Source organism: Strix uralensis, chromosome 27, assembly GCF_047716275.1.
Source record: "Strix uralensis isolate ZFMK-TIS-50842 chromosome 27, bStrUra1, whole genome shotgun sequence".
In the NCBI taxonomy this organism is placed as follows: Eukaryota; Metazoa; Chordata; class Aves; order Strigiformes; family Strigidae; genus Strix; species Strix uralensis.
Window position 1 is genome coordinate 5,635,932 of NC_133998.1, and position 117,201 is coordinate 5,753,132.

General features: G+C 57.5%; 10 protein-coding genes and 2 long non-coding RNA genes across 21 annotated transcripts; 5 read left to right on the forward strand and 7 right to left on the reverse strand.

The window, feature by feature from the left end:
• Nucleotides 1-315: 315 nt before the first annotated feature.
• Nucleotides 316-11,465, reverse strand: MEF2B (myocyte enhancer factor 2B). Its single transcript, XM_074851811.1, has 9 exons — nucleotides 11,343-11,465; nucleotides 4,392-4,471; nucleotides 3,983-4,186; nucleotides 3,780-3,908; nucleotides 3,536-3,698; nucleotides 1,955-2,100; nucleotides 1,285-1,396; nucleotides 1,098-1,191; nucleotides 316-625 (listed from the first exon to the last, which is right to left on the reverse strand). The coding sequence occupies exons 2-9, from the start codon at nucleotides 4,443-4,445 to the stop codon at nucleotides 316-318; spliced, it is 1,212 nt and encodes a 403-aa protein (XP_074707912.1). The 5' UTR covers nucleotides 4,446-4,471; nucleotides 11,343-11,465.
• Nucleotides 11,466-15,340: 3,875 nt separating this feature from the next.
• TMEM221 (transmembrane protein 221) lies at nucleotides 15,341-23,111 on the forward strand. The gene is made up of 3 exons (XM_074851846.1): nucleotides 15,341-15,875; nucleotides 19,257-19,342; nucleotides 19,566-23,111. Exons 1-3 carry the CDS (start codon nucleotides 15,580-15,582, stop codon nucleotides 20,081-20,083), a joined length of 900 nt encoding a protein of 299 aa, XP_074707947.1. The 5' UTR covers nucleotides 15,341-15,579; the 3' UTR covers nucleotides 20,084-23,111.
• BORCS8 (BLOC-1 related complex subunit 8) lies at nucleotides 16,686-29,849 on the reverse strand. Of its 4 annotated transcripts, XR_012626571.1 has the most exons (7): nucleotides 29,792-29,824; nucleotides 28,938-29,018; nucleotides 28,133-28,245; nucleotides 23,818-23,882; nucleotides 23,323-23,430; nucleotides 21,960-22,139; nucleotides 16,686-16,817 (listed from the first exon to the last, which is right to left on the reverse strand). XR_012626571.1 is itself a non-coding variant. In XM_074851858.1 (6 exons), exons 1-6 carry the CDS (start codon nucleotides 29,811-29,813, stop codon nucleotides 22,097-22,099), a joined length of 432 nt encoding a protein of 143 aa, XP_074707959.1. In that variant the 5' UTR covers nucleotides 29,814-29,824; the 3' UTR covers nucleotides 21,584-22,096. The 4 variants fall into 4 exon arrangements, 2 of the variants coding, with proteins under 2 accessions (XP_074707959.1, XP_074707960.1); XR_012626572.1 differs by lacking the exon at nucleotides 16,686-16,817 and having other exon boundaries at nucleotides 21,584-22,139; nucleotides 23,215-23,430; XM_074851858.1 differs by lacking the exon at nucleotides 16,686-16,817 and having other exon boundaries at nucleotides 21,584-22,139.
• LOC141935554 (uncharacterized) lies at nucleotides 24,763-27,342 on the forward strand. The gene is made up of 2 exons (XR_012626576.1): nucleotides 24,763-25,570; nucleotides 26,468-27,342. It is a non-coding gene; the product is annotated as an uncharacterized LOC141935554 (long non-coding RNA).
• Nucleotides 29,850-30,651: 802 nt separating the features above from the next.
• On the forward strand, nucleotides 30,652-36,346 carry RFXANK (regulatory factor X associated ankyrin containing protein). The gene is made up of 10 exons (XM_074851847.1): nucleotides 30,652-30,890; nucleotides 31,232-31,446; nucleotides 31,671-31,748; nucleotides 32,413-32,493; nucleotides 32,858-32,923; nucleotides 33,499-33,599; nucleotides 34,633-34,758; nucleotides 35,262-35,328; nucleotides 35,554-35,634; nucleotides 35,966-36,346. Exons 1-10 carry the CDS (start codon nucleotides 30,883-30,885, stop codon nucleotides 36,022-36,024), a joined length of 882 nt encoding a protein of 293 aa, XP_074707948.1. The 5' UTR covers nucleotides 30,652-30,882; the 3' UTR covers nucleotides 36,025-36,346.
• A 511-nt stretch (nucleotides 36,347-36,857) lies between these two features.
• Nucleotides 36,858-39,633, reverse strand: NR2C2AP (nuclear receptor 2C2 associated protein). The gene is made up of 6 exons (XM_074851860.1): nucleotides 39,616-39,633; nucleotides 38,981-39,042; nucleotides 38,715-38,805; nucleotides 38,488-38,593; nucleotides 38,135-38,203; nucleotides 36,858-37,190 (listed from the first exon to the last, which is right to left on the reverse strand). The coding sequence occupies exons 2-6, from the start codon at nucleotides 39,019-39,021 to the stop codon at nucleotides 37,075-37,077; spliced, it is 423 nt and encodes a 140-aa protein (XP_074707961.1). The 5' UTR covers nucleotides 39,022-39,042; nucleotides 39,616-39,633; the 3' UTR covers nucleotides 36,858-37,074.
• A 7,404-nt stretch (nucleotides 39,634-47,037) lies between these two features.
• NCAN (neurocan) lies at nucleotides 47,038-61,828 on the forward strand. Of its 2 annotated transcripts, none has more exons than XM_074851740.1 (15): nucleotides 47,038-47,198; nucleotides 52,858-52,937; nucleotides 53,990-54,391; nucleotides 54,888-55,062; nucleotides 55,150-55,277; nucleotides 55,557-55,850; nucleotides 56,187-57,032; nucleotides 57,130-58,311; nucleotides 58,879-58,995; nucleotides 59,211-59,324; nucleotides 59,547-59,705; nucleotides 59,810-59,892; nucleotides 59,987-60,131; nucleotides 60,635-60,817; nucleotides 60,933-61,828. In XM_074851740.1, the coding sequence occupies exons 2-15, from the start codon at nucleotides 52,865-52,867 to the stop codon at nucleotides 61,184-61,186; spliced, it is 4,155 nt and encodes a 1,384-aa protein (XP_074707841.1). In that variant the 5' UTR covers nucleotides 47,038-47,198; nucleotides 52,858-52,864; the 3' UTR covers nucleotides 61,187-61,828. The 2 variants fall into 2 exon arrangements, with proteins under 2 accessions (XP_074707841.1, XP_074707842.1); XM_074851741.1 differs by having other exon boundaries at nucleotides 47,042-47,198; nucleotides 60,929-61,828.
• A 737-nt stretch (nucleotides 61,829-62,565) lies between these two features.
• On the reverse strand, nucleotides 62,566-67,711 carry HAPLN4 (hyaluronan and proteoglycan link protein 4). The gene is made up of 5 exons (XM_074851830.1): nucleotides 67,545-67,711; nucleotides 66,245-66,362; nucleotides 65,539-65,901; nucleotides 64,462-64,764; nucleotides 62,566-63,751 (listed from the first exon to the last, which is right to left on the reverse strand). Exons 2-5 carry the CDS (start codon nucleotides 66,360-66,362, stop codon nucleotides 63,414-63,416), a joined length of 1,122 nt encoding a protein of 373 aa, XP_074707931.1. The 5' UTR covers nucleotides 67,545-67,711; the 3' UTR covers nucleotides 62,566-63,413.
• Nucleotides 67,712-68,474: 763 nt separating this feature from the next.
• On the reverse strand, nucleotides 68,475-73,929 carry TM6SF2 (transmembrane 6 superfamily member 2). Of its 5 annotated transcripts, XM_074851824.1 has the most exons (11): nucleotides 73,760-73,929; nucleotides 72,424-72,547; nucleotides 70,873-70,979; nucleotides 70,659-70,756; nucleotides 70,346-70,449; nucleotides 70,097-70,179; nucleotides 69,774-69,898; nucleotides 69,582-69,683; nucleotides 69,383-69,475; nucleotides 69,185-69,304; nucleotides 68,662-68,798 (listed from the first exon to the last, which is right to left on the reverse strand). In XM_074851824.1, exons 1-10 carry the CDS (start codon nucleotides 73,849-73,851, stop codon nucleotides 69,219-69,221), a joined length of 1,014 nt encoding a protein of 337 aa, XP_074707925.1. In that variant the 5' UTR covers nucleotides 73,852-73,929; the 3' UTR covers nucleotides 68,662-68,798; nucleotides 69,185-69,218. The 5 variants fall into 5 exon arrangements, with proteins under 5 accessions (XP_074707921.1, XP_074707920.1, XP_074707922.1 ...); XM_074851820.1 differs by lacking the exon at nucleotides 72,424-72,547 and having other exon boundaries at nucleotides 68,475-68,798; nucleotides 70,873-70,976; nucleotides 73,760-73,926; XM_074851819.1 differs by lacking the exon at nucleotides 72,424-72,547 and having other exon boundaries at nucleotides 68,475-68,798; nucleotides 73,760-73,925.
• Nucleotides 73,930-76,239: 2,310 nt separating this feature from the next.
• SUGP1 (SURP and G-patch domain containing 1) lies at nucleotides 76,240-96,198 on the reverse strand. 2 transcript variants are annotated; one of them, XM_074851774.1, is made up of 14 exons: nucleotides 96,153-96,198; nucleotides 95,692-95,863; nucleotides 95,013-95,116; nucleotides 94,359-94,586; nucleotides 92,413-92,524; nucleotides 91,718-91,821; nucleotides 89,912-90,035; nucleotides 87,609-88,141; nucleotides 82,690-82,796; nucleotides 81,440-81,617; nucleotides 81,091-81,197; nucleotides 80,116-80,261; nucleotides 77,718-77,847; nucleotides 76,240-77,174 (listed from the first exon to the last, which is right to left on the reverse strand). In XM_074851774.1, the coding sequence occupies exons 1-14, from the start codon at nucleotides 96,175-96,177 to the stop codon at nucleotides 77,148-77,150; spliced, it is 2,097 nt and encodes a 698-aa protein (XP_074707875.1). In that variant the 5' UTR covers nucleotides 96,178-96,198; the 3' UTR covers nucleotides 76,240-77,147. The 2 variants fall into 2 exon arrangements, with proteins under 2 accessions (XP_074707875.1, XP_074707874.1); XM_074851773.1 differs by having other exon boundaries at nucleotides 92,413-92,536.
• Nucleotides 96,199-96,589: 391 nt separating this feature from the next.
• MAU2 (MAU2 sister chromatid cohesion factor) lies at nucleotides 96,590-115,646 on the forward strand. The gene is made up of 19 exons (XM_074851775.1): nucleotides 96,590-97,018; nucleotides 97,113-97,130; nucleotides 97,388-97,453; nucleotides 98,137-98,232; nucleotides 99,876-99,970; nucleotides 100,481-100,508; nucleotides 100,964-101,119; nucleotides 101,659-101,805; nucleotides 102,276-102,366; nucleotides 103,015-103,118; nucleotides 104,137-104,214; nucleotides 104,838-104,903; nucleotides 105,196-105,279; nucleotides 106,275-106,324; nucleotides 106,569-106,646; nucleotides 107,103-107,214; nucleotides 107,810-107,900; nucleotides 109,615-109,742; nucleotides 111,131-115,646. Exons 1-19 carry the CDS (start codon nucleotides 96,590-96,592, stop codon nucleotides 111,203-111,205), a joined length of 1,992 nt encoding a protein of 663 aa, XP_074707876.1. The 3' UTR covers nucleotides 111,206-115,646.
• Nucleotides 110,715-114,080, reverse strand: LOC141935551 (uncharacterized). The gene is made up of 2 exons (XR_012626573.1): nucleotides 113,941-114,080; nucleotides 110,715-111,199 (listed from the first exon to the last, which is right to left on the reverse strand). It is a non-coding gene; the product is annotated as an uncharacterized LOC141935551 (long non-coding RNA).
• Nucleotides 115,647-117,201: the final 1,555 nt, after the last annotated feature.

Sequence of the window (117,201 nt, forward strand, 5' to 3'; positions counted from 1 at the left end):
ATGTACAGTGTCCTCGCCCCTGGGGGGTCCTGGACTCGCAGAGGGTTGGGGGGGGGCGGGCAGAGCTGTAGGGAGTGGGGGGCCGGCGGTGTGTGTGGGGGGCACCAGGGTGGGGAGGGGGTTTGCCAGGAGCTGCAGCCCCAGGGTGGGGGTCCAGGACCCCATGGGAAGCCCTGCGGCACCACCGACCCCCCCGGCAGCATTGCAAAGGGCACGGTGGGGGGACTTCGTGGGGGTCCAAGGATGGGGGTGAAGCGGGGGGGGGGGAGCTCTCCCTCCAGGCTCGGCCCCCACCCCTGCACCCCGTCAGCCTCGCTATCTCTGCCAAGCGTCCATGGCCTGCGCCCGCCGCGTGGGGATGGGGGCCCGCTGCTCCTCCGCCAGCCGGGGGGGCCCCAGAGCGTAGGGGTACCCCTTGGCATAGTCATCCCGCGGCTGGAGGTCTCCGGGGCCTCGGGAGGCTTCGCTCAGGGAGGCCAGGCTGGCCAGGGGCGGTTGGGGGGTACCCGAGGGGCAGCCCAACCCTGGGGAGACCCGCTCCGACTTGATGCTGATGGCTGGGTGCTGCGGGGAGGCACCAGGGGCTGGGGGTGGCTCTTCAGTGGCGACGATCCGGCTGCTGACCCTGGGGTAAGAGGGGGGGAGGTGTGAGGCCGGGTCTCCCCGCATCACCTGCCGAGGCATGCGGGGTGGGGAGAGGCCGAGATCCACCCCCCCTCCTCCCTAGAGGGGCTGAGACCCCCCAAACTCATCTCACATACTAGCTCTGACCCAGCCGAGCACTGGGGCTGCCTGCCTGGTGTGTGACCAGGGGGAAAGGGGGGGGGGGACACGGGGACCAGGTCCCCTGGGAAAATACAGTCAGAAATAGGATTTGCCAACAGCGGTAGGTGGGGGGGTTACCGGAGTGACCCCGTGCGCCCCAGTTTTGGGGTGAAGCTGGACAGACCCCAGCACAGCAGGTAGGGGGGGCTGCACCTTGGGTGTTGGCAGCACCCATGGCTGGGAGGTGGCACCCATGGGTGCAGCAGCTCCCCACCCACAGGCTCATCCCCAAGCCACTCTACCCACCCCCCCGCCCCAGCCTCCATCCTTACCCCAGCGCTGCCATGTCCCGCGGGTGCTGCCACGCCGGGGGGCCGGGCTGCAGGAAGCTGGGGGGTGGCGGGGCCTCACCAGCCCCAAATTCTGCTGAGCAGGAGGCCAAGAGTGAGCAGGAGCCGGGAGGTGGGGGGGTGTCTGAAGCCGGGGGGGGGGTGGAGGGTCTGTGGGGCCAGGACTTACCCGCTTGGGCCGGGGTGAGGAAGGGGAAGCCGGTGAGGCCGTGGCTCGGGACGCCAGAGCTGCCCGGGGTGAGCACAGGGCTCAGGGTCTGCAGAGCGGGGTACAGCGGCCGCTGCAGGAAAGGGGGGTGTCCCCCATCAGGCTGTGTGGTGTCAACCCTCTGGGGGATCCCTGATGCAGCATCATCCCTCCTCTCCAGCCCCTCCCCATGCCCCCCAGCAAAGCCCTGGTGAGGAAGAGGAGGTGGGAGCGCATCGGAGGGGCTCCTTGCTGAATTTGGGGAGGGGACGTCCGCGTGGCCCCGGGGACACCGGGCACTGCAGCGAGCTGGAGGTGTGTGTGGGGCATCACCATCTGTCCTGCTGCCCCCTCCAGCGGTGTCACTGGTGGGGAGGGTGTCCCCAAGGCACTGACCCCCAGGGGGACCCCATGTCCAGGGGGGTCCCAATCCTCTGCCCAGGCAGCAGGGGCATCCCAGGGACTCAGAACCAGCCCAACCTGGGGGGCTACAGATTGAGGGGGGGGGCTTTGTCTCACATGCAGGGATCATTCCCAGTGATGGGACCACGCTGGGGCTGGGCCCCCGCGCTCTGGGAGAGCTGTCCCCACACGCCAGCCCAGACAGCAGGTAGGGCAGAGCCGGTGTCCCCCCACTCCCCATGGCACTCACCACCGCGCTGCCGCCGCTCCGGCCGCTCCCCAAATTGCCGTGGGCTTCGCCGCGCCGGCCCTCCCCCCCCAGGTACAGTGGCGGGGGGGTCTTGGTGGCCAGGGCTCGGTTCAGGCCACTGGCAGGGAAGAGGGGGTAGCCGATACCTGGACAGACAGAGGGACAGGAGGATGCACGGGGTGGCCCTGAGGGACGCGGGGTCCCAGGGGCTGTGGTGCTTTTGGGGATCCTCGTGGCTGCGGCCGGTGGCCCCGGTGCCCTCGTCGCCGCGGGCAGCTGTGCGTGCCGACACGGTGCCGCGCTCCAGCAAAGCCACTTCCTGCGCGAGGCCGTCGGCGCATCTGGGCTGTGGCGGCCACCCCCGGCCCGCAGCGGCCGCGTGCTGCGAGCGGAAACACTGCACGAAGCCCTTGGGCCAGCACGCTGCAAATTTCCCCCCCCACCCCATGGCCAGACCCTGCCATGGGGTGCACCCTCACCCCAGCCCCTCACGGAGTGGCTCTGACCTCCTGTGGGGGTGTCCAGCGTGTCCTGGGGCCACCACGTTGTCCCCATCCAGGGAGATGGGGATGCTGCACACTGTATCCTGCACCGGGAATATCGCCCGGACACCTCCCCCCCACCCCGTGCCACCTCCCACCCACCCGGGGGGTTTCCACTGGTCAAGCCAGAGCATCATTTTTTCCAGGTGCTTTTCAGCTGCGTGGCCCTGGGGGCACCCGTGTCCCCATCACCACCCCCCTGGGCAGGATGAGCCCCTCATGCCCAGCTCCGAGCTGTGGGCGCAGGGTGCCCAGGGTGCTGGGGCTGGCCGGGTGCTGGGTGGTGGCAGGGTGCAGGAAGCAGCTGGATGGAGGCAGAGGACGGTGTTTCCACAGCTGCAGCGGCGCTACCTGCCCACGCACCCGCCCCGGCCCCGCTCCCGGTAAGTCCCCGGGAGATGCTGTGAGAGGAGCTTTGCATGCGGTGCCTGGCTGGGAAAATCCCCGTGGGGCTGGTGAGGATGGGGTGCCCATGGCGGGGATGGGGTGCCCACGGCAGGGAAGAGGTGCCCACAGCAGGGATGAGGTGCCCACGGTGGGGACAGGGTGCCCATGGCAGGGATGGGGTGCCCATGGTGGGCACTAGGTGCCTGTAGCAAGGATGAGGTATCCATGGTGGGGACTGGGTGCCTGTGGCAGGGATGGGGTGTCCACAGCAGGGACGGGGTGCCCACAGTGGGGATGGGGTGCACATGGCAGAGATGAGGTGCCCACGGTGGGGACGGGGTGCACATGGCAGGGACAAGGTGCCCACAGTGGGGATGGGGTGCACATGGCAGAGATGAGGTGCCCACGGTGGGGACGGGGTGCACATGGCAGGGATGAGGTGCCCACAGTGGGGATGGGGTGCCCACGGCAGGGATGGGGTACCCACAGCAGGGATAGGGTGCCCACGATGGGGATGAGGTGCCCATGGCAGGGACGAGGTGCCCACAGAAGGGACAGGGTGCCCACAGCAGGGCCGGGGTGCCCACGGCAGGGACCTCCTCCCCCGCAGCCGGCTCCCTGCAGCACCTCTGGGCGACGGGTCTGAGCCTACCTGGGGGCAGCGGTCCCGGCGAGCGTCCCGGTGGCTTCGGTGCCGCCGGCTTGAAGGCGGGCGAGCGGCCCTGGCCCTGCGGGGAGCCGCTGGCACTGCCCAGGGATGTGTCGGTGGCCGGCGGGGAGCTGCCGTAGGCTGCCTCGGGCAGCGGTGCCGGGCTCTGCGGGCCGAAGTGGCGGTGAGGGACAAGGGAGGGGACGGGGACCCTCATCCCCAGCGCCGCGGGACGGCAGCAACTCACATAAAACCTGGGCCGTGCCACCGACAGGTCCACGCCCTCGCTCAGCCTTCGCGCCTTCTCCCCGGGATCCGGCCCCTCGTCCAGCTCCAGCTCGTGGCTCTCCAGCCCCAGCCCCTTGCGCTTCAGCGTCTGCGGGGAGCGGGGCGGTGAGTGGGGTCCCCCGCCCGGCCCGGCCCCCGGCCCCAGCCGCCCCCAGCCGTTACCTCGAGGATGTCGGAGTTGGTGCGGCTCTCGTGGGGTTCGCTGTACTCCGTGTACTTGAGCAGCACCTTGTCCATGTCGGTGCTGGCGTACTGGAAGAGGCGGTTGGTGCTGTTGAAGATGATGAGGGCGATCTCGCAGTCGCACAGGACGCTCAGCTCGTACGCCTTCTTCATCAGCCCGAACTTCCGCTTGGTGAAAGTCACCTGCAGAGCAGGGAAGGGGACAGGATGCTGCACCCAGGACCCCTGGATACGGCCCCAAACCCTCCTCCTGGCTCCCTAAACCCCCTCCGGCTCCGGAGGATCCGGCATTCCTGGGGAAGGTTGGAGCAGCGTGACTTTGCCTCCCTGCGTGGCCTCGTGGCTCCCCGTCCCCCTCGTCCCCACCTCGTCCCTGAGCGGCTCCTACCTGTCGGTTCCGCTGATCCAATATTCGGCTGATCTGTATTTTTTTCCGGCCCATTTTTGCTTCCTACACTTGAGGCGGGGCTGGAAGAGAGCAAGAAGCCCCTGAGCCCCGGCAGCCTGAGTGAGCATCCGCCCCAGCACCGCATGCGCCTCCTCACCCCTCCGGCCGCCCAAAAATAAGTTTTGCTGAAAAAAAACAAATTTTCAGAGGAAGTTTCAGCATTTTTTTTTTTTTTCAGCAAAGACAGTGGCAAAGTGAAAAATGAAAAATAAAATCGGCAAATTCTGCTGGGGTAGGGAGGGGCAAAATCCCCTTAACTCTGCCCAGCCGGTTCCACCACCCCGGCTCTGTCACCCCCACCCCACCCTGGCTCCGGGGACCCGAGCACCTGCGTGTGCCGGCCGGAAAGCCGCCGCGCCGCGCTGCCGGGGCCCTCGCCGGGAGCACGGGATCAGCCTTTGCATCCCCGAGCGCCTGCCCGAAGCCACGGGGTCTGCTCCCACCCTGCCCCTCGCACTGATGCTCTTCACCGGCGGGTCCGTCGGATGGGGAGGGCAGTTATAAAGGAGGCCGGGCTGGCTGCGGGGAGGGTCCGTAAAACAAAAGGGCTGTTTTTAGGTTCAAGGTTGTTTTTTTTTTTTTAAGTTTTTAAATTTTTTTTTTCTAAGCGAACAGACTAAATTTGACCTCCGCCATTCGCAGGTCAGGAAGTGGCTGTATGAGGAGACAGCAAAGCGAAACCACCCACCTCTTCAGGCCACGTGAGTCCGTGGTGGGAAGGGCGAGGGCTTGGGGGACTCTGCATCCCACCCCGGGTGCAGGGTGCCAGCACCCACCGCAGCCTGGCACTGGGCTGTGACACCCCCCCCGTGACATCCCCCTGCTGCCGCAGGGACCAAATTCTTGCTCCTCTTGCCGTCCCCCAGCACCAGTCACCCCAAAACCCCTCTGGGATGCCCTGCTGCCACCGCAGCCTGGTGCAGAGCCATGGGTGGCATCGAGGCGCTCCCAATGGGACCCCGCACCCAGCTTCTCCCCCCACCCAGTTCAGGTGCAGACCTGGCCCAGATGGGTCCCCCACCGTCCCCAAGCCATGGCCACAGGGCAAGAGCCGAGCTGGGAAGCTGGCAGGGCCGGGAGCTTGGTGCTGTGTCTCCTCAGGGACGCCAGCACCCCAGGAGCCCCCCAAATCCGGCCAGCAGCCCCCCCGCATCGCAGGGATGCACCCCAGGGGTGCGGGTTGGGGACCCGCCAGCCCTTTGCCCCCCCAATGCCCCAGCTTGTCCCGCTTCCCCCTCTCAAGCACGTTGCCATTTACCATCTTGCTCAGCTGCTATATTTAGCTGATCAAAACTAATTTTAATTTATGGAAGGAAATTGCGCTGCCGTTCCCACGGCCCCGCTGCCACCCTGTGTCCCGGGGCCCACGCACGACATGAAGGTACGGGGGGGTGCCAAGACCACCCCAGCCCCCCCCCGGAAAAAGCCAACGATTCCCTGGTGAAAAGGCAAAGGTTTTCCCAACGATTCCTGCTGCCCACGCGGGGCCAGGACCGCTCCTGCCCTCCCAGCACTGACACCTGCGGCACAGCATCGGGCCAGGGCACTCCCAGGGCGCTCTCGCCTGGCCACCCCCATCCCCACAATCTTTAATTTGGGGTGCAGAAACAGGGGCTGTTCCCCAGGGGGGCTTCTGGCTCGCAGCTGGGTTTGGCCCGTTTGGGTCAGGGGATGCTCACCCAGCCGCGAGCTCCCGCAATTGTTAAAGGCTCCAGGGTGCTGGGGACAGAAGGATGTGTCCCCCCATCTGTAGTGGGGACACGAAACGCTGCCAAGGGCCCCCTTGGCTGGGGCCACCCCCTCCCAGCTCCTCAGCTGCCACAGCACCCCGATGCCCTCCTCCAGCACCCCAGTTTCTAGCTGCGTGGGGAGCACAGAGGGAGATGGTCCCTACACTGGGTCTGGTCCTGCAAGTCCCCACCTGGCCCTGGCCGTGTTCCCGGCTCAGGGGACAGCGGCCACCCCCAGGGTGCCAGCACAGCTCTGAGCCCCGGGGGAGCCACATCTGTCCGTCTGTCCAGGCGGGGTGCTCCAGGAGCAGGGCCTGGGAGTACCAGCACCCACAGGATGATGCTGTGGGGGTCCTGGAGGGGTACTGGCACCCATAGGATGATGCTGCGGGGGTCCCAGTGGGGTACTGATACCCACAGGGAGATGCTGCAGCGGTCCTGGGGGGTACTGGTACCCATGGGGTAATGCTCTGGGGGTCCTGGAGGGTACCAGCACCCATGGGACAATGCTGCGGTGGTCCCAGGGTGGTACCAGCACCCATGGAGCGACACTGTGGGGGTCCTGAGGGGTACTGGCACCCATGGGATGATGCTGTGGGGGTGCTGGGGGGTATTGGCACCCATGGGACAATGCTGCGGGGGTCCCAGGGGGTTACCAGCACCCACAGGGCGTTGCTGCAGGGGCCCCAGCCCAGAATAGCAGGCGGGGGTGGGAGGCAAGAGGAAGCAGCAGCCACAGCGCCGTCAGGCCGGGGGAGCTGGGGACCCACCGCAGCCGGACTCCCGGCACGCTCACCGCCGGCCGGGCGCAGGGCGGCTCGTCCCCCCACCGGGGAAACCGTCAGAGGCCTCGTGCAACACACGGGGTGGTTTCATCAGCTGCCTCCCCACGCAGCTCGTTACAGCTCCGCTCCTCCCGGGGCTTCGCCTCGACCGCTCGGCCACCACAGGGGACACGCGGGGGGATACACACGCGTGGCCCCGGCCAGGCCACCAGCACCACGCCACGTGCCAGGGTCTTGCAGGGTGGGCGCAGGGTTCGGTCGGGGTGCGGGACAGAGGGGGGGATGCTCTCCAGAAGCGGGGTACAAGGTGTTACAGCCTCCAAACCGGAGGCCTCGGACACCGCAGTGTGGCGGGACACCGGCGCTCGGTTCCCCCCGGACGGGTGTTAAGGGCTGGGAGGGGAGGAGGGACTTTCACTCTGGATTTTAATTGCTGCGCTGGGCGATCAGGCAATCAGCAGCGTTACGGCTGCAGGTGATTATCACAGTCGGGGGTGACGGGCACAATGGGACGGCTCTGCCCGGCATTGCCACCTCCGTCCCGCTGTCCTGCAAGGTGGCATCGTCCAGCCTTGTCCCCGTGGCCGGGGATGGCATTGCGGGAGCAGCCTGGGAGCTGGTGTCCAGCGAGGGCTCGTGGCTGGGGACCCCTGAGCAGGAGGGAGCGGGGTTGGGGTGTCAGCCCTGGAGAAACCAGGTCCCACCTCGCACGAACGGCTCCTCGTTAGCGTTGTCGTGGTGGGGACTCACGACGGGGCCTGGCTGCAGGGATGACGCACCCTTCAGTGTCGTCATTACGAAGGCAGCCAACAAAACCCAGCACAAGCAAAGCTCTCGAGCCTTCAAAACCTTTTCAGAGAGGAGACGCTTTCCCCTGCCCGCGCCGGGCAGAGGCTCCCGTGCTGCCTGGCATCCCGCCGGCCTCCGCTCCCTCCCACGCGCGCTTATCTTTAGCCCGGGCTCTCTGCTCGCTCGCACGCACCGGGCTCGCTTCCACGCCCAGGCACAGCCCCTCGTCCCGCCATCCCTTTGCCAGCACCTTCAGCGAGGTGTCACCCCGACCCCTGAGCTGCAACGAGGTTTATAATTAACTCCCCGGATCCTGTACATCTTTAGGGGTCATTTGCATCACGCCGGAGCGTGTAAACTCCCCATCCCAGCTCCTAATTAGCGCGCTGAGACAAAGCGAACCCCTTGAGAGCGACGTGTTTTTCCGTGTGCCGCAGCCCCGGGATGCTCAGTGCGGTACTGGGGGGGTCCCGGTGCTGCTTTTGACACCTTTACACCCTTCTCCATCCCTGAATGATCCCAGAAATGTTAAATCCACCAAGTTTATCCTCAAGTCAAAGTGTGGGGGGGGGGGGTTAGGGGAGCACCCGGACCCTGCAGCAGCTTCTGTCCGAGCGCTCCCCTAATACTTCCAGGTCAGGGTCTCTGAGCTCCCCAGCGATTCATCCTCCCAGCTCTCCCATCCCCTTGGGACAAAGCAGCATCAACACAGAAACAGGGGATAAAGCCCTTTTCACCAAATTACGGGGATTTTGTTGCAAATCTGAAAGCTGGGAGTGGCTGGGTAGAAATGGAGTGGGAAGAGGGTGGCCAGCAAGTCCCTGCTGTCGGTGTTCGGCAGCTTCCAAAAAGTGTTTAGTTGGAGAAAAACAATGATTAAAGTGGGAGAAAGAGTTTCCATCCCCTTTTTTACAGGGAGAAGCAGCAAGCTTGGCCGGGAGGGGAAAATCTGAGCCAGGAGCAGCGAAATCCCAGGAGAGGGCAGCCCAGATGCTGCATCGCAGGGACCGGGAGGGCAATGGGGCTTGAAACGGGGCTTTATGGACCAGCCGTCTTGGAGGGACTCGTGGTGCTGGGACCACCGGGGGCCACATCCACCCCTGGCCGGTGCTGCCCTGCTCCCAGCTGGGGACAGGGCCCCAGCTCTCACCAGCCCCCAGGAACGGCAGCGCTGGGGCCTTGCAGAGCGAGCAGCATCCCGAGCCCGGCGCAGGGAAACGTCAAAGTTGAGCAGGGTTTCTGCGGGGGGTTGACAGGCCCTTCTGCTTTTTATAGGTTGTTTAAACAACTAACCAGTATAAACCAGAGCGGGGCTGGCGGCGCGGAAAGGGGAGCAGGGAGGGCAGGAGGAGCCTGCTGGGAAGCAGGGGAAAGGAGAGCCTGGTGGGGACAAGGTGCCGTGGGGACACCGAGGGCACGTCAGGGGACAAGGGGGGTTGCCTCCGCTAACAGCCTTCCCCCATTTCATAAGCAGCACCCCAACACCCAGCAAGATCCCTGGGGGCAATTATAATTAATTATAATTCAACTATCTACCCCCATCGCAGCACGGGGCCTGGCCGTGGCACATCCCTGTGCCCCTCCAGAGCCAAATCCAAGCTTGGGCTGGGCTCGGGGGGGATGCAGCCACCATCCAGCCCCGGCTCCAGGCCCCTCGGGGTGACATAGACCGAAAGTCCCACCAGCACCCAGCACCCAGCACTGGCGCGGGCTGGTGCCGTGGGGCGAAGCGTGGCGATGGGCGGAGGCTTTTCGGTTCCAGAATGACTGTGTGAAAGGAAGAAGGATTGAAACGTCCCTGAAAAATGAGGCAGCTCTCGCCCTTGGGAAGAGGGACGGACACACGGACCCCCTCCAGCACCCAGACCACCTTTTTTGCTCCGTGTCGCCAATGCTGCTGGCAGCAGCTAAGGGAAGAAACATGCTGTTCCCACGGGGCTGGGCCACCCCATGCTGCAGCTGGGCATTAATAGGGGAAATGATGCTCATTTGCTGCTGGAGGGTTCGCTGGGGGCAGCCAGAAGTTGCTGACAGCTGGCCTGAGCCCATCCCCGTGGCGTTAGGGCTGCATGGCTCACAAACCTGGCCTGTTCCTGCCAATCCTGCTGTAATTCTTGGGAAGAGGAGGGAAATCCAAAGGTCTTAAATACACAAATTCCCCTCCCGATCCTTCTGGGCAGCCCCATGGCAGCGCAGCCTGTCAGATCTTCAGCCCCCTCACTGCCAGGACGCTTCTCCCGGGTGTCAGCAGGAACCCCCGTCCCCCTGCACCACCTAAAGTTTCCCAAACCCGTTTTCCTTTCCCGCTGCTGCGCCGGCCGGCCCTCAGCACCAGCGTATCATCAACGCCCTAGGCTCGGAGGGGAGTGGGAACATTTGACATCCTAAACCAAACCCGCGGCCTCCATCTACATCCCAAATCCCCCTCCCCGAGCTGCACAGGTCTCCCCCCCAATGTCACCCACGTGTGACGTGTCCCGCTGGCAGCCAGCGACGTGGAAAAGCGCCAGGATCCGGCTCCCCGGCCGCGTTGCCCACGCTCCCTTCCCAACCGGTACCCGATGCCCCAAGGGACGTGTGTGGAGCGAAGGGGCACGGCCCGTCACCTCCCCGGCGCAGTTCCCTGCTTTCCAGCTCTCCCACTGTTAATTCATCCCCAGCGAAACCCCAGAGCCAGCAGCTCCGGGAAACTTTTTCTCATTAAAAGAGTAAAACCCCAGGGACGGGGACTCGCTGGCGATCAGCTGCAGCGGGCAGGAGGATCCGGCAGAGGATCCACCTCGCTCTGCCTGCGGGGACATGGGATGGAGGGAGACCCACGTGCACTGGGACACGCTGGAGATGCCACATGCTGGCCAGAGTCACGGCCGGGTCACGTCCCCACCCGGGAGCGGCAAGGAAGCGCCTGCTCCGAGCTGCCAGGCCACTGTGACACCTCAGCGAAGCTTCGGTGGCATCAGGCCCTGGCCCTGCACCGGGTTGTCCCGGTGCTGCGTCACCAGCACCGTTACAACTTACTCCACGTCGAGCCAACAGCCCCGCCGTGCCGTGCCTCAGTTTCCCCTCCCCGCCGTGGGCTCAGTCCCAGCAGCCGAATGCCTCGGCGGGCCCGGGGGTGGCGGGGAGGCGGCCGGCGGGGGCCGGGGCAGGGCGGCTGCCATCCAGGCTGCACTTTTGGGTTAAACCCGGGCGTTCCTCCCTGCACAGACACGAGTAAAAATAACCGCCCCGAGCGCGGCGCAAACCACAGGCTTTTTATAGCCCGCCATCCCTAGACGGCGGGGCGGGGGACGGGGCTCCGCCGTGCCCAGGGCAGCCCGCGGGGCGCCGGTCCCGCCGCACCGGCACCTCCCCGGGCCGGCACCGCTCCCCCAACCCGTGCGCCCCGACGGGGCGGCCGGTTGGATGCATGGGGCCGCCCGACGCGGAGGGGAGCCTCGGGGAGAGGGGGAGAAGGGAGGGTGTGGGGGTGCGCAGCCGCCACTGCTTCCCCCCCCCATTCCGCCTCCTCACCTCCTCCCCGGTACCGGTGACAGCGGAGCGTGGCCGCGGCCCGGGACCCCCGCGCCCACCCCCCGGACACACACCTGGACACCGGCTCTTCCTCCTCGGTAACTCCCCGCCGGCTCGGCCGCCGGTTCCCGGCGCTGCAGCGGAACCGGCCCGGCCCCGGTGCGGCCCCGCCGCCGTCCGGTCCCGGTCCCGGTGCCAGTCCGGTGCCGGTACGTGTCCCCGGAGCCGCGCGCTGCCCGCCGCCTGCCCGAGCCGCGCCGGCACCATTTGCATAGTCCCGCCCTCCCCGCCGAAAGATTTGCATCTCATTATCGGGCTCGCTCGCCATTGGCGGTCGCCGCAGGGCTGGTTTGCATAGCCCCGCCTCTGCCGGGAAGAGGGGCGGGGTGGAGGTGAAGGGCGGGGACAAGTGGGGAGATTGCGGGGCTGGGGGAGGAGGTTGGGGGGATTGGGGGGGGCTGGGGGGGCTGGAATAGGGGATCTGGCAGGGGAGGACGTGGGTGAGTTTGTGGGAATTTGGGGGGCTGGGATGGGGGTGAAGTTTGGGGGGTCCTAGGGGATGCGGTGCCCTCGCCGGGGGGCTCAGGCTCGGGCTGAAATGGGGGGGCCCTGGGCGCAGGTTTAGGGCCAGACTCTGGGTTTGGCCTTTGCCTTTGACCCCCTCAACTTGGTTTCAGGGGACCCCCCCCCCCCCAGCACTGCTGATCCCCTTGGCCACAGGGCTGGGGGGTGCCGGTCCCCCGGTCCCCAGGGTCACCGAGGACGGCGAAAACCACAGCGAAAAAAACCCCTCATCAGCTCGAAACCCCGCCACTGCTTTGCAGCTCTGAAAGGAAACATCCAACACACTCCCTCTCGGTTTTATCTTTTAATTTTATCAATGAAGTGACCTGTCCTGGGGCAGGGGGGGGGGGAGCTGCTCCATCCTCCTGCCCCTGGCCTGTCCCCGTCCCCCCCACGCTGCAGCGAGGGGCCCTGGAGCCTTTCGCGGGGGCCGCTGAACCGCGGTGACATAACTCGAGGGAGGCTGCGAGGAAGCGCTGGGGACGCCGAGCGAAACCTCCGCAGGCAGCTCGTGTGCTGCCGGCAACCTGCTTCAGTAAAAGCAACCCCAACGCCCGCTCGCTGCAAACCCCAACGCCTCTGTGTCCCCCCACCCGGCACGGAGCGTGGGGACGGGCCTCGGTGACACCTGGGACAATCCAGCGCTGTGATTTCTTGGCACCGTCCCCACTCGCAGCTCGGGGAAGGTGGTGGAAACCTGCTCTGTGCCGGGGCGTCTCGAGTGGGGACCGGAGGACGTGGGTGGTTGTGGATCCTGGGATGATGAGCCCAGGGGGGACTTTGCAGAGCGAAGGGAGGCGAGCGCTGCTCCGTCACACGGTGACAGACCCACGGACGGCCGGGTCTGACGCCGGGGAATAGCTGCGTGTCAGCGTTTGGCTGGAGGGTGCAGAGCAGCCACACTGGGAAGGTGCTTTTCCCCCCCGGGGGGGAGCAGAACCCAAGCTCAGGGGATGCTGATGTGCCCTGGCTCCGTGTCCGGCTCCAAATCCGGCCCCAAAATCAGCCCCGGAGAAGGCGCAGCCCAATTCACACCCTGTCCTTGGGTGACCTCTGCCTCGGTGGTGGGCAAAGCCGCGGTGATGCTGCAGGGATGACCGTGACCACCACACTCTGCTCCAGCCCCCCCTCGAGCCCACAATCTGCTGGGCATCCCCCGGGTGGGTGCTGTGTGCCGTGGGGCGGGTGGCTGTGCCGGGGGTCCTGCGCCCTCCGGCCGTGGCGGGGAGGTGAAGGGCTGCCCGGGAGCTGCTTGGCGCAGGGTTCCCGCAGGGAACACCCGTGTTTACAGCAGCGAGGGGGGAACTGATGCAATTCCCAAGCTCCCGTTACGTGTTACGTGAGCGGAGCCGCCCGGGGCAGCAGGTGGGATGGGGGTTATCACAGACTCGCTGGAAATCAGCTCCCATGCCAGCCCCACAGCGGGGACACGGCCTTCCACCCCAGCCATGCCGGGGGGTCCCGTCCCAACCCTGGGGGGGGGCTTTGGGGAGAGGGGCTGGAGAGATGGAGACTCTCTGGAGGAGGCTTTTGGTGCAGGCTGCGCGGGCAGAAAGGGCATGACATCTTCCTTAGGGCTGCTTTTAAAGCTCCTGGTTTATAGAGGGCTTCAGAGTGCAATTAGCAGACTGTTAATTAGCCCTGCTCATAATCTTAATTGATCCTGAAGAGGAGGTAGGAGGGAGAGCAGAAGTGCGGGAGCAGCGTCCTGGCAGCCGTAAAGTCTGAGACGACATGTCCAGACGCCCCGTCCTGCCCTGGGCCGGGGTTTGGGGACACACAGGGTGGCCCTTCACCCGCCTGGGTGGGACCTCCCTGCCCTGTCCCCCCATCTTCACCTCGCGCCACCCAGGGGCTCAGCCAGTACACTACCAGTGGGCCCAGCTGAACCCCCTCTTTGGGCGCAGGGGCTGCCCGGACCCCCCGGATCAGGGGGTGCCCAGGCCAGGCTCTGCCTGGCTGCTCCCTGCAAGCTCCAGGTCGGTGGCTTGAAAGCTTTGAGCTCCCTCTTGAGGCCCTTCCTGCCCCAAAATCCTGGGGTTTTGGGGAGCCCAAGCTGCTGGGTGCTGGGGGCTCCCAGCGCTCTGCACCCCAAGTGACACAGCCCGCAGGACATGGCTGAGCCCCATCACCCTCCCGGCCATGGGGAAGGGACAGAGACACCGTCACCACAGTTTGGGGACTTTGGGCCTAGTGCCAGTGACACGGGGCATGGGGCCTGACGTCCCCCCCCCCCCCCGAGCCAAAAACACGAGAGCGGAGCTGGAAATAAGCCGGGAGCCAAACCCGCGCTGCCTGCCAAGGCCAACACACCAGCTTTCAAAATAGCCCGTGTCCCGCGCGGCTCCGGCCGGAGCGGGGGGTGCCAACGGGAACCACCCACGCGGGACGGGAAGGCCGGCAGCGCCGCGGCGGGCAGCGCTCCTCCGCCAGACGGAAAGGTCACCCTGCCCGGATCCCACCGCCGGGGCTGGGCACGGGCCCAGGCGCTGATGACACCAGGCTGGAGGAGTCAGCGTCGCACCCGCTCCCCGCGCTGGCCGGGGGCCCGGGACGTGCACGGAAAGGCCCGATCCCGACGTCCCCTTGTCACACACATGGGGGGAAATTGCTGCACCGGGAGGTGGTGGGGGGGGTGGGTTTGAGTGGGGAAACTCTGCCTCAGTTTCCCCGCTGCTCCCAAGGCGCAGGGTCTCTCCCAAAGTGACAGGTGATCCGTAGATTGAATTTTCCTGAATGAAACCTCCTCGAATCCTCCCCAATTCCCAGGGGGGACCCGCTGGCGGGGCAGATCCCCGGGGAAAAGACGCTTCTGCTTCCCAGGATATTTATAAGACACGGGAAACTTGTGTCGGCCCCAAGGGCCGGCGGCTGACGGCAGGGCAGCGCCTCGCGGGTCCTTTCTCAGCCTTGTGGGACTGGGAACATTTTGGGTGCTTGTTCCTGCCCCGATAAGGGTGCTCCGGCCGCGGGGGGAGGCCAAAGGCCTCTCACCCCGGGGGGAAGCAGGATTAGGCCCCCGTGGTGTCTGTCCCCCTCTCACCCCCCTCATCCCCGCTCGCTCCAGGCCGAGGCCGGGGGGGGGTTGATCCCAGGATTTTCCCAGGAGCGGGAAAACCGGGGTTGACCCTGGGAACGGGGGAGGGGGGGGGGGGAGAGGGGAGCGGCGGGATCCACCGCTCGGAGCGGCTGCAGCGTCCGTCTGTCCGTCTCTGTCCACCCACCCGAGCCCAGACGGGCTCCTCGGAGCCCCCGCCCCGCTCCCGCTCCCGCTCCCTCCTCTCACGCCCCCCCTCAAAAGCCGAGGCGGCTCCCGGGGCCCCGTCGGGGGGTGGATGCCGGGCGGAGCCGCCTTGCGCTGTCCCGAGGGGGGTGTCCCAGCCCCGGGGGGGGGGGTCTCAGCCCGGGGGAGCCGCTGCGCTGCAGCCCCCGCGGCGAGGGGCCGTCCCGGGAGGCAGGACCGGCCCGCCCCGGCCCGCCCCGTCCGGGGCAGCGGCGCGGGGGCTGCGGGACGGGCGGAGGCGAACGCCCCGCGGGGCCGCAGCTCCGGCCGCCCCGAGCGGTTCTCCCGGCCCGGTGCCGGTTCCCTCTTCCCGGTGCCGGTTCCCGGTCCGAGATCCAGCCGCGGGAGCACTGCGGGGTGGGGGTGAGGCGGAGCGCACGCAACTTTGGGAAGCGGAGCGGGTCTGCCGGCCCGGTGCCTCCCCGGTTCCCGGTGCTCCCCCGGTTCCCGGTACCGGCCCCGCCATGCCCTCCGCCTACCCGCAGCGAGCCCTGACGGTGCTGCTGCTGTTCGGCACGCTGGCCGCCGCCATGGCCCTGCTCGCCTCCAGCCTCATCTTCCAGCTGCCGTCGGGGCGGGCCGGTGCCGGTCCCGGTGCCGGTCGAGGGGCTCTGCCGGAGCCGGCGGCCGCCGTCCTGCTGCCGGTGTCGGCCGTGCTGGCCGCGCTCTGCCTGGTGCTCAACGTGAGCTGCCTCCTCCTCTGCCTCCTCCACGGCTACTTCAGCACCGAGCTGTGCCGGGGGCAGCCCGGGCCCGACCGGTGAGAACCGCGGGGACACCGGGGGTGCAGGGGGGTGTGGGGCACCGGGGCTTGGGGGTGCAGGGGGGTTAGGGGGGGCACCGGGATGCTCTGGAGCCCTGGGGTGGGGGGCTTAGAGGGATCTTGGGCAGCGGGAGGCTGAGGGGGGAGCAGGGGGCTGGAGTCCCCAGGGGAGGGAGGGTGCTGGAAGGGTGCAGAAGGAATTGGGGGAATGAGGGGTGCGAGGAGGGTGAGGGGGCAGGGTAACGCTGCTGCCCCGGGACCTGTCACAAGGTGCTCGTCACCGCAGTGTGGGCTCACGCGCAGCCCTGCCGACCCCTCCTGCACCCCACAATCCGGCCTTTACCAGCCCCCCCCCCAGTCACTGCCCTCACGAAAGGGGGTTGCAGGGAGCAAACGGTGCTGCTGGCACTCGGGTATCACAAAATTCACCCGGACACAGGGTTATCTCTGGCCAATGAACCCCGGGGCTGTAAATGTGCCCCTTAATTTGGGGTGTAGCTGTGTGTGACGACTGGATCAACCAGGAGAGAGTTTAGAGCCCACCCGGCTGTGGTTACATCCCTGCGTAAACCCAGCGCATGCATGAGGGTCCCTCTCGGGGCTCGTGGGAGTTCTGGGGGCACTCGGGCCTGGCCAGGCCAGCTCAGCTCAAAGGGGCGACGTGCTGGGCCGGGCCGTGACACCCAGGAGCCCCCAAATTTGTCCCTTTGCAGCGGGGGCTCTGGGTCGCTGCCGAGGTGAGGGCCCAGGCCACCCGGGCAGCACCAAAACGACCCCAGGCCCGGGATCATTAACCACAGACATGTGTTGACTTAATCATTACCAGCACATTTACAGTTGCAAAAGTATTTCAGAAGCAATTCCTCTCTCCCTCCTCGACCTGGGCTGGGTTGGTGGCTCCTCTGCCTGCGCTGGCCCGGCCCAGCACCAGCTCCGCTTCTGGGTTAGAAGAAGAAAAAAACAACTTGTGAATAAACAGATTTAAAGGCATCTTGGTGGAAACTGGTCTGTCCTGGAGGTCCCTCTGTGTAGCTCACGCGATGGTCCCCACAGGACTGTTTTGGGACCACACTGACTTAAGCAAGCCAAAACTCATTTAAAGGAAATGATAATGTTTCAACAGTTACTTTTGTCCCTAATTAGACAAACCCATCAATGCCTCGGAGCACAGCGGCTGGCGGCACTCCAGCGAGCCGCAGCATCTCCTCTTGGCATCTTCCAAGCCAAGCTGACGCTTAGCGAGCTCGTTAACGAAGGAGAGCAAAATATTTCTGCAAAATACAAAGTTCCAGCAGCAAACTTTGCTTTTGGTGGGAGCTGAGTTTCTGCTGGAAAACTCGTACAAGCAGAAAATTCCCCGTAAGCTGTAAATTTGTCTGAGATCTGGTACGGCTTTGGGCTGTAAAACGCTCCATTTTGAAGTGGTAAGGTTCAACTTTGACCATCCCGCACGTGAAACGGGAGCAGCTGTTAATTAGGCAGCGAGATGCAGAGTCACAGGTAGGGAGAGGGAGGGTGGTGGCCGTGGGACAGCCCTCACACCTTGTTCAAGGACTTACAGGAGGGAACAACCATCACCGCGCGGCTGCGGACCCCGCTGGCACATCTCGCCCAGCAGGAAAGCTCTTCCCAAAATATTATATTAAATAATATTTTTGGGCTCTGCTTCAGAGCCCCTGCGAAGCGAGAGGCTGCTTTTGGCTCTGCTGCAGGTGTTGGTAGGGTTGGGATCCCTCAGCCTCGGATTTGGAGCAGATCACTTAATCTGGCCGTGCCTCAGTTTCCCCAGCTGCAACCTGAGGGTTACACTCGTGTTTGGGAGGAAAAGGGCAGGTTCTGGGGACACAGGGGTGCTGGTCTGTGGGCAGGAGGTACCGGCAGGATGCAGCCCCTCTCCCCCATGATGTGGGACCCCATTAGCCGCCGTCTCCTCGTGGCCAGCATCGGGCACCGGTTTCATTAGGGGACCCGCTCACGTCCCAGGGACCTTTCCCACGTTGGGCCTGTCACACTGAATTACCGCTCCGCTTCTCAGCGTTGCGCTCAATAGTCCGAGCCAGCTCCAAACAAAGTCCTTCTCCTCCTCGCTAATCCCCCCCCTGCCCTGGCTCAGGTAATTAATAAAACAAAGCGGCTGCTCTTCCCCCGGCAGCGAGGAGGAGCGGGAGCAGGTCCAGGCTCTATTAACGGCTCCTGGGGTGGGCGGCAACAGCCAAGGGGCTACAAGAAGTCCAGGAGGAGGGGAGGGGGCCAGGCCAGGGCACAGCATCCTCACCCGCTGAATTGAGCCTGCAGGGTGGAAGGAGCTGGCTGCTGCCAAGGAGCAGCGCGAGGGCTGGTGCTGCCAGGAGGATGGTTGTGCTGCTGCCCCTTCAGCTGGTCCTTTGAACCCAGAGCACTTCCAACCGGCTCCTGGGGACTTTTGAAGGTGGCCCCAGCGAGGCCTTGTGCACACTCCCCCCACGAGGGACTGTTTGCAGCTTCCCAGCATCCCAGTGATGGCAGCATCTCTCTGAGCACTCGCCTTTCCAACCCCCCGAGTCGCCTGGCACCCGGTCACCAACCTCCACCCCGGCCGCACTACGCTGCGTCCCCTTAACGACCACATCCGGCTCTCCCAATTAACAGGAGCATCCTCTGGCGACAGCAGCCTCCAAAGCCCAGCGAGGGCTGAGGTTTGCCCGGCCAATCTGGCTCGGAAGATGCCCAGGCAGAGCTGTCGGTGGCTTGGGGGAGAGCTTGCCGGCACAGGGGTGGGTGCTGGGTGGAAAACAAAGGCCCTGCTGGAAAGGAGCTGGTCTTTTCATGTGTTTTAAGCACAATTCAAGTACCAAGCCCCTTGCAGACAAAAGGCTTGCAATCTGAGCTGAGCGCAGAAATCCAGTCCCAAGGGTGAAGGGAGAACCTGGCCTTGCTTAATTCAACACACCAGCACTTGTCATTCTTTCTTTAAGGAGGAGATGGACTTGCCACGCCTCCGTTTTGTTCCTTGCTTGTTCTTCAGGGTCTGCTGAACAGGGGCAAATCACCTGCAAAAGGCCTTCAGCCATTTCTCTCTCTCTCCTGAACCCCTGACTCCTTCTGGTTTCCAAAGCGCAGCTAGAACTGGGCAGGAAAAGTTTGAAATTTGAAGTTATCTCAAAATCTTATGTTCCAGAGCCGGAAGAACGCAGCTCAGAGCTGTGCAACCCAGCAGCCTGGGGGAAACCTCAATTCAGCAGAGGTCCTGGGGCTCGTGACCTGGCCCCGAGCCTCTTCTCTATGCAAAACCAGTGTTTCAGTTTCTCAGCAGGGGCCAGACCATCAGCGTTTTTCCTGTGCTGAGACCAGGGCCAGGAGACTACAGAGGCCTGTATTTTTCCTCACCTGTTTTCACAGGGCAGACTGGTTCCTTCTGGACAGCCGGACGGTTCGTCACGCTGCCATCGGCTTGTTCTGCTGCGGGGTCTCAGTCTACCTCACAGGCAAGTGCTCATTTCCCACCGGCGCAGCGCAGACCCTGCGTTTGCAGCCCAGCCCTGAGTTTCTACTTCAGCATCGGGTTTGTTTTGCAAATGGCTTTGCCAGCTCATTCCCGTAGCGCGAAGTTTCTGTTCTTGGTGGCCAGCCCTTACGTTTGCCAGTCAGCTGCATCGCCTTAGTCCTTCTGGTTCCTCAAGACGTTCTGCGCTCTCTTTTTCCTTCCAGCTCTTGCCATCTACATGCTGCTGCTGTTTGAACTGGAGGCCGGCATTGCCAGCGCTTGTATCCTCTCCTCCGGCATCATCGTCCTGCTGATCACGGTGACACACGCCCTGGTACGGGCTTCCCAGGTTTCACGCCGCGGCCGCTCCGAGGTCTCTCACACCCTGTATGAGAACGACTCTGCCCAGCACGGCGAATCCTCCGCCAGCGATCTGAACAACAAGAACGTAGCTGAACCCCGGCCCCGGCCTGAGATCCACCGGGAATTTTCTTTCCCTCCTTTCCTGGAGCGCAAATCTCAGCTGGGCTCTCCGGCCAGCAGCAACCTCACCTCCTCGGGCAGCCCCGGGCTTCGCTCCGAGCAGGAGAGCTACAACCCGCCCCGAACGCACAGGACGCTGTCGGCAGAGTCGGGGCTGCTGCAGGCCCAGGGCAAGCCCTGGCACGGCGTCACGCAGGAGATGAGGAACGTGCTGTCACGCAAACCCGGCGCCTCGGGCAAGGACTCGACTCTGGTGTGAGTGGAAGTGGGAGCTTTTCGCCCTGTCTTGTCCCAGGGGAGCTGCAAGCACCAGGGCCAAGATTTGCATCTCTAATTAGAGCTTAATATAGGTCATGTCTCAGCAGAGCAGGGGGGTGGCTGCTTTTCCACCCTTCTACAGACCCTTGGGGGGTCTGTGCACCCACTGCCTGATGCTCTTTGCTCCTTTTACTGAGAAGACACCACCTCCACTCAAAGCCAAAAGCCCTCGGCCGCCTGCCCAGAGCCCCCAGCCCCTCCTGCCACGCCGCTGGCCTTTGTCACCCCCCAAACAAGGACCACGCTGACAGGGCAGTGGCCGGCAGCAACCCACACCGGACCCCAGGGCTGTCCCAGCTGCAGCGAAGGGAAGAGGAACACAGGGGTGGAAAGAACCAAGTGGAACCTTGTCCATGAGCAGACCTACCCTCCTCCAGCAGAGCCCAGCCCATCTCCCTGGCTGGCTGTACCTCCCTGCTCTTCCTCTGCCTCATTCCTTCCTCCTCCATCCCCGGGAGCCAGCACCACACCAAGACGGTCCACACAACCCACCCAGCGTGCAGCCAGGCAGGTGTTAAGAAACCGAGGGAGGCGATGGAGGAGTGAGATGGAACCAGAGGAGCCTGCAAGGTGCAGAGGATGGGTTCGGGGTGGCAGAGAGCGGGTTCAGGGTGGCAGAGAGCCTGCTGCTTGGTCACCAGCACGTCCCCGCTCTACGCGGAGCTTGGCTGGCTAAGCAGGGTCACTTCAGGGGTTACCCAGCAGTGGAGGGGCCCCTCTGGGCTTTACCTGGGTGCCACCAGAAGAGCCAGCTGTCAAGGCTGAGGTCCAGGAAGGGTTTGTGTTGGCACTGCCAGTCCTCTGCTGCATGCAGGGCAGAAAGCAGGAGTACCAAAGGCAGCAGCTGTTTCTGTGAAACACAAGCAGGTCTGACTCGCTCCGTCCCCCTCCTCGCAGCTCCGTGCTCTGCCAGCCCAGGCCCAGAGCAGCAGCACGCTTGGCTCTTCCCCAATTCCTTATCCTTCAGCAATCAGCAAAGCACTTCTGCTGGACTGTGAAGTAAGGCATGAAGGGAGGCCACCGATTCAAACAGATTCCCTCTCACCTCCCGTGCTATTATCCTGAAAGATACCTGTTATCCTCAGCACAATACGATTTCTTTGGAAACGGAGTTTAGCGCTGCTTTGATCCCTGCATCCTTGGTAAATTCTTCAGCAGAAGAGAACTGTTGGTTCCAGGAGAGATTAACATTAAAGTTGCATCCTTTTTAAAGTGACCTCCAAAGCTGTGCGTACAGCTCTGCTTCCCACTGCTTGACACGGGATGAAGAAAGTCCTTTTTTTGTTGTTTTTTTGAAGAACAGGACAGTTTCTTTTTTCACTTGAAAGGCTCCAACTCTGCATGTCTTTGTTTTGCTCCATGCCCTTTGAAACACGCAGAGCCAGCAGGCTCCAAGACCCCCCAGCCGGAGTGAGCAACAGGGGAAGGTTTTAGACAGAACTTTCTTGTTTTTTCTTTTTTATTATTGTTCTCACTAAAACCAAATTCAGCAACTCCCTGGCACACACATGAAAAACTCTCCTTGCAGAATGCCTCCTGAACAAAGCTGAAGTGTGCCTATGTTACGTCTTTACACAGCCATCTACAAAATACTGAAAGCAAGACCTAGTTTTTCGGAGATATTTCTGTGGCCAAGAGGTAGAGAGAAAAACGCTTCATAGCAGTCTGCCATCGAAAAGAACTGGAAAGGACAAATGCAGAACCACCCCATTTCCCTTTTGCAGAGTGCTGTGGAAAGGGACAGAAGTGCTCCCCAAAGCAACCCCCAAATGCAGTCCTGAGCCCCAGGGCAGGATTTGCCTGCTTTGGTGCAGCACCTTGTTAGTGGGAATGGAGAGGCAGGCAGGGCTCTGTGCAGCTTCAGAGACTGAGCAGGTGGTTTCTCACTCCTCCCCGTGGCTGGAGAACAGAGAGCTGGGCTGGAGAAGGCGGCAGAGGACAGTCTTGTCTAAAATCAGGAACTGGCTGGAGGATTCTTGGCTTGTGGGGCAACAGTGCTGTAAAAAGAAAGAGACAGTCACGTCCAGCAGGCAGGCAGGACACCAGCAGCCAGAAGAATGTGAAGAACCAGGGGCTTCCTCAAATAAACCCTCCCTGCTCGCAGCAGGAGAGCAGTTTAGACAAACACAGCTTTCAGCGTGCTGCGCAGCTACGGAGCAGCATACCCCAGCCCCCACGGGTGTCGAGACAGCAATCTTCACAGCCACACCACTGTGAAAACCACTAAAAATGCTCTGGGCTGCACAGAGCGTGACCCTGCCATGTGGGCAACTGGGAAAACACAGAACCTGAACCAGGAGTGTCTGAGGCAGAGTCATTCTGCAGAGACAGAGGCACTCTGTTGGCTGTGGTGGTTTTATCAGGGATGGGCATTTGGGAATTTTCTCCCTTCTACCCCTTCAGACTCCAATACCAACACGGTTCTCAGGAGAGACAAATACACTAGACTCAGACGATCTGCTGGAAGATATTTTAGTAGCTGTAGTTCAACATACAAAAATGCATCATCGTCGTTCTGCTACCACTTATCTCTATGGGACTCTGCCCAAAAAGAGCCACACACGTGACAGAGAACAGCACAAACGCAGCCTCTCACCTACTCCATCTCTGTAGCATCATCTCCAACGTTAAACTGCAACAGGGGAGGTTCAGACTGGACATTAGGAAAAAGTTTTTCCCAGAAAGAGTGGTCAGACAGTGGAATAGGCTGCCCAGGGAGGGGGTGGAGTCACCATCCCTGGATGTGTTTAAGGGTCGTTTAGATGAGATGTTGGGGGATGTGGTGTAGGGGAGAACTTGTAGAGTTGGGCTGAGGGTTGGACTCAATGATCCCAAAGGTCTTTTCCAACCTCAGTGATTCTGTGCGATTCTGTGATCTGACTCCAAACGCCTTTGACACAACAAAGATTTGATGTATTAGACAACCAAACATCCCTTTTTAAATAAGGAAATAAATTATTTTCCAGTTACCCTTTTGTAAACAAGATTATTTGCTTCCCAGTAAACACAGCCAGAAGATCACTGGAAAGCAAGCAGCATGCTCTTTCAAATAATAGTCTAGAATCATATTACCGAAGTAACTGCTTGGCATATTTGCACTGGGCTGCATTACATCACCAAAGCCTCTGCCAGCCAGAACGGTCACTCAGCTAAACAGGCAGTGTCACATCCCCTTGCTACCTGCGGCCCTGCGCAGCGTTCAGCTGGTCCTTCATGGCTATGGCATGTTTGAGCAGACTGTCAATGCTCTTGAAGTACACGCTGCTGTCGGTCATGTTCTTTATGGCACTGGAAGAAGAGAGAAGGGGGGTGGAGGGAGATGGAGGACTGGTTAGTATTTGCAAAGGCGGCGTGGTTTTAGAGCGCACCCCCGCCACGACAGAGAGGATGGTTAATAAGAAAGCTCAGCTACACACTAGCTAGCTGGTGGGTGGATTTACTGCAGGGGAGCAGCAGGGCTGCGCCGCACGCCCAGCTGGGGAAGAGCTGGTGTGCTCATCAAAGTGAAGCCCCCGAGATTCACGGTAACGGTTCAGAGAGCACTGCCTCACGCCCTCACACCCACTGCTGTCTCCCTGGGAGGTGTCAGGGAAGAGCAGGCAGCCTCTGCCTTGTTTCTACCGCACCACCTCCGCCTGCGAACACAACCCTGCTGCTCGGAGGAGTCTCTCGTACCTGCAGGCGTACTCCACCGTGTAGATGGCTCCTTGGCTTTGCTCCTCCCAGCTCTGCATGTCAGACTGAAAGAGAAGAGAAGGCAGCACCGTCAGGCACACACCGGGCAGAGGCAGCCCGCAGCGATACGCGCTGCCAGCCCTGCCCAAACGAGGGCTCTGGCTGCTTTTCACTAGAAATTGGGTTTGGATTCCATCTCCCGCTTGACAGCCTGTGACACACTCCGGGTGCCGCGCACTAGTGTTTAAAAGAAACATTTACTGTCTGTATTTCCGGAAGGGCTACTAGTTCAGGCCAACACTTTGGATACTCTGGCAAAATTCCCCTTGTTTTTAGATGTTTTAGCCTACGAGCCAGCCAAAAGTCAGGCTGTGAGCAACCAGTAACTGCGCTAAGTGCAACGGACCAGCTGGATGTTTCAAGAATACTCAGATCTCCCAGTGTGTCTGGCCCAGCAGGCAACCAGGCTCTGAACTAACACGGCTCCCGGGGAGTTTGGTCCTTCATGCAAAACCAGGTGAAAGTTTCTTTCATAGCACTGAAAGTTCTGGTTTCATCAGACCTGCCATTCGCAAGCGGGCCTGTTCCCCAGCCTGCTCTGAAACTCCGGTGTCCGACGCCAAGCAGCAGTCAGCACCGTGCCCTTCCTTCCACGAGCTGGAAGGAGCCCTGTGAACTTCCCACAGGCTCAAGCAGCATGGCATGCAGCGGGACATAATTGTATGCTGTAGCTCCAAGGAAAGGGAAAAACCAAACAAATACACAAATCGCAATGAAAGCGCTGCTGAATTCAGAGGTGTAGCTCAATAGATAACTATTTCAAAAGTCCTTAAGTAGTTCGGGCACTCTAAAATACGTTCTCATGGGAGCTAATTCCCCAGCCTATTCGGCTGGGTCTAGTTACAAGCCAGAGGAAAGCCAAGGGCCTCTTTCTGTGAGTGAAGGAGGTCGGGTAGGAGCTTGGACTGCGTCCAAGATCACTTCTCCTGTTCAAAGCCTGCCCTACATCAGGACGCTTGACCACATAGTTTTAAGCTACAAAAGAAACAAGCCTCTACATGCAGCACTCTAGGCAGCTCTCTGCAGGAGAGGGTCCTTCGACCCAGGACTCACAACCCCACAGGGACTGTGCTTGTCTCAGGGACCAACCGCATTTTACACGACTGTATCTGCTGCTGGGAACGCGCTTTGCTGCAAAAGACACAGAAACCTTCCTGCAGCTCCTCACCCTGCTCTCTCCAAGAGGTGCCAGATGAGCTTTAACAGCCATTTAGACCCTGACATCGCACTGGCTCAGTCGTACGTGTCACAGCCGCACGCCTGTGGTCCTGCTGTTTCTGAGCACCAGTAGATTTTAATCATTTCCCGGTACCAGAGCCAGTCATGTCTGTTCCCAGCATTCCCACCAATTCCTGGAATTTTCATGTCCTTAATTAGGAACAAGAGCCTTTCCCTAGAGCTCCTCCTTAATCTTTTCTTGATGTCCTTTCTTCAAATTCCCAGGACATGCCCTTGGATGCAGTTTAAGAACTAAAGCCAGCTATTAATATACAATAGCACTAATGACACGTTGCTTGGAAGTAAATTAATGAGGAGATATAAGTTCTCAAAAAGACCAGGGGAAATCCAGAAAGGCCCCTCTGTGCAGAGCGGGGCTTAGCGGCGCAGCTACGACGCGCGGAGCCAGCGAGGGCCTCGCATCACGCCGTCGCTTATCAGGGAGGAGGTAAATCTGCTTGGAGAGTTTCAGATGGTGAGGACGGTATTAAGATTATTGTTTTATCAAATCATAAAAAGCTTCTTGCTGTAAAGGCACGGAGGTGACCTTCTTCTTGCAGAAACTTTTCTCCCAGCCCCCTTCCTCCCAATTTTTCCTAGGTTTAATCCCCCTGGGAATTTCAAAGGCTGCGTTTCGGGAGAACTCGGCCAGCCAGAGATGGAGCTGCTGCACAGCTGAAGGGAAGCTGGAAACCACAGATAAATCCTATTTCCTTTATACATTACCTGCACCTTGGGACTAAATTACCTGAGAATGGATCCACACAGAACATTTCTTTTTCTTCTTTTCTCTTCTGAAGAATTAAAACCACCTCACTTTAATGCCTTTGCTCTGATTTAGATAAAACCTGACAGCGTTTTCACGGTGCACAGCCCTGCTGACACCCTCCTGTTCCAGTTTCTAGCCACAAAGCCGATGGGCTCTGGCAGAGCAACCCAAAATATCCATCCCCATCTAATTGAACGCTCCACTGTGACGATGGCCCTGGCAGGGTCCTGAGCACATCCCTCTCTCCCGGGGTCTGGCTGCCTGGGCTCAAGGGCCTGTTCACTGCAAACTGCAATGCCTGAAATTGGGATAAAATGAGAGTGGGATAAAGGACAATGGAGGGGACCTGGCCACAAGCCCATTACCAGCAGCCTGGTAGCACAGTCAGGACACTGTCCTACCTGAGTTAAGTTTAACCCTCCCAGGTCCTACCAGGGACTGGTTACCAGCAGAGAGGAGAGCATGCTCCCAAACACGATGCTGCAGCCTTGGAAAAAACAAACTCGGGAGCTGACAAGGCTGGAGGAAAAGTCACTAGCAGCAGCTCTGGGATCTGCTGTTGTTCCAGCTGCCACAAATAATTTTCTTTCCATTTTCTCCCAGTTCTTACCACATCACTGCACCATTAAACACAGAGCCAATAACCAAGAAAGCAGTTAAGAAGCTGGAAGTGCCCATGGATGTAACCAGCAGCACCTCCGAGCAAGCACCAGGAATTGTTTTCTAACACTAGAGAGGCAAAGAGGTACTGGGGTGGCACTGGGGCAGTGCCCTGCTGTGCCCTGGGGCAGAGGGCACCACGAAGTCGGTTCAGCTTTGTCCTGACATGCAGCGTTACTGCGGGGAGCACAGCGAGCTCTTCCTCGTGTACAAAGGCCACCGCTGCCCCAGCTGGGGCTAGTGGCCAGGGCAGGAGGGCGGCTGCAAGGCTGAACATGAAGGCATCAAAGAGCAAAGGTACCTGATGGTTGTGACAGCTGCAGTCACACGGGGGGACGCAGGGTCCTTGTGTTTGCTGCTGGCATCCACAGGACAGCGTGACCTCCTTTCTCACAAGAAGAAAGGGCAAAACAGCAGCAATTTTGGCTACAAAAGAGAATTCTCTGGGACGGCTGCAGCTAGGAAACGAACTTAGATGAGCCAGAGAGGTCACAGAACGCTGCGGATAATTGCGATGAGCATGCTGAGCTGGGAAAATGAGAGAATCAAAGGTTTTCAGAGATCTTGCCCGGCATAAAGCCGCTGCCTAACAACACGTGCCGCGTCCGGCGCCTTCGCTCAGCTGTCGCTTCCATTAGTGCTTCTGCGCTGCCCCTCGTCCCCGTTACGCACCGTTCAGTGATGGGAACTGATCTCTTCCCTCTGCATGACTCGTCATACAATTTGCTCAATTTCCTTTTGTTCAGGACACATTCCCTGAAACCGGGACTATCTTGATTAAATAAAAGCAAGTGACAGCTCAGGAATAATATTACAAACCTGTCTCCTGCATGCCAGTGATGCAGTCGCATCAGCCTGTGCTATACATACATATACATCTCTATACACCTACCACTGCACACAGACACGTATATAAAATGTTAATAAATAATTGAATAATAAAGTGTCACAATCCAGGTTAATTTGGAAACCAGGGCTGTAAAACAAAGGTGAAAAATGGGGCCTGACAGTGCATTAGCATAGACATGAAGCAGTAATCTATTCATGAGACATCACTCCTAATGAATCATGACTGGCAGAAGAGGGAGAAGGACAACAAGGCTGGCATTAAAGTGTCTGTGCTCCGTGCTCTGGAGGAAAGTAGGAACACAGCTGTGAGATGCGATTCATTATCCTGCTTTGCCTCATGTGGGCTCTTCGCACTTGTTTCTTCACACTCCCCCTTCCCTCCTCTCACCCTCCCTCTTATTTTATGTAGGAAATAAAAATCGCACAGTGTAGGCAGGGGTAATAAGATTTAACATCTCCCTCCGCCCTGCACAAAACACACTACTCGTTTTTCTTTGTCTCCACGCACAAGTCCAGCTGTGCGAGCACGGGGTTGGACTCTCAAGCTTTTTTCCTCAGGTCCACAGGTAAATTTGCAACATCCCCTCATCCCCTCTGGTTCAGACTGAGCCGGGGTCCCGCAGCACCTCGCACCCCCATGGCTGATTTCCTCCCTCCTTCCCACCCCCTAAGGGAGGTGAAATAGGGACAACGTGCCAAGTCAGGAAAATGTTTTGCGCCCGACTGTGTTGTAGCTCTGGAAAGCGAAGCACGACTCACCTTGTGCTGTGCGAGCTCCGGGAGGGATCTCCGCACGTGCTCCTGCAGCCGGTACAGGGCCACGGAGGGCTCGTTGGCCAGGACGTACATGCTCTCCGTGAATTTATCCGTAACTGCAACAAGAAAAACAACAGTTATGGAAAGCGGGGAGAAACAGGGGGAAAGGTGGGGTTGGAAAGGCTGCCCTGGAACGCTGGTCCTGTCCCCAACACCACAATGGAGAGATCAGAGCACAACCCCAGGTATTTTTCATAACTAGTCTGTTAACAAGGACGTGAAAGCAAAACCCCGCTGAACAGGCAGCCCCGTCTCCACTCTCCCCATAACGGCAACTGCAGCCAGCGACAAGCTTGGCTCCAGCCACCAACAGCCCAGCCTGGGACGTCACCGCTGCCGCGGCCCCCTACGAGCTCTGGCTGTTCTGATTTCAGGGACCACTTGGGTTATGCCCGTCACTGGGTCCTTTCTGACCCCTTTGCAGGGGGCCAGGAGATGAGCAGAGCCCAGCAGCAGCCTGGCTCCCGTTCCCGGGCCTGCTGCCGCCCGGCCTCGTTACCGGCCATTCGGGCTCATCTCTGCTCCGGCCCTCGAGCTCGCCTGTGCCTCAGCCACCCCCCGCTGCGGGGTCCTTCTGTTGCTCCCCTCCAGACACCTCCCTCCCAGTGACATCCTAAAAATGTCCACGGAGGAGACACGGTGGCTGCAGACCAGGGCTCGGGAAGCTTCGGTGTCGTTCCAAGCTGCCTGCTGAGCCGCTTCCCCCCACTCCACCCCTCCTATCCCGGCCTGTCCGGGCCAGGGACGCCTTTTCCGCTGGTGGTTTGCGCAGCTACAGCACAGCTTTGATCCCTCTTTCCCTGCACGTCTGCAAGAACACCGCCAGCTCCTAATAACCAAGAGACACAAAAATCGAAGATTGTCTCATTGTTCATAGTGGGGGGGTGAATCAGGGAGTGTTTTCACCAGGCTGAAGCAGAACACCTTCCAGTTTCTGCATAATTTTCTATTTTAAGGAAAATTATTCTCTCCTCTTCCCTTCAGAGCTTTTGTTTCAGTGACAACTGCCCAGATACCCCAGTTCCGTAACACCAGTGGACACGCTGAGCCTTCCGAAGGCAAATGGGAATAAATACAAAATTTTACCAGAATAATAATCCGCACCCGGGACAGACACAACGTCTATCTCCCCTCCTGACACGAATTATTCCCAGACCCTCGCAGCAGGGCAGGTAAAGAGGGGACAAGACGGGAGAGGGGGGGCACAGGGCAGCTCCTCGCGGCAGGGCCAGCTCCGAGGGGGGCCCAGCGGGGTCCCGCCAGCTCTGCCTGCCCCGAACTGAGGGTCCCGTCGGGACACGCCGTCCCCCGCCCTGTCACGACCCCATCGTGACTAAGCCCACGGTGCCTTTTCGGGCCCTGCAGTGCCCTGCCACCACCCCCGCTGTCGCCACTTGCCCCGTCCCGTCGCACCTTTCCCTCTCCCGACCCGCAGGGCCCTGCCGTGACTTTGCTGTCGCTGCACAGCCCTGGCCCGCCCGCGCCCTGTCACGACCCGCAGGCTCCTGTCGCGACCGGCCAACTCAGACCCGCAGAGCCCGGCCACGCCCAGCCCCGCCGCACCGAGCCGCCACTCCCCGGCCGCCCCCGGCCCGCTCCCACCTTTCTTCACCTTCAGCTGCATCTCGGGTTCCTCCATCCTCCTCCCCCCTCCTCCTCCTCCTCCTCCTCCTCCTCCTCCTCCTCCTCCCTCCCGCGCCGCCGCTTCCGCTTCCGCCGGCGCCCGCTGAAACCGCCCCGGTCGGAAACACTCGCGGCGCCTCCGTTCGCTCAAAGGGCCCCGGCTGGAAACGCCGCCCCAGCGCTACCGTTCCGCCCCAGCCCCCCCCCCCAGCCCCCCCACTCTCGAGTGCTCCCCCCGGGCCGTCCCCCCCCGCACCCCGGGACCGGGCCCGCCCCACGGGCAGATCTCCGGAGCGGCCTCCCCCGGGTCGGGCCACTGCGCCCCCGCTGCTCCGAGCCACCCCGGTGTGTGTGGGGGCGTTAAACCACCACGATCGCCCCTTTCCTCATCGATGACCCCCCCCGGGGTCTCTGTGTGGAGGCCTCGAGGCGGGTGGAGGCCGCGGGCGCCAGCGCTGGCCCCCCCCCGCGCCCCCCGGTGCTGTACAGGGTTGGGGGGACATCGCGGGGCACTTTGCCAGGCCCTGAGGCCCGGGGGTGTCGTCCCCGTCCCCCCCCCCCCCCCCGACCCCGCCACCGCACTTTTGTCCCCTCACAGCCCCGCCGTGGGGCCGGAGCGCTCCCACCCCCAGGGCTTGGGGGGCCGGAGCTGCTCTCCCCAGGCGGGAGCGGGCCCCGTGTGGGACAAGGCACAAACGGGGGGTGTCCCCCGCCCTCCCCGCCGTGTCGGGGGGGACCTGCTGCCCCATGGCCGCCGCCACCTCGTCCCCATCCCACCAAAGGGACTGTCGCTTTAACACCAGCCGTCCCGCCTCGCCCGGCCTCCGTGCCGTCAGCGGGCAGGTGGAGCTGGACAGGGGGGGCCCCCACTGTGCCCCCCGCTCCCCTCAGGCGGCCCCCCCCGCCCCCGCCAAGCCTGGCTGGGCCCTGCCAGGCCGCGCCGGCTGCGGCCGGAGGAAGGGGAAGTGCTGGGGCAGGACCGGGGGATGCCGGGGGGGAGCCCAGACTCCTCACCGGGGAGCGGCGGCTTGGCCTGAGCCGGGACGGGCCCCACCGGCCAACCCCGGGGGATGGCGAGGTGGGCAGGGATGGCCGCAGGCGGCAGTGGGGGGGCTGGGGAGAAGGGGGGAATTCCCTCCGGCCTGCCCTGGCTCGGTCCCGCTGCGAGCGGGAAGGCGGCCGTGCTGGGGGGAGCGGTTTGGAGATGCTCCCCGGGCGGCTTCGCAGCGCTGCCGAGCTTTTGTCCGCCGGCGGTGCGGGGAGTCCGGCTGGAGAGGGCAAGCGGGACCCCAGACTGCGCTGCCGGCACGGAGGAGTTTGGGGGCCACTCAGGGACTAGGCAGCCTCCCCCCTCCCCTTCCCTTTCTGTCCCTTTCTGTCCCCACTTTTTCTCCCTTTCTGACATGTTGTTGTGTGCAGCTGCCCCATGGAAGGGGAAGAAGCAGTCGCTCATCTCGTGGAGACACCCCTAAACGACACGGACGCCCAGGAGCAACGGAAAGAGGGTGAAAATGGAGCCGAGAGAGCAGCAGGCGCAGAGGAGCTGGCAGGGACCAGGGACACGGGGGACAGCGGGGCTCCCCCGGGGAGTCTGCGGCCAGAGCAGGACGTGCCACGCTTGAACCACGGGGACGGTGAGTGCTGGGGGTGACGGGAGCTGAGACAGGGCATGCACGGCCCCGGGATCCTGCAGCATCTGTCCCCCTGAAAACTGGGATCAACGTGCCCGGCACCCTGGGGTCTGGGTGCAGGCGGGGTGCTTGCCGTGCCGGTTGGGTCTCCTTGTGCCATGTGTGGAGCCCAGCCTGCTCCCCAAAAAGCAGAACTGAGGTTCCCAATGGCCGCCCTTGTTTTGTAGGTGGAGCAGAGACTCTCCCGAAGCCCTCGACTGCCTCGACAGACAGGCAGAGGAGCACCGAGCTCTTGGCCCTGGACAGTGAGTGCTCACAGATGCTCAGGCACAGCCCTGGTGGGAGATGAGCGTGGGAGAGGTCATCTGGGTCTCTCATCCCACAAAGGCAGCTAGAAAAAAGTCTTTTACTGCTGCTGGTCCCTCCCATAATGTTGCAAGGCCAAGTCCAAACCCAGACTTTGGTGATGACTTGTGCCAGCAGTGAGAGGTCGCTGCAGCTCCACGCAGAGGAACTGGAGATAAACTCTTTTCATATACTTTCCTAATTAAACTACAAATTGCTTGTTGAAAACACATTCAGATTTCCAAGTGGAGCTCTTCAAGGGTAGGGAACATGAGGATGAACTTGAGTGCATCCCCCAGGATGTCCTCTGCAGTATATCGTTTGCAATTATGCCATTATTGCCAGATCTCTGCCTCCCGCAGTGCCCCAGATGGACCCTGCCCCTCCTTGGGCAGCTGTTTGGGCTGTTTTATCAGCTGTTGGTCCCTGTGCACTGGTCAAACCTCAGCCTTCAGGCTCTTTACTTGCAAGGGAATAATTCTTTTTGTGCAGGGACGGGAGGGAACAGCTTCAGATAAGTCACATGAGACCTGAGCTTTCATGAAGCTCTTGGCTTCAAGTCAGTGTAGTTCCTCCCTGTGCATGGAGGAGACGTGCCCTGACTCTCTCCTCTCTCTGGAACAGGTTTCCCCCTGAAGCACTCGAACACGCTGACGAACCGGCAGCGAGGCAACGAGATCTCGGCCCTCCCAGCCACGCTGGACAGTGAGTACGGCCGGGCAGAGCAGGCTGTGCGTCTCGCACACCAACAGATGTGGGGTGTGGAGGGAGCAGAGGGACAGTGGGGCTGGAGCCTCCCTCCATCTCCTGCTGCCACACTGCTCAGTGCCCACCGGCCTTGTCTCTCAGGCTGCTCCCTCCAGTGCTGCTGCTCTCAGCTCTTGCCCTGTCTGGCTGTCCCCGCTGCTAAACAGCAGAAGGGTGTTAATTACCCATCAGGTTTTTTGGGGCTCAGATGGGGGCTGGCCACTTACCACCTCCCCAGGCTTGCAGGGACCCACCTGCAGACCATAGGTGCTGAACTGGGGAAACATTTTATCCTGACGGGTGAATTCTTTCTGTCCCCCAGCATTGTCCATCCACCAGCTTGCTGCCCAAGGTGAGCTCAGCCAGCTGAAAGAGCACCTTCGGAAAGGTACGTGTCTCTCTGGGTTCTCACCCCAGATCACGCAGAGTCCTGCCACGTCATAGCGCACTCAGAATCACCAAGGTTGGAAAAGACCTTGAAGATCCTCTAGTCCAACCGTTAAAAAAAAAAATTTTCACAGAAAGAGTGGTCAGACAGTGGAATAGGCTGCTCAGGGAGGGGGTGGAGTCACCATCCCTGGATGTGTTTAAGGGTCGTTTAGATGAGATGTTGGGGGATGTGGGGTAGGGGAGAACTTTGTAGAGTCGGGCTGATGGTTGGACTCGATGATCCCAAAGGTCTTTTCCAACCTGAATGATTCTATGATTAACCTCACACTGACCATTCCCAACTCCACCAGATCCCTCAGCGCTGGGTCAACCCGACTCTTCACCCCCTCCAGGGATGGGGACTCCCCCCCTGCCCTGTGCAGCCCATTCCAACGCCCAACAGCCCCTTCTGGAAAGAAATACTTCCTAATATCCACTCTTTGATAAACCCTCAGCCCAGTTTTTACTGGGAGGACAGGGAGCAGAGGGGGCTTTACCCTCCCTGTTTACGATGTCTCATCCGTGTCTGTGCAGGTGAGAACTTGGTAAATAAACCTGATGAGAGAGGTTTCACACCGCTGATCTGGGCTGCAGCCTTCGGAGAGATCGAAACGGTCCGTCACCTGCTGGAATGGGTAAGGCCACGCTCATGCAGCACCTCGTTAACAGGAGACTTCCCATCTCCGATCCTGGCAGCCGCCAAATTGTCTGTCCAGCACCATCCTGGTACCATCTCAGCCAGTTTTTCCCATGGCACCAAACAGGACGCGGCTGCAGAGCTAACAGCTCAGATGCTGCTGGATGCTGCTCCCCACTGGGCTGTGAGCTAAGTCAGGAGCATGAAGAGCCTTATCTCACAGCTAGCAATAACTGTTTGTAATTAAATATCTGCTTATTGGTAATTTGAGATCAGACTTATCACTTGGGCCCTGTAATCTGCCAGCAAATGTGCTCGCCGAGGTATCGTTGCAGTTAATGAACTCATTGCTTCTTCGTCCTTGAGTGCTGGGCTTGCAGCTGAGGACTGTCTGGGGGTGAGCAGGAACCAGATCCTCCTGTGCTCTGGATCAAGCTGCTCCCCAAAGCTCAGTCCCACATCTGCGTGTGTCCAAGGATCAGCGAGCACTCGCACCTCGTAAGCGCTGGCCAAACGCTGGCTCTGTTGCTGTATTAACAGCAACATTGCAATCTGTTACCAGAGGGACTAACAACCCAAAATAAACAAGGTGATACATTGGTAAAGGCTATAATGATGTCCAGGAGAGGTCTGTGGCTGGCAGGGCTTGGAGGACAGGGAGGTTTTCTAGGTAATTCAGTAACAAAAGAGAGGGTGGGTATTGTACAGGTGTCTAGACAGGGCTGGTAACACTGTTCCCAGTGATGGGAAAGGGGCTGAGTGACAGGAACCATCAGGCTTAGTTTACTGACACTGGAGAAGGGCTTTTAAGTCCTCACCTGAGACGTTTGATGATGCTTAAAATACACCCAGTCAGGGACTTTGTAAGGGGAGGTCACTGGGGATGCGTGAGCTGTCTCTGCCCCACCAGGCCGCTGGGCCCTGGCTCTGTGCTCAGCCCCCCTGGGGCACCCAGCAAGGCTGTGCTGAGCACCCCAGGTCTCAGCAGGGCTCCTGCACCCCGCCGGGGCTAACGCCTGCGCTGTCCCCAGGGCGCTGACCCCCACGCGCTGGCGAAGGAGCGGGAGAGCGCCCTGGCCCTGGCCAGCATGGGCGGCTACACCGACATCGTCGTCATGCTGCTGGAGAGGGACGTGGACATCAACATCTACGACTGGGTGAGTGCTGCCGGGCGCAGGCCGCTGCGGGGACCGCGCCGGCGCTGGGAGCGACACCAAGCCCCGCCAGGGCTCCGCCAAGCTCATTTTAAAAAAGCAGCAGCGAGTTCGCATCGTTCTGGGCTGAGCTAGCAGCAACACCTCTCTCCTAGATGCTTCGCAGCGCTCGTCTGCCTGCTCGTGTTTTGAGAAATTAATCTGGATAATAATTTTAAATGGTTTCCTCAGTTGTTCACACTGGTGATGTTAGCAGCCACAAGGAAACAGCGCCCAGAACTTAAGGTTGTCTTTAAAATTACACAATTTAAAAGCTATTGTATTACATACAGAGAATAACACCTGAGCAGAGCCGCTCTGTGAGAAAACACCCAGCCCGGAGCTGGGAGAGGGTGGAAAGGGGATCCCAGCGGGTCGGGGACCTGCCGCTGCGGGAGAAGCCGGAGCTGCGTGAGCACAGCCCTGTGCCAGCCGGCAGTGACGCAGCCCCTTCCCTTTCCCTGCAGAACGGCGGCACTCCTCTGCTCTACGCCGTGCGCGGCAATCACGTCAAGTGTGTCGAGGCCCTACTAGGTAACGGGGAAGATCTGCACTTAGTCCTTGGCCTCGAATCCGCTGCTCGTTGGTAACCGCCTCGGGGAGAGAGCGGGACACGCCTGGGGGGAGAAACTGAGCAGCTCCCCACTCACGGGGGGCTGCCCAGCCAGGACGGGCACCTTTTGGGGGTCCCCTGAGCCGGAGGGGGACGCCACATCGGCAGGGGAGCGCCGTGCCCTGATCTCCACTGCCTGCTTGCAGCTCGCGGCGCTGATCTGACGACGGAGGCAGATTCTGGCTACACGCCGATGGATCTGGCCGTGGCCCTGGGACACAAGAAAGGCAAGTGTCCCCTCCGTGCCTGGCAGGGAGCCCGCCCTTCCCTTACCAAAAACCCTCCAGGCAATTCCCAGCTTCCAGCCTTGCTCAGGGCTTTTTTTGACCTTCCACCACTGCTCCCCGCTCTGAAAATGAGCCAGAGAAATCAAGATGGGTCCTGTTCCCCTTGCTCCCCCTCCAAGCCGGAGTGGTGCTGGAGATCGAGCTGGGACGGGGGAGATGGGGACAGGCCCCTGGAGAAAGGGGTTTTCCAGCCTCCCACTGGAAAACAGCAGCAAAATGGTGACCAGGTCCTGCCCACAGCAGTGGGTTTCACTTCTCTCCCCTCCCTTAGTCCAACAGGTGATCGAAAATCACATCCTCAAGCTATTCCAGAACAAAGAGCAGGAGTGACGCAGCGGCTCGTGCTGCACCGCTGCAGCACCAGCGCTTCTCCCAGCCCACACAGGACCCTCCTCTGGGACCACCACAGCCTCACCCAGCCGTGCTGCAACAAACAGGGCAGTGGCACGATGCTTCCAGCAAGGAGCATGTGGAGGGAGCTGGGCACCTCGGTGGATCTGTGCCTCTCCCCGAGGGTGGCACGGCCACGGTCCCCCGCACCCAGGGACACTCATTCCTCAGGGCAGCTGCATTTCTGCCCTGTCCGGGCTCAGCTGCTTCGTGCGTGTGTGCGTTCAGGTATTGCATTATTGGAATTAAACCCTAAAGCAGCTGTGTGGAGCCCTGTCCATGGCCTCGGCCTCTCACAGCGGCCAGTCCCCAATCCCAGTACCAGCTACTGGGGAACAGTGAGGGGAACTGGGCCAACCAACCTCCCCAAGGCCTGCGCCCCGCCAGTGCGCTGCTCTTCCTCTCCAGAGCTGTCTCATTGAAGAGGGAAGCTCCCTCTTAACACCCATAAACTTGCCAAGCCCTCTCTGCACACAGCCAGGGAAATAGCCACAGGCAGAAGCAAAACCCTGCGGGAAGCATCACCCTGCCAGCCAGGAACACAGCACGGCCCCGGCCGACAGCCACGATCCTGAGCCGGAGCCCTGCAAGGCCACAAAGAGCCGCTCCAAGAAGTTCAGGGGTGGTTGGCAAAGGTGAGAGACAGCCAGAGCCCCCGGCACACGGAGGGGACTCTCCTCCTCTCTCCTGCTCAAGCCATGCACCGGCGCAGCCATGGCAAACCCCAGAGGGCTCAGTCCCAGGGTGCCACTTGCCCAAGGAGCAGCCGGGAAGGAGCGGGGACACGATTTATTCAGCTGGTGACACAAGCTGCATCCCATGAGGATCTCTGCTCTGTCACTGCCATCCTGTGGGCCTGGGGGTCCCCTCTCAGCGCCTTGGGGTGCAATTGGGGGCAGCACCTCCCCGCTGGCAGGGTTTGCTGTCCAGTTTCCCCCCACGCAGCAGAGCCCCAGCACAGGCAGTGGGGTGCAGCCCCCCACGCTGTCCCTAGAGCTTCTCCCCCAGCACCCTGAGGTGATACACCACGATCCTCCCGAAGAAGTCTGTGCTGTTCTCAAAGGTGATCTTCAGCTTATCCAGCTCCGTCTCCTCCACCTGGAATCTGTGTGGGGGCCGTAAAGGAGAAAAATAGGCAGGAGGATGCTACAGGCTTGGGGAGGAGTGGCTGGAGAGCTGCCAGTCAGAGGGGGACCTGGGGGGGGTTGGTTGCCAGCTGGCTGAACAGGAGCCAGCAGTGTGCCCAGGTGGCCAAGAAGGCCAATGGCATCCTGGCTTGTATCAGCCATAGCACGGCCAGCAGGGACAGGGGAGGGATCTTACCCCTGTGCTCGGCACTGGGGAGGCCGCCCCTCGATGAGTGGGTTCAGTTTTGGGCCCCTCACTCCAAAAAGGCCATTGAATGACTCGAGCGTGTCCAGAGAAGGGCAACGGAGCTGGTGCAGGGTCTGGAGCACAGGTCTGATGGGGAGCGGCTGAGGGAACTGGGGGGGTTTAGTCTGGAGAAGAGGAGGCTGAGGGGAGACCTCATGGCCCTCTACAACTCCCTGAAAGGAGGGTGCAGAGAGGGGGGATGAGTCTCTCGAGCCAAGGACAAGAGGGAATGGGCTCAAGCTGCGCCAGGGCAGGGTCAGACTGGCTCTTAGGAAGGATTTCTTTGCAGAAGGGGTTGTTGGGCGTTGGAATGGGCTGCCCAGGGCAGGGGGGGAGTCCCCATCCCTGGAGGGGTTGAAGAGTCGGGTTGAGCCAGCGCTGAGGGATCTGGTGGAGTTGGGAACGGTCAGGGTGAGGTTCATGGTTAGACTGGAGGAGCTACAAGGGCTTTTCCAACCCAGATGATTCTGGGATTCTGTGACACGTGGGAGACCTGCCCCGAGGGGGCACGCGTGGGGCTTACACCCCGGCGTACCGCAGCCGACGTCTGGATCTGCTCCAGCTCTGCCCAGTAGCTACAGCAGTGGCAAAGGGCCAACAGGTACCCGCAGGTCTGTCGTTTAAACTGCAGCTCTGCCATCGCCCCCCCTGCCCCTCCACAACGCGGCAAAGGATATCTGCATGGCATTGATGTCCTCGGGGTACAGGGCGGATATTTTCACCAGTTCTTCGCCTGCTCTGCAGCCTGCGGAGGATAAAGGTGGAGGCAGAGGCTCAGGTGCTGGGGGAGCCTTCAAGCCCCCCAAATCCTCCCTGCGTTGGCTGGGAGCAGTGGTCCATCAATGGACCAGGCTCCCAACCCAGGTCCTCGCTATTCACCCCTCTGTGCTCCAGCCCACAGCCTCAGCCCCTCTCAGGATTTGGGAGCAGTTAACAAATACCTCTGGGCCTCACAAGAAACAGCTGTGGGATCCAGGTGCAGGTAAACTGAGGCAGAGGGACCCCTGTGCCCCTAAACCAGCTCCTCACCTTCCAGCGTGCACAGCCGGCTGGAGAATCCCCCCTGGAACTGGATGTGGAGCTGCGAGACCTTGACGGTGCGGGGGAAATCCAGGGTGACCCACTGGCACGTGCCCTGAAGGCAGGAACGACAGCGGGGCTCCGTCACGGCGGGGACAGCGAGGTGTCCATGGCTCCCGGCCCCTGCACACGGCTCCCGGCCCACCCCTCTGGCTTCCCCGTCCTTGTCCCCCCACCTGGTCCGAGTTCCAGCATGTCTCCTCGCTCGTGTCGAACATGTGCTTCTTCCCAAACTGCTTCACGTCCCGGTTAAGTACAGAGCTCACCCTGCAGGGACACACGCCACCATCCCGGGGACACAACGGGGACAGCGTCAGCGATGGGACTCGTGTCCCCTGCAGGGCCAGGGGATGGTGTGTGGCACCCAGGAGGGACCCGCTGGGGGGGGGCGGTGGCCGCAGCACCCCGCTGCCCGCTGTCCCCTGGGGGGGCTGGGACTCACCGCGTGGCCGTGTCGGCGCAGACCAGGGGCTCCACGGGCATCGCTGCCTGTGGTCGTGCTGACTGCAGAGAGATGGGGTCAACCAGGGGCAAAAATGGGGTCACCCAGCAGCAACAGGGACACCTGGGCAGCACTGGGGACCCCCAGACAGTACTGGGGTCAACCCGAGCAGCAATGGAGACTCCTGGACAGCACTGGGGACCCCCAGGCAGCATTGGGGGCACCCAAACAGCACTGGGGGCACTCTGGCAGCACTGGGGACCCCCAAGCAATATTGGGGACACTTGAGCAGCACTGGGGACCCCTGGGCAGCATTGGGGGCAGCTGGGCAGCACTGAGGACCCCTGAGAAACCTTAGGGGCACCCTGGTATCACTGGGGGCACCCTGGCAGCACTGGGGACCCCCGGGAAGCACTAGGGATCCCTGAGCAGCATTGGGGACCCCAGGACAGCCCTGGGGACCCCAGGACAGCATTAGAGACATCCGGGCAGCACTGGGGACCCCTGAGCAGCAATAGGGACACTGAGTAGCTTTGTGGACCCCCGGACAGCACTGAAGAGACCCGGCAGCACCGGGGCACCCCCGGCTCCCGTCCCCTCGCCCATCCCCGTCCCCTCCGACCGCCGCCACTCACCGCCCGCCCGGCGCAGGAAGTGGCGGAGCTGCTTCCCCCGGCCTCGGCGTCCGGGAACGCCCCCCCCCGCCCCGCCGCAACGCTCCGCCCTCCCCGCCGCGGGACCCGGGCGGGCCGGAGCGCCCTGCACCCCCCCAGCAGCTCCCGCGACGAGGAGGGGGACGACATGCAGCACCCCGGCGTCCCCCCATGCAGCACCCCCGGCCCAGCACCCTCGCGGGTGCTGTCCCTCTGTGATTCACCCCCCCCCGCAAAGGTCTCGCCCCCCACAGCCGCTCTCACGGCCCCTGCACGGCCCTGGAGTCGGGGTACACCCCCCCACTTCCAAAGCCCGGCTCCAGGGGGGGCCTTGCCGGGCCCGGGGTTGGGGCGGCCGGCGCCCTCCCGGGCCGGCTCTGTAGGTGGCACTGGCGGAGCGCGGCTGGGAGCGGCGGCGAGAGGCTGCGGGGGGGCGGAGCGCGGGTGTGCGGGGAGCCCGGCCTTCTCCGGCATCCCTGCGCATCCCAGCATCCCTGCGCATCCCGGCATCCCTGCGCATCCCAGCATCCCTGTGCATCCCATCATCCCGGCCTGCTCCGGCATCCCTGTGCATCCCAGCACACCCCAGCATCCCTGCGCATCCCAACATCCCAGCCTGCTCCGGCATCCCTGTGCATCCCCTGTGCATCCCATCATCCCGGCCTGCTCTGGCATCCCTGTGCATCCCCTGTGCATCCCATCATCCCGGCCTGCTCTGGCATCCCTGTGTATCCCCTGTGCATCCCAACATCCCTGTACATCCCGGCATCCCTGTGCATCCCATCATCCCAGCCTGCTCTGGCATCCCTGTGCATCCCAGCATTCCGGTGTGCTCCAGCATCCCTGTGCATCCCTGCGCATCCCTGCGCATCCCTGCGCATCCCAGCACACTGGAGTATCCCCACAAACTGCAGCATCCTTGAACTGGAGCATCTCTGCACACTGCAGCACCCCTACACTGCAGCACCCCCATGCTGCAGCACCCCCCCACACTGCAGCACCCCCACACTGCAGCACCCCCCCCACGCTGGCTCATCCCTGCACACCCCAGCGTCCCCTTCGATGAAGCCACCAGCGCAGCACCCAGGCAGGTCCAAGCCATCCCTGGTGCCCCTCGGGCCCCCCTGGCCAGGCAGCGCTGAGCTGCCCCCCCCAGCCTGTGAGGGGGGAGCCCAGAGCAGCTGTGCCAGGAGAAATCACCCCCCCCCCCCCATATAGAACCAGGCAGCTGCTTAAAATGACCCTTTGCAGGCACACGGTACCGCTGCGCTTGCCCACGGTCTTTGCGGATGTGCCCCAGCACTCAGCGAGGTTGCCAAGCCTTGACCCCGTGGTGCTCCCGTGGCCCCAGCTGGCCCCATGGCCGCCTCGCTGGGGGAGGCCGCGGCTCTCTGCAGCCGTCCCCAGGTGCCTGCGTGAGTCACGGTGGCCGTGCCGAGGCTGCCTGTGCGCAGTCACCGGCAAAAATAAAACCAGGCGAGCGCTGCAAAACCATCGCCTCCCCCTCGCCGCGCGGCTCTGGGGGCTCAGCCCCCGGCTGGGGCTGCGCACACGCGTGTCAGCGAGCACACACGTGTGTGCAAACCCACGCGGTGACACACAGGCGTGATGGGCTCTGTCTTCCCCCTCCTTCCTCCCCTTCTCCCCCCCCCCCTCTCCCCGCTGAGTTTTGCCTGAGAAATTGGGTCAAAAACCGCAGGAGCCTTAATTGCCCCTCGGCTCATCGCGGGCTCTGCCACTGTGCCACCGCTGCCCGTGTCACCTCCTGCCCGCGCCTGCCCGCACCAGCCCCCCTCGCCCCAGTGACCCTCCAGCCCTGCCCGCCTGAGGGGACGGGGCAGGGGGGGCAGCACTCCATCCCCGGGGCTCTTCAGCCTCAGCATCTTCCTCACCCTCCTCGCTCTCGAGGAACGAGGCGGGCGGTAAACGCAGCTGCTTCCCGCCGGGCTGTGCCGGGAGCAGCGCGGTGGCGGCCTTGGCTCCCGGCTGCCATCCAGGCCGGCACTCAGCCACACACCGTGGGGGGACGGGGGGGGGGCCTTTGCATTTTATCCAAGAGCTAATAGAAAGGCTGGTGCCAAACCGGGCGCCGGCACGAATCCAGACCCCCCGCTCCCACCGGGCACGAGCTCCCGCCCGCCAGCCGCCGGGATGCTGGCCCTGTGCCGGCGCGGCCACCTCGTGCCGGCCCTGCAGGAAACGGGTGCCGGTGCCTTTTGTGTGGCGGGTGCCGGGGTGTGAGTTTTGCTGAGCAACCCCGGCTGGAGCCGGGAGCTGCTTCCGAAGAAGAAGCGGGTGTTGTGCCCTTTGCCGTTAATTACTTGTGCCAATTGATTTCCACTTCCGTGTAAACACTGGGGATTACCGGTGAATGCGGCACAGGCGTTATTCAACGCCGCGGCCTCTCCGCCCGGCACAGGGCCCTGCCTGTTCTCCGGGATGCGCCTCTGCCTTTATTCTGCGTAGAGGGGCCGGGGGGTCCCAGGGGGGCCGGGGGGACCTGGAAGGGCAGGATTTGGCACAGCCGGTAATTAATGCTAAATAACAACGTGGTGGCATCTCGGCGCTGGGAAGGAGCCGTGCAGGGCGCCAACGGGTGCGTCCCTCTGGAAGGGGATGGATAAAAAGATATAATTCTCTTATTATAGCCCTGCTTTTAAGCCAAAAACCAGCGTTTCCTCCCAAAGGGGTGAGGGCACCGGGCTCGTGGCCGGGCCGCTGTGGTGCCGGTGTTCTCACCGCTGGGGCTGCTGGCGCGGCGGCACATCAGCCGTGAGCAGGCGTGGGGGTAGGCTGTGCCGTTAATGAGCTTTGGCTCTGCTAACGGGCGATGCTGCTCGACGTCCCCGCGTGGGCAGTGCTGGGGGGCAATTACCACCCAAGCTAATGAACCAGCACGGTGTCCCGCTGGCCCTGCTGCTAATTATTGCTGGTGTCAGAGAGGGGCTGACTGGGGCTGGTGTCCCCCACGCTTGCTCCCATGCCAGCCCTGCCAGCTGCTCCCCCAAAATCACCCACCAGCACCATGGTGGGCACCAGGGCGCAGGGTTGGGCCCTGCCCACAGACGCGGAGCTGGTGGCATTGTCACCCAGGAGTGTCCCCAGAGGGGGGGACTGTGCTGGGTCACAGCCCATGCCCCTGGTGGAGGGGGGGTGCTGGCCGGGGCTGGGTGCTGCGGGAGGGTGAAAGGAGCGGGTCCGGCTGCTGGAAGGGGGAAGGGAAGGAGGTGGTTGCCATGGAAACAGAAAATAAAATCAATGCATCCTGCCGGCGGGTTTGGAGGGAAGTTGGGTCTGGCCAGGGCAGGGTCCCTGTCTCCCCGGGGGGGGATGCTGCAGTCCCCAGCCCACACCCCTCCATGCCCAGGTTGTGCCATGGGGTGTGTTTGGCCCAGGCTGAAAGCAGAAACGAGCCACAGCCGGGGCGGGGAGCAGCGGGCGAGGGGCCGGGGGCAGCACGGCAGCGGGTCCATGGCGCCGGCTCTCAGCACAGACCCCGGGTCGGGGCATCGTGCCCTGCTCCAGCCCCAGCTTCGGACCAGCATCTCAGCTAGGACAGGCACCAGGTGCTGGCTGGCCCTGCCACGGAGCCGTCTGTCCGTCCGTCCGTCCGTCCGCCCTCCCGCTGCCTGTCCCCGTGCCAGTGCCCCGAGCGCTGGCCCCAGCTGCGGTGGCAGAGGCCTCATTAATAAGCCGCTCTCCCGATGAATGTGGCAGCTCTCCTGGAACGGGCTTCATTAGCTGCCGGCGGACCTGAGCGGAATAACAAGCGGCTCCACGGGGCGCGGGACGGGGGGTGTCCCCCCCACCCTGCGCACCCCCGGTGATGTGGGGACCAGGGCACGCAGCTGCGCTGAGGGCACGGGGAGCTGCATGGTCCCTCGCTGTGCAGGGAGGAGAGTCCCTGGCACCCAGGTCCCCTGGTGCTCAGCACCCGCGGGATGGCAGCGGCGATGCTGCTCAGCACCCCGGTCACGGCGCTGCGGCCCCCGCTGCCAAACCGAGCAGCACCAGAGCTCGGGAGGCTCCCAGCCTCGCCTGCCCCCCAAACTGGCTTTGTCATCGGGGTGATGAGGGTGCTTCACCACCCGCTCTTGCAGGGCCAGCCCCTCCATCCCCTTGGGGACTCTGCAGTGTCCCCACGCCTGTCCCCATGCTGCGGGTTGGCCACGTCACTTGTATTGTGGAACTTGGTGGGAGCGAGACCTGGCTGAGACCTATCAAACTCGTGTCATGTGGCTTCTGGCCCCTCTGCTCTCCCCTGGGTGGCTGGGGCAAAGCCAGGGCTGTGCTGGAGTCATGGGGACCCCCTGCAGCCCCACGCTGGAGCCAGAGCCCCGCCAGGTCTCCCCGGGGACAGCGGCGGGTCCCGGCCCTTTGCGGGGGGAGCCCCTTGCCATCGCTGCCGCGCACCCCAATTGCCAGCGGCCGCCTCCCCGCGTCCCTGTCACAACAAAGGAAAACATCTCTGGATGGAAACTGCAGGAGGGTCGTCACGGCAACACTGCTGCAGGATTTCACCAGAAACCCAGCATTCCAGCTCAAAAAGACACTTGGGTCCCTGCTCGCCCTGGCAGATGCCAGCGCAAAACCTGCCGGGGCCAAGTGAGTGGGACCGGGGGATGGAGTCACCCCAACCACCACTGCCCCAGGGGCCGCCTGGCCTGTCCCTGGTGGGGTTGGGGACATGGGGCTCCCAGCGGGGACCTGGTGACGGTGGGTGCTGCCCCGTGGGAGCAGCTCGGGGGGGCAGAGCCATCGGTGCTGCCAGGGTGATGCCTCAAGGATGGGCTGGGGGTGCAGAAGGGCCACCGAGCCGGGCAAGGGTGGGGACATGGGGACATCCCTCCGTGCCAGGTGGAGCTGGCTCTCTCACCCGGATGGAGGGATGGCCACGGCGGGGTGTTGGGGCTCCAGGTTAGGCCTGAGGGGTGGGGGGAACTCCATGAAGTCACCTCCCAGCTGGAGCGACCAAGCAGGGGGATGTTGAGGCTCCAAACTGGTGCCAGCGGAGGAGCTGGTCCCCGCCGCCGCGGTCCCCGGGCGCGGAGCAGCTGCCGGCGCGGGGAGGCGGGCGGGGGGAGAGGTGTCTATTAAATCCCCATCCATAAGCCGCGCTGGCTGGTGTCTGTTATGACATTTATCTCCACTCGAGAGGAGAGCTCCGATAACTCACTGCCGGCACCTTCCTCAGCAAGACAAATGGCCGGCGGCACATCAGCCACGCTGCCTCTGCCGGGGCCCACCCAGCGCCCTGTTTCCGCCCTGGGAGGTGGATGGGTGGGTGCTGGGGGTCCCTCCGCTCCCCCCTCACCTGCTCCGAGCCCACGAGGAGGTTTGAGTCCCTGAGCGGCTCCGACTTCGCTCTCCCCACAGCCCCTTCGTCCCGCGGACCCGTCATGGGCCAGGGTCAAGGTTGAGCGCAGCTTCGTCACCGCGCCCGGGGCTTGTTAGCGAAGGGTGGCCCATGGGGGGGTGGGTGCTGGGGGGAGCCCCCTCCCGCGGGCTCCGGGATAATCCCCGACCTGTGCCCGATGCGTCGTGCGGATCAAACCCCACCGGTGCCGCCGGCTTTCCGGGTGACGCTTAGGAAGATGAGGAGCGGGAGGCAGGGTTTGGGCAGCGGGCAGCCCCACGGGCAGCGTGGAGGCAGCAGGTTGGGGGGGATGTGGGTCTTGCTGTGGTGTGGGGAGCAGTGGGAATATTTTCACCCTAAAGGGTCCCCAGGCCCTCGCACAAGCGGGGCGAGCATTTCAGAGCCGGCCCCATCCCTCCACGTGTGGGCAATGGTTCTGCCTCCACCACGAGCCACGTCCACCCCTGCTGGACCGTCCTGTCCAGGCACGCGAGACAGCACAGCACCCTCCTTCCAGCAAACCCCACGCAGCACCCATGGGTGCCGTTTCCAAAGCAGGATAAGCGGGATTAGAGACCCCGTAGGGTGACAACACCTGGATCTGTGGGAGCGGGAGGTCGCCAGGACATCAGGATGCTGGGAAAAATCCCTTGGGACCTTCTCCCCAATCTTGCTCGGTGAACATCATGGGGGGCGCATTAACCCCTTGTCGCTGTCCCCCCCTCCACGCTCTCGGGCACCTACGTGGGGACAGGGACGCCAGCTGCAACCACATAAAGAAGGGGAACAGAAGAGCTCTGTGCGCTGACAACGCCGGGGTTGTGTCGGGCGGGGGGGGGGGTTCACAAAAGGCAGGAAACGCCGCGAAAAGTCTGACACAATAGAGTCGGAAATGAGAACTTTGCTCTCGGGTTTCCGCGGACCCATCCTATGGGGAAAATGAAGGGAGGCGGGGGGCAAGAATTTTTTCGCCGGTTGTTGCCAAGTCGTGGGAGACAGGGTGGCATTCTCCATTCACCGGCGGGAAGGTGACCCCCCCCCCCCGCCCTAAACCCTCCCCAACAGCTCAGTGATGGTTTTGTCCCCCATTTTGGGGGATCGTTTCTGGTATTGCAGCTCCCTGGAGTGTCTCACCCGTTTTATTGGGGTTGTTTGGGCTTTTTCAAGCCTTGATCCATCCTCAGCATCTTCCAGCCCCTCCGCACCCCCGTACGGCCCCGCATGGGGCCGTACGGGGGTGCGGAGGAGCTGGAAGGTGCTGCTGGTTGCACCCTGTCTGGCTTAGCAGAGATTTTGGGGTGCAGAGGGGCTGGAAGGTGCTGCTGGTTGCACCCTGTATGGCTTAGCACAGATTTTGGGGTGCAGAGGAGCTGGAAGGTGCTGCTGGATGCACCCTGTATGGCTTAGCACAGATTTTGGGGTGCAGAGGGGCTGGAAGATGCTCCTCTCTTTGGACATACCCTAAAATCCCACTGGGTCCCTGGGCAAGGATAGAGGGAGCCCCACAATGGCTTGGGGAGGGGCTGCAGAGGGGCTGGAAGGTGCCCCCCATTTTTTGGAGACCCCCGTAAAATCCTGCTTGGATGCAGCCGGCTCCCAGCGCAGGGATGTGTGTGGGGGTGCGCCGCATACGGAGGGGGGCACGGCGTGCCCCCCACCTTCTGGGGGGGGCTACGGAGGGGATAGAAGGGACCCTCCCTCCTATTTTAGGGACCCCACCCCCATTACAGGGACACTCCCCCCCCCCCCGGCTGCGGGGGGCTGCGGCGGGGCGGAGGGACGGCTCCGCTCGATGGGGAGGGGGCGGCCCCGGCGGGGCGGGGAGGGGGGGGGGGTGTGTTTGTGTGGGGAGTGGGGGGCGGCCCCGGTTTGGGGGGGGGGGGGTGGGGGGCGGCGGCGCATGCGCGGCCGCCCCTCGCCCTGCGCCGGGCAGCGCGGCGGGGCGCGGAGCGGGCGCGGGTTCGCCGCCGCTGCGGGCAGGTGCGGGCGGGCGGCACCGGCGGCACCGGCGGGGGGGCCGCGCCTGCCGCCAGCCGCGATTGGCCCGGCCCGGCCCGGCTCGGCCCCCTCCGGGGGGGGTCCGGCCCGCTGCCCCCCCCACCTTTCCCTTTTCCACCCTCCGCACCCCGCTTTTAAGCCCCCGGTGCCGGCGGGGTGCTCGGCTGCACCGGCGGCGATGACCCCCTGCGCGCCGTGAGCACGGACCCAGGTACGTGCGGCACCGGGCACCGGCACCGGGCACCGGCACCGGGCACCGGCACCGCCCGCGCCCCCGCTGCGGTGCCCGGGGCCGGTGGCACCGCGATGGCAGGAGCGGGATGGATCCGGGCTGGGGGACACGGTGGGGACAAGAGGGCTGTCAGGGCTGGGGGGGGACACATGGGCTGGGAGACATTGTGGGTGCCAGTGTGGATGGGGATGGGGACATTGTGGGTGCCGGGGTGGGTGGGGATGGGGGGTACTGGCCCCGGCGCTGGGGAGATGCTGTGACAGGGTTGGGGACACCGAGGGGACAGGGGCTGTCAGGGGTGGGGACGCTGCGATTGGGGCTGAGGGGGGCTCAGGAGTGGGGTAGGTGGACAATAGGGTTGGGGGCATTGGGGTTGTGGGGACACCAGGACAAGGGGACACTGGGGGGGGCAAGGCTGTCAGGGCTGGGGACACTGGGACTGGGGGCTGAGAGGGGCTGAGGGACACCAGCACTGGGGACACGGGGACAAGCAGGGCTGGGGGACGCTGGCAGGGCAGGCAGCGTGCGGAGGAGGCGATAGGCAGGGACAAGGGACGAGGGGTGGCAGGAGAGCAGCGGGTGCTGGTGGGTGGGTGCCCACCGGCGCTGGGTGCGCCTTGGGGTGTCCCCCCACCCTCCCAGCCCACCTTGGCCACCCGCTTCCTTGTTGGTGGTTCCCTGGCCGGGAAGTTTCTCATCCCTGGGGTGCAGGGAGCAGGCGGGGCCGGCAGCGCAGGGGGGGCTCAGCACCACGGGCAGAATGAGTCCCAGCATGGGGACACGGTGAGGCCGGGCTGGATGGACGGAGCGTTGCCGGGACGGACGGACGTGGGTGCGGGTACTGGTGAGGGGTTTGTGGCTGCTTGGGGGCTCCTCGCTCCCACGCACTGGCCCAGGGGCTTGGCCGACCCAGCGGTGGTGGGGAGGCCAGTGCCAGAGGCCCCGGTGGATGCCAGGCCCACCGGCCCGGTGTTCCCCTCCCCGCGTTCAGTGCCGGGCACCGGGTGCTGCTTTCGGAGCCGCTCGCCAGCGTGTGGCCAAGCCATCCGCAGGGATGGGGCTGGGGGCCTTTGCCATGAGGCTTGCGCCGGCTTGGGGGGCTCCCATGGCGCTTTCAGCTTCCCAGGGAGAGACAGAAAGGGGGGGGGGGGTGTGGAATTTAAAAAATAAATAAATAAAAAAAGAAGAGCAAATTCTAAAATAAAGGCTGCAGACTGTCTGCCTAATAAAAATCGCACCCAGCAAAGGGCCCATATTGGACGGGATCACAGTTTTCCGAGGTGCTAATTTATTCTCGCAGGCTGGGGGGGAGCGGGAAGCATCACGTTGCCTGTGAGATGTGACGGCAGCGAGGTTTGCAGAATTCCTTTGTTGTGGGCAGAGAGGAGGGGACGCGGAGCTGGCCCCGTCGCCGGGCTCCCGCCGCGGCCGCGCAGCCCCCGGGGGGGCTCTCGGTGGACACCCCCTCCCCGTTGGGGCTGTGGAGGCATCGTGGCGCTGGGAGGGAGGTGGGTGCTGCGGAGGGGAGGGGGGGGGCTGGTGGCTGCAGTGGGGTTGGGTGCAGGGGGTGGAGGATCAGCCCCGTGGGGTGCCCACGGTGGGGGGGACATGGCAGGTGGGTGGGCACTGAAATGCTGTGAGTGCGCTGGGGACCGGAGTGACCTGTGGGGACAGCAGAGGTCACAGGGACTGCGCCCTGGCTGGGGGGCAGCCGGGGGCACCCCCAGGGCTGGGGCACCCCTAGGGTGGGGGGCACCCCTGTTCTGCTGCATCCGGGCTGCCTGGGTGGGTGGGCAGTGCCCCCCCTCTCCTCCCACCCATCCCAAGCCCGTGTCACCCCCCCTGCGCTGTCCCAAATGTCCCCTCAGCTCCGTGGGGTCCCCGTATCCGCAGCTGCCCCCATCCCACCCCACGGCTCGGGGCAGGTTGGGGCGAGAGGACACCCCAAAACTGGCCGGGTCGTCCTGGCGCCCAATGGCCTGTGAGGAATTAAGCTAGGTTTCAGCTGAAGCTAATCACCAGCCCCGGCTTTGCATATTCATGAGGTAGATGAATTATTCATGAGGTGACAGCTAGTGACAGATGTGAAAATGTTCGCCCGGGTTTGGGGGGGGCGGCTTTGCACCGGCGTTATTTTAAATTTCTCTCGGTTCCCGTTCCCCCGGCTGGGGCCGGCTCGGGGGACAGGGACACGCTCCTTGTCCCCGAGGGGGCTCAGCCACGTGGCACCGGGGACATCACTGCGCCCTGGCATCGCCCTGACTGTGGAGAGAGACCCTCCCCTCTGTGAAATTCAGCCCCTGGGGCTCAGGGTGGCACGGCCAGCGCTGGCTCCCGGTGCCACCCTCCTCACCTTGCTGTCACCGCTGGGGACGACAGCCCGGCGATGCCCGGCGTGGCTGAGCCCACGGTCCCCTCCGTGGGGACCCCAGCCAGATCCTGCCCCAGCACGATGGGGCTGGGGCTGCTTCCCCACCTTGGCACAGAGGCTGGTGGTGCTGAGCCGTGCTGGCAGCAGTGGGGAGCCAGGATTTGGCCGGGGGCTGATCCCGGTGCCGCGGGGTCAGGACTTGGCCGTGGCCGCACCGGGGTGCCTCGCCGGCGCCGGATTGTGGGTTAGTGGATCAAGAGGAGGTGGGAGGGAGACAGCCTCAATAATTAACGAGGCGCCGAGGCTGGGAGGACGCTGCTGGTGTGGCGTGGGGGTCCTGGCGCGGGGGACGCCGTGGGTGGTGGCTCCGGCACCGGCAGGGACGGAGGCTGCTGTGCCGCTTGCCCTGACCTTGGGAGAAACTTTTTGCTGGCTCAGCACAGGCCTGGGCTCGGCAGAGGCGGCAGCCGGGGGTCCAGTGAGGGGCTGGGGGGAACGGAGCGTGGCAGGGACCTTCCTTTGTCTCCGTGGCTCCTGTGCCACCAGGAACGTGGTCCCCATGTGCTTCAAGGGCAGGGGTGCCACCCGGGTGGCCCCAAGGGAGCAGCAGGCTGGGGCTGTGTGTCCCGTCCCAGGGTGGGGGGAGCCTGGCACCCCCCTGCCCACATCCTGGGCTCCCCAAGGAGGCAGCGGGTGCTGCCGGCGGGGCCGGCCCTTCCCACCGCGGCACCTTCCCTGCTGCGAAAGCAAAACCTGCAGAAATGCTGATGTCAGGGAAGGTGACGGTGCAGCCGGAGCCGCACAGCCCTGCAGCCCCCCAACCCTGAGCCCCCCAGCCCCTCGCCGCCGGCAGCACCCGCTCCCCTCTCTGCTGCCAGCCTGGGGTGCCCTCGGCGGGGTCAGGGACCGTGGTCCCATCCATCCCGCCCCGGCACAGCGCGTGCCCCGCTCCGCAGCCAGCTGGGGTTGGTTGGAAATCCAAAGAGCAACTTTCCTGTTTAACATTTAAATAAACCCCGGGCTGTTTACCCAGCAGCGCTGCCCGGCGTTTGCTCAGCACGGACCCGTCTCCAGAACAGCGGCTCTGGGTAAACAGCCGAGAGCTTGGAGGAGTATTTATACCCCGGCACGTTAACGCGGCTCTTCAGGGTCTCTCGGGTCCCTTCGGCTCCTGCTCCATCCCACCACCCTGACGCGGCCCTGGGCACGGGGCTGGGACCCCGCGGTTTGGGGCTGGTGGCCCCAGGTTGTGGCTGGGAATGGGGGCTGCCCTGCTGGGAGCTGGGGTGGCCACGGAGCAGGGAGGAGGAGGATGGAGAAGGGGAAGGACTTGGGGATGCTGCAGAGAGGTGTCAGCGAGTGAGACCCAGTGTCCCGTGTGAGAAATTGTCTTGTTTGCCCTTCGAGGGGAAAAGTCGCCTGGAAGCTGCAGGGCAGGAGTGTTGAATGCGAAAAAGAAAATGGGTGAAAAGATCAAAAAGGGCCCGTGGGTGATTCAAAGCCCTGGGATGTGTGTGAGCACCCTCTGCCCCGGGGCTGAGTGTCTTGGATGCCCCCATCCAGCACCCACTGCCCATCCCACACCCACCCTCGCCCAGCGTGTCCCAGGGTGGTGGCTCGGCGAAGGATGGGGAGGGGGGGCAGGAGCTGCCCCAGAGCTGCCCCATCCACGCCCTGGTGCTGCTGGTTTGTGCTGGGAGAGCTCTGGACACCCCAGAAAGTCAAAATTAGCATTTCCATGGGGAGGAGCTGGAACCTCCTGAGCCCGACTGTGCCAAGCAATTTATTTTTTCCCTCGTAGTGGAAAGACGAGGAAAAGTTTGGTGCTGCCGAGGCCGTGAGCCCGGGGGATTTCCCTCCTGGAACATCTCTGAGCAGGGAAGGAGCAGCCCTGGGGCTGCTCTGGGGTTGTTTGGCTCCTGGGGGACGTGGCTGGGCAAAGGTGCAGTGAGCCGCAGCCCGCTCCCCGCTCCGCACCCCGGGAATTTCCCTCCGTGGCCGGAGCCGGGGTCAGGTCACCTCCTCATCTCCCGTCAGCAGCTGGGTTTGGGGGCAGAAAGCCCCGCGGAGCTGCTGCAGGAGGGAGGGGGCTGCAGATGCTTTCTTCTTTAGAAGAGATGAGATAAAACCCAGTTTTGCACCCCCCCAAAAAGGCCCCGTTCCAGCGCTTAACATGGGGGGGGTCTCCTTTTTTCTCTCCATTTTGCTCTTTCTTTCTATTTTTGTCCCTTAAAAAGCAGAAGGGACAGAATGAGAAATCAAGGGCTGGAAAATGGAGCATCAGGGATGGGGGAACCCGTGGGCTGAGCCAAAGCCTTGGCTCCGGGCAGCTGGGAGAGGGATGGGGGGCTCCTGGTGTCCCCCCCAAAGCCGAGTGCTCCCCAGCTCGCTGTCCTGGCCAGGGGACAGGGCAGGGGTCAATGTCAGGGCCGGCGGGGACCCACATGCTGCAGCGGGGACCAGCAAACCCCATTGTGGATCTGCTGGTGCATGGGGGACCCCAGGGCTGGTTCAAGCTTGTGGCCACGTGGTGCTAAGCTCCGGCGTGGCCCCATTTGGGGTTTGGGGGTGCTGGTTGCATCCCTGTTGCCTCTGCTTGGCCGGTTTGGAGGCACCGGGTGGTTAAAATCCCAAACAAAGCCCGAGCGGGGCTGGGGTTGTGGTGGGAGCTGGGTGATGGTTGTGCCCGCGGCGGGTGGGCGATCTGTCCAACTCCCCCCCGCCCTCCGCCGCGAGCCCGGAGACCAAATGATTTAGAAAATACTAATCGTTGCTGCAGTCAAACAGATGGATGGGAGATTTTCGGCGAGCGGCGGTGCCGGCTTTGTGCTCCACGCGCCGCGCGCCGGCTCCCGCAGCCGCAGGCGTCCGCTGCATGTTAATGCTGGGGCAGAGCAAGGGCCGGCTCTGCCGCTGCTGGGCTGGGGGGGCTGCGGGACCCGGAGACGCGTGTCCCACCTCCAGCGGTGCTGGGATGTCACCGTGGGTGGCCCTGGTGGCAGGGGACACAGTGGGACGCCCCAGCAGGGCAACGGGAGGCTCGGTGGGTCAATGGGTGGCACCTCGTCCTCCATCCCGACCCCACACCGGCTTCACGCCGAGAGGGAAGTGAAACTCTCTCTGGGCTAACAGCATCGTGCGAAGTGGGGCTAATCCTGCTCCCTCCTGGTGGCTGCCGGGAGGCCCCTCCGGTGATTTATGGTTCGCTGGCGCTGCCGAAGGAGCGGGCGAGCAGCGGCCTCCCACCCCCCCCCACTCTCGTTGCAGGTCAAGGATGGTCCATGTGATGGGGGATGCCGGCTGCTGGTTCCTGCTCGGGCTCTCCCTCTTCCCCATCACTGTCCTGGGTAAGTGCCCCCGGCGCTCCATAGCCGGGGCTAATTACCCGATAAACAGCAACCAATAACGGACTATCAGCCGTAATAAATAATGAGGGTGAATAACAACCGGGGAGGGCTCAGGCTGCGGCCCCCAATGCCTCCCTGCCCTGGGCTGCGGGGGATTATCAAGGGAGAAGCCCCCCAGGCGATCACAGACCCCCCCCACTGCACTGGGATCCCTGCAGGCGAGACCTTAAATCCTTAATCCTGCTGGCAGCACCCCCGGCCCCCTCCCCGCCGTGGTGCTGAGCCCCACCCGGGGATTTGCCATGTCTCTGAGCAGGAGAGCCCATGTCCCCCCCTGCCCCGTGCCTTGTGGTGGGGGCATCAAGGCATCCTGGTGCATGGGGGGTTTTGGGGTCCCCCCGCCCTGGTCCCCTCCCCATGCGTCTCCCTGTGAGGAAAGGACTTGGGGTGCGATGGAGGGTGGGGAGTTGGGGGGGGAAGGTGCCAGGAGGGGATTAGTGGCCGTCCCCAGTCCCCAGCTGGCTGGACTCTGTGGGGAGCGTCCCCCCGAGCCCACTGCGGGCAGGGAGAGCCTGGCCACGGGGGTTTGAGACACGTGGGATTTGCGGTGGCAGAGCTGGGGCAGGATTAGTGTGGGAGGAGGAGGAGAAAGAGGAAGAGGAGGTCACAATCGCTGCTGTGCTTTATCCCAGCATGGGGATGGCTTTCCTGCTGGTGCCAGCAACTCGGTGCCACCCAACCCCTGCGGACAGGGACGGGGAGTACCGATACCCCCACGGGAGTGGTGTGGGACATGGGGGTGCCTGGCAGCATCCTGGGGGGGACTGGGGGGCTTGGCCGAGTCAGGGGTTCAGCCCTGGAGGGGCAGATTTAGCTGGCAGCATCAGTCTCCAGCCATTAGATGGGGAGATTGCGCATTGTCCCACTTCATGCTTTTCTTTGGGGGGCTCCGGGGTGCCCTACCATGCCCCCAGCTCTCCCCACTACAAACCAGAGCCCTGTGGGAGCTCCTGCCACCCATCCCTGTGGTATCTGGGCCGCTCTCCCCGCAGGCTCCCAGGACGATGGGAAGGTGATCCACATCAACAGGGTGCAGCACCAGGCCGTGCGCGTGGGGCTGGGGGAGCCCGTGGCCCTGCCCTGCCTCTTCCTGCTCCAGCCCTCCGCCTCGCTGGGGCCCAACGAGCCCCCTGACCCGCCCCGCGTCAAATGGAGCAAGGTGCGCTCGGCCAGCGGCCAGCGGGAGGACGTGCCCATCCTGGTGGCCAAGGACAACGCAGTGAAGGTGGTGAAAGCCTACGAGGGTCGAGTGTCCCTGCCCGGCTACTCCCACGACCGCTACAACGCCACGCTGGTGCTGCGCGCCGCCCGTGCCAGCGACGCGGGGCTGTACCGCTGCGAGGTGGTGGCCGGCATCGAGGATGAGCAGGACCTGCTGCCGCTGGAGGTGACGGGTGAGCCCGGCTCTGCGCCGGGGGGGGTGGCACCGCCGGGAGAGCTGCGGGGACATCGCGGCGGCGGGGCACGGCTGCCTGTGGGGATCACATGCCCTGTGTACTCCATGCACCCTGTGTGAGCTGGGGCTGGGGAGTTGAGAACGGTTGGGGTTGGGTTAATGGTTGGACTGGATGATCTTCAAGGGATTTTCCAACCTAGCGGGTTCTGTGAGCCAGGCACCCTGTACAAGCTGTATAAGCCATGTGCCCCGTGCACACTCTGCAAGTTGTGAGCTGTGCACCCCATGTGAGCTATGCACACCATGCCCCCCGTGCACGCTCTACAAGTTGTGAGCCGTGCACCCCGTGTGAGCCGTGCACCCCGTGTGAGCCATGCACCCCGTGTGAGCCGTGCACCCTGTGTGAGCTGTGCACCTCATGCACCCCGTGCACCCTCCACAAGCCGTGTGAGCAGTGCCCCCCGTGCCAGCGCTGCCGTCCGCTGCCCTTCCAGGTGTTGTCTTCCACTACCGCCCCGCGGGTGAGCGTTACGCACTGACCTTCGCCGCCGCCCGCCGCGCCTGCCTGGACAACTCGGCCGTCATCGCCTCGCCGCAGCACCTCCAGGCCGCCTTCGAGGATGGCTACGACAACTGCGACGCGGGCTGGCTGGCCGACCAGACCGTGCGGTAAGCGTGCGGCGCGGGCTGCCGGCCGGGCACCCCTTGCGTCGGGCGGCCTTGGGGCTGAGCACCCACCGTACCCCTCTGCGGCAGGTACCCCATCACGCTCTCCCGGCCTGGCTGCTACGGAGACCGCAACAGCCTCCCTGGCGTCCGCAGTTACGGCCGGAGGGAGCCCGGCGAGGAGTACGATGTCTACTGCTACGCCCGGGAGCTGCGAGGCAAGCGGTGCTGCGGCGGCTGGGTGCGCGCCGGGCCGACCGGGTGCTGGTGCCTGGGGCCGTCGCTCCGGGGTGATGGCTGTGGCCGGGAGCGCGGGCATCTCTGTGTGTCTCGTCTGCCGCGGTTTGGCTGCGGGGATGGTGCGGGTGCCGGTGCCGGGCCAGCGCTCAGCATCACCCTCGGTGCCGAGTGGCGTGACATGGTCGTAGCGCTTGAGTCATGGTGACTTATCGCAGCTTTCCATCCCCGCATCCCCGACGGGCTCTGCTCTCTTGCAGGGATGGTGTTTTACACCACGGTGCCGGGGCGGTTCGCCTGGCAGGAGGCCCGGAGGCACTGCCGGAGCCGGGGGGCTTCGCTAGCCACCACCGGGCAGCTCTACCTGGCGTGGCGCGAGGGCCTGGACCAGTGCGACCCGGGCTGGCTGGCCGACGGCAGCGTCCGCTACCCCATCAGGCTCCCGCGCAGGAAATGCGGCGGCGAGGCCTCGGGCGTCAGGACCCTCTACCAGTTCCCCAACCGCACCGGCTTCCCCGCTGCCGCTTCCAAATTTGATGCCTACTGCTATAAAGGTAACGGGGACCGGCTGCGATGCCGGCACCGCCTTCCCCCCCCCAGGCCCCCCGCCAGCCCTGGCCCTTCTTCCCTTGGGAATCAGTGGGCACGGCCGGGAAAATTGCTGCGGATGAATATTTAATTGGGGAATTAACGAGATAAATGAGGAGAGCTGCGCTGGGAGGGAGCCCAACTCCATGCATCCCCCTGGCACGGTGCAAGGCTGGGGGATGCGGTGCCCGGTACTGAGCCTGGGGCGGGGGGGCGATGTGGGTCCCCGCTTGCGCCCCGGGTACCGGTCCTGCCCCTCGGTCCCGCCGCCAGCACGGCTGATGCTCGTGGTCTCGCCGCAGCACACGCAGCCGCGGGGCAGAAGGAGCCAGAGGAGCCGGTGCTGCCCGCGCCCGACCCATTGGGCAGCAACAATGTGCTGGTGGAGCATGGTGAGGACCTGGGCACATCGGGGGACGCCCGGGATGCCCCACGCGACCACCACGGCCTCCTGCCGCAGCCGGGCGAGGACGAGCAGTTGCGGCCAGCGAGCAGCAGCCCGGTGGCCCAGCGCGGCGATCTCCCTGGGGCTGCGCCATCGCAGGCACCGGGGCTGGGCGATGGTACGTCCCTGCCTCCCACCGCAGCGGCCCCCTCGCCGGTGTGGCCCCATGAGGATGAAGCTCTCAACGTGGTGGACCAGGCACCGCTGAGCTCCCGGCAGGATCCAGCCACCACCAGCCCGGCACCGCCAGCGCAAGAAGACCCTGACATTGAGGAGCCGCCAGCTGCCCTCCTGCCACAATCCCAAAGCCCAGCCCGGGAGCATGTCACCAGCTCATCACTGACACCGCCTGGGCTGGGGACAGTCCCCAGCGTGGCTGTGGAGACCCCCAGCGCCGCACCGGGCAGCTCCCACGCCCCGAGGCGGAGCAGCTATGCCGGGCTGAATGGGCGCTACTTCCAGCTGCAGCGGCAGAGCCGGGACCCCGCAGTGGTGGCTGGGGAACCCCCACTGGTGGCCGGGGACCCCACAGTGGCCGGTGACCCAGTGGGGATGGTCACCCAGGCCCCTGTCCTGGCTCTGGAGGTGAAGGGGGCCGCAGCCAACGCGATGGAGATGTGGAGCATCCCCCATGCCGGCACCGAGAGCGCCTGGCAGGAGGGCACCTACTCGCCCTCCAGCGCGGTGGAGGAGATCGGCCCCAGTAAGTGATGCCTGAAGGCGGCTGGGGGGGTCCTAAGGCAGGGGGGGATGGTCCCAGCGCTGGCTCGGGGACCCCATGGCTGTGCCGTCTCTTGCAGAGCTGATGGCACCGGCCACTGCCCCGGTGTCCCCCTCGCTGCAGTCGCCTGCCCGGAGGGATTCACCGTGGTGGAACCCCCACACAGCCCCCCCCAATCCTGGGGGGACCGCACAGACACCCCCTCCTCCGTCCCCATCCCCACCTGCTTCTGCGGCTCCCCGCGATGGTCTCAGCCACCGGCACATCACTGCAGTTGGGGCTCAGCCCCACGCCCGTGGGGACTCCCCCCGGCCACCCACGGATGCCACCGAGGACTCCTCTGGGGACGGCCTCTCCCCGGAGGATGGCGGCTCCGTCCCGCCGCGGCCCCCACTGCCCCCAGCCCCGCTGGTGGCCGAGGGCCCCGAGATGGCCCCGCAGCCCCGTGGTGACAGCAGTGACAGCAGCGGGGCCCCAGGTGATGGCTTGCTGGAGAGGCAGCGGAAAGCAGTGACCTTCTTCCACCCAGCCAGCCCCTCTGTGGGGCACCCCACCACCTCTGGCCCCACTGAGGTGGCTTCTCCCCGGCCCCAGGAGGGGCTGAGCCCCACGGCTCCCCACAGGCCAGCTGAGCTGCTGGCTGAGCCCCACGGCAAGCAGCTGGATGCGTACGGGGATGCTGGGAATGGCCGAGCCAAGCCAAGCGGCCAAGCAGCCACGTCCCCCCTGGCGCGGGATGTCCCCTCGCCTTCGCCTCCCACCACGGCTGGCGAGGTGACCCCACGGCTGGTGGAGGTGCTGGAGCCGTCGGCTGAGGAGGGGTCCACAGGCTTTGCCCCCACAGCCCCACAGCCCACCAGCCACCCCGCACCGGGGCTGGGGGGAGCGGAGCATCTCCTCCTGCCCCCGCCTGCCCCTCAGCAGCCCCCCGGACCCCCGGGTGGTCACAGCCATGAGGATGCACCGACAGCCCCCAGCGAGGAGGATGCTTCTGGGGAGGCGAAGAGGGAAGATCCCCCTGCGCCCCTCGGCTCGGCCACCCACAGCCCCTGGCCATCACCCACTGCCCCCCACCCATGGGTGCTGAAGGTACACGAGTCCCTGAGCACGGGGCCACTCTTCGAGCCTTCCACAGCGACAGAGCTGGGGGGGCCGGGGGGGTCCCCGCTGCTGGATGCCGACAGCGGGAGCGGCGAGGAGCCAGGGCTGGAGGAGCGGGAGCTGCTGGCCTGGGCGGGCGCTGACAACGCCAGCCAGCACGGTGAGCACGGTGCTACGGCAGCGGGGTGCAGGGGGCACCCTGAGCTGGTGGGCACAGGGAGAAATGGGCTGGGAGGACCTCGAGGTTGACACACACCCCCCCCGTCCAAGGCCAGCAGAGTGTGGTGCCAACCCACAGGGTCGGTTAAGGCAGAGGTTTCTGGTTGTGTCTCTGCTTTTACCCAAACCAATTTACTCACTGGGGAGTTTCTGGCAACTGTGATGGGCTGGGAGCAGATCCTGGGTTTTTTCATGAGCTATTAACGTGAGCTGGGAAAGCATCCTCTTAAATATTTAATATTTGCAGTTGCTAATAATAATAGCTGGAGGGGTGGCTGCTGATGGGGGATGCGCGGCACACGCTGCCCGGCTGCTGCTCGCACAGAGGCAACAAATATATTTAAAGAGTAGAGCTATGGCCAGGCGGAAAAGGCACCGTGGTTCATGTGTGGCAGCTGGCAGCACCGGGGCAGGGCCCAGGCCCTGGATCCCAGTGGGGAAAGGGGGTGGGTGCTGCGGTGCGCCCCCCCCCAAACCCCAGCTCAGGGCACCCGCTCCCACCCCGCAGCCCCGGCCGACCCCTGCCAGAACAACCCCTGCCTGCACGGCGGGACCTGCCGCGCCAACGGCACCGTCTGTGGCTGCAGCTGTGCCCCGGGCTTCACCGGGGAGAACTGCGAGATCGGTGAGCAGCCGGAGCATCGCGGGGCAGGATCCAGCCCTGCCTTGGCACGGAGCAGCGGCCACGCTTGGAAGCGGGGAGGGGAATGGGGTTGCGGCCCTGAATCCTTGCTCCCCCCATCCTCAGTCACTGCTGGCACTGGTGGAGGGGTCATTGGGGTGGGTGGGGGGTGTGGGGGGGGTCTCAGTGTACCTGCAGCTCCCAGTGTGTCCCCGCAGACATCGATGACTGCCTGTCCAGCCCCTGCCAGAACGGTGGCACCTGCATCGATGAGGTCAACTCCTTCATCTGCCTCTGTCTGCCCAGCTACGGCGGCAGCCGCTGTGAGAAAGGTGGGGAGCACAGCCCCCCCGTGTGTCCCCCCCCCGGGGGTGTGTCACCATGGGGTGGCTGAGGGGACACTTCCCAGCCCCTGTCCCTTTGGGGATGAGCGTGGGGAGCTGGGAAGGGGACACAGGAGTCCTGCCACATCCCCCCCCTCCATGATGGGGAGCCCCCGGGGTGCTGGGGGGCTGGTCCCCTTCGCCATCCCCCTCATCCCCATCTCCCCGCAGACACGGAGGGCTGCGACCACAACTGGCACAAGTTCCAGGGTCACTGCTACCGGTACTTCGCCCGCCGGCGTTCCTGGGAGGACGCAGAGCGGGATTGCCGCCGCCGCGCCGGCCACCTCACCAGCATCCACTCGCGGGAGGAGCACGGCTTCATCAACGGTGCGGGGTGGGGGGTATCACCCCATCCCGCCGCTCGCCAAGCATCGGCACCCTGGGGTGCTCCTCGCCTTCACCGTGCGAGCCGCGGCTGCCTCTCTCCATAGGCTTCGGGCACGAGAACACCTGGATCGGCCTCAACGACAGGATCGTGGAGCAGGACTTCCAGTGGACCGACAACACCGGCTTGGTGAGGCCCTCGGAGCTGCAAGGGGTGGGAGGGGGCTCGGGGTGCGGGGCGTGGGGGGGCGCAGGGGCTCTCACCCTCTCTCGTGTCCCACCAGCAATATGAGAACTGGCGGGAGAATCAACCCGACAACTTCTTTGCGGGCGGTGAGGACTGTGTGGTGCTGGTGTCCCACGAGATCGGCAAGTGGAACGACGTGCCCTGCAACTACAACCTGCCCTACATCTGCAAGAAAGGCACAGGTAGCACCCCCGTCCCCTCCTGGTGTCCCTGTCCCCATCCCTCCCCAGCATCCCCAGCCCCCAGGCACCTCATCCTCATCCAGGAACACTTGAGCAGTTCCCCTTAATCTCCATCTTTCCTTTTTATTTATTTTTTTTCCCCACAGTCCATTCTTCCCTCTCCACTTTAATTTGTTTAATTTGCCACCATTAAAACTATTAAGTTCTCATTCCTTATCTTGAAAGTTATATTAACCTCCAGCTGCTCGTTGCGAGCCGGAGGAGCGCGCCGCCCTCTCCTGCCGGCCGCGCATTAACGATGCGCTCGCCCCGATAAGGCCATTAATTAACGATGTAAATCCTGGGGAACACCTCGCTCTGCCAACCTGATGCAGGAGCCCCTCCTAAAACCATCCACCGCCGCTCCAGCTCGTGGAGAGAACCGGTGGCAGCAGCAGGGTGTCTGTCCCCCGCATCCCCTCTGGGTGCTGGGGGGGTGACGGGGGTCCCCTCCCTCTCCCCAGTGCTGTGCGGGCCCCCGCCGGAGGTGGCGAATGCTGTCATGGTGGGGAAGAAGAAGGAGAAGTACAGCATCCACTCCAGCGTGCGCTACCAGTGCGAGGAGGGCTTCACCCAGCGCCACGTGCCCACCATCAAGTGCCACAGCACCGGCAAGTGGGACCGGCCCAAAATCCTCTGCACAAAACGTTAGTGGGGACGGGGGGGGGCCCGGGGCGGGTGTCAAGACACCAGCTCTCCCTCCTGGGGTCATGGTTTCTGACCCCCCGCCCGGGTCCCCTCCCTTGCCCCCCCGTTAGCCAGGCGGTCGCACCGAGCGCGGCGGCACCACCACCACCGGCACAGCCACCCCCACCACCAGCACCACCACCACAAACCCCGCAAGGAGCGGCGAAAACACCGCAAGCACCTCCGGCTGGACTGGATGGAGGAGGGCCACTACTTCTAGAGCTGGGGGACGAGGAAGCACAAAGGGTCCCCGACGGGATGTGGTGACGTTCCCTGACCCCCCTCCCACCCCCCACCCTCCCCTCTTTTATAACCCCCCTTGGCTTTAGCTCCTAGGATGCCCGGCCCCGTAGGGAATAGGATCCGGAGGGGGCGGCTGCGTGTGCGTCCCCAGCCCTCCCTGCATGCCCCATGCTCAGCCCCCCCGACCTGGGGTCGAGCCCCCAGCCCCGTACGGGGACCCCCCCCCCATCCCTGCGCGGGGGCTGTTCCCCGGCTGGGCTCTGGCCCCCTCCCCAAAGGGGGGGGTTTCATCTGCCAGCGCCCCCCCCATCTCCCACCTTGGCCGTTGTGTCTCACTGGCCCAGGGTGACTCTGTTTTTTTAGCAGCCCCCCCACCCATATTCTCAATCCGGCCCCCCCTGGTCCTGCCTGTGGGGCATCCCTGGGGCTGGCACAGGGACCCTTCCCGGCGTGGGGGGGGGGACACACACGAAGCCACCGGGGCCGGTGTCCCGCTCTGCCGCCTGGGTTGGGGTTGGTTTATTTTTTCCCCTTTCCGTTCGTCGTCGGGTCCCCGTTGGAGTTGGCGTGTGTGTGTGTGTGTGGCGCTTTCTGATCTCTGCTGTTTGCGACGTGACTGCCGTGTCCCGAGCCCCCTCCTCATCCCCCCGTCCCCCCCCACCCCATGCCATTTCTGACTCTGCCTTTCTGTACTGCTGGACATTTTAATAAATTTTTTTAACAGTTGAGCAGCCCTGACCCTGCGCTTTCCTGGGGGCAGGGGGGTGCGGGGAGCCCAGGGACGATCCCTGCCGGCGCTCTCCCCCGCCTCCTTTCACCGCCACTAAATTAATTTTCAGCAGACCTAATCTTTCTCCCAGGGCTTGGTTGTGCCAGCCCCGCCCCGCACGAGCCGAGCGCCCGTGAATCACACCGGAGACGCTGATGAATTTATCGGGGTGCTGCCTGTGCTGGCTGTGGGTGCAGGGGCTGCGGCTGCCATCCATCAGCCACCACCTGGGGCTCTGGTGGTCCCTGGCACCCACAGTCCCCCCTCTCCCCTCCCTGGGGTCTCGGTGGCCAAGGCGGGGGGGTCACATCCCAGCAGCTATTTATTTTCCTGGCGCTGGCAGTCGGTGACGGTGACGGATGGCCTGTGCTCAGCTGCGCCAGGGGTGGAGGGAGCCCCGAGCCCCCTCCGGCATCGGGGACGCCGGGCTGTCCCCCTCTGTGTCCTGCCATCCCCGCGGTGGCTCCCAATTGCTGCCAGCACTGTGATACCCCCTGAGGTGGCTCTGCTAATGCTGCTCCCTTGGATTTGGTCCCGAGAAATCCGAGGGATGCTGGGGGGATGCAACAGCGGGGATGCTCTGACCGAGGAGTGACCATCAGGGCTGTGGGCATGGCACGGGGAAGCCTGGGGTCCCGTTGGCACCCAAAATGCTCCTGGAGGGTGACACCAGCAAAGCAGACACGAGAGCCCGGCTCAGCTCTCAAAAGCGGCCGAAGCTTTTATTTATTTCATCTACGTCCAGCTCGCGAGCGCCAGGGCTGCCAAAAGCCTCAGGACGGTGCTGGGCCGGGGGGGGCGCAGGGGACGGTGCCCACCCGGCATGTCCCTGCCCCCAGCATTGGCTGCTTCTGCACGAAGCCAAGCGCTAAGGAGCTGCCCCAGCCCCGGGCTCGCAGCGTGCGGCCACTCGCTCGGCCCCAGCAGTGGCCCTGTGGGGTGGCTGGTGGCAAGCAGGTGCTGGAGGGGCTGCAGGTGTCCCCCCCCCGTGGCTGCCCATGGTGCAGGAAGCCAAGCCCAGTGCCCCTGGTCCTTGCCCAGCACCAAGGTGGGATTTTGCCAGTCCCATGATGCTGGTTGCCCGCAGCATCTCCAAGGGGGGGGGTTCAGTGCTGCGTGGCCACAGGAACAGCACGGAGCTGGGGGCCCCCAGACACGAGGATGAGGATATCAGGGGGGCTCAAACCGGCTTTGCTCTGGCCGGGCCTTTAGCACATGCAATACGCTGATTGAGAAGCAAGAACTGCAGTGAGCTGGGAGCCAGCCCTGGATCCGAGCGCGGGCTCCTGGCTGGGCTCCTGAAGTCCTTCCCCTCCCGCTGCCTCAGTTTCCCCAAGCGTCACCGGGCTTTGGCCGCAGCCTGCGGTGCAGCAGCCGCGCCGGCATCGCACGGGCCCCTCTCCCAGTCCGACGCAGGGGCTGCCCGCAGCTCCCCACGCTGCCACGGCCCAGGAGGCAGCGACCCCGGCGGGGCGGGGGGAGCCCAGCACATGGCGGGGGGGTTCCCCGGCCAAGCCTGGGGATGCTCCGGGTGCGGGTGAGCCTCACACACGATTGGGATGCCCCCCACCCAGCACCTTCTCTGGGGCAGCCTCACCAGCTTTTTTGAAGCAATAAACCCCAAAAAGCTTGTACTTTTTGTCTGGGAAGCCCAGGTTGCGCACGCCGGGCTCCCGGCCCCCGCAGCGTGCCCGGGGGTTGACGATGGGGTAGCGGATGCTGCCGTCCTCCAGCCAACCGGCCTCGCAGCGGTCCAGCAGCTGGATCTTCCAGGCAGCGTAGAGCTGCCCCACCTTGGCCACGGCCGCCCCGTTGTTCTTGCAGGCCTGCACTGCCTCGGCGTAGCTCAGCTTGCGGTACGTCTTCAAGAAGTAGACTTTGCCTGGAGGACAGTGGGGGGACAAAGCCCTGTTGGCCACGGGGACCCGGCTGCAACATCCCAGCACCCGGCAAAGCGGGAAGGGGCTGAGCGGTACAAGCCCTGTGCCCCCCCCCTCCCAAAACTACATTTTTTGGGGCAGGCTGGAGGAGGAGACCGGCTGGGTGGGCTCTGGGGAGCCGCCGCCGTGGTGCGGGCAGATTTATGGGGGCTGCGCGGCGGTGGTTGGTGATGGCTCCTCGTGGTGATTACACCCGCTATTTATCCTGCCTGCCACCATTAAATAAACATCGGCAGAGCCCCCCCCCCGCGCGGCCCTGCCAGCCGGGAGGAATTTACACAGCCTGGGAGCCCTCCCGGCTCCCATCTGTCTTGCGCAGCCCCAGCCTCATCCATCACCCGGCCCGTTGCCGCTGTGATTACCTCCGTCCCCTGCTCCTGCCCGGGGAAGACGGGTTTTGCTAAACCAGGTAGCCCAGCCCCAAAGGTGATGGGGCCAGATTCTGGTCCTTGCTGGGGGTCCCCAGCACCAAACTCCCTCTTGATATCCCAGGGAGCCCAGGGAAGGCGCATACAGCCGCATCCTCCTCTCCCCCAGGGCTGAACATCTTCCTGGACCATCACAGGAACCGCCCCCCCCCCACCCCACCCCTGCCCAGCCAAAACGGGGAGCTGGGTGCGCTGTGCCTCAGTTTCCCCCCTCCCACCGTTACCGTTGAGGTTGGAGGTGAAGCAGAAGGCGTCGTAGTGCTCGCTCTCCTTGTGCCGGTAGCCGTAGTTGCGTACCCCCACCGGCGTGTCCTTGCGGCCGCACTCCTCCCGCGGCCGGGAGATGGGGTACTGCACCGAGCCGTCCTCCAGCCAGCCGGCGTTGCACCAGTCCATGCCCTCCAGCCAGGCCTGGTGCAACTGGTCGTGCGAGGCCAGGATCCCGTCCTGCTCCAGGCACGCCTGCTGCGCCTCGTGGAAGTTCAGGGTGTAGCGGCCCAAGCGGGGGTGGTAGGGGAAGATCACACCTGGGGGGGGGGCAGAGAGGAGGGGTGGGGGGTGTGTGTGTGTGGGGGTCCCCCACCTTATTTTGCAGCCGCACCCAACAAACGGGGTCAGCAGCGCAAGGTGCCAGGAGCCGGTGGGGAGCGGGGGCTGCTGCGGGCTGGGAGACCCGGCTGCAACATCCAGCGAAGACGAGCTGCCGTCGACTCAGCACGAGGAGTTTGGGTGCTTCAGGCTTTGCCCAGTAACCCCAAAACTCCCCCTCTGTGACCTCAGGGACCCCTGCAGCACCCCTGGGCTCCACGAGCTGCTGCTCTGGGACGTGGGGACATCAGTGGTGCCCATGCGGGGTCCAGCCAAGCCCTGGTGTCCCCAGAACAAGCCCGTACCGGCCGGAGCAGCGCTGCTGTGCCGCCCGAGCCCCCCAAAAAAGGGTTTTCTCCCTTTCCTGGTGTCCCCAGCCGCAGCAGCCCATCCCGGCGGGCTCAGAGCCATGCACGGCATCAACACCACTGCCACAACCCGGTCCCCCCCGGTGCTTTATGAGGCCATGCCACTATCTATCTCCGGCGTTTATTAGCTGCCAGCCTGTAAACCTGGAGCAACAATAAAAGCCAATAACAGAGGCAATAAACCACGGCACACGCCAGGAAAAACAACCAGCCATAAAGCAGGGCTGAGCCCAGCTCCAGGACGTGGCACCAGGACCCGTGTCCTGGCCATCCCGCACGGGACATGGGGACACCCGGGGTCCTCCCCATCCCCGTCCCCCCTCCCTGACGTAGCCACGCCGCTACCTTCGAGGTCCAGCTTGACCATGCCGGTGTCGTCCTCGAGCTCGTTGGTGACCTCGCACTCATAGTGGCCGTAGTCTTGCAGGGTGACGTTGCGGATGATGAGTGAGGCGTCGCCGAAACCGTCCTCCTGCAGCGCCGTGCGGCCGCGGTAGCTGCCGAACGCCCGCCGCGCCTTCCCCAGAGCCACGAAGACGTCCACGAAGGCCATCGGCTCCGTCACCTTGGTCCACTTGAGGCGGATCTCGGCCGGGTCGTGGGCGGACACGTCGTAGTGGTATCGGCAGGGCAGGATGATGGTGCCGCCCCGGTGGGTCACCACCTTCCCCGGGGCCGTTTGCACGACCACAGCCCCGCTGTCACCCTCTGCAAGGGACACCCAGCTCAGGGGAGTCCCTGTCCCCAAGCCTGCCCCTGCCTCCAGCCCAGGCAGGACCCACGGTGGGGATAAGGCAGGGTGGGGGCGTGGGGCAGGGTGGGGGGACCACCTTTGGGGGGAATTTCCCTCTTTTTGGAGGCTTTACAAACCCTGAGGAGGGTTGGGCAGCTCCTGGCCAGGGCAAGAGGGGGACAGTGGATGCGCCAGAGCCCCTGATCGTGCTTTAATGGATATTGAACCCAACAGCCCCGAGGGCTGCAGGGCAGCTCCCCCTGCCCCAGCGCGGGGGCCCAGCCCAGCTCCCCGCCACGGACCCCCGTCCCCACTCACCCATGACATGAACCACCTTCTTCCGTCCCCGGGCGCTGAGCAGCGCGTCGGAGGCGAGGACGCTGGCGAGGAGCAGCAGAGCTGCGGGGCCGGCGGCCCAGGGGCCTCGGGGACGCATCTGAGGGGGGGAGAGGAGCCCCTTAGCACCCCCCGGCCTCCCAGGGAGGAGAGGGGAGGTCTGTGAGCAAACCTGACCCCCAGCTCCAGCAGCCACCCCCCCCAGCAGCGATGCCGGTCCCCAACCCACACCCCATTGGGGCTGTTGGGCCGGGGGAGGGAGATGCCGTCACCCCCTGACACCCCGCGTGGGGGAAGCCCCCCACGACACCCACCCCACGCAGAGTGGGGGTGACCGGCAGCGCTGGGTCACTCATTGCCTCCCCCCACCCAGCACCCCGGGTCCGCAGGGACCCCCGCACCCCCCTGAACTCCGCTTCACCCGCTCGGTTACAGCCGGGATGAATATTTCATGGCAGCCGCGCGGGGCCGGATCGCGGGAGTTATTTATGGCAGCACTGGCACATCTGGAAACCGAACTGATGGCGTGGGAGTGGGCTGCGGCTGCCAGAGCCCCCCCCGAGCCCCCCCGGCTGCCTGCGCCGCTCCACGGCCCCCCTTCCCCAGGGACAGCCGGGGGAAAAGGTGTGTGGGAGCTCCCCCCCTCCCCGGGGGAATGTCATCTCCCCCGCGCTGAGCCCCGTGTCCTCGGAGATGCCCCAGATCCCAGCCCGCAACTCCGTGGGGATGAGCCCCCCCCCGTGGGGCTGGGGAAGGGGAGACAGGGCTTGGCTGTGGGGCAGGGGGAGCGGGGTAGCCCCCCCGGGGATGCCGGTGCCCGGTTGGGAGGCAGGAGGAGAACCAGAGCTGCCCCCCCGGGAGTCCCAGTGCCCGGTCGGGGGGTTGAGAGAGTGAAGCAGCCCCCCCGGGGGTCCCGGTGCCCGGTCGAGGGGCAGGAGGAGGACCAGGGCAGCTCCCCCGGGGGTCCCAGTGCCCGGTCCGGGGCAGCGGGAGCGGGGCAGCCCCGGTTCTCCCCCGCCGGCGGCCCCGGGGCCGGTGCGGTGTTGCAGTGCGGGACACTGCGGCGGCAGCCCCGGGGCTGCGGGACGCCGGTGCCCGGGACCGGGCAGCGCAGCGCGGGGGGAACCGGCCCGGCCTCCGCCGGCCCCGCCGGGAGCAGCCCCCGCCCGGGGTCCCGGTACCGGCGGGAAGGGGGGGGGGGGTCGTGTCCCGTCCCGGCTCCCCGCGACCGCACCGCAACGAGCGGAGCCGCCGCCGCCCCCCAACCCCCCTCCGCACTCACCGTGTCTCCGCGGGCGCCGGTACCGGCCCGCGGGAGGGGCCCGGCCGCAGGAGCGCTCCGGTGCCGCCGGTGCCGCCGGTGCTGCCGGTGCCGGTGCGGCTCCGCGCAGGGGGGCGGCACCGGGAGCTCGGCCCGGCCCTGCCCCGGCTCCCGGCGCTGCGCAGGGCCGCCGGCTCGCCAAGGTCACCGGCCCGCCCGGCCTCGGCCGCGGCCCCCCGGTACCCCCGGTACCCCCGGTACCCCCGGCCCGGGCTGCCGGCGGGGAACCCGCGGGAGAAAAGGAGTTTTGCCAGTTAAATCCCCGTGTCCCCGGTCCCCGCAAAGGCAGCGCCGAGCCACTTCCAGCACCCCCCCCCCACGCGTGTGCACACCCCCCCACCCCCCCACCCCCCCCCCGCACACCCCTGCCCACCCGTGGGCATCCCCGGCACACTCAGGGGCACCCCTTCCCCCCGCGCCCCTCCCCAAGCCTGACCCTGAGCCCCCGCAGCAAGGGCAGCGCAGACAGCAGGACACCCCCCCCCCCACCGCGCTGCACCCCAAAAGGCAGGAGGGGGCGAAGTCAGGCGGCTGCTCCCGGCCCCGGGTGGGAACCAGCGGGACCCCGGCAGGTGATGGGGGGGGTTGGCCGCTGGCGTGGGGTGACGTCCCCGGCCGGAGCGTGGACATGGGTTCAGAAGCTGCCCTTTCCCTCCTTTATTTTGTAAACAGTGTTTTCCTGGCACAGTCCCCACTCCCGCATCCTTCCGGGGTGGGACAGGGCCCCCACGGCCCCCGGGGACCCTCTGGGAGGGGAGCGCAGCACCCGCAGCCCCCCTCAGCCAGCGAGTCGTCCCCCCCCCAAACCTGGGCAAGGGCAGGGCCGTGGCTGCAGCAATGCCCCCGCAGAACACCCTGGGGTCCCCCCAGTGCAACCCCCCCAGCGTTAGGGGACACGGTGGGGACCGGAACATCCTTGGGGTCACCGCTGGCTGCGCTGGCTGCTCTTGCAGCGGGGGATTGAGGAGACGGGCAGCAGCCCCCCCACCCTGGTGTGGGCAGGAGGGGTCACTGGTGCTTCTTGCCCCCGTGCAGGCTGGCAGGAGTGGCGGGCAGGAAGAAGGCAGGGCAGCGCAGGCAGCGGTAGGCCAGGAGCTGGGGGCCCAGCGCGTAGAGGACGTTGGTGAGGAGGAAGCTCCACCAGACATCTTCAGGGGTCTGGTAGGGGAAGGGCGTGCGGGGGTGCAGCGAGGAGCCCAGGTGGGCGAACTGAGCCTGGGGACACAGGGCAGGGGGTGGCACACAGTGGGGGGGCCGGCAGCGAGGGGCTGGCCTGGCGCAGCCCCCCTGACACCAAAGGGTGTTTCGGCAGGAGCACACCCAGCACGGCCTATCTATAGACCTGCCGCTCGCGCCAGCCTATTTCTGTCAAACTCATCCCCGGCTCCGTTAAGATCCACCGAGGCCAAAGTAATTAGCGGGCAGCGGCGGTGGGAACTGCTCCACATGCAGCCGCGGGTGTGGATCTGTCCCCCCCAGGCTCAGCTCCAGCTCCCCGCTTGCTCTCTCCTGGCTGGGACTGAAATTCAACCCCGGGGGTCCCCCCGTTGTTGTCCCCCCCTCCACAGCAGCCCGGGGAAGGACGATGGCGCAGCCCTCACCTGCGCGATGGCGCCGGCAAAAACCAAGCTCCAGTCAGGCAGCCAGGAGCAGCCGGGCAGCACCAGCCCGTAGATGCAGAGGCAGAGGAAGGGGAGGACGTAAAACACGTAGATCAGCATCTGGGGGGGGACACGGAGAGGGTCACCCCGTCCCTGGTGGCTTGGGGGGGGTTCCAGTCCCCCCTCAACTGCACTCACCTGCACTTTGGGGTAGGCGACGGGGTCGCGCAGGTACGGCTCGTGCTGGTAGATGTACTCGAAGCACGAATCGGCGGGACAGTCCAAAACCACCTGGGGATGCGGAGAGTGGAGGGGAGGTGGGCGCGGGGCAGATGCACCCACCCCCAGGACCCCTCACGGCCCCTCCGGGACCCCCGTGTGGGGACCCAGCACTTACCATCCCCCTGAAGAAGGTGAACGCGGCGGTGAGGAGCAGGAGCAGGACCAGCCCCGCGTCCTGGGGCCGCTGGTACAGGTATTTGCTTTGCTCCTCCGCGACCTGGGAGAGGGAAACCGCCGTATTTTCACGCCGGGATGGGGATAAAGCCAACGGCTCCCGGTGCAGCCCCTGCCCCAGCTCCCAGCTCACCTTCTCGGGGCTGAGGCATGGCAGGGCCTTGGGCTGCTGGAAGAGCCTCAGCCCAGCCCAGATGGGGATGAGGACGTAGGGCAGGTTGAGCAGGAAGGCAGGGCTGAGGTCGGAGCTGTATTTCCCTGGGGAAGGAGAGCGCAGGATGGACACGGCGGGGTGCTTGGCGCCCAGATACCTGCCGCTTGCCCCCAGGTCAGCACCATCCTCCTCTGCCCGCGGGGCAAGTGCTTGGGAGCAAACCCACCGGAGAGAATGGGGGGAGGGGGGGGGGGGGGATGGAGGCAGCCTGGAGGGGTCAGCAACCCTCTGCACCCCAGTACCTATCAGGTTCCCAAGCAGGAAGACGACGATGCTCATCATCAGAGAGCCCAGCCAGAAGAGACCCAGGTTCCTGTAGCTCTTTCTGCAGAGACATCGGGATCAGACCCCTCTGCCAGGCTCAGAGCTCCCCTCCTCACAAAATTCAGGCTCCTCCAACCCCCACGAGCCCCCTCCCTGAGCTCCAGATCCATGAAGATGCCACATGGCCACAGAGGCCACCTTGCCTCCCCGCCACCGGCCCCGCTCACCTCCGCCCGATGGCCGCGATCATGGCGAGGTAGAGCCCGTAGTGGATGACGCCGTCCCAGTAACAGATCAGGATGCCGTGGGCCGTGCGCAGGTGGGGCTCGCCCTGCCCATTCGGAAAACAGCGGATCATATGGGGTGGGGGCAAGCGCCTTCCTGAACCCCCTCCCCAGGGGACCCCGCGGGAGCTGGGGCTGCTCCGTGCACAGTCCCTCTGCAGCAGGAGCAGCTCCGGGAGCTGCAGCAGCGTCCGCGCTCGCCCTGGGTGTGTGGGGCTGCTCGTCTGCGAGAGCCCAGGGCAGGGCGAGGTGGTACCTCTCTGATGTAGACCTCCACGAAGCCAGAGATGTAGCCATCCTCCTCCAGCGAGATGATCAAATCGACGACGGAGGTGAAGGAGAACGCCACAAACACTGCGGGAGAGCGAGCCAGCTCTGAGCGGGTCCCCTGGCTCTCCCCACATCCCAGATCTCCACTCCCTGCCCCAGCACAGGATCAGTCCCCACACCCTGGGGAGGGGGGAACTCACCGCAGAAAAGGGGGTCCTGGAAGTGGCTCACTCCGCTTACGAAGAAGATGATGGAGAAGAGGCCGGCGAGCACCAGCACCCCCGTCAGCATCAGCACTAGCGGGCTGCTGCAGAACAGCAGGATGGGCTCCAGCACCTGGGCGCAGCCGGGGGGTGAAGCCCCGTTTCCCCCAGTCCAGGCAAAACACCCTTTGCCCACACTGATTTTCGGAGGTCTCTACTGAAACAGGATCAGACCCAGCTCCCCGGCACAGGGCGGGGGGTCCCGCTGTGGCACAGGGTGCTGCCCTTCCTCCGGGCAGGCACGAAATGGCTCCTCCAGGGTTTGAAATAACCCCCGGGGAGGTGAAGCCCAGAGGGAGGCTGGGTCTGACACCCAGGCACGGGTGGGGAAGGGGCTGCCTTGCCAAGGGGAGGGGAGAAACCCCAGCATGGTCCTCCCTCTCCCTCTCCCTCTCCCTCTCCCTCTCCCTCTCCCTCTCCCTCTCCCTCTCCCTCTCCCTCTCCCTCTCCCTCTCCCTCCCCAGGCTGTGGCGATGGGCCACTGTTACAAGAGACTGGGAAAACCGATTCTAAAGCAAATCGGTAACGAGGAGACAGATACTGAAAGTGTGTCCTAAGAGAGTGAAGTTGTAGAGAAATCTATCCTGAGCTCGCTGCATCCCCTCCAAGAAGCATCAGCCGGAAAAGCCACAGCTCTGGTCTAGCCAATACTTCAGCTACGAAACATGAAAAACATGATGGTATTTTTCACTCAAGCTTTTAACCCTGTTACCAAAGGAAAAGAAAATGTGAAGTGGTGGCTGGCTGGCGGCACAGACGCCGCTGTTAACAGCTTATCCTGCAGAAACACCCAATTACCAGCCCGAGCGCTCGGTGCAGCACGGCCGACGTGCCGAGCGGGGACAAAAGGCCACCGTCCCCCGGCCCAGGGTCACCCGGCTGAGAACAGCTCAGACCTCATTTACAGGAAGCTGCGACAGCACCGGGCTCACGTTCACCTTGTGCAGGTGGAATTGCTCTTCTGGGGACAGGGACAGGGACAGGTCCCCACAGGACCCCGCACGCAGGGACAGGGCAGGCGCCACAGCAGCACTGAGTGAGGCTGAGCTCATCCTCACCACGTGCCCCAAACATCCAAACCAACACAGAGGTTCATGAAAAAACCTCAAAACAATCAAATAATTGAAGCGTCACCACCTAAGTGCGTTATTACTAGTGTATAATTAATTACTACACAACTAATTACTCCCGCAGAACAATTAATTCAAAATTCAAATACGGATGCTGCGGTGGAGTAGCGCAACGCCGGGTTCCTCTGCTCACCGGAAGACGTGACCGTGCGTGGGACGGGGCTCGAGACACACCGGCACCGGGGCCACCCCCACACGTACCAGCACCTTGGGGTGCTGCGCTCAGGGCACCCAGCTCACCCCGAGGGGCTTTGAGGCCACCATCGCTCACCCCGCAGCAGGGACTAATTAAGAAAGAGGGGGACGTCCCCCCCCAGTGTCCCCCCACAAGGTCTGGGCAGGAGAATGATGCTATTACGGGCTTCAGTTTGGGGGAAGGCTGGAGGGGTCGGTGCTCCCCACAGCTACAGATGGTTTTCACCCGGTGCCGCATCGCGCAGAAGGGCTGTGGATTTCCTAGAGATGGATCCTGGAGATCTGGGCTGCAACAGCGCCGTGCCGCGCGGGATGGAAGGGAAGAGGAGACCGGAAAGATGGGAATGAGAATCGGGAGATTTTTAAGTAAATTTTATCAGGTGGCCAGGAAAGTCCCGGCTTTGCGATTAAGAGAAGTTTGGCTAAAAGTGCTGGTAAAGCAAAAGCAGAAATTAGCTATGAAAAGAAATGTGTAACGAATGGGAAAAGGAGGAGGAAGGGGGCCTGGCGGGAATGAAAGGATAGAAAGTGCTGTAAAGTGATGAAAGAAAACAGGGGGAAAACCCACAGTTGGCAGGTCCTGGGGCGTGTGGCTGGAAATAGAGAAAAATAACCAGCCGGAGTGCGGTTTTCCATAAAAAACCCATAAAGGGTGTGAGGAAGCTGCCCCTGGCTTGTGGCTGGTACCAGACACCCCAACACGAGGGTGACGGCCGAGCGGGGACGTGCGGAGCAGCTGGGCTGGGGCATCGCGGGGGCATCACTCAGCAGAAAAGCGTGACGGTGGTGATGGCGAGGCCGGCATGGAGGGGTGACATTGGCCACGCTGGGACATGCCAGTGGCCAAATTGCCAGGGGGGTCACTCTGGGAAGGGGGAGACGGGGCTTGGAGGTGTCCCCAGCACCCCAGGAGGACACCCAGTGTGTGTGGGGGTCCTGTGCCTCTGTCCCGGGGGGCTGCGCTGGGGCCAGGGGGCTGGAGAGGATGGTGATAAATCAGGGAGGTGCTGAGCACCCTCATCCCCGGGGGGCTGGGGCTGTCGGTGAGTCCCGTTACGCTCCGCGTTGTGCGATGAGCCCGAGCGGCCCTGCTGCTGCGCCTCTGCTCGCTGAGAACGGGATTTAAAAGGCATAAAGGTGGCCACGAACCACGGCGGCAAAGTCCCGGCCCGCAGCCGCCTCTCCACGGGCTCGGCCGGGGCAGGAGAGCCTGGACCGAGCCCCCTGCCCCGGGCTGGACCCCAGGACAGACCCAGCACCCTCCCCTGGGCACCGCTCCCCCCTCGCCAGGTCTGGATGGGACCCAGTGGCCCCCCGCAGGGTGGGATGGCTCCCACCATCCTCAGACAAAGCCTTGTCCTAGGCCAGACTGGATGCTTCCCCCCAGTCCCAGACTGGATCCAGCCCCCAGGCCCAGCGGAGGACAGGACCCAGCACCCTGCCCCGAGCCGGACCGCAGCACCCCCAGCCCCGGAGATTTGTCCCCAGCCCGTACTCACTCTGCCAAGGCGGTCGCACTGTTGATGCCAAAGGCCACGGGGATGGCGAGCAGGGACGGGGCGAGCACCCCCGGCACGGCGGGGAGCTGCATCCCCGGCCTGGCCGCCAGAGCCACCACTGGAACCCGCGGACTTTGGCCCCGCTGCCGGCAAACAGGCAGCGCCCTTAAAGCGCCAGAGCTGCCCGGGAGGAAAGCCAGGGGGTCGCGGGGGGGGAGCAGGCAGCAGCTGAACACACGTGTCTCCCTACGAGGGTCCCTGCGGGTCCCTGCGCTCGAGGGCTGCCCTGAGAAACGGCGCTAAGGGCTGCGGGGGAAGGATGAAACCACTCCAAAAGAGGCTTTGAAAGCTCGGGGATTCATTCGTTTCATTCTGGAAACCTTAAGTACTTAAAAGAGCCAAGAGGACACACCTCTTCAGATCTGTAAGAGCTAAAAAGAAGGAGCAAAGCACATGAAAGCCAACACTTCATCCCTGCCTTTAATAATGAATTGAACTGAGCAGAGAGCAGGAGTTTCAAGGTCTCTGCATCCAGCTGGGAGCCCAGCGTCCCCCTGACCTCCTCCTCTCACGCTCTCTGCTCAAACACGAGCGTTTACCTCCCCGCCAGCCAGTGGAGAGACCTGCCTCAGCACTCCCCTAACTGGGCAGATATTTTCTAAGGAAACTTCCACGGTACTTAGCACGGCCGCTCAACCTTTCCCCTTCCTCCCAAAGCCTTCCCAAACGTGTCACTGTGGCACGTCACTCTTTCACCCTCTTGCTTCAGAGTCCGGGGGCTGAAGTGGCCGCCCTGCACTTTGTCCTGGGCTTGTTCGTGGTTTCTCTGTGCAGGAGGAACTCGAATGCAGCCCGCACGCCTCGTCAGCACATCACTGACGAGGAAAGGCTCGTTAGGCCGGGCTTGTTCAGTCTAGGGCGAAGGGAACGCACCTGGGAGTAAGCGGGGGTTCAATCTCCAGGGCTGAGAAATCACCCACCAGCCCCATTTGTACAGGGGGATGTACAAAAAGCAGCTCAACACCCTGTGAAAATAAAAAAAAGGGGGTGAAACCAGGTAACGTGGGGTGACTTGATGCAATAACCTTCAGATCTTCTCAAACACCGAACCCTTTACAAGCGTCACCTGGCTCCCAGCTCTTGCTAAAGCCGCTTGGGGCAAACAAGCCCCGACCCCTTTGCCTCCCCCCCGTGCATCCCACACGTATCCCCGGGAGATTTCCCGGCGCATCCCGGTGCTGCGCTCACCACGGGCGCTCACACTCAGCCACCCCCCGTGCCGGGCAGCCGTCACCACGTCGGCACAGCGGGCACCGCGAGTTCACTCTTTGATGGAAGAGAGTCCAACTTTGGTGACCTTCCGGGTCTGCGGCAGCAGCCGCCTGTTTGATTCGGTTTCTGAAGCTGAGATCCCCCGTTTGTAGCTAATGATGGCGAGGAGAAGGACTGCGCTAAGTGGCTCGCCGGGTCTCTGCAGAACTGACCCCTGCCCGCTGCTCCCAGCAGTGCGGGACTTACAACGACACAAGAAAACACAAGAGCAGAGCAAAGCACCGACTGATGAAGGCGGTTACTGAGAGAAGGGGCTCGGGAGGACCGAGGCCGCTGCGTCGAAATAAAAGGAATAAAACAACTTTTGCCAACACAACATCAACGCAGCAGACGGGGAGCATGGGAGGATGGGATTAGCTTTAGAGACCCGATGAGCAGCAGCGGGAAGCCTGCCCGCTCCCCCCGCCTCTGAGGCCACGCAGCGACCAGGGCACCGAAAGGATGTTGCACTGCATACTGTGGAATAAAAAAAGATGAAAATGCCTCCGCTGACCAGCAGCCTCCCCGCAAGCCCCTACTTCTATTAAAAAAAACAGCAGCGAAACGGGGAGCCCAGGGCCAGCCCCCCGGTGCTCCCGACTCTGGTAATTCTGGAAAACCAGCTCAGCAGCTCCGGCTCGTGCCAGCGGGATCCCAGACCCAGCGGACGGGGAGAACCGTCACGGTGCAGTTGTCACAGTGCCCTTCATCACCTGAGCAGAAGCCAGGCCCTACCAAAGACCGGCCAGATTTCTTCTCTTTATTTCCCAATCTTCCACAATTACTGCCCACACTGATTAACCACCCCAACCCCAACACCCCCCTGTGGGAGCCGTACGCCAGCGCACCCCCCGCAGCAGCAAACCCAGCTCCGTGCGTGCACAAGGCGCTCCCACATCTTGATTTTTCTCAGAATGAACCTCTACTGAATTCATCCTTTCCCCCATTTTTATTGAAAGCCAAGTCCTTGCCTCCACGTTGTTAAAAAAAAAAAAGAGAATCACACGCCAAGTATTTGGACTGAGAGAAAAACAAATGCAAAAGAAACCAAACCAACTGACCGCACTTTGTTTTCTCTAAGGTGCTTGGAAGGAAAGAGACCTAGAGCAGTCTCAGCCTACAAAACCCCACAGTAAGACTCCTCTTCCCAAAAATTCAGTGATTAAATATAAGGAACAAATGAGTTTTATTATATTTACAGACTGAACGAAGAAAATTTGTATTTGGAGGGGTTTCTTACGACAACAAAATCCAAATGGCCTTTGACAAACTGTGCGTGAAGGCTTGGTTCTTCGTCACCCCCATCCGCAGAAAGCGGTGGCAAGTCTCTTCTTCTGCCAGGAAGCTGGGGGTGAACTTAGTGTTCAGGAAACCAAGAGGCTGTCACCTCTGAAGCTGAATGAACTCGCCCTGCACCCCTCAACCCTCGCAGCCACGCACTGACCGGCGCCTCGACTTCCACAGGGCAGAGGTGAAACCACCAGGCACTGGGTTTGCAATGTCAGTTGAAGGTCAGAGCAGACTTTGGGCTTCACAACAGCATCAGAACTCAGTTCTTCGGGGAACAATAGCCTGACTGAACAACAGCCCCAAAAGTTGGGTTGGAGACAGTCCCTTGTTGTATTTGCAATTAAAAAAGAAAAAAATACAAACAAACACCACCACCCGCCCCCCCACCCCGTGCAGCACAAGCTGCGTATCTGAACAACAGAGGATCTGCTGTTAGGCAAAAAAAAAAAAAAAGCATTCCTTGTAAGATGGCACCGAGCTAACCACGAATGGAGTCCCTGAACTAGTCCTACGGGTATCTTTGGTGCTACCCTCCACTGTCAGCAGGGCACCGTGTAAGATCTGCGTTCTCCTCTCTGAGCACCACCCCGGCCTCGTTACAACAGCGTTGCCACGACACTCGAGTGTGCGGTGAGCAGGCTTGCAGGCCCTTCTTCTGGGTGAAAGATGGCATTGTGGCTTCGTAAGTTTTACGATATTAGCAAATAAGAGAATGATAATGCGGTTTCATAACATTTCACAGTAAAATTACAATTGTTTTGAAAATACGTTGTCCCAAAAAACATTCTCAGTAGTAAGGTCGTCGTGGATTGTTCTGTGGGGAATAACAAGAGAAAATTAATCAGAATTGCTGTCTTCCCAGAACAATGAGCACCTGAGCTTAATTATCTGAAAAAGCCACTGAAACGTGACATTTCTGACAGTGAAACCTGAGGTTTGCCCATCAAAAATTACAAGTGTAGCTGTGTGTGTGTGGCTGCTAGGTGTGCTGGCACGCTGAAAGTAAGAGGCAAATGCAAACTTACACACCTTTTACAACAGGAAAACGATTACTCAGAATAAACCATGGATTCACGGACAGCCCATCTGCTTCCTTTGTGTGCAGCATTTATACTTGGTATGCACAGATAAAACTGAAACCAGGGGCTTTTGTATTTAAAAAAAAAAAAGATGGCAAGGAAAGAGCGTCCACGGATGTTTTGGTAGCGATAATTTGATTCAGCATGAGAGCAGAATCAAAGAGAAACTTTCACAGCACCTGCTCTGTTCCAGTGTTCCTAGGAACACTCCCACCCTGACAAGATACGCACGGAAGCCTCAGTGGATTTGTCACGGCTCTGTTTCGGGACCCCCTTACCAGCGGATTCGGTCGGAAGCGGTAGGCGAGCATCATGCGTTTGCGGAACGCCTCGTACTCATCATCCTCCTTGGTCAGCTCGGCGGGACGATCGATGCCAAAGCCAGCTCCATCCACAGCAGTAGTTCCCCTGGTTGGAAAGAGGGAACAAAGCCTCTGAGGTAAGCACAGAATCCCAGAATCATCTGGGTTGGAAAAGCCCTTGAAGCTCCTCCAGTCCAACTATGAACCTCACCCTGACCGTTCCCAACTCCACCAGATCCCTCAGCACTGGGTCAACCCGACTCTTCACCCCCTCCAGGGATGGGGACTCCCCCCCTGCCCTGGGCAGCCCATTCCAACGCCCAACAGCCCCTTCTGCAAAGAAATCCTTCCTAAGAGCCAGTCTGACCCTGCCCTGGCGCAGCTTGAGGCCATTCCCTCTTGTCCTGGCGCTGGGTCCTTGGCTCAAGAGACTCCTCCCCCCTCTCTGCACCCTCCTTTCAGGTAGCTGTAGAGGGCCATGAGGTCTCCCCTCAGCCTCCTCTTCTCCAGACTAAACCCCCCCAGTTCCCTCAGCCGCTCCCCATCAGACCTGTGCTCCAGACCCTGCACCAGCTCCGTTGCCCTTCTCTGGACACGCTCGAGTCATTCAATGGCCTTTTTGGAGTGAGGGGCCCAAAACTGAACCCACTCATCGAGGGGCGGCCTCACCAGTGCCGAGCACATACAAGCCAGGATACCATTGGCCTTCTTGGCCACCTGGGCACACTGCTGGCTCCTGTTCAGCCAGCTGGCAACCAACCCCCCCCAGGTCCCTCTCTGACTGGCAGCTCTCCAGCCACTCCTCCCCAAGCCTGTAGCGCTGTTGGGGGTTGTTGTGGCCGAAGTGCAGCACCCGGCATTTGGCCTTATTGAAACTCCTCCAGCTGGCCTCAGCCCATCGCTCCAGCCTGTCCAGATCTCTCTGCAGGGCCTCCCTACCCAGTGCGAGCAGATCAACCAAGCAGATGCGAGAGATCACCCTCCTCCTCACCAGAAGCGCCTGCTGCCGTGGAGAGCAAGGATGGGGGAGTGCTGGGCGCGCGCTGCATCGAGACAGACAGCTGACACCGAGCAGCTGATTGCATCTGCCACATTTCTGCACCGCCCTTCCACACCAGTGATGCTTGTTATTGTTAGATGGAAGCAATAGTGTCAACATGTATTTGCTTAACCTTTCCCAGCTGGAACAGAAATACCCTCGGTGCTCTGGGTGCCTCCCTGCTGAACGCTGCTCTGATGGGCAGACTAACCCTTGGCAACACACCGGGTTGGTTTGTACCAACTGTTAAACACTGCGCCTGCCTCCCGCTCCTTCGCTCCGGTCCAAACGCGGCAGTAATTCCCTTCCATCTGCAGTAGCACCTTCTGAGCCTTTCTAAGAGCATCAGAGATGGTAGAGCCCCAGCAAATCACAACCCTTGTTGAAGCCTGTGATGGGCAGAAACGGCCGTCCCTCTGTCGCTGGTAAGCCACGCTGCTTTGATTACAGCGATCTTTTATCACAGCGCTTCTCTGAACCAATAAACATCCTGCCAGGGAGATCTGGCGAAAGAGGAGCAGAAGTGCTTTACAGAGATACTTTCTATCCTGCAGTAAACAAACAACTTATTTCTGAAAGGATCTAACACTAAAAAAAACAATTTAGAGTATTTCCTATCCCCAATATTTGGTTTTGAAGCTCAGCATATGTTACCAACAGATGATCCACCTAAAAAGAGATGCTCATCTATTTTTGGATAGAACTCTGATAAAGCTTTATTTTATACAAAGTCTGATCAAATCAGAAAATTTCTGTGCAAAACAGTGACGTCAAGACAGTTGCATGATCACACCCAAAGCGCTCTGACCTGGACCGAAACATCTTTCAATCACAGGTCCAGCAGCAGCAAATATTGGTGGCCTTTCACCCACAGCACACCAGGGAGCCGCCAGCAGGCACCAACGAGGCTTCGGATGCAAAAGGCATGTTCCTTAATACTTAAATAAATTTATGACTTTGAAGACATGACTATATCCTCACAGGCCCTGGGAGAGGTGAGGTGCAGACAAGTATTATCTTCATTTTATAGATGGGGAAACTGGGGAGAAGGCACCTCTCGGAAGAACACACCACACAAATCGAGATTAGAAACAAAATGCTCTTGGCTCCGGTCATATCTCCTGCCTGAAAGTATCGAAATCAGGTCTTGGGAGAAAAGGAACCCCAAAGAAATCTGAAACGATTTTTCTCCTTTCCTGTGAGGATTCCATATTCTGTTCAAGTGATGAATTACAGTCACATTTATTGCAGCTGCTTCCAGTAGGCTAGGGTAGGAGCATCAATTATCAGCCCAAGAGGAAAGGACTAAATCAATAGTAGAAGAACTCTGCTTACTTGCTGACTGGGTTTTTAATCCCCTGCCCATCCGAGCCAAGTCCTTCGCCTTCCTTCCAGCCCATCTTCATTAGCATTTGATAACCTATGTTTTCCACAGTCAGTTTGAACTCTTTGTATTCAGAATAATCTGGCTCACGTCCTTCCTGCAGAGACACAAAAGGTAGTGTTGGTTATTTTTTACATGCACCCATCTCTGTGGGTCAGAGGAGGGGAAAACCAGCTTCAGCTACTCAAAGTTAGGATGGTTCTGACAAGCAATTAATAACTAGCACGATTTCTTGGGATTCCAGTTCTGCACCACCACAGAGAAGGAAATGGGTAAATGATAAAGCACTGCACAGCCCTATAGCGTAATCTGCAAGAAGCAAGCAGTGCTACTGTGAGATTAAGCTGAGAAATATTTAGCTCCTGAATTTAAAGTTGCTCACTGGATCAAGCTTCAGATACAGTTCTTATTTAAGCCAGGATCTCCAGGGAACGTCAGACCCCACGCTGGCTACATGCAAACATTATGGGGGATGCGCCAGCACCAAGGAGTTCTAGTTTAGGAGGAACTGGCAGGTATTGAAGTGCTTTGCATAAGCTTTTTGTAGGCTTTATATTTTCACTTTACTGCAATCATCTGGATAAAATTTCAAATTTTCCTTGCTTGGCGTCAGCAACCACTTATCCAAAACAGCAACAAACAGTGGGTAGTCCGAGAGGCTTGTCTGTAATTTCAGCTAACCCCCAAATCCTGTCCCAATAGTCTGTTCTCTAATTTGCTACAGCCGTTTCTCTGCAAAGAGCAAAAAACTAAGCCCTTGTTTCCTGCAGAAGTAACAGAGCTCCCACTGTAAGGGCAGAAGTTCCTCAGGGCTGCAAGGCAGCTACCTGCTGTGAAAAGGGCTAAGCATGCTTGAGATGTCTCCCTCCTGCTACGGGACAAGTCTGAAGCATCGCCCCCGCCCTGCGAAGTCTCTGCTAGTTCACCTTCAGTGCCTTGAAGGTCTCCATGAATTTCTCCAGCTCGTCAGGTGGAAGAAAGTCTCCGATGAAATGTTTCCCTCTGCCCATCTGGGTCAGCTGCTCAGCCCACTCTGCCCAAGACACAGAAGAGAGAAAACAGCAATAACGCAGCGTTCTTTGACTTGGAAATTGGGAGGGTTTGTGAAGCATAAAGCCTCACACCAACAGTCAGTTATGAATCTCCACTCAACAGCACAGATCCGTGAAAAGTGACCCTGCAACTCCCATGCCAGCAACGTGATCTCAGGCATCTCCTTCTGGAGGCCTCTGTACCACCACAGAGCGAGACGCCTGCACGGCAGCTCCCACACACCTCGCGTCTTGTCCATCTCCATGCGCCGAAGCTGGTGCTCCCACGTTCCCAGCTCGCTGTCCACCTCTTCGTCGCTGTCATAGCCATGTTGGTGCTGCTGAATTGCTTTTTCCCACATCATCTGCATCTCCTGCATGGCTCGCTTGTGCTTCATAATCATATCGTACATCTGCTGCATCTGGGGGCAGAGAGGTGACAGCGCGCTCAGGGAAACGCCCCCGTTCCCAGCAGCGCTTTGCCCCAGAGGCACGTGGAGCTCTGCGGCAGCGCCCGCCCCGGCGGCCCTACGGGGTACATGTTGGCAACTACAAATCCCAACGGGCGGTGCCGCGGCTTGATCCGACCCGCTCGCTTTCCCCATCAGACAGGAGCATTATCACAGAATCCCAGAATCATTCAGGTTGGAAAAGGCCCTCGGGATCATTGAGTTCAACCCTCAGCCCGACTCTACAAAGTTCTCCCCTACCCCACATCCCCCCACAGCTCATCCAAACGACCCTTAAACACCCCCAGGGGTGGGGACTCCACCCCCTCCCTGGGCAGCCTATTCCACTCTCTGACCACTCTTGCTGGGAAACATTTTTTTCTTCATGTCCAGTCTGAACCTCCCCTGTTGCAGTTTCAAGCCGTTCCCTCTTGTTCTGTCACTAATTCCCTGGGAGAAGAGACCAGCACCAACCTCTCCACAACGTTCTTTCAGGGAGCTGTAGAGAGTGATGAGATCTCCCCTCACCTTCTCCTCCTCACACTGAACAGTCCCAGCTCCTTCCATCGCTCCTCACAGGATTTATGTGCTGGTTCCTCTAACAGAGGTACCTTGGTATCAGCACTGAGGACTGCTGCCATCCGCTTGGCCCCACACAGTTTAAACATCACGCTCTTGTTCTGGCAAAAGCCAATTCTGCTCTCTTTCCCCCAAAACTTGCAAGTATTCACTTACTTTCTCCCCACTGCTGAAGCAATACATAACCAGCTGCAGATGTGACACAACAGACCTTATAGATTTTGGGGTTTAGTTTGGTAGGACAACAATTGGCTGGCTTAATTCATATTCCCCAAAGTCCTCTAATATTTCTGCTGACTGCAGCACCACATGATTCTTAGGCATTCAGCACAAATCCTAGAGATTTCTTTGTGGGCCAAGTTTCCCCAACTGGGAAAGTTTCTTTGCTACCTCCACCTCCATTTTCGCATTTAACCCAGCCACACTGCAACACTAGATGAATTTGGAAATCATTTCAGGGCATTACCTCCTGCTGCTCTTTCAGCTGTTTCTTCTGGGCTTCGGAGAGCTCCGTCACACCCACCAAACCAACCGGTTTCCCTTTTTCATAACCAAGACCCTTGAGGTCCTGAACTGTAATAAGCACATGTTAAAAGACTTTCAAAAATCTGAGACAGCTGTTGAGACCAGCGAAACCGTTATCTCAAGATCCCCACATGAAGTTTTACATTTATTTCCTCGTTCCAGCATTGAGACCCTTAAGTGAAGAACAACCACCTGGTAGGACTTGGGAACCACAGAGGCAGGGAAGCCACCGGGTCGCAGCTCCTTCACCAGCCAGCTCAGAGTATTCCCTCACCCCGGCCCAGGGCTCTGCCCGTAGCACGTCAGCAGACTCGCAAACCACGTCTCACATCCTCAGGGGTCACACTGCATGGCAATCTGCTACACCGTGCTTTAAAAATTATTCCTCCTTAAGATTAATTCTCCTCATAAGGCTTCCTCGTGAACCCCGGCCATTGCAGAGCGCGATGCTTAATTATTCAGAATTGAGTCACAGGCAGATCTGAGCCTGTCAGCACATTGGCCAATCTGTGCACGTAAGTGTCTGCTGATTACTATGTAAACAGCAACTTCATTCAAAATGAAAAGTAAATGACCACATTAGAATAAAGACATGAGCATTATGCTGCTTTTGGAAGTTGCCATTCCCCAAGGAGATTTTAGTTTCTAATCTACAGGCTCAAGAGCAGCATTGCCAGGGATGTTGTCCCTGCTTTCAAAGAGGGGGCATTTTAAGCCTCTGCTTGACAATCCCATTGATGTACCCTCCTTCTCCTGAAGCATCCCTTTTCGGAAGCTCCTCCTTTGGAATAATTTTTGCTGTTTTATCAGGTAAGCCCTGAAATTAGATACTAACACTATCTGGGCAGGGCACCTACTGATTTAAAATGACCATACGGCACTCTGAGTTCAAAGGGCAAGTTACAGGGAAGAGAGAGGGGGAAAAAAAAAGGAAGCTTATTTTTAATTGCTGCACCATGAAAGAAAGTAATAGAAATACTGCTGGGGCTGCAAAAAAGAGATTTACAATGGAGATTGCCTTGCGAACTTGGTTCATAAATACCTGGCAGCTCCCAGCTAAAGCACCTCAGAGCTAAGATCCCAACAGGTAAATATTTAAGGGGTTTAAAGAAGACACACAACCGCACTTGAAAAGCGCATTGCATTTTTTAATACACAGATTTCTTCCTAATGACTGCAAAAACCTCCATTTGAATGTAAGTCCAGACTACAGTTAAATGATGCTTCATTAATTATTCATTATCTATTAATTATGAAGCCTGATAATAATAGGATCATTGTTCATGACACCAAATGTCTACACAGCATGCTAATTAGGCCCCAGGGGTCATCTTCTCCCTTCCTCTTATTCGCAGGCAGGGCAATTGATCTGAGCACTCTTATCTCCCCTCCCTTCCCGCACGCTTTCGGCCGAGCACTCCACGCTGGGGAAGGGGCCTCCTTCACTCCCGGCTCCCAGGGAGAACACACAACAGCGCATCCACCCTCCCTCACACAGCTACAGCCTCTGCACATTCGCACCAGCACCGGGAGTCAACTCTGCAGGAAGAGTTATGTAAAACACTGCAAGAGGTTTTCCAAGAGGAGGGAAGCAAGAATTTGTGTTATGCTAGGCTTGGTGCTAGGATACGCACTTTCAGCTCCCAAGAAATAAGAACGAATAGACAAATAAACCTATCTATTATTGATAAACAGCCCAATTTCTGTCCCGGAGGGGAGTAAGATTTGGGAACAGTTTTAATGAACACGCTACACCTATTCCACGTAAAGAAGAATCTGGCTCCAAACGTTACGTGAGACTGGGGCACTTCAGCATCAGCTCTAGCCAAAGATTCACCTCCTGTCTCAGGGCATGGGAAAGCTTTCTCTGAATGCACCGAGGAAGACTCTCTGCCCTTCACAGAGGTCAGCAGCTCTTTGGCTTAGCTCTGAATTGCATAAACACTCAGGCTAAGAGCCAGGCATGGCTCTAGAGGCCTCGCAAGCTGGTGCCTTGCCAGCAAATATAACCACCTTAAAGGAGAAAGGTGAGACCGGAGCATCTTCTTTTACTTCCCAGAAAGCATATGCCACTGCTCCTTCTTGTGCTAAAACTACATCTGGTTTGTCTGACTGCTCTGGTACCTTGCAGACTTTATGCTAGGAGATGCTGAAAGTCACTGCAGAAATTCAGCTCTGGGAGATATTTTTGTAGGCTTGGCCCGAAGTATCACAATACAGGGAAAGTTGACAGAAAAAGCAAAGCTCCACCCCAAGTTCACATCTGAAGATAGAAAAGTCTATTCATAAATAAGATCAGTCAATGAATTTACATAAAAATAGATAAGATTTATAAGTTCCTTCCACCAGTCGAGCACCAGGCAAACGCCTCGCAAAAGATAAGGAGTTGCTTCTCAGTCTCATGTTCAGCAAGCCTGGGAAGAATACATTTTTTTCCTTGAATGACATCAGCTTTGCCTACAGGGTTAATGGTGCAGTCTATCTGCAGCATTGGCAGAAGACTACCTGAAGGTTTATCCCTTTCCCACATGCCCAAAGAGGAGCTTGTTACAGAAGGAAATGTCCTTTAAGGACAGCAGGAGAAATCCCAGTACAGAAGTGCCTGATTTTTTGCTTCATAGTCTGAAGATCTAACTGAATTAAAACTCATCAAACCCCAACCAATCCAATATCAGGTTTCAGAAAATTCTAATGACAGCCTGTAATTTCCCATTAGTCCACAGAGTTCACTAATCACAGTATCTCCGTTCTGTTCAGCTTTTCAGATGTATTAGTCCCTGCAGTACGTATGCAGTTAAGTGGTTTGTTATCAATACATTTAAGAGGAGCCTTGTTTCTGTCCAAACAGGCTACACTTTCTCCTCTCCGCGATACTGATTTATTACTAAGAGTAGACAGGAAAAGAATCAGAACAGTCCTCCACTAATTCCAAACCAATTGCTAAGGATAAAGCACTAAGACATAGATATTTAGGTACCAAAGCATACTGTGCAAATCTAGCCTTCCACAGGACCAGGGCTGTAATTTGGAATTCTCTTCACCTGTCAGGTTGAAGAGGTTGATTCTAAAAAGGGATTAGTCCATCTGAACCAATAAAAAAAAAAATCCTTCCCCATGCAGAGCATTAACAGCGCATTAACAGTTGATTTGTTATGCCTGGCAAATTGTTTGCTGTCCTTTTCTTCTACTTGACACAAAGCCCTGCAGAAAGTGAGCATGAACACAACTAGCATGTCCCTGTCTAATTAAGAGGAAGCTAAAAGTGCCAGGGGAGATTTCAGCAGGAAGCGTGCTGGAATGAGCACATGGATACCCCTGCAGCCCCCCCCACTGCAGCAGAAGGTATTAAGACAGAATCTGATGCTTGTTTTGATAGCGCCTGCCCCGCTTCATCATCGAAGCTTCATTACTGTCTGCAAGAAAAAAAAAATTACTCCAGAGGCACAAAATCAGGAAAGACTTTTGCATCTGATTTCTGCCTTACTATGAGCAGCAATTCAAGGTCAGATGAATAAGCCACCCAGGTTGGTATCTCGTCCTGTACATACGAGATGTAGAGCCAAGACTTCTGTACAGGGCTGTGATCAGAAGACAGAATTACATAGGAACTTCTCTTCATCTACATTTGAAGTGCTGGATTAGAAGACAGAGTCCTTCCTTCCTTCCTGACCTCTGCAGAGCCAACAGACACCACAGCACATATACAGCCAACCCTGCATCTTCCCCAAGCCTCACAATCAAAGCTATTAACAGCTGAGCAATTACCGCCTCTAAAACCCAGCCACAGCAGAGGACCCACGGACTTGCTGGAGCACTGAGTTGTACAGGATGACCATGTGTTGAAAATTATCTGTGGTCTCACCCTGCAACTCGGAAAATTACAGCTTGTTTTCTATGACTTGTCCCGCTTCATCTGTTCTGCTTTTTGGAAAAGGTCCTTATTGAGACAGGTACTTATTACTTTTCCTGTGACTCCAGCCCCATACTATTAATTCTCTCAGTTTGCCAACACCGACACGCCTTATCTTACGTCTTCTATTTTTCACATCCTTTCCCCATACCACACTAATTGGGCAAAGGATTCAAAGATGCCATCTTAAACGTCTGCATTCACCTGTCACCCTTGAGTGACTCGATTTTTGTATGCATCTCTAACTGCCTGCCTAATGACCTATCTGCACATGGACAGATGAGCCACCAGAGTTCAACCTCCAAGAGCTCCCGAGAAGTGCCTCAACTGGAAGAATTCTTTTCCAGGGCTCGAAGAGAGCTGCACCCCCTGGGCGATCCTGGCAGGTGAAGTAACAGGAGCATGAGCCTCGATGCTGGATGAGGACTGTGAACCCCGTCTGTAATCAAATGAACTGAAACGGGTATAAATTGGAACGGGAAATTATAGTCGCGTCCGCCAGCACTTGGGGAACAGAAGGCTAAATGGGAATAGCTGATCAGTTAGAGTGAGATGGAAGCGCTGCCCAGGGTTTTTATCCTACCATGGGGAATAAGCATAGTTCAGCCTTTGATATTTGTTTTCCAACAGACTCTCTTCCTGAAGTGAAATAGCCCTAAACAGCGTAGAGGCTGAGGCTGTAATGAGCTATAGCACAGCAGGGTTTTAGAGATAGCTGGAGAACGATAAGATCCAATCCCTGGTGTCAGCGAGATAAAGTGGTTTATCTGGGCTTCCACACAGGGGAGAGTTAGCTGCTAGACCCAGCTGAAAGATAGGGGGTTGGCAACCAAGGAGATTACAACAAGAGATAAGACTCACTGGGTTTTCCGTTTACAAAGCCAGCTGGGCTAAGGCAGAATGCGCCCCCCAGGAAAAAGTTATTCAACACAATATCCAGCCCCACTAACCTGAAAGAGGGGAGGGAGAATCCAGCTGTTGGACGAGCTGCGGGAGGGGTAATTCAACCTTGTCCTCCTCGGGCCCCCACCTGCTCTTCCGCTTCTTTTTAGTAGTGCCTGTAGCAGCAGCTGTAGTTGGTGTTGCAGCCGTAGTTGTAGCTGTCTGATCCGGTGGAGTTGTAGAGGATGATGGTGAAGGTGAGGGCAAGGATGAGGGCACGGGCAAGGGCGAGGGCACGGGCAAAGGCAGAGGTGAGGGCACGGGCAAGGGCAGAGGTGAGGGCACGGGCAAGGGCAGAGGTGAGGGCACGGGCAAGGGCAGAGGTGAGGGCACGGGCAAGGGCAGAGGCAAAGGTGAGGGAACGGGCAGAGGCAAAGACGATAAGCACAAAGGTGACGGTGATGCCTCGGGACTCGTCTTCCTTTTCAGGCTGGACTCTCCAGGCAAGGAGGCACACACAGTGCTGGTTTTGGCCTTACGGAACTCCTCCAGTTTCTGCCGGTAATACTTGTAGCCTTTGCTGTTTGGCTCATACAAAAACCTATAAAGAAAAAAAAAAAAGTTTAGATGTAACAATCATACACAGGGGCTGGATGTAGCACAGTTTGGTCAGGGCTTTTCTTTCCTGCAATGCTCTTGCACAACTAGCCATCCCCCACGCTTCCTTGCTCTCCAGCACCATCCTGTGTGTATGTGCATGCAGTGCAGGGCTCCGCGTGCCTTTGGGATCAGGAAGCATATTTCCCATTCATGAGCAAACCACCGTTATTTTTGGTGCCAAATAAACATACTAAAGAGGATCATGTTACATTTGTGGAAATGCAAGGTCCTCCCCCAGACTTCACCTGCCTTCCAGAACATGTCTGGAAAAACTGCAAGGGGTCCAACAACACGTCGGGTTTCAGTTCACAGAGGAAAACAAACATTCAGGTTGGGAATGCCAAACCACTGCCTAAAGAAACTGCTCCCAGGCCTCTAGTCAAGCTAGAAGCGTTGACATTACCAGTCTGCTTAATTACACCACAACTCCTCCTTCTGTTCCCTCATACACAAAAAAACATTGCTTTATTTGCTACCCCTTCCAGAAATAGGCATCTCTGACCTTTTGGGTAAAATAAAACTCCTTAGTCTCTGTGGGAAGAACATGAACAATCCTCAAACTAGCAGCTATGCAAAAAAAAAATTAAAAAAATCAATATAGTCATGTTTGTTACAAACATGTTATCTTTTTGGGCTCACTCCAGTTTAAATACTTCACACAGAAAACCTGTCTAGTCCTACCTCCTCTACAATCTTCCCTTTTTAGAGGAGCAGTTTAACACTTGATGTAACCTCTCCTCAGGATAGTGCCTGCTCCCACAAGAAAACATAAGAGGTGACAGGCCTTTCCCACCTATCGCAGCACAACACACACAGGCGAACACAAACAGCTCTCCAATGTATTTTAAAATTCACTCAATGTGGTCTCACATCCCTGCATTTGAATAACAGCATTAAGGATTGCTTCAGGACCTAGCAGAGGGCAGGATGGGACCCTCCCCACGGCAAACCTGATGAAATCCTAACAGAGGAGATTGTGTTTAACTTGCCCATGCTCGGGTGGGATCACAGCGGTGTTTTAAAGTAAATAATGAAGCAGCTCAGATATTAGCGCATCTGTCTAATGTGATTCACAACACAAGGGGAGCACCCCAGAGGGCCAGAAGGCAGCCAATAAAATGCCAAAATATCAGCAACAAAATAAGGCTTGCTGAGCCCCACTTCACTTCCAGGGAACACACCAAATTGTTTCTAAGAGCAGAAAAATAAAACAAGGATGAGACCAAAGGGAGACATTACACAGCTGTCAGTGAGCACTGACAAGAGCAATGCACGTCTGAAAGGCTGAAAAAGATATTCCAAAGGGGGAGCTAATGGTGAAGGAGTGCTACCTGTACGGTAGTGAAGATGTTGTGTAAAGAGCAACCCAGGAAATTAATTGGACAGCAGTGGTATGAGTGGTGGATGGGGGCCCCCACCAAAACACAGCTAGAGGGAAAAGTATAAAGGTTAGAATTCTACTGGAACATTGCAACAGAAAACAGGTGGGGAGGGGTGCAGGTCGTAAATTAATTCTGGGGAAAGCGAATCGATTTCTTTCTCTCTGAGCCTTGCTTTAAGCTGTGAAGCTTGAGAATGTAGAAGTGTCAGTGCTATATAAGTGCACGGTCCTTGTAACTTCAGAGTTACCACAAGCTTGTCTATTAATTCCCCCTAAAAAACAAAAAAAGACTCATCCCCATTACACTGAGCAGCAGGTTTGTTCCTTTACCTGAAAGCATGGTTCTCTCGGTTGTTCTGCAAGGCAATAGCTTCCACCTCGGGACCCCCGTCTGCTATGAACCTGGCCAGTTTCTCAGCAGAGTTCCTTGTCTCTTCGTCGTCTGGGGGTGAAACTTTAAGCAGGCTGTCAGTACTGGGCCCAACTCACACAAGCAACAGTCAAAGCCTATCTGTTCTAAGAACCCCAAGAGCAGAATAAGGGCAAAAGGTCGAGTTTAATTTTTAGAAATATCACACATAAACAGTCATAAGAGTTTATATCACAAACACATGATATCGCATAAGGTTGTACAACAGCTTTGTAACCAGAGGAGTGCCCATTCACACATCAGCTTCCCCTGTGCCAGGAGCTAGATGAGAGCAGATTAACAGACAAACCAGCTTTTGTCTCCAAAGATGGACACTCGTTTCTCTTTACTGCAGAGGAAGTCTGCTTCTTCCCTGCGTCAGGCACTTCTCCATAGGGTTACACTTCAGCACTTGCAATTATCTCTAGTTAAAGGCTTTGCCACTGATGTCCCCAGGAGTAGCAGGAAGGCCTTAGAAAAAGCGGCAAACTAATACCGCACCGCAATCCCACGTGGACCTACTGTCACTGCACATCTGCCAGCCATTTTAGGGGAGGGTTGTAGAACAGAGGAAATTCTCCAGGGAACAGTCCCAATCCTCACCTGGAAAAGGTGGCTACTGCAGCCTTCGTCCAAAGGCACAGAGAAGGCTCATTAATATTTCAAGCATGTTTGATGTTTATAAGGAGCCAGGCAAATATGTTATTTAGCCACAACAGCCTTATATGACATTTGCTACCTGCACAGTACCAGTGCCAGTACTCCAGTGTGCTGGCACAGGACCAGGAGGCAGAAGACATGATTATAAGCCATGGACAAGTCATAACCTTTCCTTGCTTCAACATTCCACACCTGTAAAGTATGGATAATACTGCTTAGCTTCCAAACCACTGCATCAGTTAGTTGATATTGGAAACAAGCTCTTTCAGCCTACAGTCTATTAAACCATGATTTGTTTGAGCTGTTAACTCATCAGCGTGACAGCTAAATTGCATTAAGACTCCTCTCCACAAAAAAGGAAGCTGACACGGAGGGGCTGAGTGATTTCGCCAGGCCCACGCTGCAGGCCTGAAACAGAGGCTGGACTAGAAGTGATAAATGCCTGGCCCCCAGACCACACTTCACGTGCTAAATAATTTCTGTCTCAACACAGTTAACCAGATTCCACTGCTCACACCACCTGTCTGTTGGCAGATCATCCACTTCTGCTGTTTTCCCACCTGAAAACACAGTCCCTCACTTGCAAGGGTTTATGTCCCAAGCAGAAAAGAAAAGCTTCAGATAAGGAAACAGCAGCAGAAATGGGGATTATGTTCAACAAACAAACAAACCATTTTCATTTTACAAATCAAACAAGAAATTTTCCTAAATGCATTGTCACGGCTGAAACACCTTCCAGAATACACACAATGGAGAATCATTTGAGTTCTCTTTAAGTGTTTTGGAGAAACACAAGGAAAGTCTCTTTCAAGAGCCCATTACCCAGAGCACGGTATCACATGCTGTGGGCGTGGGAAACAACCATTTTTGGCACAAGAGTTTGACGCCATCATGGTGATGTTTGATCACCATCTCCTTCCATTTTGAAGTGTTATTTACAAGCAGCAGATTGACAGCCAAATACCCACTCCAACTGTTTCCAGAACAGAGCTAACGAGCAGTTACAGAGAGTGAAGAAGTAAAATTTAACTTATGTAATTCATATTTCAGATCCCAGTCTTAATTACCTTTCTGAGAAGAGGATGCCTGAGAACTTTGATTCTCTTTTCTTATCTCTGCCACTTTCTTTCTGTAGTAAAGGAATTCTCTGCTGTTCTTATCATGCAAAAACCTGGGGTGGAGATGGACGAAAAAAGGGCAGAAAAAAATGCATCAGCGACAACGATACAAACATTGATACTCTGCGATATAAACAGCTCAAAATCAAAAGAGATACAAAATAGATAAACTACTCAGAATGTACTCAAAATGTGGATTACAGAGTCTTCAGCATGTACAAATATACAGAGCTTTAATCTAAGGACTCGCAGCCAAACTTTTTGTGTCACTTGAAAGGAAATAAGTAACAGTCTCTTCTGATAGAGGAGGGAATCCTCCGTCCGCAGCCACGCAGCGTGTCAGCGGCGGAGGAGACAGACCCGTCCCGAGACCCAGTCCAGTCTCCCCAGGTGCTGTGCAGGCAGCCAGACCCCCCGACTGTGCTCCTAACTCCAGCTGATGTGCTGCCTCAGCACCACCACAGTGTCCCTTCCTGCCTCACTTTCCCCAGCTATAAAACAATTACTCGTAACAAAGCTCAAATCCACCAAACGATAAACTAAACCAAACACATCCGCCAGAACTACAGACACAAGGCTGATGTTTTTCTCCTACAAAGAGACAACGTTCAGCTTTGGAAGACAAGAGTTATCACTGCACTTACGAAAAAGCTGGGTTATCCTTGTAGTCTTCCATAGCGACCTTCTCTAATTCTGGTCCCCCTTCAGCCACGAACCTAGCCAGCTTTTCCACCACTTGTCGGGTCTCCGCATCCTCTGGGGGTAAAACTTTAAGCAGGCTGTCAGTACTGGGGTTCAACTCACACACCAAACAGGCAACAGGTACATTACTTCTAAGAACCACGGCGGCAGACAAAAGTAGAACGGGAATGGGAAGAAAAAGGATGAAATGGGGGATCCAGTCTCACACAGCTGTACAAATTACAATCCCTAGGTTACTGTCAGCCTCTGCACTCCCCTAGTAGGAAGTTCATATTTTGTCTAGATTTTCTCCCACAAGGAAAAGCCTAAGATTTGGATCACCACAGCTTAGGCTGCAACTTCAACTGCAACACAATTTGCTTCTGACAATTCTACTCCATACAAAACACAACGGGGAAGAACAGGAATTTGGTTTTAGCCACCACATTACTCGCTAAAGATTACAGATCCCAGTTCCCAAGCCATTGCTCTGTACCCAACTAGCGGAGACAGATTGTGGAGCTGGAGCACACAGCTCTTCCTACTGGCATATGCCCATGTCTCAGCCCTCGCTTGGAGGGAATCCCACCAGAGCTAAGAGGAGAGCTCAGTCTCCAAGAAACTGTGTTGCAGCCTCTGTGCCAAGAAAGGGACCCACCAACACCGAGAGCGGTTACGGAGCTGATGCAGGACACGTTCAATGGGAACTAAATGCAGGCGTTTGTCTAGACAACAATATTTTGGGTAGGGCGCTGAACAAAGAGCACGCAGGAGCAGAGCTGTTCACGCTGATCCAGACTAGATTTGAACCCACGATTTTTGAATTAAGGGTCCATATTCCATCTCTGCTCCCCGCAGCCAGCGGCTATTTCTCACATTCCTGCAGTGCATTTCACGCTTGAGTTCAGACTTGCTAAGCTTATGCTTTTATAAATACCACCAGAAATAGCTAGGCATGGTTTTGTAAACATATAATGAAATAAATTATGACACAAAGCTTAGTGTGACTTATTTAGCAACTCCAATCTAATTTTATACTTAGTACGCATGCATGAAATTCAGATTATTAAGCAAATCTGCCTTCTGGCTTCCTAGCCTAGGTTATCCAGATAAACTTGGTTATCTAAGTGCTGCAATATTCTTGACTGGTTTTCTATCCTGCTTAAAGCAGCCAGGACCTAGAGATGAGAATTTCTAATGTAACTTTGACAAGGGGCAGGAACTTTGATTTTACCTCATCATAGCTCTGTGCCTAACACGCTATCTTATTTATTAACACACACAATTTTTCCCCCTACACAGCCACTCTCAAACTGAGGACTTTTCATTTTCTATCATTTAAAAAACTGAAATTCCGTTTTAAATACAAGCATTATGTCTATATACTTTCTAGAGAACTCAGCACTAGGCATAATACATTTTGATTGTACAAAAGCAGAATTCTTTTGATTAGCAAACAATCAAGCACCACTAAAGGCAGCACATATTTTTTCTCTATTTTCACAGAGACTTACAGACTGGTCAAGCACTTGCCTTGGTAATTCAGAGAAAATAAATCTTCCTAGGCACAAAACAGACCCGTCCTAACTATGGGGAGTGACCCCTCTCCCATGCTGAGCTCAGGTGGGATCAGTAGTATCTCACAGCATTCAGTTCTCAGCTTTTCTGCTGAAGCTGGCTTTGGAGGAGTCCACCAGCATTAACTGCTGTCATTTATATTTCATGATGCAGAAGTCTGCACACAGGAATTGTGCTAAGAATACCAATTCACAGCATAAGGCAAAAAAAACCCCCAACCCTTCACTGGGGAAAAATATTGAAGGAATCCTGTTCCCACACTCAACTCCTACCACTAGGGTAAGTGGACCTGCACCCCAAAGCAAACAACGTAGTACAAGGTGTCATTTACCTTTAATTTCCAACCACTGCTCATAATCTTCCTCCTCATCTTCATCTGGCGACTGAAACACACTGAGGCGATTAACGACTGGGGTCTGTTTGGAATGGGAGTAGTTCTTCGCTTGGTGCAGCATGCTGCTCAGGACCTGACCGGGGCGCTTCCCAAACAGCATCGGTTTCTTCCCAACATTTGATGCTGAAGTGTTTGCCGAGTTATTAGTAGAACTTGGGGGAGGTTCTTAGAAAAGAATGAGGGGAAAATAATTCCTGTGCATCCTTACTGTTTTAATCTCAGGTTACAAATAACAACTCAGGCAGTAATACAGCTGCAACAGGCCGTTATTTTCAGAGTAAGTTAAAGACACTGACTGGTAAAAGCTGCAAAACAAAGTGAAAGCTGTGATGACTTTTTACTAAGTGAGATTCAAGCTAGAAGAGAGATGCTTGTCTTTACAGCACCTACGGAGGGAAAGAGGGCAAACCTCCCTGACGCATCTCGAAGACTTTAATCCAAATTTAAAGGGGTCATCATTGCTTTAGAACTTACTCGTACTCGTAACAGCTCATAGCAGGGTTTCTAAAGTGAACATACATGGAGGCAGCTCACACAAAGCTGGTATCACCAGGAGAAGGAAGGCCTCCTGTGGTTCAGAAGTCGACCTACCAGTACTTGACTTTTCCTTCTGCAGCTTGAGAAACTGCTGGAGGAAACTGCCATCATTAACAAACTTGTTGGAAACACAGGCTTCATTGTCAGTACCGTCATCTCTGAATAGAAAAAGAAAAGTAGGTGATGGTACTCATCATCCTCCCCCATCCCCTTCACATGCATCTATTTTGAACAGAAAACAAGACAAATGCCAGTGACTACTAATCTCTCTCACCCAAGGTTGAAAACACACCTACCTTTTCCAAAGCACAAGAACTATTCAGCTTGCTGCTTACAGCATTTACCCACACCCTCCACCTGGTTTGTTCACTCTGTTGAAACAGGATTGCTACTTGCTCTGTTATGCTACTCTGCTTCCAAGAACCACAGAGAATCATTTAACTGGAGAACTGTGCTAACTTTTAGTAAAAGATAACAGGAAGCAGAAGGAAAGTGTAATAATACCTTGTTAAAAACATGAATGCTGTCAGCATATATCTGTTCTCACTAGTACCTGAAAAATCTGGCTAGCTCAAATAAAGTAGCCTTTACTCAGTTATCAATTTCAGCTTTCTCAGTATTTGCCTCCAAGTGCGAGAGCTTTGGAAAGCTTGTCTCTTCAGTTTCATTTGACAAACATGCCCCTTTTCCATCAGCGAAGCTCCCATCTAAAAGCACCGTAATTCACACGTACTCTCCAAACAGAGGTAGCTGCTGTATGCTCAGGTAATTCTGTTTCGCTTGCTGCTCCAGTCTGGCCTCAATCTCTCTCTTCTTCTGCGCTATCAACTCCTCTTGGTGAAGAATATTCACGTTTGTCTTGGCCGATTTAGATTGCGCGACCCCAAACCACCGGCTCGCTTTTCCTACGGGGAAAATTAATTTCTTTTTTTCTCATTTTTCCTACGGGGGGGTAAAAATCAAAGCTGCGGCCCTCGGGGCCTCCCTGAGCCACCGCGCCGACCGGGAGGGATGATGCCACGGCGATGCCACGGCCCTGCCCCGGCCACATACACACCCACTCCCAACTCCCGCAGCGGAAGGAAGGCCGCCGAGCACCGTACGCCGCCACCCCCGCGCGGCAGCCGACTGCCAGGCCGCGGGGCCGAGGAAGGGCAGTGGCAAAGGCCGGGGGTGCAGCAGGACCAACCGTACCTGGCGCATCCCTGGGGTTGTCCATTTTGGAGCTCCCGTCCCACAATGCACCGCGGCTGGCGGGGCGGGCGGTGCCGGGCGGCTCTGCCGCAAAGGCCTCTGGGAGACGTAGTCCCGCGGGGGCCTCCGCCTCCCTCCCCGCGCCTCCCGCGGCAGCGAGGGCCGGTCAAGGGGCCGAACCGGATCGCTGAGGGGGGCTTTGCCGCCGCCATTCTCCTTCCCCAGCCCCCCCGGACACAGATCGGCGGTAGAGACCGGACGGACTACAACTCCCATCAGGCCGCGCGCCCCCCGCCATTTCCCATCAGCGCCTCAGGCGCCTCCCAGCGGCCTGCGGGCGGCGGCGGCGGGGCGGACTCCATATCCCGTCGGCCCCCGCGCGCCGCTCCTCGCCCCCGCCCCGCCCCTCCCGCCCGTGTTGTCGCGGCGGCCCTGAGATGGCGGCGGTGGCGGCGGGCGCGTCGGGCTCAGCGGCCGGCGCGGCCCCACAGCAGCAACCGCCGCCTCAGCAGCAGCCGCAGCCGGCGGCGGGTGGTGCGGCGGGTTCCGGAGAAGCGGGCGGTGGAGGCGGCGGAGGGGCCGGCGGCGGAGGAGGTGGCGGCGGCGCTGCTGGGCCCGCACCGGGGTCGGGGTCGGGCGGCGGCGCGGCCGGGGGGGAGTCGTGGTACCTGGCGTTGCTGGGCCTGGCCGAGCACTTCCGCACGTCGAGCCCGCCCAAGGTGCGGCTCTGCGTGCACTGCCTGCAGGCCGTGCTGCCCCGCAAGCCCCCGGCCCGCATGGAGGCCCGCACCCACCTCCAGCTCGGCTCCGTCCTCTACCACCACACCCGCAACGGCGACCAGGCCCGTGGGCACCTGGAGAAGGCGGTGAGCCCGGCGAGGGGGGGGCGGCTGGGAGGGGGTCCTGTCAGCGGGGCCGGCCTGTGGTGGTTGCAGACTAACCGGCTGTCTTCTCTTGCAGTGGTTGATATCCCAGCAAGTATCCTTTTCCTGGCCGCCCGGGCGGGGAGCGTCGCTGCCCGGCCACCTCGCTCCCGCAGTGAGGGCTCCCATAACAGAACACCTCCTCAGAGAGAGAGCCTGGCCCTGGGGCTGGGGGTTTAGCTGGTATTTTTAATCTACTTCCGTGGTTGGGAGCTGCTTTCCTAACATGTATATTCTGTTAAGGGCTTTTGGACGTCGGGCTGTTGCTGTTTTCCAGACAGTTTAACATTTACTTAACTCTAGTGCTGCTAGATTCCTCAGTTTGAAGATGTTAAGTTTGAGGCAGCCAGCCTTCTGTCCGAACTGTATTGTCAGGAGGTGAGTGTGCTGAGACTGCTTCAGAAATTGTCGGGTGTCTTGGGGCTGCTGCGTTTGAGTGTCTTTGGTCTTGGAGTAGTGTATCGCTATTACTAATAGGATTTATGAAACTTTTAGAGGTCAGCTGCGATGTAAAAATAGAGTGCTAAAGCGTAAGCTGGAAAGACTTTTGGTCTTTCTTATCATGAAAGTTGCTGCTGGAATTGCAACGCAGGTCTTGCACAGCAAAGGAAGTTTACTTGGCCAAAGTATTTCTTTAGCCCTCATTTAGACAAAGACAGGCTAATTTGGGGGGAGGGAGGGAAGTAGGTGGTTTTCCTCAGGCTTTTGTTGTGTTCCTAGGCTATTTTTATTCTTTTTCTCTGGAAAAGCTTTAACTAGTCTTTACTTTCTCTGAAGCAAATGTTAGCTTTTCTTTTCGCAGGAAAAGTGTATATTAGAATAATGGCCAAAGGAGTTAAATAGCTAATACTTTTGAGCAGACTTTCAGTCAAGTGTAGATGTGTGGGCCCAAACGTTAAATACTTGGCTTTGTTACTTTTCATGTTTTAAGGTTCCTGACCTGTGAGACTTTAACGAGGGATCAACACAGAATCCAACTTGTTTAAAAGTTACTATTGTTAGGGATGAAGTTCCCAGTGGCCTGTTTTTTATGTCGACTATGGTGCATGTTTCTGTTTCAGAATTCAGTGGATACAGCAAAACCTCTGTTACGCAAAGCCATTCAGATTTCACAGCAGACTCCGTACTGGCACTGTAGATTGCTTTTTCAACTTGCAGTAAGTGATTTGTATTGATGACCGTGTTACACTGTAGCCCTGTGATTGGAAAAATGGCTAGAAGATATCTGTGTTCCTCTTAAAAAGAGCTTGGATGTCTTTTTTTTTTTCTTTTTCTTTCCCCAATCATTGCTGCTAAGAGATGAAGAAAAGTTCATGCTATAAAGTAATGATGCACTGGTAGGCTACAGATTGGATCAAGGCCCACTTCTTAGGGAAGAAGGCAGCAAGGATCATTCTGTGGGCTCTAGTAACACGCAACTTTAAGAGACAGAGCAAAATAAAATCCACCTTAGGGCTTGCGGGAAGGGCAAATGTTCTTTTAAAGCCTGCTGGAATTGGAGTTTGCCGACCTGAAGTGTTTGTTTGATTATTTTCAACCTAATTAGCACACAGAGCAGAACTGGGATGGGAAGAGCAGCTGGTGCAAAGGCCTCCAAGCAGCGTTACTCTTCCTGTTCTGTAGTATGCTCCAAGCCTGGCTTCAGCTGCACAGGTCGGACCGTCTTCGCTTCTAGAAATAAACTGGCACATGGTGGAATTTGCAGTGTTTTAACAGTTGTTGCAGTCTTTACATCAGTTGGGAAACTAGTCTTAAAGTGCTGATTGTCCTGAGTGATCCAGCGCATTAGGTGGGGGCCGTATCCAGAATATTAACTTATCAGTGGGACGAGCAGATTATTGCTGAAGAACTCCCCGTTTTTCCAGGTTATGCCTCTTCTCTGTTCCTAAAGAGGCTCGAGGTGTTTAATGCGGGAGTTGAGGGAGTTAATTGCTCTTAAAGGTATTCTGCAGCAGAGAGCCAGTTAGGAAGCAATTTTATCTTTGAAGACTGGCTTAATAGTCACCTGTACTTGTCTTTTCCCCCTTCCTGATGAGCTTAAACAAGCAGACCAACTTTGTTGAGAAGGAGTTGCCAGGCTCCTTTGTGTAGTTTAGGAACAGTGAGTTGTGGAGAGCCTTCCTTTCCTATCGATTAAAGGACAAATGTTTACTTTGCGATGAGTTAATGCCTGAGTACTCAGAAGAAGCTTAAGTGTTTTTGTTGGTGCCTCCCTCTGAATAGGATCTTTCCTTGAAGCTTGATGTTCTTTGCTGATTTCCTTTCTGTCTGCTATTTCCTTTCGGGCTTTTGCTTGACCACAGAGGCCCGTGTGTCTCATGGCCTTGGTGCCTGTTCTACAACCCTGGGGCTTTCTACCTGACTTTGGAGAACTCAGAAAATCATAGGAGGGAGGGAGAGGTGCTCTGGCAGCTGCATCATCCTCTCCCCATCCCCGGAAACACACCTCGCAGACTCTCTGCTCTCCCTGCTGGAAAACACGCTCTGTTGTTCCAGTTACTCCAGGTCCATGGTTATATTGGAGCTGTTGGGATCTGATCTGCACATGATCTTAACGGATTATAACAGCTTTGCGTGGTATGAAACTGGGCTGAGACATTTTCTTTGAAATGTTACAGACATTTTTTTTGGAGAATGCCAGGTGTTCCTGGAAAATGTGTCTAAAATCAGATGATACATTTAACAAGTACCAGTTTAGAACTTGTCACGTGTAAAGCACAGGAGTAATTACATTTTAAAAAAATGCTAACTAAGTTCACAAAGAAAATGCCGATCTCTTACGGACTTTTTTTCATTTCAGCAACTACATACACTTGAAAAAGACTTAGTATCTGCATGTGACCTTCTCGGAGTTGGAGCAGAATATGCTCGGGTGGTGGGATCAGAGTATACCAGGTGAGTTCCCTGGACTTGTTTTTTCTTCCCACAGTAAATATTTTACTTTCCTTTTTCTTTAGAGATACTCTGGTTTTATTTAGAGATGTGATTGCTATGTGGGTTTTAAAAGCAAACCAATATTTCTGAAAGTTTCTCCAGCTCTTTCCTTTTAAAACGAGTAATGTCCACTAAGACTCTGGAGAGTCTTTTTCTCCCACTGAATTTTGTTTATGGTCTTTATCAGCAAAAGTTTTCGCAGTAGCCTGGTTTGACCTTAGAAACTATTGTAACTGGGACTATCCAAAGCTTGGATACAAACCTGAGAGGCTGGGATTTTGGTTCGTGGGGCTGATTGAACCGTTCCATTTAGCTTTTAAATGTACTTTCTGGGGCAGGTTCTTTAATACTCTTTTCTCTGTTGTCGTTGAGGGGGTGAATGGCAGATTTTTTTATTCTCCAGGGTTTTTATTTACAGTTGTGGTTTGAGTAACTTTTTTTTGAGTGTGACGTTGTTTTGTTTCCTTTCAGAGCACTGTTTCTGCTAAGCAAGGGGATGGTAAGTAGGATGTACTTTTTAAATAAACTATTTACTTGTTTAACTGGTATAATGCAAGTTACAGAGCAATAGAATGTAACTTGCTTGAACATAGGCTGTTTGTTTCAAGGTATCTTGCACTTACCTGTGCTTTATATATTGTGTTTTGTTCATGTGAGCAAGCACAGTATTAAAATATATCTGGGATAAGCCTTAAGTCTGCAGGATTCCTGTGAATATGTTCGGCTTTTTTTTCTTTATTAATTATGACAAGTTTCTGGAAGGAAAAACGATAACTTCAAATAGTCACTAGAGCCCTTGTAATTAGGGATGAAAAGTCTGGTCGTGTGAAAAGTGCAATAAGATGCCTTTGAGTCTGTTTTTGTTTTAAATAGATCAATGTACTTGGGGCGCTCCTCTGGGTCTCCAAGTCTTTAAACCGTTTAGCGCAAAAAGAATTAATTTTTCTTTTATAGCTCCTTCTAATGGAACGGAAGCTGCAGGAGGTGCACCCTCTCCTTACTCTTTGCGGGCAGATAGTTGAAAACTGGCAAGGAAACCCCATCCAGAAAGAGTCGTTACGTGTATTCTTCTTAGTCCTGCAGGTCACGCACTACCTGGATGCTGGGCAGGTACGTGTGGGTTGTGCTGCTTAGAGTCCCCACGTGGGAACTGGGGAGAAGGAGTACTGCCTCAAAAGGAGCTAATTATTACACTGAGGTGATTTGGGGGGATTTTTTTTTTTTGGCTGCGCTGTGCTTCTTGTCAATGCAACCTAATTTCTATAGACTTTAATCACAAATGAAATGAGGAGTGAAGAAATTAGTCATTTCTTCTTCCCCGAGGAAAGGTTTGCTGTGATACGCTTATAACCGTGGCGGCCCCTCTGGCTTTTGTATCATGTCGGTGGAGATAAGAGGCTTTGTGTATAATTTTGAAAAACATTTTGAGTGTCTGCTGGTCGTATATGCAAATATGAAGGGCTGATTGTTGTTAATCCTGGAATGGGCCTAAAGTAGTCACTGTTGTGTCGTGCTAGCGTTGTGATTTATGCACGAACTAATTTCCTGAATGTGGGGATTATTTATTGCCGGGCAAGTTTTCCCAACTAAGTAAATGTTCAGGCATCTGGGCTGCAGCAGCTATGTCTGATTTGAATCATCTTTTGCAGGTGAAAAGTGTGAAGCCATGCCTGAAACAGCTTCAGCAGTGCATCCAGACCATATCCACGCTGCACGATGATGAAATTCTGCCCAGCAACCCCGCTGATCTCTTTCACTGGCTGCCCAAGGAACACATGTGTGTGCTTGTCTACTTGGTGAGAAGCTCTTTTTTACTTAATGTATATTGCTAATTAATGAGGAATTGGTTAAAAATTGCTTGGAGCCAGCAGCGATAGATTCTGCAGACCATATGCTGCTTTACGTTACACTGACAGTTTAATTCTGCCACAGCATCTGTGAGACTGTTGCTTTCAGTGATGTCGGTGTTTGAAGAGACTGTGCGAGGAGTCTGGAAACCGGCATGTAACTTTATTAATATCCAAGCCAAATAGAATCAGGTTAACTCGTACGAAGTAGAGCTACGTTGGCTTATTTTTACCAACACAGCGACAGTCGTGACTTCAGATTCCTGAAACTAGTTGCCCCGCTTCTTGAATATGATTATGCTCCTGATTGATGTCAAAAATTAGTTTGAAAAGCTGGTAGCTGAGGAGTTGTGAAAACTCCCAGACCTTTCCTCTTTGCGAAGATAATTTTTTGTAATCTTTCCCATATTTTCCGGCAGGTGACAGTGATGCATTCCATGCAAGCAGGATACCTGGAGAAGGCTCAGAAGTACACAGACAAAGCACTCATGCAGCTAGAGAAGCTAAAAAGTAAGGATAAGGATTATAATTTAGCTGATGCCGCAAGATTCCATTACTTGTTGCTAATTTAAATTAAAACCAAACTACAGCAACCTTCTTCAGCTCACTGCAGCAGCCTGCTGTTTCTGCTGCAGCTAAGAACTTTGCTCTGTTTTAAAACTGGATAGTTACTTTGAATACAGAAATTGAGTTTTGGGGGTTTTCATTGTAACTCAGTAAATGGGGCTGTAAATACCTGCATTTTCATGCTGCCTTTCTGATTGTCCGTGTATTTGGTTATCCAAGTTTTTGATTCAAATGAGTGTGTGTTCCCAAGGAGTTTTTCATTTACTGGTGCTCAGATTCCCACTCCTGACAGTTCAGGCATTGTGGTGTTGGTGTGGGTTTTTTGATTGTGGGGGTTTTTCTTTGTTTTGTTTTTTTTTTTTAAACCTGTGACGTACGGAAGAGGAGCTGGGCAGTATGCTGACTCTTCTGACACCAGGTGGTCCAGCCAAAGGGATCACTCTTGAGATTTCCACAAAGGAGTCTTTGTACTGAGGTCTCACAGAACCCCCTGCAGTTGAGGAAGCTGGCTGGGTGCGGGGGAGGCTGTGTGCATGGGATGTTCATATTGTCTTAACTTCACTTACTGAGTTACTTTTGTTCCCTTTTCAGTGTTGGACTGCAGTCCTATCTTGTCATCATTCCAAGTTATTTTGTTGGAACACATTATCATGTGTCGGCTTGTCACGGGGCACAAAGCCACAGCACTGCAGGAGGTAAAAATGGGCTTTGATCATTTCCCTAGTTGTGGATGTGTGCAGTGATAGCTTTTAAAACATGGCAGTTTCAGCTTTGAGGAAGATACTTGGGCTCAGATGGGGATTCCAGCAGTGCTAAACTACTAACAGATATAGTCAGGCCTAACAGTGCTCAGGATACCACAACTCTGAAGCCGTGGAATTAGCTTTTTCTTAATATTTCAGAACACTTCGGAGCTCGTGGAGTCAACAATAATTCATCAGTGGCTACATCGGACACCTTCCTGATCGGGTGTCGCAGTCTGACTCTGGTGTCTTTTCCCTTTCTCTCAGATTCATGACAGAATGGCTCTTAACTGCCTCTTAGTGTTCCTGTCCTGTCCAAGTATTTCTTAGTTTTTAAGGTTTCCTGCCTTTCTGTCCTTTCCTCCTCTTAGATAGTTTGGGGGGAAGGAAGAGAGGGACAGTGTTATTTAATGCAAGAAAGAACTGAGCTTTTTTTCCATTCTCACAGTCATTTTTAAATCCTGTTCATCAATCCCTTATTTATAGGACTTGCTGCTGTATCATCTCAACCTCTGCTGTCAGCCTTCTCATGAATGTACTCGGGCGTTGGGGGGAAATTTAGCTTGCTAAAAGAGTAGTCATCGGTTCTGGCTTATAAAACTCATCACAAGCACATACCCTGTGGAAGATTTTGATCCCAGTTTCTCTGTTGCATGCCAACTCAATCTCTGAGCGTGTCAGAAGAGCTCTGACTTAGGTTTGCAGGTGGTGCCACCATATGGTGGAGCTGCTGCAAAGCAAATAATTCAAAACCAGTTTGAGTGTGCGTCTGTGTGGGAGGTGTGTGTATGGAGCCGTGTGTACCTTGGCTGGAGGCAAGGCTGGCCTCTGCTGTTACCTGGGAGCATGACTTGGGGTTCTTGAAGCAATCGCTGCAACGTACGGAATGAGGTGGATGATGCAAGTAGGTGGATTTAGAGAAACGGAGAAAAAGTATCTTAAAATATGTTGTTTTTTTTTTTTCTAACAGATTTCACAAGTCTGTCAGCTCTGCCAGCAGTCTCCCAGACTGTTTTCTAATCACGCTGCCCAGCTGCACACTCTATTAGTAAGTGCCTGTGATTACCAGTAAACTTTTGACTCTAGAAGACAGTACCCAAGACTCGTACTTGTCACCGGGACCTAACGAGGACGTAGAGAGGCAGACAGTGATTTCCTGCTGAGTAACGGGGCTGCGTTACCGATTGCCAGCCCTGCTCTGGTTGGACTGGATGATCTTCAAGGTCTTTTCCAACCTAGATGATTCTGTGATCCTGTGACTCACCCCCAAGGCTGTCAGAGGCTTAAGTCCCTTTTTAAAATAAATGATGTGTAACGTGATAGTTAGTGTGTAAGGTAAGTACAGGAGATTTGTACTGTGCGCGTTTGAGACAGTGTGTTGTGGGAACTGTGTAAGGGGAAGAATTTATGTAGTGTTGCTGTTTGAGTATTAAATTAAGGGGTGTTTTTTAGATAAATGGGGCATTTTTTACAGGAGCTTATTATTTTGAAGAACTTTGTGTAGAAATTGCTTATTTTTCCCAGAGCCAAGCAAAACTAAGACGTGCTGGTTATCTTTTTTCCTGCTAATATCCTGGATTTCTTTGGTTTTGTGCTGTCCTTTCTTCTTTGCATTCTTGACTTGCTATAATTATATTATGTGTTACCTTAGAAATATTGTGTCTTCTGCAGGGGCTCTACTGCATTTCTGTTAATTGCATGGACAATGCAGAAGCACAATTTACTACAGCACTGAGGGTAAGACTTTCTTCCCAAACTATTTACTGTGGATGTTCAATGTGGAAATGGGCTTGTTGCAATTGTTGTGTGGGTCGCCAAACACTTGAGGTTGGAAGGGAAATCTGGAGATTGTCTGTATTAGTTGCACTAGTTCATTTGTGTTTTCTTCTACCCTGAGCACAGCGCAGGTCAGGAGGATTTATTACCAGCAAAATATCAGACACCAAATCTGTGATTTAGATGGGCTGAGCAAATTCTGGGTTAGATGCTGAAATATTTGACTCTGCTGTTGGTATCTCGTTTATTTTAGCTCACTACACATCAAGAACTGTGGGCATTTATTGTGACAAACTTAGCCAGTGTGTACATCAGGGAAGGCAACCGGCATCAAGAGGTAAGTTGGTTTCTGACTGTTGTTCTAAAAATCAGAACTTTCTTGGAGAGAAAACCACTGTGCTTGGATTATTCTTTTTTTCTGAGCGTTTTTGCAAAGTGGTGCCTTGTCTGGCAGCCAGGCAAACTCCTTCGTCAGGGTAATGTCAATTAATGGTAAAGAACGAGTGGTATCAGCTGGCCTCGCTGCAAACCACCGAAGCGGAGTGTTCTGGATGCAGCACAGAATTCTCTGCAGCGCTGGGAGGGCAAGTTCCCAACGTGTGGTGTGTGGTTAACTCTGTCATCTTGACTCATTCAACCTGTGCGCTTCGGTTTCCATCTGTTCAGGGCTTTTATTAGATGACATAAAACCTAGCAAGGTTTAACTAAACAGCCAGAAATAGGTATGTGCGTGTGTGTGTGTGTGTTCGTTTCGCTTCGGCCCGGTGCCTGAAGCCACGTTAATGCAAAAATTCAGCTGTGTGCACTCTGACGTCGGATCCCTCGGCAGTAACTTTTCAGAGACACGCAGGTCTCTTCTGAAGAGGCTGTAAATGAACTTTTTCACCAAGCACACAGGACTCTGTTAAAAAGCTTAGAGAGCAAAAATAATAATTAAAGAAGTTGACTCTTTTTTTTTTTTTTTTGCCTGGTTGATTTCTAGTTTTAATTAAATAGCAAAACTGATACAGCACTCATTTGGGTCTTGAACTGCTCAGATATGACAGCTAAAATTTTTCTGAGGGAATACTAACACTGCGTAGAAAGTTCTGTGAAGTCTGAGAAAGCATATTTTATATAAAAGTGGATGTTAGGATCGGAATGGGCATGAAAACTCAATGTTGGAACGTTTGTGCGATGACCTAACCCGTACAAGTAAACTTGAGTGCGTTTGTGGTGACTTGCACCGTTTTGATTTAACGTGCACTTCTTACAAAAACACTTGCTGTCGGTACTGTAAGCCTGTATGTGAGAAACACTGATTATCTTTCTTTTCCCCTCCTACTTTTGTAGCTTTACAGCTTATTGGAAAGGATAAATCCAGACCATAACTTTCCTGTGAGGTGAGAATTCCAGAACCTATCTACATGCTGATGTTGCATTGGTGACGGTAATACTGGATTTGTAGCAGGCTTTTTTTTAAAAGAAAACAAAATCAACTTCTTTTCAAGGCAGAAGTTCTGACCACGCATTAAATATAATGTTTTGTTCGGAGATTTGATTATTAGGCAAATTCCTAGAAATCTGTCTGTAATGCATGTAAGGGCTGCACAATGCCGAGGTTTCAATGCGTTGCTTTGTCCGTAGCTCTCACTGTCTTCGAGCAGCAGCTTTCTACATCCGAGGTCTGTTCTCCTTCTTTCAAGGAAGATACAACGAGGCAAAGTGAGTATAAATCGGTGCACTTGGAAGGTTGGGGAAAAAAAGGAGAGACTAAATCAAGCTTTTTAAGATAAAAATGAAAACCCCGAGGCCTTGCTTTCAAACCTGCTAGCTCTTCTCCCTGTGGATTTAGTCAACCTTCTGCTTCACTTAGAGGAAAATACCAGGAAGCTGTTTGGTTTTAGATCTCTTTAGTTCTGAATGCTGAGAATAACACTTGTGCAGCGTTCTGCAGCGGCACGCCTGAAACAAAAGCTTTTTAAAGGAGGACCCGTGTTAGACTCCTTTTTTGCTAAATGAAAGGTGAGGGTTGGGAATGAAGTGCTTTGTTTAAGGTCACCTGCAGCACGCGTTTATTCCAAAGTGCTAATATTTGCCAGTCGGATTAATTCAGTTCTTAATAATGTTTCTTAGGTACTGGAGTTTTTAAAACGCTTTATTTTTGCTCTGTTTTGGTAGACGATTTTTGCGAGAGACGCTGAAAATGTCAAATGCAGAAGACTTGAATCGATTAACAGCATGTTCTCTCGTACTCCTGGGTCATATATTCTATGTGTTAGGGAATCACAGGGTAAGCCTTCGCTGCCGCCGGTATTACCGTGTAAATGTTTGACTTGTCATTTGCCAAAGAAAATCGGGACATTTTGTGAAATTAATCTTATTTTAAGAATGCTTGTTTATTGGTATCCCGCTAAAAGTTGGCAGCTTGTTGACTTACATAATTCTGTAGCTGTAATTTGCATGTTTAATAACGCTTTAACAAAGTAGTAGTGTTTGAAGCCTATTCTAGAAGGGTGTGTTTCTATAATGCCTGAAATCACTTGAACAAAGGAGCTGAATAAAGGACAAATAACATCATTCAACTGGATTGTTTTGGAAGGAATTGTGGGTACAAGCTCCTTAATTCTCACCGTATGCCAGAATGCATGAAATATTTCTATTATCTTGCACAACATAGACACTGTAATTCCTAGGACAGAGCAAAATTCCAGACAGCTTTAGATATGATGTTTACGTTATTGTCCCATTAAGCACTTCCACTCGTTAGCTAGAGCGTGGCAGCAATTAGACAAATTTTCAGCACAAATTTAACATCTCTATGTAATGTGTATTCGCAAGGGGGGGAAAAAAATATCCATTTTATTTTGATATCTGCTCTTCACCAGGAAAGTAATAATATGGTAGTACCAGCCATGCAGCTTGCAAGCAAGATACCAGATATGTCTGTGCAGCTGTGGTCTTCGGCTCTCTTGAGAGGTAAGTTAGGGAAAGGTCTTGCACTTAAAGAAAGCGGCCAGGAGCCCCTCGCTGCTCGTGGGGGATCAAGTGGGGGGGGTGCAGGCCGACGCCAGCCTCGCTGGGAGCGAAGTGAAACGCTGCCTGGCTTTGCAAAACACCACTCAGAGTGCGAGGTGGTTCTTCCAGTTAGTGGTGTGCAGCTCTGGCAGTGCTGTCAGATGCTCCGGGGGGCTTTGGGGGGGGGGGGTGTAAGACTCCTGGGGCGGGAAGGGCCTGGAGCATCCCCCCCCGCCCCGGCCCCGTGTGACTGGTGCGAGCGGCTGTCGCGTTTCTCCTGCGGCTGCTGGACGGCAGGTCCCGATGCAGACACCTGAACTCAGGAAGGGCCCCGGTTCGCACCCCTGTAGCATTTATTCTGCTGCTGCTCTGCTTCCCTTCGACTGCACTTCCAATTGTAGTAAACATTTGATTAAGTTTCACTTAGGCTTTGCTTCTGTGTATGGGCTCTAATAAATATAAGGGACTATTATATCGCTTCATACATAAATATTGTTTAATCTGACTTACACAGGCCCCAGGATGCTTTGTTCAAATATTGACTAGCTTCTTGGCAGACCGTCAACATTAATGCTGCAATTGATTTGCTCTCACTAGAAAATAAAGCTGTAACTCTACCCTTTTTCCAAGAACTTATCCCGCAGCTTCCATTTATATTAAATTGTCATGTTTACTATAAGCACAGTGCTCTGCATCGAGCTCTGTGAGCCAGGCTTATTTTCTGCTTTGCTGTTGCCTTTGCTACAAAATCGCTTCCAGGCGATTGAAATACTTTTCTTACTCATTTCCAAGTAGTAGTTGATGTACAAAACCTGCCGATAGTACAATGATGAATCTACTGTAGATGAAACACCACCCCGTGTTCAGCTGCTGTTGCCTCCGGTCGTATCCACGAGCCTGGGAACAGTGAGAGGCAGTTCCCGTTCTGCTTTGATTTTTCCTAAGAGCTTTCTCTATAGAATTAATTAACTACTCTTGAAGAAAAGGTGCTTGATGAGGAGAACCAGAATACAACCACATCTTCATCGATAGGAGATGCAGCGTCCCAGCCCAACACACTGCTGCTTGTAATTTTATAGCTGAAATTGGGTGATTCTTAGTAGGTTACCAGTCTTAAATCTGACTGAGCTGATAACTGTGAGTAAATCTCACAGAAAACCAGACACTAAGATCAGCTTTCGGTGTACACAAAGCAGCAGGCTTCTGTAGTCCCCCAAAAGCAAGGATTCACAAAAAAAAAAAAGTGTTGCTTGACGTCTGAAACGGGTGTTGCTGAATCCCGCAGCAGTGAGCCTTTGCTGTCCCCACTAGATGGTGCTGGAAACTCAAAATCCAAACGCAAACGGCAAAGGGGCTTTTATTGGAGTGGGACACTTGCTTCCTCCTTTTAGAGCTACCGTAATGTTATTTTTAATAGTTGGAAACTAACACCAAATCCTGCAACGTGCGCTGCCGCGCTACTGGAAAAGGGGAGGCTTCAGGTTCCCAAATGCCCCTGCTTCTCTAAAAGTGGTGATAATCTCTTAAAAGCAGTGATAAAACTTTGGTATATTGGCTGTTTAAATGATTCTGTCATCAAATACAGGGAAGAGCCTTTTTGGATAAGAGAGCTGGTCAGCTGAGCACAAGCAGAGCCGGTGTTTCTTGGTGAGCACACGATGCTCTTGTCTTTCAGACCTGAACAAAGCCTGTGGAAACGCCATGGATGCACACGAGGCAGCACAGATGCATCAAAACTTCTCCCAGCAGCTCCTCCAGGACCACATTGAAGCGTGCAGTCTTCCAGAACACAATCTCATCACGGTAAGCGACCTCCATCTTGCAGTTATGAGCTGTTTTTAAGGCAAAACTTTGCTTTCCTTTACTATTCCTTCCTTCTGCTGAGCGCGCCTCAGTAAGTTGCCAAAATTCAGTCTACTTCTAGTATTTAAACTGGACTGATAACAGAAAAAGGGAGTGTAATAGGTTAATTTTTATAAAGGTTATTTGGTGGGGCGTGGTCTTTGTTTCTTAGAAGTGTTTTCTTGGTAAACCAGAACTTTTCTTTTTTTAAACAGCTTTTGTAGCAGGTAGCCACTTTGACAACCATTGCTTTTGAAACAAACTTACTATGTTCTCAGGTTTAATTTTAATGTTGAGGTCATCCAGTCTGCCTTGTTCTGGGGAGTGTTTGTACACTGCTAAAAGTACAATTTTTTACTGATACATTAGCATTCCTAAGGTTTGGGGTTTTTTTACTTATCTATAAATTCAAATATTCCAGTTACACCATCTGATGTCTCTGTAGCCGTTGCCTTAAGGTGCAACTTCCTTTAGACTTCAAATATTGATAGCCTTCCTGTCAGAAATGTTTTTAACACTGTTTTTAAAATATAGAATGTTTCCTAAGCTGCAACCCAGCAATGGCATAATTTAATGTTCTGGATTGAAATAATGTCCAAATGGGAACATGAGCTGCAAGGAACTTGATGTCTTTTTCCCAACATTCCCTTTTGGGGAGAAGAAAGGGGGGAAAAAGGCCGATAGGAGGATGCTATTTGCTGGCTTTGCTCACGAAGGGATCCCCAGACTTGTGAGGATGAAAGTGTCGAGACCCCCCGGCCAGGCGCCTGCCTCCACCCGTGAGCGCGGCCCAGTGACACGAGCCACCGCTCCCGCCTCCCTGTCTTTGCTTGCCGTGGCATAATCTGTGCTGGATTAGAAATCTGGAGGGGGAAGAAGATTAAAAAAACCAAATATTAAATCTGCCCATTTTAGAAGATTTTTGCCCAATGTGAGAGAAAAATATTTTAGTAGCGAAATGAGAGAATCAGAGGCTTTACTTGCTCTGGGAACACCAGAGCTGCAGTGCATAATGGGCTCAGACACATCCAAAGTTAGTCCCTCGGTGGTGGAAGTCACAGTTTCCCACGTTTGGACGGTCAGAGGTTTACCTGTAAGAGCAGGAAATGCTTTTGCTTGATCGCCATTGACCCTGGATCCAGCACAGGAGTCAGCTGGGTTTGGAATGACGGGAGCTCCACGCATGTAAAACAAAGTCAAACCTGATACGCAACTTCTCGTGATGAAATCTTTAATTATCTCCCGGTAGCGAACGTCTCTATGGCGAGCTCCTTCCTCTGGCCTCGCTGCCGTTCCTCCCCTCCCCGGGCAGTGGCTGTAGGATTTTCATGCTGTTTGTTATCTTTCAGTGGACAGATGGACCACCTCCTGTACAGTTCCAGGCACAGAACGGACCCACCACCAGCCTGGCCAGTCTCCTGTGAAACAGAATAACTATCAGGACAGTGTGTTTAAAAAGAAAAAGAAAAAAAAATGCCAAAAAAGGAGAAAAAAAATTCATGCAAAATCTTTTCTTCAAAGAAAAGGCAGCAAATTCCTCTTCTAGCGAGGGCCTTGTAGGAAACAGATTGCAAAGACAACGTACATTTCATAGACTTGCGAAGTGAGAAGGGCATTTTAAGCTGCTTTTACATAATGTGTGTGAATATACAGCTAGTGTGTATATACCTACTGGTTTTAATCTGCTTTCCTCTTACTGAGAATTAAGGTTTAGTCCAAAGGACACTTGTTCCTTAAATTGTTAGGTATCTACTTTTTAAAAATTGTCACAGAAATGAAGAGGACTCATGCAGTTTTGAATACCAAGCCTTCCCTGGAGTACGATGCATGCCAGTTTTAATGTTTTCTGTGCCCTTCCGCTCCTGGGAATAATTGGATTAAATCATGATTGATTGTAGGGTGCCCTAAAGTTTGAAATTTAGTTTCTGAGGTAATATTCTTTCCTTCTCGTTGTCTGCAAGTCGTTGCCAGTGCTGTTTGTAGCCTTGCAGTGAAGGCCGGGAGGAGATGGGCGCGATCCGAGTGCTGAGGGGTGTTCGCAGCCGGGGGGGTGCGAGGTCCTCAGGGTGTCCCCCCCTGGCCGAGCAGCAGGTTCCACCTCCCGGATGCAGGAGTGTGGGACAGTGTGCCACCACTTCATCCCTGGGAGGGTTTTTTCCTTCTGTCTCCCCGCACTGATGTGCGGGCCCGCCCAGGGGCAGGCAGAACCACAGCTCTCTCCATCTCTGCCACTTGGTGTGATTTGTACAGAAAGAGGAAAGGTCTTGTCCTCCTGGCTAGTCCTGCGTTGGCCAAGCAGCTGGGAAACAGCGTTTTTTGCATCTTTACTGCAGCCTCACCAAGGGAAGGCAGCATCTGTGCCTTAATGATTTTTACAAGTCAGAGTTAAACTAGGTGGTTAAAACCCAAATCCAATATAAGCCAGAGGCTTATGATAAAAACTATAGTCTTGCCCTTGGCAAAAACTTAACGTTTCCAAACTTTTCTGTGTTGGCTTTCCTGTTCTGTCTCAGTGTTTTGAACTCTTCAGCTGTGAATTCTCACTGCGTTTGCCTGTGCCTCGGCAGCTGCCTCAGAACAGGAGAGACGAGGCCCAAGTTTGTTCTGCAGAAAACAGTGTGAGAGTTGTTAATTCCATGAAGCAGCAGCAGCAGCTTTATAGCAAGGATCTGTGCCAGTCCGTTCAGTGCCATGTAAAGCTTGGGAGGTTCATGGGGTTGAATAAAGGTCTTTTTCTCTCTTGGTAGCTCTGCATATTTATCTCCCAACTTAAAAGGGGTAGGGACAAGGAATCTGCTAGAAAAATCACTTGTGCAGGGCTCTCTGTGATTGCTTCTTGGGGAGGAGGAGAAAATTTTAGAGGAAATATTTGACCCCTTCAAACCTTTAAAACTTACTGCAGAAGGAATACTGTGAAATCTGTCTTTAATCATAGGATGGTTTGGGTTGGAAGGGACCTTAAAGATTACCTAGTCCAACCTCCAGTGGTCATTCTTTTTCAAAGTCTTCTGTCTAGCAACTGCTCGGACACACTTGCTTTTTGTAATTCAAACCCCTCAGTTTTTACCACTAAATGATATTAAGAGGACAAGTGCTTGTCCAGTTACCAAATAGGATTTTATGTTTCCTCTACTGGACATGTGATGCCAGTTTAGGTCCTGTTCTCAGACATGTACTCTTGCAGAAGCCATGTGTATTTTAGGCCTTGTTCGGTCTCCACCAGGGGAAAAAACGGCCTCAATATTGGTATAGGGAGAGAGTCTCATTACTGGGTTTGCAAGAAAAAAATCAGTGCTGTTTAAAATCTCCCTTAAAACTCAAAAAAAATAGGAAAGAAGTTTGTGAGTTAGCGTACAGGGTATTTGGAGGTACCACATACAGGGAGAATCCACGCAGATGGGCCCCGTCCTGCATCTCTTGCTCACTGAGACCGTGGTGGGTGTCACCACCCGGCTCTCACAGCCTCCTGTCCCCTCGGAGGCTCTGGGCTGCGGAGCTGCCCCCGGCCCTGCTGCGGTGTTCCTGGGGCCGGGGCAGGAGCCCGTCCCCATGGCAGCACTGTGGTGGCCCCGGGTCATGGCGAGAGGAGGAGGAGGGTTCATGGGTCTGAGCTTGGCTGGGCCACGGGGATCTGTTAGAACTTCATAAGCTCAACGGCTGGCGTGTGCTCGGATTCCGATCGGGAACGATCGGGTAAATCCTACCTCGGGGAATATCGATACCACAGGGACTATTTTTAAGTCTTTCCCTTTTTTTGGTGTGTGTGTATGGGAAGCAGTATCTCCCTTTGGCTGCTCCCTCCAGAAGTCACTGAGTTGCAAGGACTCAGTACCTGGTTTTAAGCGCCTAAATTTTCTTGTAGCTGAGGAATGACTAGTAACTGCAAAACAAGTACTTTAAAATCTGCTAGAGTCCCATTCAGGTCATCCAAACATTCTCTTTTTTTTTTTGTCTTTTGTCATCCAATCTGAGGCTGTTATTTAACTGATTACATGCTCATCGCAACTATAAATTGCTTTAAATGTTGGCCAAAAAAGTGCTGCTTCTATAAGGCAATATTAAAAAAAAAAATCCCAACTCTAGAGAGCTGTGGTTTGGGCTGAGTTTAAGAAAAGCACTTTGCAGCAAGTGAGATGTCCAGGTAGCTGCATCTCCTGACCTTCTCCTGCTGCTCGAGGACCTGCAGAGCTGAAGATTGTGTTGGGGGAGAGCGATTTGCAGTGGCAGTTTTCTGGCTTCTCCTTGTCGGTACTTGTGTGCGGACCAGGCTGCTCTGTAGCTCGGCTCCTTTGCCGGTCTGTCCTCGGAGGGAAGGAAGTACTTGAGGGAAAGCTGCCTGCTTGCTTCTGATGGAAGTGCGCTCAGGTTTGAACAGGAACCATTTGCTGAATGTGGGAGCTGAACTGGTAAAGTCAGGAGGAACAACCCGGGATTCCCTCGGCTGTGACGAGGCAGGTTGGCCTGGGCTTTGCTTTTGTGCAGAACAGCGCTCGGCCGCGCTCCCCCGCAGCCTGTGGAGGCCAGAACTCTGCTCCATTTCCAGAGTCCTCTTCCCATCACAGAATTTCACAAATCCTGTAAATTTGAAAATAACTCGGTGATTTTCTATCTCTAAAATTCAATGTACATTTGTTACAATGTACAGTGCTTTTTAACTACACTTGTATATTAAATTATTTAATAGTTTTTGCTTTTCAGTATCTTTTGTATGTAGCAGAGATTAAAACAAGGACCTCATAACTGAAGTTCTTCCTAATTTTCGAATGCGTATGTAAAGTTGAACAGAAAACTAGAAGTTTACAGTTTACAAATAATGTTCTGTTAAGTGCTTGGTCTGTCTAACTTGATTTGAACAACCTATTTCTAATCTTTCTTGTCCAATCATTTAATTCTCTATAGAAACAAACATGAAGTCTTTTATGAACTTCTAAAAAAATTATTCTTCTAAAGATGTAATTTAGAGAACTGTACAGTTTTTTCTCTAGTATTTTTAAAGGAGTAGCAAGAACTTACACAGAAGCATCTAATCACTGTTTTGTAGATAGTGTAAAAACTTATATATGTATAGAGAATGCAGTCTGAAGTGTTTGCCTGTTGTATTTCATTTCCTACACTATGAACATCAGAAAGGCCCACGTACACAGGAAATCTAGATCAATCTGGCGGCTGGGGAATTAAAAAAAAAAAAAATAAAAAAAAAATCGTGAACTTCATCCCCCGTCATCCCATCTGTGCACTCACTGTGACACCAGGAGCGAGAACCGACATTGGTAGAATGTCAGGGCCTTCTGCTGCAAAGCTGCCTGTGGACACGTGGAGTTCAGCACCGTGTATTCCGTGTTACTTCACTGCTTTGATTTTATTCATTTTTTTTTTTCCAAATTCGCCAGAAAGTAAAATGATGACAGGAGCTCAGTAATGTCCCATTTCACTTCAGAGATTACTGACCTCTCCAAATCATGCTGAATAAACCCGTCTCCGGAATGTACGGCAGTTCTTGCCACAGTGGTGAGAAGTGAGAAGGAAATCGTGTCGGTAGTTTAGGCTGTACAGAACACTTGGAGAAATCAGGATGAAATAACACCCGTCTGTGCTCTTCTACTGTCTGTCTTAGCAAGTGTATTTAATTGTTTCCTGCAGTGAACCTTTAAATGTTACGTCAGGTTTGTACAATGTATTGTTAAGTGTTTGTAGTTCTCCATAAGTAGCAGGACGCGTACCCTCTGCCAGTGCTCCTTCCCCAAGCTGTAAATACAGTAACTCATGTAATGAGACGGAACCGGGGGCATCACTTTGTTGCCTTGGTTTCCTCTCGTTTTCTATATTAGAAGAATTTTTAAATAAAGTTTAATTTTACTTCTTCTAGCAGTTTGTAGAATACTAATTCCTTTAGTTGACCTGCAGGCGCTCCTCCCTACAAAAGACACATTTTAGGTGGCCACAGTGAGTTACCCCCTGGCCCAGCCCGGCCTTAGAAGCTGTTTTAAGGCCCTGGGCAGAGCGCTGGGGGTGCCGGGGGGCAGGCGGGGAGTGGGGCTGGATCATGCTCTGCCCGCAGCTTGGCTGAGGGCTCCTGCCTGCAACGAGAACCAGAATTTCCTGCTCGCAAATGTCCACCGAGCGCTCGCCTTCGCACCCTGGAGATGGCCGAGGGTGGCTCTGAACCGGCTCTGGAGACGGCCGCAACCTCGGCAGCCCTCTAGGGTGAAACAAGACTTTTGTGGATCAGTCAAACGCCTGGAATTTCTCTTACTTGGTCTAGAACAGGAGTATTTCTCACGGCAGTCGTGCAGTCACGAAGGACGTTGAGTATATCTGACCTTCACAAATGGGATCTGGTTTAATGGAAGATTGCTTTTTGTGTCTTTTATCCCAAAATTTTCTGGCAGGTATTTTTACATTTGCAGCTTAAATTTAAAAGGAAGAAGAAAACTGCTGAATTAATTTGTCTGAAATTTCGACGAAACTAAAAATTTTAAGACTTAACTGCAGACGGTCCCTTTCCAAAACATCATCTGAGCTGCTCAGCTAGTCCCTTGAATTTCATCACAGAAGCCGAGTAGGTTCTGTTCCAACAAGTTACTCACTAGATGAAAATTTAAACCCAAATGGCAGCTTCCTCTCGACAATGAGCCTTGGCTCTGCTGACCCTCCAGTCTCCTCACCCTGGTTATGTGCAGTTCCATCCTCAGAAAAAACCTGTATCTGGCATAAACCGAGTTGTCGTCTCCTTCCCTCCGTCCTGCCTTGTTCATCTGCTGTCAGGGCCGACTCTGGGATCTCCTCTGAAGCAGGTTCCTCGCAGAGGAGGTACCCAGTGGCAAAACTCCACGTGAACACATCTAAAATGCGTTAGCAAGAGGTACGAAAGTTTTGGTACTGGCCTGATAGATCCGGAGACGCATCCAGAGTAGATCCTCTTTGTATTTTACTGCGTAGAGGCTCGTTGTGAGCTGACAAAGCAAAATTAAGATGCCAGCCTGCTGCACAACAAGCGACTAAGTTTTCTTTTGTGAAGTATTTTTGCTCTTATTTAGCTTATTGCACGCTTGAAACATAAAGGAGAAAAGGGATGTTCCGGTGTTTGGGACCACTGGATCCTGCCTTTGCAGACAGCAGAGCTCACTGTCACCTCGGTAAAGTTCTGACCCAACCGGGACAGGGGAAAAAGTTACTGAAGAGATTTCTGGAAATTACTTCTAGGTAGTAAAATGCATCTTGGGCTAGACCTGTTTTGAAACTCTCCCGATGACACAGCGAGTGAAGCAAGTGGAGATGCACAGGTGTGTGGATTAAAGTGTGGATTAAAGCATCGCTTCAGAAGGATCGAGCCCTTAGTACTTAACCATAAGGTTTTGAATGGCCTGAGGTGAAGCCAGTGGCTTTTAGTGCTTTAAGTCATTAACCAGAGTAAACTGGT

Coding starts and splice junctions, on each gene's coding strand:
- MEF2B (XM_074851811.1), bottom strand. CDS start 4,445: ATGGGCCGGAAAAAAATACAGATCAGCCGAATATTGGATCAGCGGAAC. Junction 3,909..3,982: donor CCAACTCCGACATCCTCGAG/GTAACGGCTGGG, acceptor CGCTCCCCGCAG/ACGCTGAAGCGCAAGGGGCT. Junction 1,397..1,954: donor GGAGCGGCGGCAGCGCGGTG/GTGAGTGCCATG, acceptor CCTTTCCTGCAG/CGGCCGCTGTACCCCGCTCT.
- TMEM221 (XM_074851846.1), top strand. CDS start 15,580: ATGCCCTCCGCCTACCCGCAGCGAGCCCTGACGGTGCTGCTGCTGTTC. Junction 15,876..19,256: donor GGGCAGCCCGGGCCCGACCG/GTGAGAACCGCG, acceptor CTGTTTTCACAG/GGCAGACTGGTTCCTTCTGG. Junction 19,343..19,565: donor GGTCTCAGTCTACCTCACAG/GCAAGTGCTCAT, acceptor TTTTCCTTCCAG/CTCTTGCCATCTACATGCTG.
- BORCS8 (XM_074851858.1), bottom strand. CDS start 29,813: ATGCAGCTGAAGGTGAAGAAAG. Junction 23,883..28,132: donor CGGAGCTCGCACAGCACAAG/GTGAGTCGTGCT, acceptor CTTCTCTTTCAG/TCTGACATGCAGAGCTGGGA. Junction 23,431..23,817: donor ACGGTGGAGTACGCCTGCAG/GTACGAGAGACT, acceptor CTCTTCTTCCAG/TGCCATAAAGAACATGACCG.
- RFXANK (XM_074851847.1), top strand. Junction 35,329..35,553: donor GTGTGTCGAGGCCCTACTAG/GTAACGGGGAAG, acceptor GCCTGCTTGCAG/CTCGCGGCGCTGATCTGACG. Junction 35,635..35,965: donor GGCCCTGGGACACAAGAAAG/GCAAGTGTCCCC, acceptor CCCCTCCCTTAG/TCCAACAGGTGATCGAAAAT.
- NR2C2AP (XM_074851860.1), bottom strand. CDS start 39,021: ATGCCCGTGGAGCCCCTGGTCTGCGCCGACACGGCCACGCG. Junction 38,594..38,714: donor CATGCTGGAACTCGGACCAG/GTGGGGGGACAA, acceptor TCCTGCCTTCAG/GGCACGTGCCAGTGGGTCAC. Junction 37,191..38,134: donor GGACATCAATGCCATGCAGA/TATCCTTTGCCG, acceptor GGCCCCCACACA/GATTCCAGGTGGAGGAGACG.
- NCAN (XM_074851740.1), top strand. CDS start 52,865: ATGGTCCATGTGATGGGGGATGCCGGCTGCTGGTTCCTGCTCGGGCTC. Junction 58,312..58,878: donor TGACAACGCCAGCCAGCACG/GTGAGCACGGTG, acceptor CCCACCCCGCAG/CCCCGGCCGACCCCTGCCAG. Junction 59,325..59,546: donor CGGCAGCCGCTGTGAGAAAG/GTGGGGAGCACA, acceptor ATCTCCCCGCAG/ACACGGAGGGCTGCGACCAC.
- HAPLN4 (XM_074851830.1), bottom strand. CDS start 66,362: ATGCGTCCCCGAGGCCCCTGGGCCGCCGGCCCCGCAGCTCTGCTGCTC. Junction 64,765..65,538: donor GGTCAAGCTGGACCTCGAAG/GTAGCGGCGTGG, acceptor CCCCCCCCCCAG/GTGTGATCTTCCCCTACCAC. Junction 63,752..64,461: donor CTTCACCTCCAACCTCAACG/GTAACGGTGGGA, acceptor ACTGTCCTCCAG/GCAAAGTCTACTTCTTGAAG.
- TM6SF2 (XM_074851819.1), bottom strand. CDS start 73,851: ATGCAGCTCCCCGCCGTGCCGGGGGTGCTCGCCCCGTCCCTGCTCGCC. Junction 70,757..70,872: donor CCAGGACCCCCTTTTCTGCG/GTGAGTTCCCCC, acceptor GCTCTCCCGCAG/TGTTTGTGGCGTTCTCCTTC. Junction 70,180..70,345: donor ATCGCGGCCATCGGGCGGAG/GTGAGCGGGGCC, acceptor ATGTCTCTGCAG/AAAGAGCTACAGGAACCTGG.
- SUGP1 (XM_074851773.1), bottom strand. CDS start 96,177: ATGGACAACCCCAGGGATGCGCCAG. Junction 90,036..91,717: donor GGCATCCTCTTCTCAGAAAG/GTAATTAAGACT, acceptor GCCTGCTTAAAG/TTTCACCCCCAGACGACGAA. Junction 77,848..80,115: donor ATTAAAAACCCAGTCAGCAA/GTAAGCAGAGTT, acceptor CTTTCCAACCAG/GGGAACTACTGCTGTGGATG.
- MAU2 (XM_074851775.1), top strand. CDS start 96,590: ATGGCGGCGGTGGCGGCGGGCGCGTCGGGCTCAGCGGCCGGCGCGGCC. Junction 98,233..99,875: donor GATTGCTTTTTCAACTTGCA/GTAAGTGATTTG, acceptor TTTTCATTTCAG/CAACTACATACACTTGAAAA. Junction 105,280..106,274: donor AAGGCAACCGGCATCAAGAG/GTAAGTTGGTTT, acceptor CTACTTTTGTAG/CTTTACAGCTTATTGGAAAG.